Genomic DNA, 144,179 nt, shown 5'->3' on the forward strand with positions numbered 1-144,179 from the left:
AGCGCATGATCAAAAAATCGCACAGGTGATCAAATACCACCAAAAGAAAGCTCTTTTGTTTGTGGGGAAAAAAGGACGTGAAATTCGTTTAGGTGCAGCGTCGCACGACCGCGCAATTGTCCGTTAAAGTCACGCAGTAAAAAAATCGCAAAAAACCTCCAGGTCAGGAAGGGGGTAAAATCTTCCGGGGCTTAAGTGGTTAAAGTGCAAAAAATAAAAAATGCAGTGGTGCTCAAATACCACTAAAAGAAAGCTCTATTTGTGTGGGGAATAAAAATGACATAAATGTTATTTGGGTACAGTGTCCCACGACCGCCCATTAGTCAGTTAAAGTAATGCAGTGCCGTATCGCAAAAAAATGGCCTGGTCATTAAGGAGTGTAAAATCTTCTGGAGCTGAAGTGGTTAAGGGTGTTAAGACAAACCATTTACCACTGACAGGGGAGTTTACAATGATCAGCTTTTATTTATTCATGTAAAACCTTAAAAAAAAAAAATCGGGGGTTTGGTTTCAATTTGTTAGTTTATCTAAATTTGCTAGTGCATCTAACACTCCCCTCCTCCCAGACTGACAATGCTGCTGTCCCTGCACCCTGTGCTCTTACATCCAGAGCAGGGACATGCTAATACAGGGGGTGTGTTACTGGCCAGATCACCAGCTGAAAACAGAGAGAGAAAAAAGCCTAAAAACAAAACTACAGTAATGCATCCACCACATCATTGGTAAGCTGCAATATATAAAATTTTTGGTTTTGGGGGTTATAACTGCTTTATTTAAAGTGGTTGTATACTCAAAGGGAATAAATCGCATACTAGCTCATTATGAAACACTTACCTTAGAACGAAGCCCCGACACGGACCCCCGGGCACCGCTGTGGGAGCGGACATGATCCCTCGGCGTCTCTTCCGGGTTTGGCGGCTCCGGCGCTGTGATTGGCCGGAGCTGCGATGACGTCACTCCCGCGCATGCGCGAGAGTGATTTTTCGGCAACTTCCCGGCAAGGAACTCTGAAGGTCCGCCGGACCTTCAGAGCGCATGTGCCACTCGCGTCAGCAGCTGCATGCCGTGCAGGTTTAGGAGATATTAATTGTACCTACAGGTAAGCCTTATTATAGGCTTACCTGTAGTTAAAAATCACAAAAAGCGGTATACTACCGCTTTAAAAGCCAAATGTTGTTTGAACAGAAAAGGTATTGAAATAACTAAATTAGGACCAATAAAAACATTGTTATATACTTTGCATGCAGAGGGAAAATCTTTCATATATTTATAGTATGAAAGAGATGCTACTACCATCTACACAATAATATGCAAATAATTTACTTTAAAAGTCTGTTAGTTTGGCTTTACATCCCTAAGTGCTATGCATCTTGGTAAAGGCTGTTGTTCTATGTTTTCAGCAATTGAAGGCTGACTTTCCGAAGATTTTTGAGTTATGCTTTAAGGCTTGTTCACACCAGGTGTGGTGGAGGAATGGGTGAGGATTAGCACATTTTCACACACTGCATGAAAACGTACTGCCTTTTGCAGATGCACACAGGTGCTATTATATCTTAGTGGTACCCAACTCATGTAGAAAATGTCAATGAGTTTAACTTATGACTTATACTCAAACTTACACTGGACCCCTTCATCACCACCCTCCCCCCCAGTCCCGCTGACCTTGAGTCCATCGATTCCCTGCTGTGAGACATCGGGTCGCTGCTTTACCGGTCCGGAGATTTGAAATCCCCACAGCTTAATCTCCTATCTGTACCTCGCTGCATGTACGGATAGGAGGCATTATAATTGGTTGGTGCGGTCACATGGACGGCGCTCACCAATCAGCACCTGCCTAGCCCATCCTGTCAGTGCTGGAGAAGAGGAGAGAAAGCTGCGGGGATTTTAAATCCTCGGACTGGTAATGCGGCAGGCGGATGTTTCACAATGGGTGATCATGGGACTCCAGGTTTGCGGACCGGGGGAGGTGGGTCCAGTGTAAGTTCTCCTTATAGATTTTCTGTAAAGGTGAACTTACACTTTTAAGTGATATTAAAGGTTGGGCCCCTTTCAGACGGGATAGGCTTCGTCAATCGGATCCTCATGCTTAGCGAGGAGATCTGTCCACTGATTCCCGCTGAGCACATGGATGACACGTCAGAGCGGACACAGCCCACTGTTCTCTATTGGGTAGTCAGATAGAAACGGACCACCTTGTCCATTTCCATCTGACCGTCATCCAATCCGCTGGACGGATAGGGGATGGATCCCCATCTGTCTGTTTTTAGCAGACCAGATGCGGGCGAGTGTCAGCGGACATCCGCCGCTCCATAGAGAGCAATGAGTGGTGCAGACACAACCTACGTATGTGTTCGCTTCTGCGTGCAAGCGCGAGGGTAAAGGGTGCTTTTTTTTTTTCTTTTTTTAATATATATATATATATTGTTGATTTTCAATAATTTCAATTTTCTTAATTTTACACTTTCCTTTTCATTTTTTTTTTTTTGATCACTTTTATTCCTATTACAAGGAATGTAAACATCTCTTGTAAAAGGAATAGGGCATGACAGGTCCTCTTTATGGAGAGATCTGGGGTCTATAAGACCTCACATCTCTCCTCTAAACTGGTAAGTCTGAGAGCAAATAAATAAATAAAGAAAAAGTGATCTCAGGCTTTGTGGCCAAACATACGTCAGTATTTACAACTGCCAGGGGGGACGCTTCCCCTCCCTCCACCTGTAAAAACGATCCACTTCCGCTATGATTGTGCTTACAATGCAAGGAATCGCCAGCTGAAAAAGATGATAATCTCCACTCAAAGTCAAGGATGTAATATGATGGCCTTGGCCGTGAAGTGGTTAAACCCCCAGAATTGCTGCTGGTGACAACTCTGGACATAAGGGGAGTATTGCAGCAAAAGTATTTTTTAATCTCTTAATGGACTATTTATTTGTTGTGGATATGTGGTATATGTCACACAACACTTGTTTTTCTAATAAGCTCAAAGGGACGAGAGAGCTGGAGGAAGGGGATTGTATTGGGAAGGTGGGATCCCCATTTCAGCCTCTTCACTCACAATTCTCACCTGCAAAGACTTGGCGCTCAAACTACCAAGTAAACCTGGAAGTCTCTTCTGTTGCGCTTTGTTCCTTCGGATGGTGAAATGCAGGAAGGCGGCAGAGAGCCAGACGGTGTCAGAGAGGGGCAAAGCTGATCCCTGAGAGAGGAACCTGGGGAAGAGTCAGGATTGAATGGAGGGATCAGGAAGTGCTGTGCTCCATCACAGGAACGTTTCTGTATGTTACAGCAGAAAAGGATAAGCTGGAAGCCGGACTCTCTTACCTGTCCACAGCTGCTTGCATTTCCCTCAGTCTTTCAATCTCCTTGGGCAAATCAGCTTCATACAGACGCTTCCACTGACACCTGATGGCTGCATCCAGCTGTGGCCACCACAGCTTCACAATAGAGGGGGACATGATAGCAATTTATAAATATCTTAATGGGGATCCCAGCTTAGAAAAAAAGCTGTTCATTCGAAGGAATTGCATGAGGACTCGAGGACATACAATGCGATTAGAGGAGAAGCGTTTTAACCTCAGGCAATGTGGGGGGTTCTTTACTGTTAGGGCTACAAGATTGTGGAATTCTCTACCACAAGAGGTGGTTTCTGCGGGAAGTATGGTGGCTTTCAAAAGACTCTTAGATGTACATCTCAAGGATCAGAACATACAGGGGTATGGTAGATGATTACAGTCACACACACCTACACAGGTTGAACTGGATGGACTATTGTCTTTATTCAACCTCACCTACTATGTAACTATGTAACAATACAAAATACAAAATGTTATTCGCTGGAGCGAGTACAATAAGACCTCAATGCTCTATACCAGGGGTCTCAAACTGACTGAACTACAAGTCCCATCATGCCTCTGACCATGGGAGTCATGCTTGTAACTGTCAGCTTTGCAATGCCCAGACTTGTATAAAGTACTCGAAATTTCTACTTGAGTAAAAGTACAAGTGCTCGATCAAAAAGTGACTTAAGTAGAAGTGGAAGTGCTCGCAGAAAAACTTACTTCAGTGGAAGTACTAAAGTATTCAACATTTTTTTTACTTAAGTATTGCAAGTAGTTTTTTCCAAAAAATTGCTACTTAACCACTTAAGCCCCGGAAGATTTTACCCCCATTCCGACCAGGGGGTATTTTGCGATTCGGCACTGCGTGAATTTAACGCACAATTGCGCGGTCGTGCGACGCTGTACCTAAACGAATTTGACGTCCTTTTTTTCCCACAAACAGAGCTTTCTTTTGGTGGTATTTGATCACCTGTGCGATTTTTTGATCACGCGCTATAAACAAAAAAAGAGCGTCAATTTTGCAAAAATAGCAATATTTTTCACATTTTTTTATATGAAATTCCCCCAAAAAAAATGTAAAAATCAAAATTTTTAAAAATTTTCGGCCAATTTGTTTTATGCTACCTATGTTTGGTAAAAAAAATCGCAAAAAGCGTATTTTGATTGGTTTGCGCAAAAGTTATCGCGTTTACTAACAAAGGGAAAGATTTTTGTCATTTTTGTTGTTTTTTTTTTTAACGCGTAATGGCGGCGATCTGCGATTTTTTTTGCGGTACTGCGACATTGCGGCGGACAGATCGGACCCTTGACTGACATTTTTGACACTTTTGGGGTTACCAGTGACATTTCTACAGTAATCAGTGCTATACATATGCACTGTTACTGTAAAAATACACTGGTAGTGAAGGGGTTAACTTTATTTGGAAGGGAGGGGCTGTGTGTGTCCCTAGGGGCGTGGTTTCTACTGTGATTGGCTGTGGCTCTAGCTGTAAGGACACTGATCAACGGATCTACATACCAGATCCGTTTTATCAGTGTCTTTGCAGCGAGGAGAATGACAGGCAGTTTGTTTACACAAGCTGCCTGACATTCTCCCTCTCCCCCGCCGATCGCCGAGTGACCGGCGGACATCGGGTCCGCTGGTCACACGCGCGGGGGGGTCCGTGACCACGCGGGAGCGGGAGCGCGCCCCCGGGGGCGCGCGCTCGCTCCCTAGACCCTCACAAGCAAGCAACGTAGCCCTACGTTAGTTTGCCTGTGAGGGGCTGACCGCCGACGTAGATAGTCGTGCGGCGGTCGGCAAGTGGTTAAGTACTAAAAGTAAAAAGTACCAGTAGTTTTGAAAAAAAATTTCTACTCAAGTACTGAAAGTAGAAGTAGAAGTACTGTGTTTTGTAGTTATTAAAGAAAGAAGTCAAAAGTTTGAACATCATATTGTTTTTTATTATTTCAAATTATTTATTCAAATGATTAACCTAAAGGACAATCACAATTCCTTAGGCTGTAACTTTTTGTAAACAAAAAACAGATAAAGTCCCTCCCTTCCCCTTTTAAAGCATCCCTCCTTCTCTTCCCTGCGTGGTTTTTTTTCTCCACAGCTTATTGGTGCGCAAAATCATATATAAACCAATGTGATATACAACAATATATTCCAATAATGAAATAAAGGAAGAGTGTATGAAATCAAAGTCAATAAAAAGTTCAAAATATTGTGAATCTTCAAATATATATATGTGACAAAACAAGATGAATATAATTTCATATCTGCTGTTAATGGGAAAGAACCTCCCAACCAGGGCCGGCCTTAGGTGTTCAAGCGCCCTGTGCGAGCTGATCCTGTGGCGCCCCCACCAGCGCCCTGCACATTTTTTCTTGTACTTTTTTTGCACTTCATTTGACTTTTCTTTTTTATGATCACTACAAACTTAGCCCCCCTTACATTAGAGACCCCCCTTACATCAGAGACCCCCCAACGGAGCCCCCCTTACAACAGAAACCCCCCAACGGAGCCCCCTTACAACAGAAACCCCCCACAGAGGCCCCCCTTACATCAGAGACACCCCACACAGAGCCCCCTTACATCAAAGACCCCCCACACAAAGCCCCCTTTACATCAGAGACCCCCCACACAGAGCCCCCCTTACATCAGAGACCCCCCACACAAAGCCCCCTTACTTTAGAGACCCCTCACACAAAGCCCCCCTTACATCCAGAGACCCCAACACAGAGCCCCCTTACATCAGAGACCATCCCCACAGAGCCCCCTTACATCAGAGCCCCCCCATAGAGCCCCCCACAGAGCTCCCCCTACATCAGAGCCCCTCCACACAGAGCTCCCCTTACATCAGAGCCCTCCCACACAGAGCCCCCCTTACATCAGAGACCCCCCTTACATCAGAGACCCCCCTTACATCAGAGACCCCCTTACATCAGAGACCGCCCACACAAAGCCCCCCCTTAAGTTACATCAGAGACCCCCATGTTTCCCTTAACCAAGATGGCCGCCAGTGCCTCGATCGCACTGCGCATGCGCACGTGCCTCTACTGCGCGGCCACCGGAATCCCCGCCTCCCAGCGCTGAGACGTCAGCGAATGGAGACAAGGAGGGGAGGAGCGGAGTGGCCAAAGGCCGCCACACATGTCAGAGCGCCGAGAGGCGCATGTGGGAGCACTCCACGCTGGCCCAGCGGAAGCCTGGAGCGGAACAACGCTACCCAAATGGCCGGAGACCAGGTACCCATGAAAAAGGGGGGTATCTTTACCTTTGCCTTCCTATAGAAAAGGGGAGGGGGGAAGGCAGAATAGGGAGGATAATTGAAAGAGTAGGAGAGAGCAGAAAGGAGGGAAACCAAACAAAAAAGAAAAAGGGAAAGGCAGAGAAAAGTAACGAGTAACGATGCAGCACAAAAAAAAAATATCGGAGTAGAAGTATCGAAATCATCGAAAAAATGTAGTGAAGTAAAAGTAGAAGTAGGAGAAAAAAATTCTACTTTAGGAAAGTACAGATACCGCATTTCGGTACTTAAGTACAGTACTTAAGTAGTTCTACTTCGTTACTATACATCTCTGGCAATGCCTCATGGGAATTGTAGTTCTGCAACTGTTGGAGGGCCAACAGTTTGAAACCCCTGCTCTATAGGAAATGTAAGCAAATGAGCTACACAAATGGGAGACAGGAGTTTTGGGTACATGTCATGGACAATGACAACTGGCAGAAGGATTTCCTCTTTTGGAGAAACTTATTTTCAACCAAAAGTTACAAAAAAGAAAATCTTCAATAAAAAGAATATAACAAAAAAAGGAGCTTTTATTATTAACTCCTTCACACCTAAGGGTAAAACAAATATTAAATGCCTACGCCTAATTTTGCAACCTTGACATGTTAGTAAAACCGTATATATCATCACAACTAATTTCTACATCTAGGTGGATTATACCGAGTTTTTTTCAGGACAAATAGGCTTTTATCTAGTGGTAATTGGTATTTCAGGAGGTAATGAGTATCTCCTGAATTTTGTTTTTATTATCAAAAGAAAACTGGCCCAAAATAGTAAAACATTTTTTTATTTTGAAATGTAACAGTATATTTCTTACTACTATACCATGACCTACCACCGAAGAACAATCCAAAAACAATCTTCCTTTCCGCAAAATTCTACAAACAATCCCCCATAATGACAACGTGAAAGAAGTTTGTTTGCAATCTTTGCAAATTTATTACAAATAAAAAAAAAAACGGAAAAAAAAAATCCCATGTACATAAGTATTCACACCCTTTGCTCAATACTTTGGTGAAGCTCCTTTGGCACCAATTACAGCCTCAAGTATTTTTGAGTATGATGCTACAAGCTTGGCACACCTATTTTTGGGCAGTTTCTCCCATTCTTCTTGAGTGACTTGTCATGTGACTTTGGACATCAAAGACGCATGACAAGCCGTTCCCCATGTTTTCCAATGATAACCATTCATATATGTGCGACTTTCATTTATGTGCGACTTGAAGTTGCAGCGACTTCAGAGGAGTTCATGCACTACTTTGGCCTGACTTTCATGCAAACTTGAGGGCCATAGACTTGACTGCTAACCCTCAAAGGTTGCATGAAATTCGAAACCTTAATGTTTTACATGCAGCAGTTGTCCATTATCACTGATCAAAGCCAAAGTCGTATGCATCAAAGTTGCACTTCAAAGTCGTGCTACTTTGGAGTCGTACAAGTGTGAATGGAGCCTTAGATCCACTTCATAGAACAAAGTGAGAAGCCACTGCCATTACAAATGACATCTCTGACCAAGCAACCAAGTACCAAACACCCCATACAATATGTTCCAGTGCCGACCTAATCCATCCATGGCAAAATTCACCAATCAGGAGAGGAACTGAGTTTTTTTTCCTGTATGTATGTATGTATGTGTATCTGTCACTCAATAGAATCAGCACTCCATGTAGAGCACATTATTCACCCAAAGGGGGAGATTTACTACAACTGGAGCACAGAGAACCTGGTGCAGCTGTGCATAGTAACCAATCAGCTTCCAGTTTTTTTTTGTCAAAGCTTAAGTTAGAAGCTGATTGGTTACTATACACAGCTGCACCAGATTTAGTAAATCCCCCCCCCCCTTCCTTATCATGGGATTTCTGAAAGTGTACTGTTAGTATATAATGCGGCCCTTTAGACCCCATTCAGACAAGTCGCGGTCGGTCGCTCGCCATCGAGTAGTACAGGACCCGTTCTAATAGGAGCGACACAAGTCGCTCCGACTTAGAAAAAGGGTCCTGTACTACTTTGGGGCGACCTGGGAGAGACTTGCATAGACTTCCATTATGTGAAGTCCCTGCAAGTCGCGCCGCGACTTCACAGGTCGCCCCTCGAAGTCGGATCGCCTCAGTGTGAACCGGCTGTTTCAGTGCTTATTGGAGTTCTTAATCCTTTTTACGACCGCCCAACACATATGTGCAAGGGAAAAAGATGAGCTTTAATGCCCACATGGCACACAGGTGCATAACTGGGTGGCCGTTGTTTATATGCAGAGAACACGCTCACTGCGCACCCTCATCACAAAGACTGAGCAGACAGCTAACGGTCCAGGCTACTGATTGGTAGTCATCGGGACCAGTTTCCGATCATGTGGCCACTGGGACAGTAGTCACATGATCATCATTCCCCCTCCAGCATTCTGAACTATTTAAAGGGACGCTGGGGCTGGCAGGAAGAGGATAAATAAAGAGGGCCTGTCACCATAGAAACTTGGTGGCCTTTTCCCTCTCCCCAGCAGCACAGTCACCATTCTTTCACTCCTCTGGAATTCTAATTCCCAGTACTTCCAGGTATGGGGGAGCATGTGACCCACTTCATGTGACAGAGTTGGTGCTTGATTATTGGCCCAGTGCTGCCATATAGGGGGTGGGGAAGAGTGCTCAGATCTATGTACACTTATGCCTCATTTCCACTGAGTGGTACGGTTCGGTTCGGTACAGTTCAGTATGGTTCTGAATGGTACAGCTTGATCAGGCTTGCGCTTCCACCGCCAACAGTACCATTACATGATAGGCGTGGTGTAGCCGGAAAGTAGTGATCAACGTCACTTGATAGGCGTTTCTCACCATGCCATCGAGTTCCCTTTGCACCCTTTCCTTGCTGATGATACCCAGGAAGATCTGCACCTCCTGGGTCAACCAAGCTTCCCTGCATACCGACATTTGTGTTGCTTCCATAAACATTATAAATGGCGCTCGCGGAAGTGACGATTCTCTGTCAACCAATCAAGGTTCTGCAGAGTGTAGCTCCACCCTGTTGGTACGGTACGATTGTGCTTGGCATCCCAACAAAAGGGTCCCAAAAAAGTGGTACGGTTCGGAATTAGGGTACCATTCACAACCTTTGACAATGGAAACGGCAAAAATTGCGTAACGTACCGAACCGAACCGTACCGCTCAGTGGAAATGAGGCATTTAATTGGGGTGACTCGATTACATAGGACTTGTCTTTCTTTGCTCCCAGTAGCTGAACAGAGTGGGAGAAGAGTGAAGGCAAGGTGAGCTCGTGCAGCTGGTCAGTAAAGAGGATCTTTTACTTTTCACTGCATGGGTTAAACACGGGTTTACTTTAAATGTGCCGTCATCCTGATCCTTGCCTTACTCCCTAATGAATCACAGACTTATTACAAGCATGTCAGTTAGGCTCCATGTACATGGGACGCTGGAAATTGCCGTTTAGGAGCAGTTGGGTGTTTTTTTCAGAAGCCCCTGAACCCATCTACATTTTATCTTATCTGTCCATGTACACCAGGTCGTTTACAGTCATTTGCAGGCAGTTGCGTTCAGGGACTTTTTTTAGAACGCAATTATTTGCATTCGAACGTGTGTTTCCCAGCGTTTCAAATGCACAAACACGTCCGAACGCGTCTGAACGCGTCCAAACGCGTCTGAACGCGATGACCCGCGTTTAGCGTTCGCGTTTTTCCATTTTAAAGGGGAATAGTTTTTTTGACCTCTAGGAACGCTTCTAAACGCAAACGCCCGCAAACGCCGCTAAACGCCTGCTAAACGCGGGTACAAAAGCGACCAAACGGACGTTTCAAACGTCCTAAAAATTCCAGCATTCAAAGGGACTTTTAACAACGTCCCGTGTACATGGAGCCTTAGGCTTGCCAAAACATCACTGGCTACATACTTGTTCAGGGTCAGTGAGTCAAAAATCAGTGCACCAGCCCCCTTATTTCTGTCCTGACAGGTTCTCTTTATCTGTGATTTACATGACAAGGATGGAAGTGGCATACCGCAGCAGAGGTCATCACAATAGGGCATTGTGTATAAGCGGCGGTGAGAACAGAATTCACAGCTTCTTCAGGATCCTCACACTGGGCGCTGGAGCTCAACAACCCCTGCGGAAAATCAGAGAGAGACGCCAACAATCAGGAAATGTAAGCAGAGAGGCGGCCAATACAATAACATTCATATAAAAATAGAAGCCCCAGGAAGGCCGACCAGTACTTACACCATACTGACCAAAGTAGATGGGGATTATTTTTTTATTGGTTGAGCCAAATGGACTGGTGTCTTTTTTCAACCTAACTATGTAACTATGTATGATATAGTGAAATATACGGTTTATACTACAGCATACAAAGATATGTGTGCTACCTTGTGGTAAGAGTTTGGTGAAGACCATTTTCTGTTCCACCATGACTGTCCCCCCCCTCCCCCGCACAAAGCCAGCTCCATAAAGACATGGTATGATCAGTTTGGTGTGGAGGAACTCCTGTACAGAGCCCCAAACTCATCCCTACTGAACACCACTGGGATGCAATGGAATGCCAACTGCGAGCCAGGTCTTCTCATCCAACATCAGTACCTGACCTCACAAATGGTCTTTTGGCTAAATCGGCACAGATTCCCATCATAACACTCCTAAATCTTGTAAAAAGCCTTCTCATAAAGGTGGAAGCTGTTAGGGCTCATTTACACTTGCTGCAACTTTACCACACATTAAAGCGCATAACGCTTCGACATGCTTTTTTACGCGTTTCTGATACTTCAGTTGGAAACTTGAATGAAGCTTGGCAAATATCCTGTGTGTGCTGATTATCTATTTGTTTTAAAGGGGCCCAGCAGATCCCCAGCTTATTTGTTCCCTCGTTCAGCAGATCACATGCTCAGTAGTAACCCCCAGCAATGCTGATCCCCCACTCAGTAGTAACCCCCAGTTCTGCTGATCCCCCACTCAGTAGTAACCCCCAGTTCTGCTGATCCCCCACTCAGTAGTAACCCCCAGTTCTGCTGAACCCCCACTCAGTAGTAACCCCCAGTTCTGCTGAACCCCCACTCAGTAGTAACCCCCAGTTCTGCTAATCCTCTGGTTTGCTGATCCTCCTCTCTCTGCAGTCCCTACTCGCCTCCCCCTATATTGCTCCTACGCTGCTCACAATGTGGGACATCTGCTACTTTCTCCTGCTCCAGTCCCCCAGTTCTGCTGTTCCTCTGCCGCTCAGTCCTCTCTCTGGTTCCCGCTCACCTCCCGCTATGGTGTTCCCATGTTGCAAACCACATGTGCCGTCTGCTAGATGCTCTGCTCCAGTCATGACCCCATTCACCTTCTGCTGCTCCAGGCTGCACACCAGATGTGACGTCTGCACCAGACACTCCCAGAATATATACGCATGAGCCAGAAGGGACTGCTGACAACGTCTTTCCGCTTCGCTTGTTGGTTTCCCAGTGCATCCTGGGATATCTCATACCTCCCAAACAAAGCAAAGCAAACACTGACTAAAACCCCACAGATGCTGCAGTTGCTGTTAGGGAGAGTTGTCGTAAACTTCTGTGGAGGCTTTGAAGCACCAAGAAAGTGACATGGGGAATCATTTTTGAAGCAAAGCTCTTATAGTTGCAAAGCGGATGGGGTGGGGATGGGGACAGGGTGGCAAACTCCATATTAATGCCAATGGATATGTTCAAGTGTAAATGATATAGCATTAAAAAAATGGTGTTACCCTGAAAAAGTGGGCAGTGAGGTCATACGGGAGAGCATATCCTCGCTCACTGATGTTTTTCTGCAAGACAAAAGAAAAGATAAGGTGTACTTCAATACTAGGTTGACCCAGAGCTGACAATTTACCAACTGGACAGATAGCTAGAAGCTCACCAAATGCTTGCTGACAAATTGAAAGAAGTTATTGGATTTCAGGGTAGTGAAGCCTTTGTCGGTGTGTGGTCTGATGAAAAGGTAGAAGGCAGCCCCAGGATCATCCTGTACAAAAGTCACCGAAATCTGTGAGTCTCATTTATAGTCGGCAATACAGTAATACCTCGGATTGTGAGCATAATTCTTTTCGGAAACATGCTTGTAATCCAAAGCACTCGTATATCAAAGCAAATTTCCCCATAAGAAATAATAGAAACTCAGATGATTCCTTCCACAACCATTTATTCATATAAAAATGATTATGGCAATACAAAATACAGTATAAAAAGTGTACTGTAAATATAAAACAAATGAACCTTCACTTTGCGGCACCTCTCCATATATCATACAGCAGTGTTCCCCAAACCCCGGGCCGCGTTTTCAGAAAAGGGTGGACCCAGGGGCGCAGAGCAGTGCGCCCTTAGCCCACCCATTTGTGTGGCAATAGCAAATGAATATTCGCTATTGTCACATGGATCCTTCTCCTGGCCATTCAGGAAGCGGGTCTGAGACGGGTTTCCTAATTGGCCGAAAGGCGAACCCATGCCATTGGCCAAGGAGGAGGAGGAGAAGGGAAGACTCAAGGAGACGCGGAGAGACAGAGAAGAAGCTACAGCTGCAAATCAGGTAAGTGCACTGGTCACTGTGCATTGACTGGGGGCATGCTGTGGCACTCTGCATTGATTGGGGGCATGCTGTGGCACTCTGCATTGACATCCCCCCCCCCCTCAGCGGGCCATGAAAAAATTATCAAACGTTGACCGGTCCGCGGCGATAAAAAGGTTGGGGAGCACTGCCATACAGTACACTCACAATGTTAAGGAGTCTGGTGCAATTCAAAAGCTGCTGGTGTATTTGTATTGTACAGTAAAGTTGCTGGTGTACAGTATACAGTTCTGTGTATGGCCAGAGGTTCCGGCGGCGCTGGTGGCTCCCAGCGCTCCCTGCAGAACTCGGAGACACTCAGGGAATGGTTGACGTCACTTCCGGGTGCTCCAAACCCACGTTACGTCCGCCCACCCAGCTGGGAGTGTCTCAGAGTTCTGCAGGAAGCACTGGGAACCACCAGCACCCCCCGAACCTCTGGCCACATACAGAACTGTATAATGTACACCAGCGGCTTTGGAATTGCACCAAACTGCTTAACATTTTGAATGTAATTCTTTTTTTTTTTTTTTACATTAAAACTACTGCTTGTATATCAAGACAGCGCTCACAAATCAAGGCAACGTTTTATAAAAACTTTGCTCGTCTTTCAAAACGTTTGTAAACCTGCGTTCCTCGTAAACCAAGGTTTTCCTGTATCATGTGTGACATACACAGCTGGAGAGCATTCCTGCTGATATATATGTATCCTCATCATATACAAACTCTAGTATTGCTGGCAGGGTCCAGTGCTGCATCGTACACTTACTGTTTTATGTGCCTGGCATGAATGTACAATAAAAGCCAGCAGTTCTGGGTTTTTCCCCTCTGGATTATCTCTTATGCATAGAGGTCCTTCTTGGCTGGATTTTTCTGGTCCCTTTTCCTTTTGGACAACATTCACCTTATATGTGTGAACATTATGTTTCTATTTGCACTATATGGTGACTTTTATCTGCCCATTGTCTACCCAACCAGACTGGCTGGCTGTTTTCAGAAATTACTAAAATTTTTTTACTATTTTCAAAATCAGTATTTTTGTGTAGCTGACCGGGAACAAGCATGCAGCAAGTGAAGTTTTCAGATTAATCCGTTAGTTTTTAAAGAAATTAAGCAACTTGATGGGCATAATAGGCTAACAGCTAACATTTTCAGGACTCAGCAATGGCAGCTCTCATATTTCTCTGTTTCCCTTACCCACTTCCCACCCAGGAACGCACCTGTACCTCCTTGGGTGTAAGTGGTTATACCGTGATGGTGGGTGCACCTACAGGCATCATCCGGGTACCATTATTTTCAGCTGGCGATTCTATAGAAGGCAGAAGTGATCTGAGTGACTAATTAGCCACTCAATCACTTCTGTGGGTGGTGGAAGGGGGGGTCCCACCGGGGGTCCCACCTCCCCCCACCCCCTCCCTCTTCCGCCTCTCCAGTCCCATCGTGGAGGCCGGGAGCGATGCAGCCGGTAGCGATGGCTGCCTGGGACAGAGAGAAAGGAACTGATGTAGTTCCCCTCTCCCTGTAACCCTGGAGCGACGAGTATTCGTCACTTTTGGTTCCGCCCCTTTGTTTACCTGGCCACCAGCAGCCAGAGAAGCAGCCAATCGGACCGATCTCGGCCTGATCGGCTGCATGGGGGGCCAGAGGAGAGAAATCTCTCCATAAAGAGGAGCTGTCCCGGCTTATGCTATCACAAGGGATGTTGTTCATCCCTTGTGATAGCAATAAAGTTTGTACAAAATAAAAAACATAAGAAACAAACATTAAATAAATGTTTTTGTATCAAATAAATAAAAAAATACAAAAAAATTAAAAGTGCCACAGTGCTTACGCACAAATGTGAACGCATACGTTACTCCTGCACGCATATGTAAACGGCGAGCTATTGTAGCGAATGTCAGAGCAAGAGAAATAATTCTATCACCAGACCTCCTGTGCCACTCTAAACTGGTAACCAGTAAAGGCATTTAAAGTGTCGCCTATGGAGAATTTTGAACACCGTAGTTTGCCGCTATTCTACGGGCAGACGCAATTTAAAGGTGTGACATATTAGGTATCTATTTACTCAGCGTAACATCATCTTTCACATTATACCAAAAAATTGGGCTAACTTTACTGTTATGTTTTTATTCATTAATTTTTTTTTTTTTTCCCAAAAAATTGTGTTTGAAAAACCGCTGCAAAAATACAATGTGACATAAAAAATTGCAACACCCACTATTTTATTCTATAGGTTCTCTGGTAAAAAAAAACTAATAATGTTTGGGGGTTCTAACTAATTTTCTAGCAAAAAAAAAAATAGATTTTACATGTACAAGCGAAGTGACAGAATAGGCTCAGTAAGCAGGGGGTTAAAGTACAATTGAATTCTTAGATTTAATCTAGTGATCGACCGATATCGTTTTTTTATTGCCGATACCGATACGGATATTTTGGTCATCGCGTATCGGTATCAGCAGATATTTTCGTACATTAAAATTTTTTATTTACAGGTATTCTTGTGGAGGGATCTGGGAGTCTAAAAGACCCCAAACCCCTCCTCTACACTTAAAAACATTCAAAATTTTTTTTGAATTTGGTGCCGAGTACCCAGAAGTGAGGTCATGACATCACTTCTTCGTTTTTACATGGAGACCCGATCAGAGCTGAATGCGGCTTTGATCAGGTCTTCTCTTCGGCGGCCATGCAGGATGATTGCCCGGGTCTCCCAGTGGAAAGGGAGACCCAGGCAAGCCGCGGAAGGTGGCGGGAGGGGGGGAACGTCCCCTCCTGCTCCTTTTAATGACAGCCGAGCGACTGCTATGGACCCCGGTATCAGGGTGATGCCTCTAGCTGCAGGCATCACTCCGGTACAGCACTTTCCCGAAATATCGATAACCTCCAGGACCAATTCTGATATATCCGGGAAAGTGCAGATCGGCCCTCGATATATTGGCTTTGCTGATAATCGGTCGATCTCTAATTTATTCGGGCTAAATAAATTTTACGTTTACCAAAACGAAATGTGTGCAAACCCTTACATCCTGAGTAGAAAAGTCTGTCACCTGGGACAGGCTTGGTGCAGAGTGGGATCCTTGCTTCCTGTGTGAAAGCAGGGGTCTCATAGCAGAGGTTCCTTGCTGAGTCAGCGAGAGAGCCCTCCAATCAGTGGGCAATGTGATTGCTGATTGCAGAGCACTAGTTCTGACTCAGCAGGGAGCATGTTGGACCTCTGCAGGGAGACCACTGCTTACACAGAGCAAAGGTCCTTTGCTGCAGTATGATGCATCTGGAAAGTATGTAGCTGACATGCTGAAAGTTCAGGCGGCTTTAAAGCCATTCAGTAAATCATCACTCAGGAAACACTGCAACCACATAATTTATCTAAATCTGATTCTTTTTCTTTCATAATGCCTTATGGATAGATTGAACAGGGTTTTCACAGTGCCTCTAGGTAAATCTGCAAAGTCTTAGTCATTAATCTGCAACCCCACCTGTCCCCAGCAAATAGAATATTTATATTGACGAATAAAGCCGGGATTAAAATCAAAGGAACTTGAACCATGAAAGCAGTCTGTACACAACGCGCTCCTCAACCCTGCACTCTGTACGCAACACGCTCCTCAACCCTGCACTCTGTACGCAACGCTCTCCTCAACCCTGCACTCTACGCAATGCGCTCCTCAACCCTGCACTCTGTATGCAACGCACTCCTCAACCCTGCACTCTGTACGCAACACGCTCCTCAACCCTGCACGCAATGCGCTCCTTAATCCTGCACTCTGTACGCAACACGCTCCTCAACCCTGTATGCGACGCACTCCTCAACCCTGCACTCTGTACGCAACGCGCTCCTCAACCTTGCACTCTGTACGCAACGCGCTCCTCAACCCTGCACTCTGTATGCAACGCCCTCCTCAACCCTGCACTCTGTATGCAACGCACTCCTCAATCCTGCACTCTGTACACGCTCCTCAACCCTGCACTCTGTACGCAACGCGCTCCTCAACCCTGCACTCTGTACGCAACGTGTAAAAATGAAGAAGCCATACCTGCAGCACATGGTGAGTTGGCATGGTCTTCTGAGTTGGGCTCCCGTCTCCATGCTCTCTGAGAACTTTGCTAACCTCCGATGGAACACGTCAAGGAGGAAATTTACTTGGATGTTCTTGCCGGAGTGACTCAGTAACAAATCACACACCAACTCCTAGGCAAAAAAACAAACAGGGTGTTATATCAAATCTTCTGAAGTATCTATGCAAAGCAGCCAATCAACTGCTTCCTTTTATTTTCTACTGCGCTTTATCGTAGTTTAGCTGCAGGCAAAATGGACATGCAACTTTGTCCCAGAGTTCCTAGCAATTACCAATGACAAGCTTTGGCTGGTTTGTAGGCCTACCTGTAAACGACTGAGGATGCCACTGAGACCTGTGCGGCCATGAGATGGAGGACTTCCAGGGCCAAGCTCTGACCTGTAAAAAAAAAAGTCAGGTCAAAGGAGTTTGTAAGTTGTACAGAGATATTTAGAGAACTTCAGGTCCAAGGTCCAAAAAGCTCCAGGCCAAAGTATAAAACTATCTAGTTATAGTAGAACACAAGCTTTAATTTTTTTTATTTTTTTTCAATTCAAATAAATTACTCCCCCCCCCCCACCCCACTTCCTTCTGACCAGTCCAGTGCCAGAGGTTTTCTTCAAAACAGAATATGACACAATCTCATGCCACTCATTCCATGAAAGCCCAGCCTGTTTATATGACTCCCCCCCCCCCAGGGGTGAAACATCCCGCAGGCTGGGTTCACAGCACCCCAGGACAGAGTGGCGTGCACACGTCAATACAAGCGCACAGCTCAGATATAGAATGCACTAAGGTAAAAAAACCTTCTGCCTTTAGAACCAATTTAAACCCCCAATCACACTGGTGCAACTTGAAAGTTTTAACCACTTAAGCCCCGGAAGATTTTACCCCCTTCCTGACCAGGGGGTATTTTGCGATTCGGCACTGCGTGATTTTAACGGACAATTGCGCGGTTGAGCAACGCTGTACCCAAATGAAATTTGATGTCCTTTTTTTCCCACAAACAGAGCTTTCTTTTGGAGGTATTTGATAACCTGTGCGATTTTTTGATCATGCGCTATAAACAAAAAAAGAGCGACAATTTTGCAAAAATAACAATATTTTTCAAATTTTTTTTAATGGAATTCCCCAAATAAATGTAAAAATCAAAATTTTTTAACATTTTAGACCAATTTGTTTTCTGCTACATATGTTTGGTAAAAGAAAAAAAAAAATCGCAAAAAGCGTATTTTGGTTTGCGCAAAAGTTATTGCGTTGACTAACTAAGGGAAAGATTTTTGTCATTTTTGTTGTTTTTTTTTTTTAACGAGTAATGGCGGCGATCTGCGATTTTTTTTGCGGGACTGCGACATTGCGGCGGACAGATCGGACCCCTGACTGACATTTTTGGGGGTACCAGTGACATTACTACAGTAATCAGTGCTATACATATGCACTGTTACTGTAAAAATGACACTGGCAGGGTAGGGGTTAACTTTATTGGAGAAGGAGGGGTTAAGTGTGTCCCTAGGGGCGTGATTCTAACTGTGCAGGGATGTGGCTTTTCATGTAACAGCAGAGATCTACGGTCCTACATAGCAGGACCGTATGATCTCTGCTGTTACGCAAGGGAGAGTGACAGACAGCTTTGTTTACATCAGCCGCCTGCCTTTCAACCTTTGTAACTGACGATTGTGAGTGACCGGCGGACATTGGGTCCATCGGTCACACGCGCGGGAATCAAAGTGAGCAAGCGGGGCGGGAGCGCGCCTCCGGCGGCGTGCGCTTGCCCCCTATTGGCTCACAGGCGAGTGACGTACCAGTACGTCACTTTTCCTGCACGGGGCTGACCGCCACAGTATATGTACTTGCGGCGGTCGGCAACCGGTTAATTCGTATGGCAAGTCTCACCCTATTTATGCCAATGGAACCGTTCAAATCGGTGCAAATCCAACTTGCACTGATTTTGAAAAGTTTCCTGCATTATTTTTTTTGGAGATTTCATCTGTGACCTGCATAGATATCTCTGCATGAAGGCGCACAGATGTCAGCAAGCCACACATGAAATCGCAGTGACTAGCGGCTTTTAAATCCCACTGAAGTAAGGCGATTTCAAAGCCGCATTCAGTGTGAACCGAGGCTAAAGCTACACAGGTTTTCCATTCCTTGCTCCCACAGGTGAATGCAGCAGGGGGAGAAAAGTAAGATAAAGCGGGGTTCCACCCACATTAAAGACTTTGCACCATCTAGTCAATGACTGCATGTAATTAATGTATTGGGATTTTTTTTTTTGGTTTGATTTATTTTGTCTTTTTCTGGCATATTTGTTCCCTTCTGACCTACGTTGCCCCGGCGAGGTACGTCATTTCCGACTGCGCAATGGCTCCTGGGAAATGCTGGTCATCAATCCAAGGAGTCAATGGGCATCACCGGCTGGAAGCCTAACAGGAAATGACGCGATGCAAACCGGCGATAAGCGCCATCTTTAACCACTTGCCGACCGCCGCACGACTATCTACGTCGGCGGTCAGCCCCTCACAGGCAAAGTGACGTAGGGCTACGTCACTAGCTTGTGAGGGTCTAGGGAGCGAGCGCGCTCCGCCGGATGCGCGCTCCCGCTCCCGCGTGGTCACGGACCCCCCCGCGCGTGTGACCGGCGGACTCTGCGATCGGCGGGGGAGAGGGAGAAAGTCAGGCAGCTTGTGTAAACAAGCTGCCTGTCATTCTCCCCTCTGTATGAGAGATGATCATATGGATCTACTATGTAGATCCGTTGGTCACTCTGCATACAGTTGAAGCCACAGCCAATCACAGTTAGAATCACGCCCCTAGGGACACACACAGCCCCTCCCTCTCAAATAAAGTTAACCCCTTCACTACCAGTGTATTTTTACAGTAACAGTGCATATATATAGCACTGATTACTGTAGAAATGTCACTGGTAACCCCAAAAGTGTCAAAAATGTCAGTCAAGGGTCCGATCTGTCCGCCGCAATGTCGCAGTACCGCAAAAAAAAATCGCAGATCGCCGCCATTACGCGTTAAAAAAAAAAAACAACAAAAATGACAAAAATCTTTCCCTTTGTTAGTAAACGCAATAACTTTTGCGCAAACCAATCAAAATACGCTTTTTGCGATTTTTTTTACCAAACATAGGTAGCATAAAACAAATTGGCCGAAAATGTTAAAAAATTTTGATTTTTACATTTTTTTTTTGGGGGGGGAATTTCATATAAAAAAAAGGGAAAAATATTGCTATTTTTGCAAAATTTACGCTCTTTTTTTTGTTTATAGCGCGCGATAAAAAAATCGCACAGGTGATCAAATACCGCCAAAAGAAAGCTCTGTTTGTGGGAAAAAAAGGACGCCAAATTCGTGTAGGTACAGCGTCGCACGACCGTGCAATTGTCCGTTAAAGTCACGCAGTGCCGAATCGCAAAATACCCCCTGGTCGTTTAGCAGCCAAATCCTCCGGGGCTTAAGTGGTTAAAAAGGCTAGGCTAGTCTTGCTTCTGGGTTTTAGTATCCGATGCCACCGTTGCTATGGCAAACCGAACAACAGTACGTGTGCCACGCTTTGTGCACATGCGCGAGATTGGGTAGCCAGCAGCACCTCATCCAGAAAGAAGCTACTGGTGGGCTTCACATGCCCACAAGGAAGATGGGAGCGCGCTCAGCAGGAAACAGAAAGTTGACTATAAAGTAATATAGGTATTTATATAAACGACATTGCATTTAATAAAGTTTTTTTATTGATTTAGTTAATTAAATCCGAGGGGTGTTTAAAAAAAAAAAAGAAAAAAAATATGGCTGGAATTCCGCTATAAGTAGCAGCTCCTGCGGCAGCGGCCTGTAAAGTGAAGCTGTTGCCTTGACCTGCATAGGCCCAGGTTTACTTTATGTATCTGAAGAATGAACTCACCCACTACTAAAATCTAAGACAGCATCAACTATTGCTGAACAGGCCGTTTCCAAATGGTTTCCACATCCATCAATAGCAGAGGTTTCTGGGAGAAAACATTGGTTCACCACCCATCGCTGGTAGATCTGTCTGTAGAGGGATTGCACATTCTCAGTATAGTGAAGGACTTTACAATCATTTGTATTCCTGTAGACAGGCTTACCTCTTCAGGTCAGGCAGAGGATCTACATCTGGATTCATAGACATCTCCCACAGCAGCCAATCCCTGAATGAAAGCTAAAACAGCAAAAATATTACAGAATTAACATTGGTTCACCAAAAGGTGTATTACAACAATGGACTAGGCAGAAACAAGAATGAAAAAGGACCTGGGAAGGTGGTCCTAGTTTATAAAAAAATCAGCAATAGCATGCAACGCCAAGCTGCAGCAAGCAAATCCAGCAGAATATTAGCATGCATTAACCATTTAATGACCGAGCACATTTCTGACACATGTTGTTTACAAGTTAAATCTGTATTTTTAGCTAGAAAATTATTTAGAACCCCCAAACATTTTATATATATATATATATATATATATATATATATATATTATTTTTTAGCAAAGACTCTGGAGAAAAAAAATGAACATTGTTGCAATATTTTTTGTCACGCGGTATTTGCGCAGCGGTCTTTCAAACGCCATTTTTTTGGGAGGGAAAAAATACATTTCAGTGCATTTAGAAAAAACTAAACAGTAAAGTTAGCCAATTTTTGGGTATATTGTGAAAGATGTCACGCCAAAGTAAATAGATACCTAATATGTTACGTTTTAAAATTGCGCACACAACAAACTATGATCAATAAAAATCTCCATAGGCAATGATTTAACATTTTTAAACGGTTAACAGTTTAGAGTTAAAGCGGAGTTCCGGGCACAGATGTAATTTTTTAATAAACATACCCCCGGGACAGTCAGGGCTAGCACATTCCACAATGGCTAGCCTCTGATCTGTCCCGGTTCGCACTTACCTTTTAGAAGAAATACTTACTTATAAAATTTCTTCCACAGCGTTTCCATCTCTCTTGTGGGCAGCTGAAGCCGGCGCGGTCCTCTTCTGTGTCTTCTTCCGCGTCTTCTTGTCCCAGAATGCGCCGCACCGGCCCCTCTCGTCACTTCCGGCGCGGCGCCGCATTCCTCCACAGCTTCTGGGCATGCCCAGAAGCTGTTTAGCAGGGAAATGACGAGCGGGGCAGGTGCCGTAGCATTGATTCCTGGGAGCTGTGACATTCAGCTCCCAGGAATCATAGCGAGGCAGGAAGTGACGGGGTGAGCCGCGGCTCCGAGGGAGGAAGTACTCTGAGGTGAGTATCTTCGATCTTCAATTGCAAGGTAAGTAAACAAAAAAAAAAATAACTATCCAATTCCGTTTCAGGTGAGGCATACCTAGCGGAGGGGCACAAAAAAAAAATATATCGTTTTTGTGCCCGGAACTCCGCTTTAAAGAGTAGCTCTTTTTTTTAGAATTCCTTCTCTCACTCGCGATATGTCACATGTGAGGTTTTAACAGCGCTTTCACATGCGGGCGTGACTTCTGCATGCATTTTATTTAGTGCGCGAGCTCACGGCGATTGGGGCGCTTTAAAAAAAAAATTTCAATTTAATTTTTTCATTTTAGCACAGTTTAAATAAAAGAAATAAAAATCTGATCACTTTTACTGCTGTCACAACCAATGTAAACATCCCTTGCACTTTAGTGGATACGGGAAATTTTGCGCTGCTTGAATTTTAGTTGTATCTGCGATTCTGAGATGTAAACATCCCTTGTGACAGTAATAGGCAGTGACAGGTACTCTTTATGGAGGGCTTGGGGGGGGGGGGGGATGTGACATTAATAGGAGTGAAAGGTACTCTTTATGGAGGGATCGGGGAGGGGGGGATGTGACAGTAATAGGAGTGACAGGTACTCTTTACGGTGGGATCAGGGAGGAATGTGATAGTAATTGGCAGTGACAGGTACTCTTTATGGAGGGATCGGGGGAAATGTGACAGTAATAGGCAGTGACAGGTACTCTTTATAGAGGGATCGGGGAGGGGGGGGGGGAAATGTGACAGTAATAGGAGTGACAGGTACTCTTTATGGAGGGATCGGGGAGGGGGGGGGGGGGGAAATGTGACAGTAATAGGAGTGACAGGTACTCTTTACGTTGGGATCAGGGAGGAATGTGATAGTAATAGGCAGTGACAGGTACTCTTCATAGGTGTGCGCAGCCTATTGCATTAGGGTGTGCACCCCAAAGTTTAAATACACATGCATGTGTTTTCCTACATGTACATGGCCCCGATACATTACTCTCCCTGCTGGCAAAGTGAAATACAAGTGTGTGGCACTTCTCTTATGGCAGAGCAGGTCCGAGGGAGATCTTTCCCATCTCCTCACTGGCAAACAGAGTGATAATGCTAATGTGCCCTAGGTGATTAGGGTGTGCCCAGGCACACCCGGCACACCCTGTGCGCACGCCTATGGTACTCTTTATGGAGGGATCGGGGGAAATGTGACAGTAATAGGCAGTGACAGGTACTCTTTATGGAGGGATCGGGGGGGGAATGTGACAGTAATAGGAGTGACAGGTACTCTTTATGGAGGGATCGGGGGGGAATGTGACACTAATAGGCAGTGACAGGTACTCTTTATGGAGGGATCGGGGGGAATGTGAAAGTAATAGGAGTGACAGGTACTCTTTATGGAGGGATCGGGGGGGAATGTGACAGTAATAGGAGTGACAGGTACTCTTTATGGAGGGATCGGGGGGGAATGTGACAGTAATAGGAGAGACAGGTACTCTTTACGGAGGGATCAGGGAGGAATGTGATAGTAATAGGCAGTGACAGGTACTCTTTATGGAGGGATCAGGGAGAATGTGACAGGTACTCTTTATTGAGGGATCGGGGGGGGGAATGTGACAGTAATAGGCAGTGACAGGTACTCTTTATGGAGGGATCGAGTGGGAATGTGACAGTAATAGGCAGTGACGGGTACTCTTTATGGAGGGATCAGGGAGGAATGTGACAGTAATAGGCAGTGACAGGTACTCTTTAAGGAGGGATCGGGGGGGAATGGGACAGTGATAGGCAGTGACAGGTACTCTTTATGGATGGATCGGGGGAGGATGTGACAGTAATAGCAGTGACAGGTACTGTTTATGGAGGGATCTGGGGGAATGTGACAGTAATAGCAGTGACAGGTACTCTTTATGGAGGGATCGAGGGGGGGGGAGGATGTGACAGTAATAGGAGTGACAGGTACTCTTTATGGAGGGATCGGGGGAGGATGTGACAGTAATAGCAGTGACAGGTACTCTTTATGGAGGGATCGGGGGAGGATGTGACAGTAATAGCAGTGACAGGTACTCTTTATGGAGGGATCGGGGGGGGGGGGATGGGACAGTAATAGGAGTGACAGGTATTCTTTATGGAGGGATCAGGGAGGAATGTGACAGTAATAGGCAGTGACAGGTACTCTTTATGGAGTGATCGGGGGGGAATGTGACAGTAATAGGAGTGACAGGTACTCTTTATGGAGGGATCGGGGGGAACGTGACAGTAATAGGCAGAGACAGGTACTCTTTATGGAGGGATTGAGGGGGAATGTGACAGTAATAGGCAGAGACAGGTACTCTTTATGGAGGGACCGGGGGGGGAACGTGACAGTAATAGGCAGAGACAGGTACTCTTTATGGAGGGATCGGGGGGGATGTGACAGTAATAGGCAGTGACAGGTACTCTTTATGGAGGGATCGGGGGGGGGGGATGTGACAGTAATAGGCAGTGACAGGTACTGTTTATGGAGGGATCTGGGGGAATGTGACAGTAATAGGAGTGACAAAAAAACAAAAAGGAGAAGCGCTCTAAGTGTAGACAGTTTAATAATACATAAGAAGCAATGTGTGTAGTAACTCACAAGACATAAGTGAAAGTCAGGCTGTGTAACATCATCAGATCTTTAAAGCATCCTCTGGGGGGAGGGAGGTGGTGATGTCCAATCCAAAGCGCCGTCCGTGGCTGAGTAGATGTTTAATGGGAGGAAATAAAGCCGGCAGCCTCCCGCCTCAGTGTACGATGAGCGGTCAGATGGAAGTGACCGACGGCTGCAAGGTTCCGTGGATGGATGGACGCTCTCCCGTCACCAGGGGTGATGAGTTCAAACAGCAAAGGAACGGCAGGCACGACGCGTTTCTGAGCATGCGCGGGGTCGATGTACCCGGCGCGCTCTTTCCTCAGGTGCTGGAGAGCCGTGGACTCTACAAGGTTTATATCTAGCTCAGTTAATTAGTGATTCACCGCAGCTGGAACAAAAGGGGAATGCCTCGGGATAAAAAGGATTTGGAACCAGAGCTGAAAGCAACCAGTTCATGGAAGGACAACAACTTTAAAATCAATTATACTTGAATGTACAGCATTAAAAACATAAACAATTAAAAGCATATGTTAAAGGTGGATTGTACTCGATTGGCTGGCCACAAATTCACATGTATGGGGCTGAAACAATAATTTCTCATAAGAATCAGATATATATCAAAAATGGATGATAGGAGATAATCAGTGATAATATTCAAAGTTAGACAAATGAGCATGAACTGATCATGACTCCTAAACATGATAATAAAGATAAAATTACAAATATATATGTACATGAAAAATCATGACTTTAATGAAATTATGAATGTTTTAGAGGTGAAATACACTCTAAACCTATGGACACTAGGTATGTGGAAGGGGAAAAGGGGGACAAAAAAATTGTGATATTAATGTATTTATGACTAATAGTCCAAGGAGACATCATGTAACATAATAAATTGTTATGACATGATGGAACATGCATCAAGCAGCACAATACACAAAAAGTATCGTAAAGGATCTATATAAATCTATAACAACCTATAAATGTAAGGTATGTAAAAAAAAAAAAAAAAAAAATATAAAAAAAAAATATATAAATATATAAAAATATAAAAATATATAAAAATATATATATATATATATATATATATAAAATGTGAATACATACATCTATGAGAAAACTATCTGGTTGAAAGGGTATAAACGGCTCAAATTAAAAGATCCATGTGTGTAGATGGATAAAGGGAAAAAGAAAACTAATAAAGGCGACATATCATACAAGGGACCCAAGTCTGTATGTGATTGTTGACAAATAGATATGTCAAAATGGAAGATGTATATATATATATAAGGTTATCAAAAAAAGGGGGGGGGGGGGAAAGAGAATAACCTATTGTGCTATTTGGGACAAAAGTGGAAGAGGAGGAAGAAAGGAACCTCAATTATAGAATAGTGTGTACATCTAGTTCCTCGTTCAATCCTCGAGGGGCGAGAACGTCTAGCGTGTATATCCAAAAGGTTTCACGCATACATAATTTGGAAAAACGTTCTCCTTCTGGCAAATCTTTCGAAATGGATTCAATGACCCAAATTTCAAGTCCCTCAGTCGATTTTCCATGGACTTCTGAGAAGTGTCGCGGGACACTATGAAGGTCACTCCCACCTTCAATGAGACGGCGGTGTTTTCCAAACCGCTGTCTTACCGGTCTGATGGTGCGACCCACATAAAGAAACTGACACGGGCATATTAAACAATAGACAACATACTCAGTAGAGCAGTTGTAGAAGTTATCCAAGACATAGGTTTTTCCATTATGTGTGAAGTCTTTTTGGCCATGTCTCACAAAGGTGCACATTTTGCATAGTTTTTTCTTGCATGCGTACATGCCTTTCAGAGGGATCATCCAGGGCAGGTGATTGGTAGCCTTGATGTTTTTCAATTTGCTTGGCGCAATCTTGTTTTTTAGAGTAGTGGCCCTCCTGTATGTCACTTTTGGTTTCTCTAAGATGACAGAATTGAGATGAGGGTCCTGTTTTAAAATGCCCCAATGTTTGGATAGAATTTTTTCCATTTTTTTGTAATGGCAATGGAACCTAGTGATAAAACGAACCGGATGTTGCTCATCTCTGGCTTTGAAGCTGGGGGGTTTCCCTGGAAGATAAGCTTCATAAGCTGAATTAACCAAGTCGTCGGGGTAGCCTTTTTCAGAAAATTTTTTCTTTAGATGTTCGCTTTGGGCTACATAATCCAAGTCCCTAGTGCAGTTCTGTCTCAATCGACAGAACTGACCTTTGGGTATATTATTTGTCCATTGAGGGTGATGGCAACTATTGTAATGAAGATAGGAGTTTCCGCTGGTGGGTTTATTGTAGTTTTTGGCATATATATGATGTGACTCATGTCCAAGTTCCAAATCTAGAAACGGCATGGAGTCTGGATGTGAAACGGAGGTGAAGGAAAGGCCTAGGGTGTTATTGTTGCAGTGGGAGACAAAATCGTCAATTTGGGAGGCGGAGCCATCCCAAATGACGATAATATCGTCTATGTACCGCCCAAAGAAAACAATGTGCTGGGCAAAAGGGTTATTCCGCCAGATGTATCTTAACTCCCAGAGACCCATGGTCAGATTTGCATAAGACGGAGCAAAATTAGCTCCCATAGCTGTCCCGTTTATCTGTAAATAAAAAGTGTCCTCAAACTGAAAATAATTATGTGTTAAACAAAATTGTGTTGCTTCCAAAATAAAAGACACTTGATCATGGTGTAAGGAGGAGTCTTGGAGAAGAAAATGTTGTATGGCTTGTAAGCCTATATTGTGGGGAATGGAGGTATATAACGAACTAACGTCCAATGATAGCCAGGTATAACTATTTTCCCATCTATACGGAATGATTTGTTCTAATAAGTGACCTGAATCACGTATATAAGATTGTAAATTTTGGGCCAAGGGTTGCAGGAAGACGTCAATGAACTGTGAGAGGCCGCTGGTCACACTGTCCATTGCTGCTACAATGGGTCTACCTGGGGGATGTAGAGGGTCTTTGTGGACCTTTGGTAAGTGATAAAAGTAAGGGGTGTTGTAATGGTCCTTTTTTAAGAAAGCTGCCTCATTTTTATTTATCACTTTATTCAGTAGCGCCGATTGTACCAATTGTTCAACCTCAATTTTGAACGCTGGTAATGGATCTTTATGGAGTCTCATGTATGTTTTGTTGTCATTTAGTAGTCGACAGGCTTCGTTGATGTAATCGGTCTTGTTTAATAAAACAATACCACCTCCTTTGTCCGCGGATCTTATAATAAGATTGGGGTTGTCAGATAAACGCTTAAGGGCCTGAGATTCACCATGATTCAGATTAGAATGGGAGTATTTGATATGTTTGGACGTGTCTGCACACATGGTTTGAAGATCAGCAAAAACCGTCCTGTAAAAAGACTCTAGATATGGGCCTTTTGAGCGAGTAGGGTAAAAAACAGATTTAGGACGTAGGTCAGTATGAACAAAGCGTGGCGACTCTGGGAGATGCTGTGTGAATAGCAACATATCCAAATCAGAATCTTCACTCTCACCGGGGTCATAAGTGCTAAAGGGACTTCCAGGGATGGCTTCCTCTATGAAAGTGGATACATTATTTTCCACATTATCCATGAGGGGGTTATTGTCCACTTGTTTGGATTTGATATTAAAGTAGCGTTTTAATGTGAGGTTCCTTATGAATTTGTTCAGGTCTCTAAATAATTGAAAAGAATTGGGAAAGGAGGTAGGAGCAAAACTTAAGCCTTTACGTAGGAGAGATAGGTCATCTGGATTTAATGGGACAGAAGACAAATTAAAAATCTTTATAGTCTCCGCTGTTTGGTGTTTATGTTTGGTAATTCGCTTACCTCCTCTACATCCTCGTCTAATAGTTTTCTTTTTTTCTTTCTGATTTTGGTCAGTAGACTCCCCTCTAAAAAAGACACAGGAGGGAGGGCTGATGCAAGGGAAACCGTCTCGAGTTCATTAACCATAACAGGGAAGGATATTTCCTTGCTACCTTCAAGTGATGTAGGGGTGGCTTTTACCTGACTGGCCATAAAAGGACTTATACCCTCTGGCTGATAGGCACCAGAAGGGATCTGGGCTGGAGAAAGGCTCATAACCTCCCCAGTGGTGACTGGGAGGTTAGAGCTGCTAGGGGGTCTGTCGTTTGTAATGTTATTGCAAATGGCGGAAGCATTCTCGGTTTTATTGATGTTTTTCTTATTGGTCTTAGTAGACCTCTGTAATTTGTTGGGTGATTTGTTGGTTGGACGACTGAAAGGGGGATTTCTCATATTCTGTGAGCCACCAGCTCTATCTCCCTTAAAAGTCTGGTTTCTAACTGTAGGTTTTGGTCCATGTCTGGAGATAGGTGGTGGGTGGCCTGCCCTACGAGGGGGGAGAGCTCTGATGGGTGGGACTGGATGAACCTCTAGAGACATCAGTGGAGGTATGTGATGGTTCTGTTTCCATAGAAAAACTTTATCATTACTATAGTCGTCTAAGTCTCTCCTGAATTTGTCTAATTTCGTGTGTATGAGTTGGTCCTCTTTTCTTTTTGTATTCCTTTTGAGGGTGTCTAACCACCCAAGGGGGATATGGATATGAAAATCCTCAATGTCCTGTATCAGGATTTGTATGTTATGTACAAGTGTGTCATATTTGATATGTCGCTGAGAGGCAAGGAGCCCTAACCACTTGGTTGTGCAGAACTCTGCAATGCCCCGCCACTCTTTTAGGTGGACAGGGTCCAAAAACGAACAGGTTTGTGTGATCCTAAGTCCCCTAGGGGAGATTTTGGCTGATAGATATTTGTTCAGAAAAAATTCATCCCACCACTGGGTGTTGGCTGAATGCATGAGTCTCTCTAATTTCTTAAACATACCACATAAAACATAACGATCAGCTCGTTTTCTGATGGGTTCCTCAGAAAACAGATCTGTGGAAAAAATGGAATATAATGTATCTAGAATATCATATTTGTGCGACTCAACATCACTGATAAGATCCATAATAGCACAACTCTGATCAAATGAGAAATGAATCAACCAAGATACTGCTGAAAAATAAATGAAACTAAAATAAAGAATAAAAAGGGTATATATGGATGCACAGCTGTTAAAAATAAAAATGAACATAAATATGAAAAAATAGATTAAATTAAATGTAAAAAACCAAAGGGTGAACAGGTGCTGCTGACATATGAATGAATGGTGACAGACCAACAGAGACAGTATCCACCTCTAAAAATATGTAAGCATACAATGATAAATGCAAAAGATGGTAAATGTATAATATGACAATACTACACTAATTGTGCAGTGTAAGATGCCATATATGCATTGTAGGTGATATCCTAAAAATAATAATAGTTTAATATATCCATCAACACATCTATATCAAGTGTTAGATACGTTAAGCAGCTCTAAGAAGACCTCTCAAGAAACAAGTAACATATGTGAAACCAGAGCGCTAAAAACCTCCAACACAGGGGATGGGTATGATGAGTCAATTAAAAAAGCAAGGAGAAGGGGGAGGGGGGGGGAGGGGGAGGGAAAAGGACAAAAGCAAAACACTAAATAAAGCTGATGGAATAAATTTACTGTATTGTATGGGATCGACGTGTAGTCAGAAAGGAGTAGTCCATAAACACTGAGCCGCTCTTCCACAGACCAAGAGGAGATTCTGTTAGAGCAAAAAAACAAAAAGGAGAAGCGCTCTAAGTGTAGACAGTTTAATAATACATAAGAAGCAATGTGTGTAGTAACTCACAAGACATAAGTGAAAGTCAGGCTGTGTAACATCATCAGATCTTTAAAGCATCCTCTGGGGGGAGGGAGGTGGTGATGTCCAATCCAAAGCGCCGTCCGTGGCTGAGTAGATGTTTAATGGGAGGAAATAAAGCCGGCAGCCTCCCGCCTCAGTGTACGATGAGCGGTCAGATGGAAGTGACCGACGGCTGCAAGGTTCCGTGGATGGATGGACGCTCTCCCGTCACCAGGGGTGATGAGTTCAAACAGCAAAGGAACGGCAGGCACGACGCGTTTCTGAGCATGCGCGGGGTCGATGTACCCGGCGCGCTCTTTCCTCAGGTGCTGGAGAGCCGTGGACTCTACAAGGTTTATATCTAGCTCAGTTAATTAGTGATTCACCGCAGCTGGAACAAAAGGGGAATGCCTCGGGATAAAAAGGATTTGGAACCAGAGCTGAATAATATACAAACAAATAATATACCCAAAGGTCAGTTCTGTCGATTGAGACAGAACTGCACTAGGGACTTGGATTATGTAGCCCAAAGCGAACATCTAAAGAAAAAATTTTCTGAAAAAGGCTACCCCGACGACTTGGTTAATTCAGCTTATGAAGCTTATCTTCCAGGGAAACCCCCCAGCTTCAAAGCCAGAGATGAGCAACATCCGGTTCGTTTTATCACTAGGTTCCATTGCCATTACAAAAAAATGGAAAAAATTCTATCCAAACATTGGGGCATTTTAAAACAGGACCCTCATCTCAATTCTGTCATCTTAGAGAAACCAAAAGTGACATACAGGAGGGCCACTACTCTAAAAAACAAGATTGCGCCAAGCAAATTGAAAAACATCAAGGCTACCAATCACCTGCCCTGGATGATCCCTCTGAAAGGCATGTACGCATGCAAGAAAAAACTATGCAAAATGTGCACCTTTGTGAGACATGGCCAAAAAGACTTCACACATAATGGAAAAACCTATGTCTTGGATAACTTCTACAACTGCTCTACTGAGTATGTTGTCTATTGTTTAATATGCCCGTGTCAGTTTCTTTATGTGGGTCGCACCATCAGACCGGTAAGACAGCGGTTTGGAAAACACCGCCGTCTCATTGAAGGTGGGAGTGACCTTCATAGTGTCCCGCGACACTTCTCAGAAGTCCATGGAAAATCGACTGAGGGACTTGAAATTTGGGTCATTGAATCCATTTCGAAAGATTTGCCAGAAGGAGAACGTTTTTCCAAATTATGTATGCGTGAAACCTTTTGGATATACACGCTAGACGTTCTCGCCCCTCGAGGATTGAACGAGGAACTAGATGTACACACTATTCTATAATTGAGGTTCCTTTCTTCCTCCTCTTCCACTTTTGTCCCAAATAGCACAATAGGTTATTCTCTTTCCCCCCCCCCCCCTTTTTTTGATAACCTTATATATATATATACATCTTCCATTTTGACATATCTATTTGTCAACAATCACATACAGACTTGGGTCCCTTGTATGATATGTCGCCTTTATTAGTTTTCTTTTTCCCTTTATCCATCTACACACATGGATCTTTTAATTTGAGCCGTTTATACCCTTTCAACCAGATAGTTTTCTCATAGATGTATGTATTCACATTTTATATATATATATATATATATATATATTTTTATATATTTTTATATTTTTATATATTTATATATTTTTTTTTTTATATTTTTTTTTTTTTTTTTTTACATACCTTACATTTATAGGTTGTTATAGATTTATATAGATCCTTTACGATACTTTTTGTGTATTGTGCTGCTTGATGCATGTTCCATCATGTCATAACAATTTATTATGTTACATGATGTCTCCTTGGACTATTAGTCATAAATACATTAATATCACAATTTTTTTGTCCCCCTTTTCCCCTTCCACATACCTAGTGTCCATAGGTTTAGAGTGTATTTCACCTCTAAAACATTCATAATTTCATTAAAGTCATGATTTTTCATGTACATATATATTTGTAATTTTATCTTTATTATCATGTTTAGGAGTCATGATCAGTTCATGCTCATTTGTCTAACTTTGAATATTATCACTGATTATCTCCTATCATCCATTTTTGATATATATCTGATTCTTATGAGAAATTATTGTTTCAGCCCCATACATGTGAATTTGTGGCCAGCCAATCGAGTACAATCCACCTTTAACATATGCTTTTAATTGTTTATGTTTTTAATGCTGTACATTCAAGTATAATTGATTTTAAAGTTGTTGTCCTTCCATGAACTGGTTGCTTTCAGCTCTGGTTCCAAATCCTTTTTATCCCGAGGCATTCCCCTTTTGTTCCAGCTGCGGTGAATCACTAATTAACTGAGCTAGATATAAACCTTGTAGAGTCCACGGCTCTCCAGCACCTGAGGAAAGAGCGCGCCGGGTACATCGACCCCGCGCATGCTCAGAAACGCGTCGTGCCTGCCGTTCCTTTGCTGTTTGAACTCATCACCCCTGGTGACGGGAGAGCGTCCATCCATCCACGGAACCTTGCAGCCGTCGGTCACTTCCATCTGACCGCTCATCGTACACTGAGGCGGGAGGCTGCCGGCTTTATTTCCTCCCATTAAACATCTACTCAGCCACGGACGGCGCTTTGGATTGGACATCACCACCTCCCTCCCCCCAGAGGATGCTTTAAAGATCTGATGATGTTACACAGCCTGACTTTCACTTATGTCTTGTGAGTTACTACACACATTGCTTCTTATGTATTATTAAACTGTCTACACTTAGAGCGCTTCTCCTTTTTGTTTTTTTGCTCTAACAGAATCTCCTCTTGGTCTGTGGAAGAGCGGCTCAGTGTTTATGGACTACTCCTTTCTGACTACACGTCGATCCCATACAATACAGTAAATTTATTCCATCAGCTTTATTTAGTGTTTTGTTTTTGTCCTTTTCCCTCCCCCTCCCCCCCCCTCCCCCTTCTCCTTGCTTTTTTAATTGACTCATCATACCCATCCCCTGTGTTGGAGGTTTTTAGCGCTCTGGTTTCACATATAGTAATAGGAGTGACAGGTACTCTTTATGGAGGAACAAAGAGCAAATGACTCTTGAGGAGAGGCCTTGCGGCTGGTATCCTGCAAATGCGATTCAGGTCAAATTGTAGTAAATTCAGGCTGTGCTGCCACTCTCAACGGGTCGTGGTAACCTAAAGCAGATACTGGAAAAGAGAAATGGACAGAGGGCGCAACAGCCTAGCACATTATCTTTAAAACAATTTATTGTAATAGACATGTATACACATTATACTCACAAAACGATTATGAAACATGGGCAATGAGGGACCACCAGGGGTCTCCACTGGGCATCCTCAGCTGCCGCAGGCCGTGGAAGGATGTAGACCTCCAAAAAACACGTTTCGGGGTGTTCCCCCTTCATCAGAGCTAGATCTAGATCTCTGATGAAGGGGGAACACCCCTCATTGCTTATTGCCCGTGTTTCATAATCGTTTTGTGAGTATAATGTGTATACATGTCTATTACAATAAATTGTTTTAAAGATAATGCGCTAGGCTGGTGCGCCCTCTGTCCATTACTCTTTATAGGAGGATTGGGGGGAATGTGACAGTAATAGGCAGTGACAGGTACTCTTTATGAAGGGATCGGGAGGAATGTGACAGTAATAGCAGTGACAGGTACTCTTTATGAAGGGATCGGGAGGAATGTGACAGTAATAGCAGTGACAGGTACCAGACACCAAACCCCTCTACTGCACTTCAATGCATTCAAAATGCCGAAATCTGCATTTTTGAATAGTGACAGTTTTTTTAAATCCGGCGCCCTTAGCCGCCGAGTAACCCGGACGTGACATCATCACACTGCTTCCGGGTTACTACATCGGAGACCCGATCAAACCTGGACTCCAACCAGCTGGCGGACGTGCCGGTGGGACGGGAGACCTCAGCAGACCAGTAGAAGGCGGTGAGGGAGGCCCCGCTCGCTAGGGTAACAGCCAAGCGGCACCCGAGCCGCAGCGACCGTGTTCACCTGAAAGCCAACCACCGGCTCTAAAAATGGTACCAGGATGATGCCTCTAGCTGCAGGCATCACCCCGGTAATACCACTTACACATCCAAGCCGACGTAGAGATACATTGATTCGCGGGAAGTGGTTAAATAGAGGACGTACTCAAGAGATACGACTATCATTCTACCAGTTTATAAAACGTTGGATAAGTCACACTGGGTATGCCGTCCAGTTCTGGGCACCGGTCCTCAGGAAGGATGTGCTGGAACTGAAGAGGGTACAGAGAAGATCAACAAAAATAAGAAGGGGGCTGAAGGATACACACATTAAGCTTCTTTTCCCTGGAGAAGAGACTCTTAAGAGGAGATATGATCCCAATATATAAATGGTGAGATCTTGGCACATAACGGGCATGTAATGGGTTCTTGTGCTTTAGGAAGATGTCACACAGCACTTTTCTATACATTTTCCATGTGTTGGTTTTAATTACGTTTATTATGATGTAATAAATATTTTTTATTTTAATCCAATTTTGAGTACTGTTTTTTTTATGGGATTTATGGTCGCCTCCTTCAAAGTCCTACACATTTTTCTACTTTTTCCTATTAATTGGATGTGATGCCACGCAATCACTTCTCAACAATCTCTATGTACCCCTGTTTTCTCTTTCTCTGTGAATGGAGGAAAGAGACACTTACTTGCAGAGGAAAAAAAAAAAGTGTGTAAAAAAACAAAAATAATAATAATAATAATAATAAAATAAAAAACGACCTAGATCAGGGAATAATAACAAAAAGATAAAATAAAAAATTACCTTTATCAGGGATCATTTAGTAACAAGGACACGCCCCCTATGCAGTCATGTAGATTTTTAATGGTAAAATTAATTTTTAAAGCTGAACTGCAAACAGCTAAATAAAGATCTGAAATACATAAAGGCAGCAGGTTTACCTGCCAAAGGATCTCAATTTCTTTCCATCCAGTTCTGAGATTTATACGACTCTGCCACATAACCCCTTTGCCACAGGGGAGGCGATTTTACTCTACTTGTGCCTCCTGTGTCTGTGGCTGGACAGTTCACACTAGTGTGGCTTTTAAAAAAAAAAAATAAAGCAACTTTTTTGCATCACATGAGAGTGCAGCCATCCTATCATTCGTTTATTCATGTGTCTGCAGCAGTGGCAGGGCATTCGCCTCAATCACAGTGCAGTCCGAGTACCATAGCCGGAGGATATCACCTGTGAGCAGCGCAGTCCGAGTACCATAGCCGGAGGATATCACCTGTGAGCAGTGCAGTCCGAGTACCATAGCCGGAGGATGTCACCTGTGAGCAGCACAGTCCGAGTACCATAGACGGAGGATGTCACCTGTGAGCAGTGCAGTCCGAGTACCATAGCCGGAGGATGTCACCTGTGAGCAGTGCAGTCCGAGTACCATAGACGGAGGATGTCACCTGTGAGCAGCGCAGTCTGAGTACCATAGCCGGAGGATATCACCTGTGAGCAGTGCAGTCCGAGTACCATAGCCGGAGGATATCACCTGTGAGCAGCGCAGTCCGAGTACCATAGCCGGAGGATATCACCTGTGAGCAGGGCAGTCCGAGTACCATAGACGGAGGATATCACCTGTGAGCAGTGCAGTCCGAGTACCATAGCCGGAGGATATCACCTGTGAGCAGTGCAGTCCGAGTACCATAGCCGGAGGATATCACCTGTGAGCAGCGCAGTCCGAGTACCATAGACGGAGGATATCACCTGTGAGCAGTGCAGTCCGAGTACCATAGCCGGAGGATATCACCTGTGAGCAGTGCAGTCCGAGTACCATAGCCGGAGGATATCACCTGTGAGCAGTGTAGTCCGAGTACCATAGCCGGAGGATATCACCTGTGAGCAGCGCAGTCCGAGTACCATAGACGGAGGATGTCACCTGTGAGCAGTGCGGTCCGAGTACCATAGACGGAGGATGTCACCTGTGAGCAGTGCAGTCTGAGTACCATAGCCGGAGGATATCACCTGTGAGCAGTGCAGTCCGAGTACCATAGCCGGAGGATATCACCTGTGAGCAGCGCAGTCCGAGTACCATAGCCGGAGGATATCACCTGTGAGCAGTGCAGTCCGAGTACCATAGCCGGAGGATATCACCTGTGAGCAGCGCAGTCCGAGTACCATAGCCGGAGGATATCACCTGTGAGCAGCGCAGTCCGAGTACCATAGCCGGAGGATATCACCTGTGAGCAGTGCAGTCCGAGTACCATAGCCGGAGGATGTCACCTGTGAGCAGCGCAGTCCGAGTACCATAGCCGGAGGATATCACGTGTGAGCAGTGCAGTCCGAGTACCATAGCCGGAGGATGTCACCTGTGAGCAGTGCAGTCCGAGTACCATAGCTGGAGGATATCACCTGTGAGCAGCGCAGTCCGAGTACCATAGCCGGAGGATATCACCTGTGAGCAGCGCAGTCCGAGTACCATAGCCGGAGGATATCACCTGTGAGCAGCGCAGTCCGAGTACCATAGCCGGAGGATATCACCTGTGAGCAGCGCAGTCCGAGTACCATAGCCGGAGGATATCACCTGTGAGCAGCGTAGTCCGAGTACCATAGCCGGAGGATATCACCTGTGAGCAGCGCAGTCCGAGTACCATAGACGGAGGATGTCACCTGTGAGCAGTGCGGTCCGAGTACCATAGACGGAGGATGTCACCTGTGAGCAGTGCAGTCTGAGTACCATAGCCGGAGGATATCACCTGTGAGCAGTGCAGTCCGAGTACCATAGCCGGAGGATATCACCTGTGAGCAGCGCAGTCCGAGTACCATAGCTGGAGGATATCATCTGTGAGCAGCGCAGTCCGAGTACCATAGCCGGAGGATATCACCTGTGAGCAGTGCAGTCCGAGTACCATAGCCGGAGGATATCACCTGTGAGCAGTGCAGTCCGAGTACCATAGACGGAGGATATCACCTGTGAGCAGCGCAGTCCGAGTACCATAGCCGGAGGATATCGCCTGTGAGCAGTGCAGTCCGAGTACCATAGACGGAGGATATCACCTGTGAGCAGTGCAGTCTGAGTACCATAGCCGGAGGATATCACCTGTGAGCAGTGCAGTCCGAGTACCATAGCCGGAGGATATCACCTGTGAGCAGCGCAGTCCGAGTACCATAGACGGAGGATGTCACCTGTGAGCAGTGCGGTCCGAGTACCATAGACGGAGGATGTCACCTGTGAGCAGTGCAGTCTGAGTACCATAGCCGGAGGATATCACCTGTGAGCAGTGCAGTCCGAGTACCATAGCCGGAGGATATCACCTGTGAGCAGCGCAGTCCGAGTACCATAGCTGGAGGATATCATCTGTGAGCAGCGCAGTCCGAGTACCATAGCCGGAGGATATCACCTGTGAGCAGTGCAGTCCGAGTACCATAGCCGGAGGATATCACCTGTGAGCAGTGCAGTCCGAGTACCATAGACGGAGGATATCACCTGTGAGCAGCGCAGTCCGAGTACCATAGCCGGAGGATATCGCCTGTGAGCAGTGCAGTCCGAGTACCATAGACGGAGGATATCACCTGTGAGCAGTGCAGTCCGAGTACCATAGACGGAGGATATCACCTGTGAGCAGTGCAGTCCGAGTACCATAGCCGGAGGATATCACCTGTGAGCAGTGCAGTCCGAGTACCATAGCCGGAGGATATCTCCTGTGAGCAGTGCAGTCCGAGTACCATAGACGGAGGATATCACCTGTGAGCAGTGCAGTCCGAGTACCATAGCCGGAGGATATCACCTGTGAGCAGTGCAGTCCGAGTACCATAGCCGGAGGATATCACCTGTGAGCAGTGCAGTCCGAGTACCATAGACGGAGGATATCACCTGTGAGCAGTGCAGTCCGAGTACCATAGCCGGAGGATATCACCTGTGAGCAGTGCAGTCCGAGTACCATAGCCGGAGGATGTCACCTGTGAGCAGCGCAGTCCGAGTACCATAGCCGGAGGATATCACGTGTGAGCAGTGCAGTCCGAGTACCATAGCCGGAGGATGTCACCTGTGAGCAGTGCAGTCCGAGTACCATAGCTGGAGGATATCACCTGTGAGCAGCGCAGTCCGAGTACCATAGCCGGAGGATATCACCTGTGAGCAGTGCAGTCCGAGTACCATAGCCGGAGGATATCACCTGTGAGCAGCGCAGTCCGAGTACCATAGCCGGAGGATATCACCTGTGAGCAGTGTAGTCCGAGTACCATAGCCGGAGGATATCACCTGTGAGCAGCGCAGTCCGAGTACCATAGACGGAGGATGTCACCTGTGAGCAGTGCGGTCCGAGTACCATAGACGGAGGATGTCACCTGTGAGCAGTGCAGTCTGAGTACCATAGCCGGAGGATATCACCTGTGAGCAGTGCAGTCCGAGTACCATAGCCGGAGGATATCACCTGTGAGCAGCGCAGTCCGAGTACCATAGCTGGAGGATATCATCTGTGAGCAGCACAGTCCGAGTACCATAGCCGGAGGATATCACCTGTGAGCAGTGCAGTCCGAGTACCATAGCCGGAGGATATCACCTGTGAGCAGTGCAGTCCGAGTACCATAGACGGAGGATATCACCTGTGAGCAGCGCAGTCCGAGTACCATAGCCGGAGGATATCACCTGTGAGCAGTGCAGTCCGAGTACCATAGACGGAGGATGTCACCTGTGAGCAGCGCAGTCCGAGTACCATAGCCGGAGGATATCACCTGTGAGCAGTGCAGTCCGAGTACCATAGCCGGAGGATATCACCTGTGAGCAGTGCAGTCCGAGTACCATAGCCGGAGGATATCTCCTGTGAGCAGTGCAGTCCGAGTACCATAGACGGAGGATATCACCTGTGAGCAGTGCAGTCCGAGTACCATAGCCGGAGGATATCACCTGTGAGCAGTGCAGTCCGAGTACCATAGCCGGAGGATATCACCTGTGAGCAGTGCAGTCCGAGTACCATAGACGGAGGATATCACCTGTGAGCAGTGCAGTCCGAGTACCATAGCCGGAGGATATCACCTGTGAGCAGTGCAGTCCGAGTACCATAGCCGGAGGATGTCACCTGTGAGCAGCGCAGTCCGAGTACCATAGCCGGAGGATATCACGTGTGAGCAGTGCAGTCCGAGTACCATAGCCGGAGGATGTCACCTGTGAGCAGTGCAGTCCGAGTACCATAGCTGGAGGATATCACCTGTGAGCAGCGCAGTCCGAGTACCATAGCCGGAGGATATCACCTGTGAGCAGTGCAGTCCGAGTACCATAGCCGGAGGATATCACCTGTGAGCAGCGCAGTCCGAGTACCATAGCCGGAGGATATCACCTGTGAGCAGTGTAGTCCGAGTACCATAGCCGGAGGATATCACCTGTGAGCAGCGCAGTCCGAGTACCATAGACGGAGGATGTCACCTGTGAGCAGTGCGGTCCGAGTACCATAGACGGAGGATGTCACCTGTGAGCAGTGCAGTCTGAGTACCATAGCCGGAGGATATCACCTGTGAGCAGTGCAGTCCGAGTACCATAGCCGGAGGATATCACCTGTGAGCAGCGCAGTCCGAGTACCATAGCTGGAGGATATCATCTGTGAGCAGCACAGTCCGAGTACCATAGCCGGAGGATATCACCTGTGAGCAGTGCAGTCCGAGTACCATAGCCGGAGGATATCACCTGTGAGCAGTGCAGTCCGAGTACCATAGACGGAGGATATCACCTGTGAGCAGCGCAGTCCGAGTACCATAGCCGGAGGATATCACCTGTGAGCAGTGCAGTCCGAGTACCATAGACGGAGGATGTCACCTGTGAGCAGCGCAGTCCGAGTACCATAGCCGGAGGATATCACCTGTGAGCAGCGCAGTCCGAGAACCATAGCCGGAGGATATCACCTGTGAGCAGCGCAGTCCGAGTACCATAGCCGGAGGATATCACCTGTGAGCAGTGTAGTCCGAGTACCATAGCCGGAGGATATCACCTGTGAGCAGCGCAGTCCGAGTACCATAGACGGAGGATGTCACCTGTGAGCAGTGCGGTCCGAGTACCATAGACGGAGGATGTCACCTGTGAGCAGTGCAGTCTGAGTACCATAGCCGGAGGATATCACCTGTGAGCAGTGCAGTCCGAGTACCATAGCCGGAGGATATCACCTGTGAGCAGCGCAGTCCGAGTACCATAGCTGGAGGATATCATCTGTGAGCAGCACAGTCCGAGTACCATAGCCGGAGGATATCACCTGTGAGCAGTGCAGTCCGAGTACCATAGCCGGAGGATATCACCTGTGAGCAGTGCAGTCCGAGTACCATAGACGGAGGATATCACCTGTGAGCAGCGCAGTCCGAGTACCATAGCCGGAGGATATCACCTGTGAGCAGTGCAGTCCGAGTACCATAGACGGAGGATGTCACCTGTGAGCAGCGCAGTCCGAGTACCATAGCCGGAGGATATCACCTGTGAGCAGCGCAGTCCGAGAACCATAGCCGGAGGATATCACCTGTGAGCAGCGCAGTCCGAGTACCATAGCCGGAGGATATCACCTGTGAGCAGTGTAGTCCGAGTACCATAGCCGGAGGATATCACCTGTGAGCAGCGCAGTCCGAGTACCATAGACGGAGGATGTCACCTGTGAGCAGTGCGGTCCGAGTACCATAGACGGAGGATGTCACCTGTGAGCAGTGCAGTCTGAGTACCATAGCCGGAGGATATCACCTGTGAGCAGTGCAGTCCGAGTACCATAGCCGGAGGATATCACCTGTGAGCAGCGCAGTCCGAGTACCATAGCCGGAGGATATCACCTGTGAGCAGCGCAGTCCGAGTACCATAGACGGAGGATATCACCTGTGAGCAGTGCAGTCCGAGTACCATAGCCGGAGGATATCACCTGTGAGCAGTGCAGTCCGAGTACCATAGCCGGAGGATATCACCTGTGAGCAGCGCAGTCCGAGTACCATAGACGGAGGATATCACCTGTGAGCAGTGCAGTCCGAGTACCATAGCCGGAGGATATCACCTGTGAGCAGTGCAGTCCGAGTACCATAGCCGGAGGATATCACCTGTGAGCAGTGTAGTCCGAGTACCATAGCCGGAGGATATCACCTGTGAGCAGCGCAGTCCGAGTACCATAGACGGAGGATGTCACCTGTGAGCAGTGCGGTCCGAGTACCATAGACGGAGGATGTCACCTGTGAGCAGTGCAGTCTGAGTACCATAGCCGGAGGATATCACCTGTGAGCAGTGCAGTCCGAGTACCATAGCCGGAGGATATCACCTGTGAGCAGCGCAGTCCGAGTACCATAGCCGGAGGATATCACCTGTGAGCAGTGCAGTCCGAGTACCATAGCCGGAGGATATCACCTGTGAGCAGCGCAGTCCGAGTACCATAGCCGGAGGATATCACCTGTGAGCAGCGCAGTCCGAGTACCATAGCCGGAGGATATCACCTGTGAGCAGTGCAGTCCGAGTACCATAGCCGGAGGATGTCACCTGTGAGCAGCGCAGTCCGAGTACCATAGCCGGAGGATATCACGTGTGAGCAGTGCAGTCCGAGTACCATAGCCGGAGGATGTCACCTGTGAGCAGTGCAGTCCGAGTACCATAGCTGGAGGATATCACCTGTGAGCAGCGCAGTCCGAGTACCATAGCCGGAGGATATCACCTGTGAGCAGTGCAGTCCGAGTACCATAGCCGGAGGATATCACCTGTGAGCAGCGCAGTCCGAGTACCATAGCCGGAGGATATCACCTGTGAGCAGCGCAGTCCGAGTACCATAGCCGGAGGATATCACCTGTGAGCAGTGTAGTCGGAGTACCATAGCCGGAGGATATCACCTGTGAGCAGCGCAGTCCGAGTACCATAGACGGAGGATGTCACCTGTGAGCAGTGCGGTCCGAGTACCATAGACGGAGGATGTCACCTGTGAGCAGTGCAGTCTGAGTACCATAGCCGGAGGATATCACCTGTGAGCAGTGCAGTCCGAGTACCATAGCCGGAGGATATCACCTGTGAGCAGCGCAGTCCGAGTACCATAGCTGGAGGATATCATCTGTGAGCAGCGCAGTCCGAGTACCATAGCCGGAGGATATCACCTGTGAGCAGTGCAGTCCGAGTACCATAGCCGGAGGATATCACCTGTGAGCAGTGCAGTCCGAGTACCATAGACGGAGGATATCACCTGTGAGCAGCGCAGTCCGAGTACCATAGCCGGAGGATATCGCCTGTGAGCAGTGCAGTCCGAGTACCATAGACGGAGGATATCACCTGTGAGCAGTGCAGTCCGAGTACCATAGACGGAGGATATCACCTGTGAGCAGTGCAGTCCGAGTACCATAGCCGGAGGATATCACCTGTGAGCAGTGCAGTCCGAGTACCATAGCCGGAGGATATCGCCTGTGAGCAGTGCAGTCCGAGTACCATAGACGGAGGATATCACCTGTGAGCAGTGCAGTCCGAGTACCATAGCCGGAGGATATCACCTGTGAGCAGTGCAGTCCGAGTACCATAGCCGGAGGATATCACCTGTGAGCAGTGCAGTCCGAGTACCATAGACGGAGGATATCACCTGTGAGCAGTGCAGTCCGAGTACCATAGCCGGAGGATATCACCTGTGAGCAGTGCAGTCCGAGTACCATAGCCGGAGGATGTCACCTGTGAGCAGCGCAGTCCGAGTACCATAGCCGGAGGATATCACGTGTGAGCAGTGCAGTCCGAGTACCATAGCCGGAGGATGTCACCTGTGAGCAGTGCAGTCCGAGTACCATAGCTGGAGGATATCACCTGTGAGCAGCGCAGTCCGAGTACCATAGCCGGAGGATATCACCTGTGAGCAGTGCAGTCCGAGTACCATAGCCGGAGGATATCACCTGTGAGCAGCGCAGTCCGAGTACCATAGCCGGAGGATATCACCTGTGAGCAGTGTAGTCCGAGTACCATAGCCGGAGGATATCACCTGTGAGCAGCGCAGTCCGAGTACCATAGACGGAGGATGTCACCTGTGAGCAGTGCGGTCCGAGTACCATAGACGGAGGATGTCACCTGTGAGCAGTGCAGTCTGAGTACCATAGCCGGAGGATATCACCTGTGAGCAGTGCAGTCCGAGTACCATAGCTGGAGGATATCACCTGTGAGCAGCGCAGTCCGAGTACCATAGCTGGAGGATATCATCTGTGAGCAGCACAGTCCGAGTACCATAGCCGGAGGATATCACCTGTGAGCAGTGCAGTCCGAGTACCATAGCCGGAGGATATCACCTGTGAGCAGTGCAGTCCGAGTACCATAGACGGAGGATATCACCTGTGAGCAGCGCAGTCCGAGTACCATAGCCGGAGGATATCACCTGTGAGCAGTGCAGTCCGAGTACCATAGACGGAGGATGTCACCTGTGAGCAGCGCAGTCCGAGTACCATAGCCGGAGGATATCACCTGTGAGCAGCGCAGTCCGAGAACCATAGCCGGAGGATATCACCTGTGAGCAGCGCAGTCCGAGTACCATAGCCGGAGGATATCACCTGTGAGCAGTGTAGTCCGAGTACCATAGCCGGAGGATATCACCTGTGAGCAGCGCAGTCCGAGTACCATAGACGGAGGATGTCACCTGTGAGCAGTGCGGTCCGAGTACCATAGACGGAGGATGTCACCTGTGAGCAGTGCAGTCTGAGTACCATAGCCGGAGGATATCACCTGTGAGCAGTGCAGTCCGAGTACCATAGCCGGAGGATATCACCTGTGAGCAGCGCAGTCAGAGTACCATAGCTGGAGGATATCATCTGTGAGCAGCGCAGTCCGAGTACCATAGCCGGAGGATATCACCTGTGAGCAGTGCAGTCCGAGTACCATAAACGGAGGATATCACCTGTGAACAGCGCAGTCCGAGTACCATAGCCGGAGGATATCACCTGTGAGCAGTGCAGTCCGAGTACCATAGACGGAGGATATCACCTGTGAGCAGTGCAGTCCGAGTACCATAGACGGAGGATATCACCTGTGAGCAGTGCAGTCCGAGTACCATAGCCGGAGGATATCACCTGTGAGCAGTGCAGTCCGAGTACCATAGACGGAGGATATCACCTGTGAGCAGTGCAGTCCGAGTACCATAGCCGGAGGATGTCACCTGTGAGCAGCGCAGTCCGAGTACCATAGCCGGAGGATATCACGTGTGAGCAGTGCAGTCCGAGTACCATAGCCGGAGGATGTCACCTGTGAGCAGTGCAGTCCGAGTACCATAGCTGGAGGATATCACCTGTGAGCAGCGCAGTCCGAGTACCATAGCCGGAGGATATCACCTGTGAGCAGTGCAGTCCGAGTACCATAGCCGGAGGATATCACCTGTGAGCAGCGCAGTCCGAGTACCATAGCCGGAGGATATCACCTGTGAGCAGCGCAGTCCGAGTACCATAGCCGGAGGAAGGATATCACCTGTGAGCAGTGTAGTCCGAGTACCATAGCCGGAGGATATCACCTGTGAGCAGCGCAGTCCGAGTACCATAGACGGAGGATGTCACCTGTAAACAGTGCGGTCCGAGTACCATAGACGGAGGATGTCACCTGTGAGCAGTGCAGTCTGAGTACCATAGCCGGAGGATATCACCTGTGAGCAGTGCAGTCCGAGTACCATAGCCGGAGGATATCACCTGTGAGCAGCGCAGTCCGAGTACCATAGCTGGAGGATATCATCTGTGAGCAGCGCAGTCCGAGTACCATAGCCGGAGGATATCACCTGTGAGCAGTGCAGTCCGAGTACCATAGCCGGAGGATATCACCTGTGAGCAGCTAAGTCCGAGTACCATAGCCGGAGGATATCACCTGTGAGCAGTGCAGTCCGAGTACCATAGCCGGAGGATATCACCTGTGAGCAGTGCAGTCCGAGTACCATAGCCGGAGGATGTCACCTGTGAGCAGCGCGGTCCGAGTACCATAGCCGGAGGATATCACGTGTGAGCAGTGCAGTCCGAGTACCATAGCCGGAGGATGTCACCTGTGAGCAGTGCAGTCCGAGTACCATAGCCGGAGGATATCACCTGTGAGCAGCGCAGTCCGAGTACCATAGCCGGAGGATATCACCTGTGAGCAGTGCAGTCCGAGTACCATAGCCGGAGGATATCACCTGTGAGCAGCGCAGTCCGAGTACCATAGACGGAGGATATCACCTGTGAGCAGCGCAGTCCGAGTACCATAGCCGGAGGATATCACCTGTGAGCAGTGTAGTCCGAGTACCATAGCCGGAGGATATCACCTGTGAGCAGCGCAGTCCGAGTACCATAGACGGAGGATATCACCTGTGAGCAGCGCAGTCCGAGTACCATAGACGGAGGATGTCACCTGTGAGCAGTGCGGTCCGAGTACCATAGACGGAGGATGTCACCTGTGAGCAGTGCAGTCTGAGTACCATAGCCGGAGGATATCACCTGTGAGCAGTGCAGTCCGAGTACCATAGCCGGAGGATATCACCTGTGAGCAGCGCAGTCCGAGTACCATAGCTGGAGGATATCATCTGTGAGCAGCGCAGTCCGAGTACCATAGCCGGAGGATATCACCTGTGAGCAGTGCAGTCCGAGTACCATAGCCGGAGGATATCACCTGTGAGCAGCGCAGTCCGAGTACCATAGCCGGAGGATATCACCTGTGAGCAGTGCAGTCCGAGTACCATAGCCGGAGGATATCACCTGTGAGCAGTGCAGTCCGAGTACCATAGCCGGAGGATATCACCTGTGAGCAGCGGGATCTCTTTACCTGTAGTGCGGCTTTGAAATTGCGCCACTTCAGCACGATTTGAAAGCAGATCAGTGCGATTTGGGCCTCCAATTTCATTACAGCTTGTGACTTTTATTTAACTAAAGTCTATGCAAGTTGCAATGAAATAGCAAAAAAGTAGAGCAGGAACCTTTTTTAAAGTCGCTGCAATTTAAGTTACAATGATTGGAACGGTTCCAATGCTGGCAAAGGGTGCGACTTGTCGTGTGATTGATTTTGAACTGTCAAATCGCATATCAAATCACACTGGTGTGAACCAGCATGCTCCTTGCACTGCAGCCCAACTGACTGTCCTTTTGTGCTGCTTTCCCTCTCCCAGGCACTGTAAGAGGCTGATTTCTAAGTCAAATTCATGTACTTCTACTGCTTGTAAGAAATAAATATAAGGCTCTATTCATGCATACGGAGCTGCATTCATTCATTTGTGTCTTTTATACTCTCCTGATATTCAGCTTAGACATAGAGAAGAATGATGTGTAGTTATCCATGGCAACAATCCTAAGGCCCTGTTCACATTGCCGCGATCCGACTTGGGGGGGGGGGGGGGGGGCGACCTCCGAGGTCGCGGTGCGAGCAGCGCACCGCGACCTCGGATCGGCCGCCACGGACTTCATAACATTGAAGTCTATGGCGGTCGCCTCCGGGTCGCCCCAAAGAAGCTCCGGACCCTTTTTCTAAGTTGGAGCGACTTGTGTTCTATTAGAACGGGTCCGCAGCTTCCCTATGGAAGGCGACCTACGGCGACCTGTGAGGCGACCAGGTCGCCTCACAGGTCGCCTTAGTGTGAACGGGGACTAAATCATCTATTTATATTTCTAATTTTTGGTCTGACATGTTAAAAGTTGACCTCTTTTGCGTGTGTCCTGAGATCCTGTCATTGGATAAATTCTGTCCCTGAAAATACAAAGCTGTACCTGGAATAAATTATTTTTAAAAAGTTCCTGGACACGTGTCTGGCGCCATAGAGACAGCGCTGCTTCTTTCCACTCTGCAGCAGGAAGGGGGAGGGCACTGAACACAATCGGGGTGTCTATCTCTTCCTCCATTACGCCTTCTCTTCTTGTTTCCAGGACCAGTCTGGGTAAGAGGTGCTGTATCTGTGAACCAAGAAATGTTTATTACACACATATCTCCACCATAGATATCTCCACCATAGATATCTCCACCATAGAAATCTCCACCATAGAAATCTCCACCATAGAAATCTCCACCATAGAAATCTCCACCATAGATATCTCCAGCATAGACATCTCCACCATGGACATAGAAATCTACACCATGGATATCTCCACCATGGACATAGAAATTTCCACCATAGAGATCTCCACCATGGATATCTCCACCATGGATATCTCCACCATGGATATCTCCACCATAGAAATCTCCACCATAGAAATCTTCACCATAGAAATCTCCACCATAGAAATCTCCACCATAGAAATAGAAATCTACACCATGGATATCTCCACCACGGACATAGAAATCTCCACCATAGAAATCTCCACCATAGATATCTCCACCATAGATATCTCCACCATAGATATCTCCACCATGAATATGTCCACCATAGAAATCTCCACCATAGAAATCTCCACCATGGAAATCTTCACCATAGATATCTCCACTATAGATATCTCCACCATAGATATCTCCAGCATGGATATCTCCAGCATGGATATCTCCGCCATGGTATCTCCGCCATTTAAATCTCCACCATGGATAACAGACATTGCTTTCCGAATAAAGTAAAGTGGATCAGAATCAGCAGTGGAGCTCTGCTCTGCTCTAGTCATTACCATTCCAAATGATGGTTTCATGCTCCCTGTATGGGTTCTCAATAATGGAGAATCAACAATTAGGGTTTGTTTACACCAGGGGCGTTGATTATCATTGATTAACCACTTCAGCTCCGGAAGGTTCACCCACTTTCCTGATTAGGCCATTTTTTCAATACAGCACTGCATTCTTTTAACTGACAATTTCGCAGTGATGAGACGCTGTACCCAAAAAAAAAATCGAATCTCTTCATCAATTTATTCCAATATGTATTCTGCTACATACTTCTGGTAAAAAATAAATCCCAATAAGTGTATATTGATTGGTTTGCACAAAAGTATTAGCGTCTACAATCTAGGGGAAATATTTATGGGCTTTTTATTTTTTTACTAGTAATGGCGGCGATCAGAGATTTTTAGTTGGACTGCGACATTGCAGCGGACAAACCTGACACTTTTTGGGCACCAGTAACAAATAATACACTGACAATTGGAAAAAAAATTAAAATTGCACTGTCACTGTACTAATGGCACTGACAGGGCAGGGGTTAACATCAGGGGCGCTTGAACGGTTAAATGTGCTCCAAGGTAGTGCTTTCTTACTGGGTGGGGAATGGTTTAACTGAAGGAAGACAGAGATTTGTGTTCCTGCTTAGCAGAAACACAAGATCTCTGTCTTCCTTACTAGTAGAATGGTGATCTGCCTTGTTTACATGGGCAGACCGCCGTTCTGCCTCTCTCGGAACGATTACCAGGTTTCTCGTGGCTAACCGATCCACCGGACCCACTGATTGGCTCGCGCTGTGTCCAATCACAGCGGTAGCGGGGCTCCAGCAGCGTGCGCATGCGCCCCAGAGCCAAAGAAAAAAATCATGTACAGGTACATAATCTGGCGCTTAAGGGCTGCCCTGCGGCAGTATATGTACCTGGGGAGGTCCTTAGGCGGTTAATGCAGGCTCAAAGCTAGGATGCAAAAACAAATATTCTCTATGTTCCCCGTTCCCACCATACAGATACATTGGGGTGCCCTGGTTTCCATGGTCTGATTTCTATGCAATGAAAAACATGGTTTCAACGCACTATTGTGCATTCAGTTTAACCAGTTTACGACCACCCACCGCAGATGTACTGCGGCAGGCAGCTGCTCCCAGACAAATCGCCATACATGTACAGCGTTCGCTCTAGGAAGGCTAGGGGGCGGGGAAGACAATGCAGGGGGCAGGCGGCTCCGATTGCCTCCTGACACCCGCGATCGCTCCCCGCCGAGAGAGAAGAACGGTCAGCTATTGTAAACACAGCCGACCGTTCTTCTCTCTGGAATGATCATAGAGCTCCTGTGATCCTTCTATATAGGATCGCATGTCTCTATGGTCATTTCACAAGGCACGCCCCCCACAGTTAGAATCACTCCCCTAGGCCCACATTTTACCCCTTGATCACCCACAATGTTAACCCCTTCCCTGCCAATGTCATTATTATAGTAACAATGCATATTTTTAGCACTGATTACTGTAGTAATGCCACTGGTCCCTCCAAAAGTGTCAAACATGTCAGTCAGGGGTCCGATCTGTCCGCTGCAATGTCGCAGTCCCGCAAAAATCGCAGATTGCCGCCATTACTAGTAAGAAAAAAAAATCTATAAAAATGACAAATCTTTCCCGTAGTTTGTAGACGCGATAACCTTTGCGCAAACCAATCGCAATACGCTTATTGCAATTTTTTTTTTTACCAAAAATATGTAGCAGAAAACAAATTGGCCTATAATGTTAACATTTTTTCATTTTTTTTTTTTTTTTTTTTGAGAATGTCATTTAGCAGAATGTGAAAAATATTGTTTTTTTTTTTCTTCAAAATTGTTGCTCTTATTTTGTTTATAGCGCAAAAAATAAAAAAAATAAATCGCACAGGTGATCAAATACCACCAAAAGAAAGCTCTATTTGTGGGAAAAAAAGACATAAATTTTATTTGGGTACAGCATCGCACGACCGCGCAATTGTCCGTTAAAGTAACTCAGTGTCGAATCACAAAATAGGGCTTGGTCAGGAAGGGGGCAAATCCTTCCGTTCTTAACCACTTGCCGACCGAGTACGGTAATAGTACTGCGGCAAAGTGGTTCGTTATCGTCTGACGACGTAGTATTAACGTCGTCAGACACTCCCCCTTCTGGGCGGCGCTTGCGCGCCGCCGGAGGCTCGCTCCCGCTGTTTTCATTCACAGCGGGAGTCGGGCCAGGGGAGGAGCAGCGGCGATCGCCGCTGCTCTGCCCCGATCGCCGGGGATCTAGTGTGGAGATCCGCCCGCCTGTGTAAACACAAGCGGGCGGATCTCCATAGTGACAGGGAGTGACAGATCGGACTGTTCAGCATAGCTGGACATCCGATCTGTCCATGACTCACTCAGTCACCTCCCCCCCTACACGTCAGTAAGCACCAGGCATACATTAACCCCTCCCTCTCCAATAAAATTAACCCCTTCCCTGCCAGTGTCATTTTTACAGTAACAGTGCATATATATAGCACTGATTACTGCAGTAATGTCACTGGTAACCCCAAAAGTGTCAAAAATGTCAGTCAAGGGTCCGATCTGTCCGCCGCAATGTCGCAGTCCCACAAAAAAAATCGCAGATCGCCGCCATTACGCGTTAAAAAAAAAACACCAAAAATGACAGAAATCTTTCCCTTTGTTAGTAAACGCAATAACTTTTCCGCAAACCAATCAAAATACGCTTATTGTGATTTTTTTTACCAAACATAGGTAGCAGAAAACAAATTGGCCAAAAATTTTTTAAAAAATTGGTTTTTACATCTTTTTTGGGGGGAATTTCATATAAAAAAATGTTAAAAATATTATTATTTTTTCAAAATAAATGCTCTTTTTTTGTTTATAGCGCAAAAAGTAAAAATCGCACAGGTGATCAAATACCACCAAAAGAAAGCTCTGTTTGTGGGAAAAAAAGGACGTAAATTTCATTTGGGTACGGCGTCGCACGACCGCGCAATTGTCAGTTGAAGTCGCACAGCGCCGAATCGCAAAAAGTGGCCTGGACGGAAGACAGCAAAATCCTCCGGTGGTAAAGTGGTTAAAGTGGTTAAGGCTACATTTACACCGGCGATTTAGGCGGGTCTCCAGTGGCCACATCTATTCGCGGCTCTCTGCACAGCTAGCTATTACCTGCAGTGATTGCTGCTGGACGCACCTTGTGGCGGCACCCCTTGTCATCCCCCTAGAGAAAATGAAAACAGCCACAATACTGCACAGTGCAAAGCACACAGTACATTTATACTTTTAAAGTAACCACTTCTGGACGGCACCTTTTTCTGACACTTGTTGTTTACAAGTTAAAAATCAGATTTTTTTACTAGAAAACTACTTGGAACCCCCAAACATTATATATATTTTTTAGCAGAGACCCTAGAAAATAAAATGGAGATCGTTGCAATATTTTTTATCACACCGTATTTGCGTGGAGGTCTTACAAACGCAATTGTTTATGGAAAAAATACATTTTTTGAATTATAAAATAAGAAAACAATAAAGTTAGCCCAATTTTTTTCCATAATGTGAAAGATAATGTTACGCCGAGTAAATAGATACCCAACGTGTCATGCTACAAAATTGCGCACGCTCGTGGAATGGCGACAAACATTGCTACCTAAAAATCTCCATAGGTGACGTTTTTAAACATTTCTACAGGTTACCAATTTAGAGTTACAGAGGAGGTCGGGGGATAGAATTATTGCTCTCACTCTAATGATCGCAGCGATACCTCACATGTGTAGTTTGAACTCCGTTTACATATGTGGGCGTGACTTGCGTATGCAATCGCTTCTGTGCGCGAGCTAACGGGGGCGGGGCGCTTTCATTTTTGTTTTGGATCACAAAATTGGAGGCGGAGGAATCTACCACATATATTTAAAGACCTAAACTTGTGAAGGATTTTTTTTCAAGAGTTTATATTTTTTGCTATAACCCAGGAGCGCAGTGCTTATACCCCCCCCCCCCCCCCCACTTTCATTTTTTATTTTCCTATCTATTAATCTTTTATTTTTACACTGTCCTTTTAAAAAAATAAATACATTTTTGGATCACTTTTATTCCTATTACAGGGAACGTAAACATCCCTTGTAATAGAAATAAGCAGGAGAGGTCCTCTTTAATGTGAGATCAGGGGGTCAAAAAGACTTCACACCTCACATCTACACTAAAAAAGAAAAAAAAAAGTATTTTTTTCCATGATGAAAAAAAAATGGGCTCTTTAAATCCGTTGCTAGGAAGTGATGTATGACGTCGCTCTGGTCCTCCAAGGCCATAGAGTGGAGTGGGGACCATCTTGCCCTCACTCAACTTCCTGCCTCAGGGGACAGCAGACCGGATCATTTTCCCAGCTACCGGAGGGTCCGTAAAGCGTGTAAAATGACCAGGAAGGGGCGGAAGGGGGGACACCTCTCCCGCCGCCCATAAATGTGATCCAGCGGCGAATCCGCCTCTGGAACCACCCAAATGTTAAAGCGGACCGCCCGTCATTTAAAAAAATACCGGGATTATGGCTGCTATCTGCTGCCATAACCCCGGTATTTATCATCAAAATACTGACATAAATAGACGGTGGGCGGTCCGGAAGTGGTTACAGTGGTTGTAAAGGCAGAAGGGGCATTCTATGCATTAAGATTAAAAGCCTTCTGTGTGCAGCAGCCCCCCCCCCAATACTTACCTGAGCCTATCTCTATCCAACGATGTCCCCAAGTGCTTCATCCGGTACTATCTCTCCTGTTTGGATGAGACACAGTAGTGGGGGCGGAGCAGAACAGCAGCTCCATGCTAAATTAATTCACGGAGCTGCGGCTCGGCTCTGGTGCCCCCATAACAAGATGCTTGCTGTGGGGGTGCTCAAAAGGAGGGAGGGGCCAGGAGCTCCAGCCAGGGAGGATAGGGGCTACCCCTGTGCAAAACCAACTGCACAGAGCAGGTAAGTATTCCATGTTTGTTATTTTAATAGAAAACATTTTTTACAGTCATTTTAACATTGTCCTGCGAATGCTCGCGGCCCGATTGTACAGAATTACCTTGCGTATGAACAGCGGAGGGATGGAATCAGAGGATGTCTCCAGAGAAAGAAGTGACAGCCTGCAGCAGGCATAGGAAATGGCCGCTGTACAGAACCTGGAAGAAAATATTGATGTGTCAGAGGAGTGAGACATGGATGGGTCCTCAACATTAAAAAGGTACATGTTTTTTTTTCTTCAGCCTTCATTTTGTTAGCTCATTAGTATAAAAACATTCTATAAAATCTGCACACCATTCAGGACTTCTTATGTCCATTTTATTAGTCATAAAGCTGGCGATTTCCTCCCATTTAGAACTCCACCCGATAACAGCTTTTGCTAAAATCTAACCCAGAGGCATTTAAAGTATCTATACCAAAGAGCAAAAATATAATATACTGCAGCTTACCAGGCCTTACATGGGGTGCCTGCATTAGTTTACTTTTTTCAGACTTTTTTCTATTATTTTACCCAGCTGAGCCCGCTAGCAACAGACTTCCTGTCCTAGGGTGACAACGTTCAGTGACTGTGTGTTAGGAGAGAAGCGGTATTTATTGCTAGAAAATTACTTAGAACCCCCAAACATTATATCGTTTTTTTTTTTTTTTTTTTAGCAAAGACTCTGGAGAATAAAATGGCGTTTGTTGAACTATTTTTTTGTCACATGGTATTTGCGCAGCGGTCTTTCAAACGCAATTTTTTTTGGAACAAAAATACACTTCACTGAACTAAAAAAAAAAATAAACAGTAAAGTTAGCCCAATTTTCTTGTATAACGTGAAAGATGATGTCACGCCGAGTAAATAGATACCTAACATGTTAAGGTTTAAAATTACGCACACTCGTGAAATGGCGAAGAACTTCGGTACTTAAAAATCTCTATAGGGACAGGTACAGGTACGTCATTTTGCGGGAAGCAGTTAAAGGGACGGTGTAGAAAAAACGCAATCTGCTTGCATGCAGAAGTGAACGCATACATCAGTCACACACGGATATGTAAACAGTGTTTGCACCACACATGTGATCATTAGAGAGAGAACAATAATTCTAGCACCAGAACTCCTCTGTAACTCTAAACTGCTAACATGTAACATTTATTAAAGCATTGCTTTTGAAGATTTTTAAAGAATTGTAGTTTGTCTCCATTTCACAAACGTGCGCAATTTTAAAGTGTAACATGTTAGGTATCTATTTACTCGCCGTAACATCTTTTATATTTTACCAAAAAATTGGGTCATACAGGTGCATCTCATAACATTATAATAATCACCAAAATGTCAATTTATTTCAGTAATTCAATTCAAAAAGGTAAACTCCTATATTTTATATAGATGTCTTACACACAAAGTGATAAATTACAAGCATTTATTTCTTTTAATTTTGATGATTATGGCTTACAGCGAGTGACACCCCAAAATTTAGTTTCTCAGAAAATTTGAATATTATATATAAGACTAATAAAAAAAAGGGATTTTTAATACAGAAATGTTGTCTTACTACACTGTGTAATGCATACTATACTGTACATGTATACTTTTCACTAATCCAACATTTCTGTATTAAATATCCCTTTTTTTTTTTTATTACAGTAGTCTTATGTAATATTCACATTTTCTGAGATACTGAATTTTGGGGTGTCACTAGCTGTAAGCCTTAAGCATCAAAACTAAAAGAAAGAAATGCGTGAAACATATCACTCTGTGTGTATCACATCTTTATAAAATATATGAAATTCAGTTTTTGAATTAAATTACTGAAATAAATTAACTTTTTGATGATAATATAATTTTATGAGATGCACCTGTATAGTGTTTTTTTTTTTTGCATTAAAATTAATTAAAATGCATTTAAAAAAAAAAAAGCTGTGTTTGAAAAACCGCTACACAAATACCGTGTGACATAAAACATTACAAGGACCACCATTTTATTCTCTAGGGCCTCTAATAGAAATAAATAAATAAATAAATAAATAAATATATTATAGTGTTTGGGGGTTTTAAGTAACTTTGTACCCAAAAAAATGCTGATTTCTACATTTAAACAAGAGTGTCAGAAAAATGCTTTCAAGTGGTTACAAATCCTTTTTTTCAGCCACAGAAATTCTCATTAAAAAAAAAAATGGCTGTTTGCCTGGTTGTTTTCCTGCCAGCAGATTTGAATTTTTCAGTTGGTGATCTAAAAATAGAACGGCCCTGGTGACATCCCCAGCTACTCCCAGAAATTGGCAGCAAGCCAAAGTCATGTGACCTGTGAGGTCTATAAAAAGGCAGAGTTGGCAGTTGGAAGCTCAGAGAGTGTTTGCAGAGAGAAGGAAGCGTTTTGTGTTGCTCTTCAATCTTATCATATATTGAGAGATGAAGTGGTTTAAACCAAACCGAGATCTACCTGTGCAAATAATCCAAGATCAGCCAGCACAGAAGACAGCTGGACTTCCAATGGAAGACCACCAGCCAGCCGCACAGACCCCGGTTACTGCCCCACAAAGGGGTCTGTTTGGAGCAATTAGACGGCTTTTAAAGAAAAAAAACAAAGCTCCCCCTCTGTACACCAACCTAGAGGGATCATTAGAGAAAGGGGCGGGATCCTCGGCCGAGGACCCCCAGCCAGCCGCACAGCCCTTGGTTACTGCCCCACAAAGGGGTGAGCAAAGGGCAGATAGGCGGCCTAATATGAAAGATAGAGTTGAACCTCTGAATATCATCCAAGAGAGATCAACATCGGAGAGAGCGGGAAAAGATGCTTTAGGTAAGTATTATAATAGAGATATATAATGCAGGCACTGTAGAGGAATATAATGTACAGAATGCCCCCCACATACTGTATATACTATATACACTGGGGTCACTGGATAGAGTAGAGAAATAGAAAAGGGATAGAGGGGAAATCTTCTGATGGGGACACGGCATTTGGTGACAACGGTCTAGGATGGGGACTGAGATCACATTGGAGAGATTTCTTCCCAATTCTTGCTGCTTTTACAGAACAGATAATGAAGGGAAATCTCTGCATTGGGATCCTTCCTGTTGGCGGGCTGAAAATAAACTAAACTGGCTTGCAATTAACAGCCAGAATGTGACAGTTGCCTGACTCTTCAGTTGACCATTGGGCAGCCAATCAGGTTTGAAGGTGACAGGTATCAGGTGTGGAGGAGATGCACAGACCTGACAGGCAGCCCAACTGTCAACTAAAGCATTGCCCAAGGCAGGCTGGCAGAGCTGCTGTCCCAATAACTGCCACCCCCAGCATTGTCACTGGAAGTAGTCATGTGGACAGTTGTGTTCTGGGCTCTGTATGGGGGCTGCAGGAGCAGAAGAAGATTCCTTCTATCATATAGTGACCAGGACATAGCAGCCCACCGGACTCATCCCCCTGCTCCTGCAGAACACCCACTCTATATTTTTTAAGTATATCATTTTAATGAGTTCACTATACATATTTCAGCCTCCAGAGTATCAGCAGAGTTCAGGTCGCACCCTTGTTGTACAAATGCTGAGATAAAACCAAATACAAAATGTTGAAATCTTTATTGATTAGGATAAGCAGAACGATGAGTTTACATTGAGAGGGAGGAGGAGTTAAGCTGGGTATTCATGCGCAGTTTTATTTCATTCACCGCAGTGGGATGAAAAAACTGACAGATCCCCACATCCACACAAGCGATAAAACTGTAGGGATGTCTCCTGCTTATTGTAGTCCAACAGTTGGGACTCCCCCAGGAACACACAGGGCTGCAGCCATTGACTTCATGTACTGATCAATGCGGCTTCTCCAGCAGGACTGTCCAATGGAAGCCGATCATTAGTCCGGCCATTGTTGAACAGACAGCGGTACACACTGTATGGACTGGGGCCCCATGATTCCTAACAGCAGCCCTGTTGGCTTAACCACTTGCTGACCCCCCCACGCAGATTTACTGCGGCAGGGCAGCTCGGCTGTGCATAATCACAAAGATCTATGCGATTATGTGCATGTGATAAAACACAGTGGAAGCCAGACCGCGGGAGGAGCAGGCGTGATCGCCGCCGGCCTTCTGCGATTTTCAGGGAAACTGACAGGAGGGCTGCCTGCCTATGTAAACAAGACAGGCGGCTCTCCTGTCAGACAGGCACAGTGAGATTGTGTGTCTCAGCTAAGCTGAAACACCGATCTCTGTGTCCCTCCCCCCACAGTTAGCAAGCACAATTTAGGAGAACAATTAACCCCTTGATCCTCCCCAGTATTAAACCCTTCCCTGCCAGTGTCTTTTATACAGTAACAGTGCATGGTATTTAGCATGGATTGGTATTGGTGTCACTGGTCCCCAAAAAGTGTCACTTAGTATCAGATTTGTCCGCCGCAATGTCGCAGTCCCGCTAAAAATTACTGATCGCCGCCATTACTAATAAAAACAATAAAAAATCTTTCCCATAGTTTGTAAACGCGATAACTTTTAGCGCACACAAATTAATATACGCTTTTTGGGATTTTGTTTACCAAGAATATGTAGCAGAATACAATTTGGCCTAAAAACTGATAAAAATAAATTTAAGACTGTGAATCAGCGCTTATGATCCAAGTGAAAAGCTGCTAGCAAAAAAGCGCACAATATATACATACACTAAAATGTCAAATATACAAAAAGGATTGCAGTGCTCAAATAAAATAAAGTGCAAAACATATTAAAGTGCATCAATTGTATACATTGTCCCAGTGATGGGTTGTAACATACAATATAACGATTGTTCACTCAAAAAAATCAAAAGTTCATAAAAATATCCCTGTGCAAATGATGAATCGTAAAAGTTCCCGAGTGTTGGCGGGGGAGAACACTGTACAGGCTATGGATGGACGCCTGGCTTCGGTGGAGGCGGCGCTGCAGTCCCCAGGAAGAGGTAACCATGGCAGGTAACCATGGCCATGCAAATCCACATGGAGGATTTGGAGGACCGTAGCCGGCGGAACAATGTCCGGATTAAGGGGCTGCCTGAGGCCACGGCCGCTGTCGACCTTCCAGCCACGGTCACTGCGATCTTTGCACAACTTTTAGGGGAGGCTCTACCCCCCCACATGGACTTCGACCGCCTGCACAGGGCACTTGGTCCGCGCTCCTCGGACCCGGACAGGCCACGTGACGTATTATGCCGCCTGCACAGGTTTGCCCACCGTGAGCTTATCATCCGGAAAGCGTGGGATGTGGGCACCCTGGACTTTGATGGAGCGGCCCTCAAGCTGATGCCGGACCTTTCCAGAGCCACGTTATACCGCCGGGCCTTGTTAAGACCTCTGCTGGATTTGGCCCGCAGCAGCGGCGCCACCTACAGATGGGGATACCCGCTCTCTGTCACCTTCCGCAAGCCGAACTCATCTTTCACACTCCGCTCCCAGGCGGAGCTCCCTGCACTCTTTGCCTTTTTGGAAGCTGACCCCATCCAAGTGCCCAACTGGCTCCTTCTACTGCCCCGACCGTCGGATCGCAGACCGCCTTCTTCTGGGAACTTTCTAGGCTCTCCCCGTCCTCAACGGTCTCGTCGGAACTCTAGGCCCCGAGCACCTGAAGCACACAGAGAACCTTGACTGTATACGCTCTCCGAACTCTGCTGCCTTTGATGCCCTGAGATGAACCACCAGCTGGCTGAAATGATCCCTGTTTCCTTCACTTTGCCCTGCTGATACCCACTTGGCTCAGGTTTTCTTGTTGTCCGTGCCCCCCCCCCCCCCCGCGGGTACCCCTGCTATACCTACCTGCCCGGACTGTCCCTGTTGTCTCCCATTGACTTGCGGCTACCCCTCCTACTTCCCCCATTGTCCACAGTATTGTGGTGCTTGGGTCGGGACCCCACCAAGACTTACATTGCAGGCCTATGAGATGCCCCCACTTCATGCACCCGCCGCATCCGCGGCCTACACTACCATCCGCTGTGCTGCTCACGGGGTCCCGGGGATGGGTTCCTGGGGATGGTCTCCTGTGAATTCCCTGTACGTTGTGTGGGGTGGAGGGGGGGTTGGGAGGGCCTGTTGTGACTCTCGTGGGGATATGTGTACTTGTTTTACTGTTTATATTGCTGTTCGCTCCTGCGGTCCTCGCAAGCCCCAGAGCGGGGGGGGTTACTTGACCCCTGGTCTCTTGTGGGCCACTTGGAGGGGGTGCAGACAGCCTTGGTTACACTAACTGTTTTGTTATGTGCCTTTTGATGTTGCTGTGGGTTCTGGACGTGCCTTGCGGGGTTCTCTGTCTGCTCCCTTCTTCCGGACACGCTGTTCCTCCGTCTTGCTATCTCTGACGTCTTTCCTCCCTGCGACACTCACTAGTATATCTGTCATTCTCATGGTGGTACCCTTTACCCTTCGCCTCCTACTTTCTACTCTCCCTTCTGTCCACATACACAATGCTGGGTGGGTTGGACGGCTGGACTCAGGTTCCCCTTTTTTTTTTTACTTCTTGGTCTGTCCTTCTCCAACTCTCGACCCCCAGTAGGTTGACGCCTGGTGGGCTCCTTGCCTTCCGGCGCTCGTGCAGTTATCTCTGCTCTTTAGTTTTGCTACATTTTCCACTCCTCTTACTTCTTCTTTCCCTCGCACTTTTTCTCTTCCTTTCTAATACCGTTCCTTCCCTCTCCGATCCCCTACTCTCTTTCCTCCCCCACCCCCTCCCCCTTACTGTTTGTGTGTAGTTCCGCTCCGTACGGGCTCATGGACACCATTCACATAGTCTCTTTAAACACCAAGGGGCTCAACGTCCCCGAAAAGCGGAAAGTCCTCCTCAATGAAGTACGCCGTAACAGGGCTGATGTAGCTTTCATTCAGGAGACCCACTTTCGGGACGATCGCCTTCCACTCCTTAAGAACCGCTTCTATCCCTTCGCATACCATGCCACTAACACCGTGGCAAAATCCAAGGGAGTTTCAATCCTCCTGTCTGCCAAGGTTCCCTGGCATTGTGAGGGGACTTTGGTGGACCCTGCGGGCCGTTTTCTGTTTTTGAAGGGGACACTGGGCCCGGCTCGCCTCACCTTTGCGTGCATTTACGCTCCTAACGAGGGACAGGCCTCCTTCATGGTGGGCGTTTTGGAGAAGTTGACCACATTTCAGGAGGGACAGCTCATTCTGGGGGGCGACCTCAACTTGCCCTTGGTGCCAACTGTGGATACCTCCTCGGGGACGTCCTCGATCCCCCATGGGCATCGGAAGAGGTTCTTACAAGCCCTCCATAGTGCACAGCTAGTGGATGTCTGGAGACTTCAGCATGGTGGGTAACGGGACTACTCGTTCTACTCCCCACCCCATCGGACGTATTCTCGCATCGACTATTTTATGGTGCCACACCGCCAACTCCACGCGGTAAAATCCACCTCGATAGGATCCATCACCTTTTCGGATCACGCGCCCATCTCCCTGACTTATTCCCTGACTGAGGAATCGGAGATGGGGTCCAGAATCTGGCGCTTGAGTGACTCACTCCTCCAGAATACCGAAGTACAGGCTGAGATCCAACGCAAGCTCTCCGAGTTTTTTCGGGTAAATAACCCGGATGACTGTGACGCGGGCATGATTTGGGAGGCGCACAAGACGGTGATGCGCGGACTTTTTATTAAGCACGGCTCCCGTCTCAAGAAACAGCGTCAGCAGATGCTGGAGCAGCTGTTGGGAGAGATCCATGCCCTGGAAACAAGACACAAGCGCTCCTTTTCGAGAGAGTTGGAACAAGAACTGATTGCTCTCCGCCAAAAGGTTCAAGACATCCTCTTTATGAAAGCTAAAGCTGACTTACAAAGAGCTCGTCAGAAATTCTATCTTTCAGGCGACAAATGTGGCCGACTACTGGCGTCCTCCATTCGGGCACAGAGGCTGGCTAACTATGTTCCGCACATTCAATCACCATCGGGACAGCGGGTCGCTCTCCCAAAGCAGATTGCCACGACCTTCCGCGACTTCTTTTCCACCTTGTACAATCTTCCTCCCTCAGTATCCCCGGCGTCTCATCTAGAGGAGTATATAGCCTCAGCGCACTTGCCTACCCTCTCAGCGGAAGACTGTGGCTGGAATCCCCGATCTCACTGCTGGAGCTACAGGGCGCTCTAGGCTCCTTTAAAGCGGGTAAGGCCCCTGGGCCTGACGGCTTCACATTCCCCTACTTCACCACTTTCCTACCCACTCTCGGCCCCCACTGGGACCAACCTTCTGGAATCTGGGGAATCTGCTTTCCCGAGGGATTCTCTTCGGGCACACATCTCCCTCATCCCGAAGGAGGGGAAGGACCCCTCTGCCTGCGCCAGTTATCGCCCGATCTCGCTATTAAATGTGGACCTGAAAGTGTTCGCCAAAATTTTGGCGAACCGACTCGGACCTTACATGTCCCGTCTGGTCCATCTTGACCAGGTCGGCTTCATTCCATCCAGAGAGGCCCGAGATAACACGACCAAGGTCCTCAACCTCATTCATGTTGCCCGGTCAACCAATACCCCTTGCGTTTTTCTAAACACAGATGCCGAAAAGGCCTTCGACCGGGACAGCTGGAGGTTCATGACATCCACCTTGCGTTCCGTAGGCCTCGGTTCCACCATGCTCTCCTGGATAGGGCATCTTTACTCCAGCCCGACTGCACAGGTAAAGTGCAATGGAGTCCTCTCGAACTCCTTCTCGATCTCCAATGGCACTCGCCAGGGATGCCCTCTCTCCCCCCTACTTTTCGCCCTATCCCTGGAGCCTTTTCTCTGTAGGGTGAGGGCGAATTCGGACATCACCGGACTTACCATTGGGGAGTTTGAGTGTAACGTCTCTGCGTACGCAGACGACATGATGTTCTCCTTGTCCAACCCTGTCGTCTCTGCGCCTAACCTTCTTAGGGAGTTGGCGCTGTACGGTACACATGCAAACCTTAAGATCAACTTCGGTAAGTCAGAGGCAATGGGAGTCGCTATCCCCCCGACCTTAATGGCCTCCATCTCCTCCTCACTACCTTTCCGCTGGACCAGGGGGGCGCTTACGTACTTGGGCACCCGCATGGCGCCGACCATCTCAAAACTTTACGACCTTAATTTTGCCCCATCACTTGTTACAGTCCACCAACTCCTCGAGTCCTGGTCAACCTGGCTTCATTCATGGTTCGGGAGGTGCAATCTGCTGAAGATGTCGGTCCTCCCTAAGGTTTTGTACCTGCTTCAAGCTCTCCCGATTAAGCTACCGTCCGCCTTTTTTAGACAGATGCACTCCCTGTTCATACGGTTCATTTGGGCGTCGGGCTCCCCACGATTGTCCCGGGCACTTTTGACGTTGCCCAAACACTGTGGTGGCCTGGCCCTGCCGGATGTACACAAGTACTATCAGGCGACGCATCTCGACCGCCTCCTAGACTGGCGCAGGCACTCCGCCAGTAAGTTGTGGGTCGGCCTGGAACTGGCGCAATCTTCGATACCCCTAGGGGGCGCCCCCTGGTGTAAAGGACACTGGCCACCCGCTCTTACGTCCCACCCTACGATTGGGGTTACCCTTTCTGTGCTGGCCCCGGTCCTCCTTTACCCCGCCATTTCTTCTGCCACTTCTCCGCTATTTCCGATTTTGGGAAATCCGGCGTTCCCTCCGGGCCTGATGGGTCGAACCTTCCAACCACTGGTGGACCGTGATAGGAGAGTGGCATCTCGCTTTACGTGCCCGGGCGGTTGGCCCTCCATAGCGGAGCTATCGGACCCAGCGGGGCGCTTTGCACTCACCTTTTGGCCAGCAGTGCAACTACACCACTTCCTCCTCTCCCTACCTGAACCGGACCTTTTCAACAGGGAATTGAGTCCTTTTGAGGTATTATGTGAGGGTGAGGGGATGCTCCCACACACGCTGTCTCAGGCATATCACCTTCTAATCTCTCCGGCGGAGGATTTCACCCCTCCCTTCCTCTCCAAATGGGAACAGGATCTCCAGATTTCCCTCTCACCGACGCAGAAGCTCAACGTCTGTACCATAGCTCTGAAGACGCCGACCTGTACCAAACTGCAGGAGTCCAACTATAAGTTACTCACCAGGTGGTACAGGGTCCCTTCCCGTCTGAGCAAAATTTTTCCAGGGACCTCCGATACCTGTTGGCGCTGTCAGGAAGACAGAGGTACTCTGCTACACGTATTTTGGTCCTCCCCGAAACTGCAAGACTTTTGGTCCGCGGTGGGCTCCCTGTTGCGTGACCTAACCGAACATACTATTCCGGACACACCAGAATTTTTTCTCTTGCAACGAACCAGCATCCCTCTGAGGAAATATAAACAATCTATTGTGCCCCATGTCCTTTGTGCAGCAAAATACTGCATTCCGCAGTACTGGAAGACCTCCCGATCGCCCACCATCAGGGACTGCATGCAGAGGTTGATCGAGATAAATAGACTAGAGGCTTTGACTCTCACGGCGCTCCACCAACGTGAGAAATATGAGAAGGTTTGGGGATACTGGAAGGTCTTCGTCCTGTCCGAACGGGGAAAGTCTCTGTTGGGCTCCTGAACCCGGACGGGAGAGCCGTCCGAGGAGGGAGTGGTCCCCAGGACCCAGTGCGGAGCGGTCCCCCCCTTCCCCTTCCCCCCCCCTTCCTTCCCTCCCCCCTTTCCCTCCCTGTGGCTGCCCTGTGGCTGTGTGTTTGTCCCCCCCCTGCCTATACACCTCTTTCTCTTTCTTGTTCTCACTTCTTTTCTCTTTTGTTATCTTAGCCTTACTTTCTGAGCCTTGTACTGGAAATATGCTGCGCAGACGCTGAGTCTGCACTGGTCACTACCACTTACCTAGTGCTGACGCACAACAACATCGAGTACCTCCACGGGGGATTGGTGCCCCGGAAAATTGTTTTTTTGAATTTGTCGATGCTTACATGATGCTTTTATTCTCTTTCTGTTGATGTTTCAGTTTATGTTTTGACCTTTGTACTAGCAGCACGTCCACGCGTGCTTCGTGCCTACTTACTTGTTGTTTACCTTCGTGTTCTGCATATTTTGGTTACATTACACTGTATTGTGCTGATTTTCTGGTTCAACCTTTACAATAAAAGTCATATTTGAAAAAAAAAAAAGGAAGAGGCTCATACTACACCATGAGCCTCTTCATGGTGGTGGACACAGCTACACGTGGGAACTTTTACGATTCATCATTTGCACTGGGATATTTTTATGAACTTTTGAATTTTTTGAATGAACAATCGTTATATTGTATGTTACAACCCATCACGGGGACAATGTATACAACTGATGCACTTTAATATGTTTTGCACTTTATTTTATTTGAGCGCTGCAATACTTTTTGCATATTTGATAAAAAAAAATTGGATTTCTTAAATTTTTTTAAGTAAAAGTAAAAAATATTGTTTTTTTTTTTTCAAAATTGTCGCTCTTTTCTTGTTAATAGCGCAATATCTAAAAACCGCAGAGGTGATCAAATACCACCAAAAGAAAGCTCTATTTGTAAACCTTCCGGAGCTGAAGTGGTTAAATCACAAGCACTACCAAGCAGGAAGCACAGCCTGCATGTGTAATGTAGAAGATCGGTGGTCATTATCACCAAGATCTCAGCGCAGTGAGAGATCCCATTAGCATTTCTTCCTTTTGGTGGACAGAAGGTTGAAGTCTGGGTATACGGGGTGAATAGCTGTAAGAGATTCCACAGGGACTCCAACTTACACTTGTATTGGCATAGATAGCCGTGCACTGAGAAAGGACTCCCAGTGCCGTGCACCCCCATATTCTCCATGTTTATATAGAATTCCTATAAAGAGAAACGTGTCACAGAAGATCAATTCCATAACACAGATGACATTCACTTACACATGTATGGAAACCCACTCAAATGTCCACACATTCTGTGTGACATCAATAAATAAAGTGTAAATAGCAGGAATAATAATAATCATTTTTTTTTTCTCTCCCCAGATGGATGTAATAACCCAACCCCCAATGAAATGGGATCAACTCTACTGGTTGACTCCATCAGTGAGGAAACCCAAGTGGTTCCATTTACCACAGAAGCTGGGAAAGCATCACACGCTAAAACCACGGAGGAGACAGAAGTCCTGCCATTCACTAAGGATGAGCAAAGACAAGTTACTCCATTCACCCATAACGGGAAACCACGAGTGATAGTGATTCCATCCACCGAGGATAAGGATGCACGAGTGATAGTGATTCCATCTTCCAAGAGCCAGAAAATACAAGAAATCGTGATTCCATCAACCAAAGGCCAGGAAGTAGAAGTGATAGTAGATCCATCCACAAAGGAGCAGGGAAGACGTATGTCAACGTCCACCAAGGATTTTGGGATGCAGATTACAAGACCCACAATGAACAGGAGAATACAGGTGAATGTGCCTGCATCCACTATGGACCAAGAAATACAGGTGACCCCATTCACCAAGGAACAGGGAACGCAAATTATTACACCCACAATAAGCAGGGGAATACAGGTGAATGTGCCTGCATCCACTATGGACCAAAACATACAGGTGACCCCATTGACCAAGGAGCAGGGGACACATATGTCATCATATACCAAGGAGCAGGGGACACATATGTCTTTGTATACCAAGGAGCAGGGGACACATATGTCACTGCATACCAAGGAGCAGGGAACGCAGATTAGAAGATCCACAAAAAACAGAAGTCTGCAGGTGAATGTCCCTAAATTCACTATGGTCCAGGAAATACAGGTGATCCCAATCACCAAGAACAGGCAAACACAGGTATCTCTATGCACCAAGGATCAGTCAATTCAAGTAGGTCTCTCCCTCAAGGATCAGCATACACCGGTAACTCCTCCATTAACCAGAGGGAATGAAAAACTTTCAGAATCTTCATCAAATGAACTCCTGTCCAAAGGGAACATTGAGAGTAAAAAACAGTTGGCAGCTCCATTATCCAAGAAAAGAGACCATGAGGCATCTCCACTAGTCCCATTAAGACAGGCCATAGTGAAACAGCCATGCGTACTATCCTTGGAAACATTTAATTTCCATAAAATACTTGGACAGGGGGCCTATGGGAAGGTGGTGTTGGCCTCCCATGCCGCCATTCCACAGAAGCTGGCCGTGAAGATCATTAAAAAGCGAAAACTACTTGATGGTGATCCCAACCTGGCCAACAAAGAGCATCACATACTGATAAACTACAAGAACAATCCGTATATCACCCATCTATTTGGAACATTTCAGACAAAGGTAAGTATTTCCATCTTTCATTTTTTCATCTCCTTTCTGTGCTGCGCTCCACTACTGATCAGACCCTCTAATAGTTATTCAAATCACAACCTTGTTGGGAGTCGACGCGATTACAAGGTTAAGCATCTCCTCTTCCCCCGATGATGGTCTTTAGATCCGTCAATTAGTCCTTTAGGCACTAATTGATGAATTGGAGGAGGTGTAAGGGAGCTACACTTGTGTCCCACACCAGGTTTTACCCTAACATCCAGACAAAACTAGTATTGTGATCAGGATCGTCCAGTCATAGCGGCCTACGTATTTTCTCTCTTTGGTTTTCACAAACTCTTAAAGGAAAATCTCACATTGCACTGTCTGTGTCTGTGTGTGTGTCTTCATATATTCCTCCACAAAATGAAATCCTATTTGTCTCTAATGTAACCTTTATTTCTTATTTTCACATAGAATCATCTGTTCTTCGTCATGGAATGCCTCAGTGGAGGGGATCTTTGGAAACTGCTAAAGGTTTACAGATGCCTTAAGTTTGACATCATAAGGTAAGTCCAATGACAGGGCCATGACGGAGTCGGGGGTGGCTGGCCGCTGAGACTAGGCAATGACGCAGCCAGGCACCTCCAACTGAGCCCCGTCCATCCATACCCCAATGCACTATAGTGAAAAGTCACTTCAACTTTAGATTTTGTTAGTCTGTAATGATTTTGAATGCTAATTTATGTTTTTCTTTCTCCTTCAGAGGTCTCACTGCTGAGATTATTTGTGGACTGCAGTACCTGCATGCTCATCAAGTCATCCATAGGTAAGCATCAGATTATCTGACAAATAATCACCCCTTGGCTTCTGTTATTTTATAATGAATCAGGAAGACTTTCCACCAGAGTTCCCAGTTGTGTTGCCTCCCATAAAGTCTCATTCCATCTGCTGCAAAAGTCTCCCTGCTCATGTCATGTTCTGCCTAATCTAACTGTTCATTTCTTTTCTTCACAGAGATCTCAAACCTGAAAACATTTTACTGGACGACGCCGGTCACGTACGGATTGCTGACTTTGGCGTGTCTGAGATTGGAGTCTCCGAGTCCAAAAAGACCACAGGACGTGCGGGTACAGAATTATACATGGCTCCAGAGGTAAGATTGGTGATTTCCTGATATTAGACTTAGTTGTAATGCTTATTATGGGATATATAGAGAAGAGATAAAGGGGGCTCCCTGTTCTATGAATAGAGAATTCCTCCATGGGGTCCAGTGGGTCTCTAGGTTGGAACTATATCCAACAAAGATATGCAAGAAAAGGAGATGCCTGGAGAGTGACTCAAAGGCACCACATCCCAATGTAAATAGACAAGAAAATCAACCCCCAATGGGGAAGAAAAAAATGGGGATTTTTTAAGGTACCAGTAAATTGAACATCAGAGCATTATTTAAAACATACAGGTTTCATTTTGAATAAAAACAGAATGCAATTATGTGCAAGTTTCAGATTTTAATATTTTATTCAGAATACAACATAAATGACATATCAAATGTATAAACTGGAAAAAATGTATCATTTTAAGGGAAAAATAAGTTGATTTTAAATTTCATGGCATCAACACATCTCAAAAAAGTTGGGACAAGGCCAAGTTTACCACTGTGTGGCCTCCCTTCTTCTTTTTTTAACACAGTCTGCAAACGTCTGGGGACTGAGGAGACAAGTTGCTGAAGTTTAGGAATAGGAATGTTTCCCCATTCTTGCTAAAATGACTTAGGTCTTCTTTGTTTTATCTTCCTCTTTATAATGCGCCAAATGTTTTCTATGGGTGAAAGATCTGGACTGCAGGCTGGCCATTTCAGTACCCGGATCCTTCTTCTACGCAGCCATGATGATGTAATTGATGCAGTATGTGGTCTGGCATTATCATGTTGGGAATTGCAAGTTCTTCCCTGAAAAGACAACGTCTGGATGGGAGCATATGTTGTTCTAGAACTTGGATATACCTTTCAGCATTGATGGTGCCTTTCCAGATGTGTAAGCTGCCCATGCCACACGCACTCATGCAACCCCCATACCATCAGAGATGCAGGCTTCTGAACTGATCACTGATAACAACTTGGGTTGTCCTTGTCCTCTTTAGTCCAGATGACATGGCGTCCCAGTTTTCCAAAAAGAACTTCAAATTTTGATTCGTCTGACCACAGAACAGTTTTCCTCTTTGCCACAGTCCATTTTAAATGAGCCTTGGCCCAGAGAAATCGCCTGCACTTCTGTATCATGGCTTCTTTTTTGACCTATAAAGTTTTAGCCGGCAACGGCGAATGGCAAGGTAGATTGTGTTCACCGACAATGTTTTCTGGAAGTATTCCTGAGCCCATGTTGTGATTTCCATTACAGTAGCATTCCTGTATGTGATGCAGTGCCGTCTAAGGGCCCGAAGATCACCGCCATCCAGTATGGTTTTCCGGCCTTGACCCTTATGCACAGAGATTGTTCCAGATTCTCTGAATCTTTGGATGATATTATGTACTGTCGATGATGAGAACTTCAAACTCTTTGCAATTTTTCTCTGAGAAACTCCTTTCTGATAATGCTCCGCTATTTTTCGCCGCAGCATTGGGGGAATTGGTGATCCTCTGCCCATCTTACATAGTTTGTGAGGTTGAAAAAAGACATCAGTCCATCCAGTTCAACCTATGATGTGTGTGTGTGTTTGCTGTTAACCGTACATTGTATACCCCTGTATGTTATACATTATATACCCCTGTATGTTGTGGTCTTCAAGGTGCCCATCTAATAGTTATTTGAAACCATCGATGCTCCCTGCTGATACCACTACTTGTGGAAGAGAATTCCACATCCTTACTGCTCTGACAGTGAAGAACCCCTTACGTATTTTAAGGTTAAACTGTTTCTACTCTAGTTTTAGTTGAGTGTCCACGTGTCTTATTGCATTCCCTTTCTCTAAAAAGTTTGTTCCTTATGCTAGGGTCATCACCAGTACAGTATTTGTACATTGATATCATATCCCCCCTCAATCGTCTCTTGTCCAGAGAGAATAAGTTCAGTGCTTGTAGTCTTTCCTCATAGCTGATACCCTCCGTTCCCCTATTTATTTTTGATGCCCTTCTCTGGACTCTCTCCAGTTCCAGCACATCCTTCCCGAGGACCGGTGCCCAGAACTGTACAGCATACTCCAGATGTGGCCGGACCAGAGTCTTGAAGAGTGGGAGAATAATCTCTTTATTTCTGGAGTGATTCCCCTTTTTTATACATGCCAGTATTCTATTGGCTTTGCTTGCAGCGGCTTGGCATTGCATGCCACTGCCAAGCCTGTTGTCCACCAGTACCCCCAGGTCCTTTTCCATCCTAGACTCACCCAGAGGTTCCCCCCCAGTGAGTAGCAGCTTGCTTTCGTGTTTCTGATGCCCAAGTGCATTACTTTACATTTTGCAACATTAAACCTCATCTGCCATGTAGTTGCCCACCCCATTATTTTGTTCAGGTCCTCTTGTAAGGTTTCCACATCCTGCATAGAAGATATTGGCATGCTTAGTTTAGTATCATCCACAAATACTGAGATTGTACTAGATATCCCCTCCTCTAGATCATTTATGAATAAATTAAACAGGATTGGTCCCAGGACAGAACCTTGGGGGACCCCACTTTCCACACCCGCCCAATCCGAGTACTCCCCATTAATCACCACCCTTTGCACACTCTCCTGGAGCCAGTTCTCTATCCAGGTACTCAATCTATGGTCCATACCTACCTTCCTTAGTTTGTACAGTAAGCGTTTGTGGGGAACGGTGTCAAAGGCCTTTGCAAAGTCCATATACACCACATCCACAGGCTTTCCTATATATATATATATATATATATATATATATATATATATATATATATATGGATGGATTGTTGTCGGATCAAGATATGTATCAGAAGGTAAAATTGGTCAACTGACTACTTCAGGTCAAGATATAGAAAAATTCACTGTAGTATTGGTAGAGGAAGTATTTTCCTAGTAAATTCTGGGATATCTTCTGATCTTCCGTGATATCTTCCGTGCATCACCAGACACGGATGATTTGCTGTTGAACATTCGAATTGATCAAGTTGGCCCAGATTGGTGTCTCTATACATGCACCTATGTGATAATTATGCTCAGGATAGAATCGGGATCAGAAGATATCCCAGAATTTACTAGGAAAATACTTTCTCTACCAATACTACACTGAATTTTTCCATATCCTGACCTGAACTATTCAGTTGACCAATTTACCTTCTGATGCATAGCTTGATCCAACAACAATCCACACTATATATATCTATATATTTAAATTTCTATACGCCTCACCTTGGAAGTAGCCTAAAATCTATCCCCCGAGGAAACCGTTCTGGTGAAACATGTAGGGATTCTACACCATGACATTATCGTATATATATATATATATATATATATATATATATATATATATTAATTTTTTCAATAATTGGTTTACATTATATTGTATGTCTGTCTATTATTTTTTGGTTAATTTCTTTTAACTATTAAAATAAAACCTGTATGTTTTAAATAATGCTCTGATGTTCAATTTACCGGCACCTTAAAAATCCCAATTTTTTTCTTCCCCATTGGGTCGATTTTCTTGTCTATATCCAACAAAAGGTTGGAAGTTCTATGTTGCAGCGGTGTTGGAGCTTCTTTGTAGAGGACATTGAGGCCGGGTGTAGATGGATAGATCTGTCCAGCCCAATTCACACATATAAAATGGGATAAAAACTCTCGGAGTTCCTCACCTGCTGTACTCCTCCTTCTCTTTACCATGGTGAGAGTTTGTGAAATTTGAGCTATTGGGGTCAGTACACCTTTATCTGCCCTCTTTAATAGGCACAATTAAAGTGTACCTCTAGGCACGGGTTAGACCCTCTCTTAGGCATTTCTTGGTGTCTGAGTCCTCATTATGGGGAGTCACACTCTTTATCTGTACTGGTGACCATTGATAGCGAGAAAATGAAGGGAAATGCAAAATAGTAAAGCTGTCCCAAGAACAGGAATAGAGGGAAAGTCTTCCGATGATGGCTACAAAACTCTTAAGAGTAGAAAGTTCCTCGCTGCGGTGATTTCCTTTGACTTCCTCTTGCATCTCTGGAACAGAAAGTGAAGGAAACTTTTCTCAATGATACACAGAGAGCAAAAATAAACTAGCAGGGGTATTAACCCTTCTGTACTCTATCCTGCTTGAGGTGATTGTAGCCATATTAGTACACTTGCAACAAGAACAATTGATTACGGTCTGTGATACTTTTTTTTTTTTTGCACAAACATCCACATTTTCAGGACAAGCTTTCGGGGTGTGCCCCCTTCTTCAATGCCCAAACAGTACTCGGCCTTGAAGAAGGGGGAACACCCCAAAAGCTTGTCCTGAAAATTTGGATGTTAGTGCAAATTAAAAAAAAGTATCACGAATGTGAATTTATCAATATATATGTGTAAAGCACTGCGTAAAATTGATGGCACTATATAAGAACCTGTAATAAATAAATGGACAGTACTCAATTGCTTTTGTACTCTATCCAAAACTAAAAAAAAAAAAAATTGTGACTATACATAAACTTTAAGCCCCTCCTCCAATATTCGCAAGCTCCGCCCTAGTTTGATATCAATGTTAGGACTCCTGGGAGGCTTCTGTCATCATATATCAGCATGGAGTCATCTCTGTCCTCTGCCTGGCTTACAAATTTGCTCATCCTTCTTTCTCTCTCTTATGTTTTTACAGGTCCTTTCAGGTATGCCGTACTACACCATAGCAGACTATTTCTCCCTGGGAGTGATAGTATACGAGATGGCCAAGGGCGAGCATCCATACTGGAATAAGACTCGGAAGACGAAAGACCTTTCAAAAGCAATCAATGACGACACCCCGTTATTTATAAAGAACATAGGGACTCCCATCCAGGAACTCATATCTAGGGTAAGTATACACAGAGCTTTACCTTCTCCTAACAGACAAAACCCTTTCCAGGTTATATATACCTTGTTAGGATTTTAGTAAACATGATTGCACATTCATGTGGGTCAAAGCAGTACTTTCAGCATGCTGACTGCTTAGTGCAGGGGTGCTCAACCCGTGGCCCACAGAGCCCTCTGATGTGTCCCGTGACCTCAAACCAGGGAAGCACATGCCTGGGTTCACCAACCCATTGATCACTATCTGGGCAGGGAGCCACGAAGAGAGCAGGAGCCGCATAAGCCAACGCTTCCTTCTGTTAGAAGTCACGTGGACCCATACAGCCTGACCACCCCCCCCCCCCCCCCCCCACATCTGAAAATATAAAATTATATTTTTGCTAAACTGCCATGGCTGCGATAATCTGCTTCTCAGCCATTGCAGAAATTATACCCTGCTCTGCAAGTCCCCCGCAATCACATGCAAAGCAAGCAGAAGCGGTGTGCTAGTGGGGGGGGGGGTTAAAGCAGGCAGTGGGAAGGCAAAATCAAACATTTGAATACGTTTGTAAAGTTTATACAATACATTTTTTGTTAATTTTATTTTTTGTTAATTTTTTTTACAATTATTTAACTGCCCTGTTGGGGGGTGGGGGGCTTTGGTGAAATATTAGGGTTCTAAACAAACTCCTGATGTTTGACAATTGAGATAGAGAAAAGGACTTAGGACAGAGATTTATCAGTCCCTTTCTCTGCAGCCTCAGCTACTAGGACTAGATCCACATGTGTCAGCAATAAAACAGTACAGCCGGCCCCCCAGGTCAGCAGGTGCCTGGGCCCCCCTTTTGAACTGATGGGGCCCGGTGCAGTACAGGAGGGCTGGCTGTACTGCCTTATCAGTGGTCCTGGTCCCAGGCAGAGTGATATCAATGAACTTCTCCTGTGACCTTTCCAGCAGCCTAGAGAGCGAAGAGGAAAAAGGAGGTCAGTGTATTAAACACATATAACGGGCATATTAGCACCTATAAAAGGGTTAACAACTATTAGGCTGCTAACACACTAATCCTCAGGTGCAGCGCAGTGATTGGCAGTGAAATATCATTTTATAAAATGTATTCTTCATAACAATTCATTGCCAAATATCTTGTTTTATTTTTAGGTGAAATGTTTAGTTTTCCTTTAAAAACTCCCGAGCCAATATTACACAATAAGGTTCCATACTACGACCCGATCCAAGCATGACATAGTAGGGAGATTCAAAGCAAAATCATGGAAGCTGAAATATGTCACTGTCAGAATTCAAAATTAAAACGGGGGTTCTATTGTTCACATATGGCTGTTGCTCTCTCCTGGTTTCTAAACATATTTCTTTCTCCTTTACAGCTCTTAGAAAGAGACCCGGGAAGACGGGCATTCCAGGTACATGACATCAGAAAGCACCCGTTCTTCAAACCCATCGACTGGAAGGAAATAGAGGAAAGAAAATCACCCCCACCGCTCCCACCAAATATGGTAAGTATATAAATCATGGAGGAGTCCATATACATGGGGGGGTCAGCCCCAGGAATGAATTCAGCTTATTCTTGGTGATAATTATTGTGTATGGGTCAGGCGAACAGCTTGGACCTGCCATTATTTACCTGGTGATCCCGCCACTAATACACTTCCTGTCCTAGGGTGACAACACACTGCCTCTTTGGAGAAGAAGCGTTGTCACCCCAGCCTGCCTTCCTGATTAGAACTGCAAACACCTGAACCTCTCCTCTTCTCTTCATTGCATCGAGGGGTGTTGCTTTGTAGTTTACAGACGATAGCTGAGAAAGCTGATAATGATGTTTAAGATCTCAGCTCAGTGCACAGGAACTTAAGCCGGCCTTAGATCGATTCTCAGCCCGTTCAGCAGGGACCAGCTGAGATTCCATCCATCTATGGGCAGACTGGTTTTACTGAAGTTGATCCATACAACCAGCCTGTCTGATATTTTGCATGAGATCACCGAGAGCGGCTATAGCCACCAGCAGTTATCATTGTGTTCTGCCAGCAGGGAAGGCTCCCCACCAGCAGAACACAATCCAACAGTAGGAGGGATTTCTCCTTTAGCACTTGGGTGGTGGAAGGAAATAAAATAGTATAATCTATAGCTTGCTTTACAAGGACACTGAATTTCTGACAGGATTACCAGGTATTTTTCTGTACCTGTACTAAGCCTGAAAGAAACAAAGAGAGCTAATGCAGCCCCCACATCTAAGGACTTCACAGGAATATGTGACATTTTGGTCCTTGGGTGTGATAATGCAGTGTAAGACTTCTGACCACTTGAGGGAGATGTGGTTGAAGGAGCCTTCTTGGGGGAATTGACTGCCCATCGGGGGTTGGGTTCACCAAGCTTTGTTACTGTTTTCCTATATCAATCAGAAACACTAATGAATGTCTTTTTCCCTTTTCAGATTCCCAAGGAAGGGGTACTTGAAAGAATAAATATAGCGCCACATTTGATCTGCAACAACGAGAAGAAGATAGGGAGGAAGGAACAGGAGAACTTTGTAGGCTTTTCCTACATCAGCGAAAGTCTGAAGCCGTAGCCAATGGCTTAATTTCCAGCACCATCAGAGGGCCATTAAAGCATATCCACAGGCTTATAAAACAGACAGGAGGGGGCGCACACATCTAAATGTAGACTGTTGCAGCAATGAAATAAAATGAAAAGAAAACTCTCACAAAGTGGTGGAGCGCAACCTGCATCCCACCGAGGATGACATCACCACGTTGGGGGACCACAGGTGCCACAGCCTGACAGCTCTCCTGACAAGATCATCACCATCCTGGCCCTGTTCCTCAGACACGGCTGCTTGACTTTAACCACGCCCCTGAAGCCCCTTCCAGCATTAACGTAAATCAACTATTGCGGGGATGTAGTAGAGTTTCATTTTGTTCCCCAGTAAAGAGGGGGTGCCCAGTTGGGCCTCATTGCTAGGTTTAGGAAGCTCCTAGCATCATGGGACAATTTACTACATGGACTTTGTCTCATGGAAAAGGTGAACACTTTATAGAAAGATCGCCAATGTTTACTCTACACCATGGATGGTTGATCCAGGGAATAATCCGATCGCCTTCGGGGGTCAGGAAGGAATTTTTCCCAGTTGGAGCAAATTATATCATGCTGCACAAGGGTTTTTGCCTTCCTCTGGATCAACTGTGTGTTCCATAACATCCCATCGCCTACTAAGACCCAAGTCCTGTACATACAGAAGAAACCGCCAAGCTTTGTGCCCCGTGTCATAAGACACAGTGAAACCGCCAAGAATGTCTTCCCTGTAGGTGAAGAGATTTTATACTGTAACCCCTAAACCTTGCTCTGTATGTATAGAGAGAATAAAAATAAACTTTTAACTCCAATTCATTCTGCAAATGTATTTTATTGTAGTTGCTGTTTTATTGTATGGAAACCCCAACTATGTGGATGTGAAGCACACTTTAGCCATTTACATGGGGCAGAGGAGACTTTTTGCTCTGGCATGCTCTATGAGGGGCTATTAGTGAGCTGGTATAGGAGCCTTGTGATATCTATAACCAATTCAGTAATAAATTGAAGGGAATTAATTATTGCCAAACGAACAGTAGTGAACTTCACTCAGCAGAATCCACAGTGGAGTGGAATCTCATCTGTAGCATATACATCAAGACAGACTAGCCTCAGTTCACTAAGTTATAACACATGTGATTTCTAAGGCCCTTTTCACACTGTCCGCTCTGTCGACGGACTCCATTTTTCTCAGCGGGGTATTGATCCACCGATCCCCCGCTGAGCAGGCGGATGGCAGCTCCGGCTCCGCTCTGTGTGCAAAGACAGAGCTATCAGGTTCCCGCTGTCCTCTATGAGGGAATCGGATGAGAACAGACCGGCTGTCCATTCTCATCCCATCCAATCCGCCAGACGGATGGAAAATAGGGTTTCCATCCGTCCGGATTCGACGGACAGGATCGGATCGGATGTCAGCGGACATGTCTCTGCTGACATCCGATGCCCCATAGAGATGCATGGGGCATCCGTTCAGATCCGCCTGAAAAACTGACAGGCGGATCTGAACGGTCCGTATGTGTGAAAGGGGCCTTATACTGATTTTTTCAGTCATGTGCTGGTGGTAATTTGTATTCTCATTGGCTCTGTTGCTAAAAAACATTGAATAGTATGCAAAATAATAATCATTACCGCTTGAACTGAAAATTAATTGAGCCTTATGTGGCCTTAAAAATAATGCCAAGGACTCCCAGCATTTCCCTAATTAGATGACATTTTTCATTGTGTCCCTCTGGTATTACTGGGGTGACAAATTGCCTCAGCATTAGTTTCTGGAATAAATGGCCCGATGTTATGTAACTGGTACAGAAAAATGAAAAGATGTAGGAAATTGTGCAATTCACTTAGCGAAAATGATCTGCAGAATTGGTTTTAGGATACAAGCATAGTAAGAAATACGGAGAATTTATCAAGGAATTCCTGTTGGTTAGCTGGGAAACATGCGCATGGCTCTGAACACACAATCATGGCTAGGCGCATGCCTGCACACGGAAATACGTCTCTGTATGCCCAAATGTGAGTGTATTTCCACAGCCAGTATTGGCGCCTGATTAAGGACCCGCCTTTTTCTGACATTTGCTCTTTGAAGGTAAAAATTTTTAGTTTTTGGTAGACAATTACTTAGACCCCCCAAACATTATATATTTTTCTTAGCAGAGACCCTAAAGAATAAAATGGCAGTCGTGGAAATTTTTTATTTCACGGTTTTTGTGCACCTGTTTTTCAAACGCAATTTTTGGGGAAAAAACATACTTTAAGAACTTCTGGACAGGAAGGATTTACCCCCCTAATGACCAGGCCATTTCTTGTAATTTGGCACTGCATGAATTGAACTGACAATTACGCGGTCATGCAACGCTGTACCCGAATGAAATTTACCCCCGTTTTTTCCCACAAATAGAGCTTTATTTTGGTAGTATTTGATCACCTCTGCTGTGTTTTATTTTTTGCGATATAAACCAAAAAAAGACCAAAAATTTTGAGGAAAAAATGAAATTTTCTACTTTTTCTTATAAAAAATATCCAATAAACTCAATTTTTGTCATACATTTAGGCCAAAATGTATTTAGCTATATGTGTTTGATAAAAAAAAAAAAAAAAATCTTATTAAGCGTATATGTATTGGTTTGCGCAAAAGTTATAGCGTCTACAAACTATGGTGTATATACTGGAATTTACGCAGCTTTTACTTTCTGACTGCCTATCTCATTTCAAGTGCTAAAATGGCAGAGCAGTACAAAAGACACCAGACACGGCATCTCACCAATTTATAAGATATTACTGATGTTCACTGGACTGGAAAGGCCGCCATTTATCAAAAAACAGGAAGGGGAATTAGGGGCACGAATGAATGAATGATCACCAATTAAGAAAAATGATAAAAATGGTACATGGCTCTGCAGGGGATGAAAGCACCACAGAAATGAATTATAAATGATGTTTTTCCAGATGGTACATAACACCAGATAAAGCGTATAAGTATCAAATAGGAAAATCACCAAACTGCTGGCAAGGATGTGAAACAATAGGAAATATGGCCCACATATGGTGGGACTGCCCAAAAATAAAAAAATATTGGAGAGAGGTATTAGTATTCATGAAAGAGATTACAAACTTAGAAATTTCAGAAGATCGGCGGGTTTCCTTATTCCACAATATGGAGATCCCAATATAACACTATAAAAATACTATAATCCCACTGCTAATGAATGTAACCAAAAGTTTAATTCCTAAATACTGTCAGGAATATGAGTGCCCCCTCAGTAGGAGTACGGCTAAGGAAGGGTGAATATAGATACAATACGGAACAAATGCGCTGTAGTGAGAGGGAGGAGAGTGAAAAATATATGGATATTTGGAACTGTTGGACCGAATATAAAAAAACAAGGAAATACGCGGAAAAGATGGGAGTTTGAGGTTTAGAAGATTGACACCGGGAAAGAGGAGGGGATTAGGGAAATGGGGAGGGAAATGGAGAGGAATGCGGGGGGGGGGGTAAGGATGGGGGTGAAGGGTTTTCTATACTGTCAATATTTTTATGGTAAGGAAACATTTTAAAGTTTTGTATTTGATTTTTGAAAATTATTAAATCTATTAAAAAAAAAAAAAAAGCAGGTGTGTAGACCCAAAAACTCAGCACAGAGATTGGATCAGCACAGTCCCGAGGAGATATAAGAGGCTGTCAGGTGGTCAGTTTTAGGACCATTGTCTCTTTAACCACTTGCCGACCGCCGCACGCCGATCTACGTCGGCAGTCAGCCCCGGCCAGGCAAAGTGACGTAGGTCTACGTCAGCACTTCCCCCAGGTCCTGTGCGCGCTCCCGCGCCCCCCCCGCCCCACCGCCGCCGATGGCTCGATTGGGTTCAGAACCGATCAGTCATCAGGTCCAGGCCAATCATTTTTGGCCTGGACCTGTTGATCGGTCCTGCCCAATCAAATGACACTCTAAGCCTGTGAAATGTAAACACAGGCTTAGAGAAGATGTGCCCTCCCCTCACAACGGTCTTTTTGGATCCAGCGTGAGAGGAGAGCACATCTAACTGTGAGTAATTGCACCAAGCACACCACACACAGCTAGATAGGCACATTTACCCCCCGATCGCCCCCCCGACAGCCCCTGACACAACACACACTGTATACAGCATATAGCATTTTCCTATATACCAGTATACGTGTGATTTGTGGTCAGGTGTAGCGCTTGCGGCCCCCCCTTTTCAACTTAAATTACCCCCCACCCCCCCAAATAAAGATTTAACCCCCTGATCTCCCCTGACCCCCCCCCCCCCCCCTGATCACCGCCAGTTAACCCCTACACCCTCTGTCACATCAGCACTAATACAAACGTAATATACAGTGTTTTTGTATTTTTGTATTAGTGTGATTGTGATCAGAATTAGCGCAGGCAACTAAGTTTCTGTCCCAAGAAGGTTTAGGGTCCCCGCCACCCCTCCAATAAAGATTTAACCCTCTGACCCCCCCCTGATCACCCCTACACCCCCTGCCACAACACACACCGTATACAGTATATAGCATTTTGCTATATACCCGTATAAGTGTGATTTGTGGTCAGGTGTAGCACTTGCGGCCCCCCCTTTTCCACTTAAATTACCCCCCACCCCCCCCAAATAAAGATTTAACCCCCTGATCCCCCCTGATCACCGCCAGTTAACCCCTACCCCCATCACATTCAACACTAATACAAACGTAATATACTGTGTTTTTGTATTTTTGTATTAGTGTGATTGTGATCAGAATTAGCGCAGGCGACTAAGTTTCTGTCCCAAGGAGGTTTAGGGTCCCCGCCACCCGCCCAATAAAGATTTAACCCCCTGACCCCCCCCTGATCACCCCTACACCCCCTGCCACAACGCACACTGTATACAGTATATAGCATTTTCTATATACCCGTATAAGTGTGACTTGTGACCAGGTTTAGCGCTTGTCACCGTATCTTTTATCCTTAGGATACCCGCCAGTCCCTTCCAATAAAGATTTAACCCCTGATCCCCCCCTGAACACATCCAGTTAACCCCTTCCCCCCTGTCACATTGCACACTAATACACACATAATATACTGTTTTTACTGTATTTTGTATTAGTGTGATTGTGACTTGAGGTTGCGCTAGCGAGTTAGTTTCTATCCCAAAGGAGGTTTAGGGTCCCCACCACCCCCCCCCCCCCCAGATCCCCGGCGCATAGTTATAAATAACCCCTTGATTACCACACACACACACGCACGCACGCACATACACTTCCATTACTAGTATAGTGTTTCAACAGATCAATATCTGATCTGATCAGAACTATACTAGCGCCCCCATAGTTTAGGGTTCCCAAAACGCAGTGTTTGCACGATCAGCACTGATTCCTGCCAGCACCTGCGTTTAACCCTTTCACCCAGGCAAGTGTAGTAATCAATAGATTACTGTCACTTGCAAAAAAACACAACACACAAAACCACTGTGTTAGCAGAGTCAGGCCTGATCCCTGCTAGCATTAGCAGTTTTTTTGCTAGCGCTTGAAATATTTCTTGACAACCAGGTGCTTTTATTACCTGTGAGTCGCATCACTGTACAGGTAAATTTAGTTACCAAAATGACCAAACGTTTGTACAGTGATGAACATATATATAGTATAATGACCATGTCAAGTGAGAGCGATGGGGAAGCCTCACTGGCAGAATCAGGGTCAGTATACGAACCAGATGACAGCAGCGGCTCCCTAACAGATAGCTCCGACGACAGATGGGTCCCTGTTAGACCCAGGCGTACCCGACCCATTCTGGAGTTGTTGAGATGCAGGAATCGCAGGGTGCTCGTATGGAGCAGAGTGTGGTTACTAGTGCCGCTCATCCTTCTGGCGACCTGGCAAGCGCCAGCGGCCTAGTACACCCTGGACCTAGTACAACCAGCACTGCAGTATCACCTGGTGACTTGGCGAGTCCCCTAAGTGCAGTTGAAGCTGGTGCGGTGGCTAGCACGAGTAGTGGCCCGCAGCCACCGCGTATTCGAAGACAGGCCCGTAGAGCCCATAGTGCCCTCCCTGATGCGCTGGCATATCCCAATTGGCAACCCACTGATTCTACAGCGCCAGTACTTCCCCCATTCACTGCCCAACCTGGAATCCACGTGGAGACAGCTGGTTTTACGCCCCTGAACTTTTTTGAGCTGTTCTTCACGGAAGATCTTTTCAGATCTATTGTGGATCAATCAAATTTATATGCACAACAATTCATCGCCGCCAACCCAAATTCGCCCCTTGCCACACCATTCGGCTGGAATCCTATAATGGTTTCCGAATTTAAAATCTTTCTGGGCCTTTCCCTCAACATGGGCATAGCTAAACAGAGTGAAGTCCGGCTATATTGGTCCACTAGCCCACTTCACCATATGCACATGTACTCTGCCTCCATGTCCAGGGCGAGATATGAGCAAATTCTGTGATTTATGCATTTCAGCGACAATGAAATCTGTCGTCCTCGGAGAGACCCTGCATATGATTGGCTCCACAAAATTCGGCCCCTCATAGACCACTTCAATCAGCGGTTTGCAGCCTTGTTTACCCCCGAACAAGTTGTCTGCGTTGACGAGTCCCTGATTAAATTTACTGGCCGTCTTGCTATGAAACAGTACCTCCCCAGCAAGCGTGCCAAGTACGGGGTCAAACTGTATAAATTGTGTGACAGGGCCACAGGCTATACAGTTAGTTTCCGGGTCTATGAGGGAAAAGATAGCTGTGTGGAGCCCCCCAACTGTCCAGACTACATAGGGAGCAGCGGTAAGATTGTTTGGGACTTGGTGTCATCCTTATCCGGAAAGGGGTACCATTTGTACGTGGACAACTTTTACACAAGCGTGCCACTATTTAGTCACCTGCTCGAATTACAAATTGGCGCATGTGGCACCGTGCGACCTAATCGCCGGGGCTTCCCCCAACGGCTTGTAGATTCCCGTCTTAGTCGGGGGGCGAAAGCCTGCTTGAAAACAGACAAATTGCTTGCGGTGAAGTGGAAGGATACACGGGATGTTTATGTTCTGTCCTCCCTTCACGCAGACACGACAGTCCAAATCCCTACGGCAACTGGCGTTATGGAGAAACCCCTCTGTGTCCACGAATATAACCTTAATATGGGAGGGGTGGACCTTAACGACCAGCTTTTGGCGCCGTATTTAGTTGCCCGTAAAGCCAGACGCTGGTACAAAAAAGTGTCTGTTTATTTATTCCAATTGGCGATGCTGAACGCCTTTGTCCTATACAGGGCGTCAGGACGAACTGGATCCTTCCGGGAATTCCAGGAAGAGATCATCCTTGCCTACCTGTACCCAGGAGGCATGCCTGCCCAACTTCCCCTTCCAGATGCAGTGAGCCGGCTGCATGAGAGGCATTTTTCACATGTCCTCCCGAGTACCCCTACCCAAAGATGGCCCCAAAGAAGATGTTGTGTCTGTAGCAGGCGCGGATTTAGGCGTGACACCCGCTATTATTGTCCCAAATGTCCTGACCAACCTGGACTCTGCATCGGGGAATGTTTCGAGCGCTACCATACACTAGTGGAGTATTAGTGTAGGGTACAGCACGACACAGTGTAGGGCACACAAACACAGGGTCTCAAAAGATGTTGGATGTCCATCGACATTTTGAGAGACCCAAGCTGGAAGATCGCAGTCCCAAATCAAGAAATCAAGGAACAGTTAGAAAGAAAAATAAAAGGATCCAAAAACTGTTGTTGTGTCAGTCATTTTATATGTCCTTCTACTCTTCCTACTGTACTTTTTTTAATGTACTTTGTTTGTTTTTTCATTCTTTTGTGACCTGTTTCTCTTGCAGGTACTCGTCGGCTACCATGACATTGATTTTATATATTCTGACACAAACAGTGTTTGCGCTCAGCATATATGGATACCTTTGCTGATAGCAGCTGTGGTGATTTTCTGATTTCAGCACTGCAGTTAAAATCCTATTTTGGTATACGTGGATAGTGTCGTGTATACCCATCATTAAATTCAGTGGGTGGTTGTTTGGGCGGTTAATGATGAGTAATACTACGCATTATTCCTGTGCTGATTTCTGATAGGTTCTCTTTTTTTCCGTTCAGCCCACAGGCTGCATGAAAAAAAAAAAAAAACCTATATGCCAAACAAGGACCAGCAATGTACTGGTATGTTGCTGGACTTTGAGTGGTTATACCAGGATGATGCCTGCAGATTTAGGCATCATCTTGGTATCGTTTTCTACAGCCAGCGGTCGGCTTACATGTAAAAGCAATCCTAGCAGGTAATTGGCCGCTAGACTGCTTTTACATGCAGTGGGAGGGGACTCCCCCCCCCACCGCCGCCTTCCGCAGCCTTCCGTGGTTTTTTTCGGGCTCTCCTGTCCCACCGGTTAACCCGAGAGTGCAGCCGGTGGTTCAATTATCTAACCATAGAGCTAATTGGAGATGAGAATGGCTCCAATCATCTCTATGGCCTAAGATACCGGAAGCTACGAGCATTTCATGACTTCTGTTTCGCCAGAAATAAACAGGGCCATTGGGAAATTGGGAAAGTATTTTATCACACCAATTTTGGTGTGGTCAGATGCGTTAAGGTCAGAGGAGAGATCTAGAGTCTAAAAGACCCCAATTTTTTTAAAAAAAGAGTACCTGTCACTACAGATTGCTATCATAGGGGATATTTAAATTCATTGTGATAACAATAAAAATGATTAAAAAAAAAAAAAATTAAAGGAAAGGTGTCAAAATAACATAAAAAAGCAAAATTAAAAAAAAAAAAAAAAAAAAAAATCAAGCCCCCCCCCTTTCCCCCCGTGCTTGCGCGCAATGGCGCACCCAAGCCTTGGTCTAGTGTCATATGTAAACCGCAATTGCAGCATGCATGTGAGGTATCGCCGCGAACGCCAGGTCAAGTGCAGTAATTCTTGCAGTAGACCTCCTCTGTAAGTCTAAAGTGGTAACCTGTAGAGACTTTTAAAGGTTTTTAAAAATGTACGTACTTTGTTGCCGCTGCGCAGGCGTGCGCAATTTTTAAAGCATGTCATGTTTGGTATCTATGTACTCGGCATAAGATTATCTTTTAAATTTTACCTAAAAAATAAGAAATTATATAGTGTATTTGTGCAATAAATTAAAAAAAAATTATTTTTTTCGCAAAAATTGCGTTTGGAAAATCTGTGCGCAAATACCGTGTGACAAAAAAATTTGCAACATCCACCATTTTATTCTATAGGGCCTCTGCTTTAAAGAAATATATAATGTTTGGGGGTTCAAAGTAATTTTCTAGTAAAAAAAAAAATATTTTTTCATGTAAACAAAAAGGCACAGAAAAGGCTTGGTTTTCAAGTGGTTAGAAGAGTGGGTGATGTGTGGATAAGATTGAGCATAAAATGCCGGGACAGTTCAAACACCCCCCAAATGACCCCTTTTTGAAAAGTAGACACCCAAAGCTATTTTCTGAGAGGCATGGTGAGTCCATGGAGTATTTTATATTTTGCCACAAGTTTCGGGAAAATTATTTTTTTTTTTTTGTTGTTGTTTTTTTACAGAAAGTTGTCACTAAATGATATATTGCTCACGCATGCCATGGGAGTATGTGAAATGACACCCCAAAATACATTCTTTTGCTTCTCCTGAGTACAGGGATACCACATGTGTGAGACTTTTTGGGAGCCTAGCTGTGTACGCGACCTTGAAAACCAATCCCCATCTTCAGGTTTTCTAATCGTAAATTGCTGATTTTACCCCTGACTACCTGTCACAGTTTCAGAGGCCCTGAAATTTCAAGATAGCACAAAACCCCCCCAAATGACCCCATTTTGCAAAGTAGACACTCCAAGCTATTGGCTGAGCAGCATGGTGAGTCCATGGAATAGTTTATATTTTGCCACAAGTTTCGGGAAATTTTTTTTTTTTTTTACACAAAGTTGTCAGTAAATGATATAATGCTCACACATGCCATGGGTATATGTGAAATGACACCCCAAAATACATTCTGCTGCTTCTCCTGAGTACAGGGATACCCCATGTGTGAGACTTTTTGGCAGTCTAGCCGCGTACAGGACCCGGAAAAGCAATCCGCACCTTCTGGCTTTCTAAGGGCGTAAATTGTTGATCTCACTCCTTACTACCGATCACACTTTTGAAGTCCATAAAAAGCCAAGATGGCACAAAACCCCCCCCCCAAATTACCCCATTTTGCAAAGTAGACACTCCAATCTATTTCCTGAGAGGCATGGTGAGTATTTTGCAGCTCTCATTTTTTTCGGAAAATGAAGAAAAAAACAGGAAAATGCATTTTTTTTCCTCTTTTTTCAATTTCCAAAACTTTGTGACAAAAAGTGAAATCTGCAAAACACTCAACATGCCTCTCTGCAAATAGCTTAGGGTGTCTACTTTCCGAAAAGGGGTCATTTGGGGGGGGGGGGGGGGGTTGTGCTGTCTTGGCATTTCATGGCCTCCGAAACTGTGATAGGTAGTCAGGAGTGAAATCAACAATTTACGCCCTTGGAAAGCCTGAAAGTGGGGACTGGTTTTCGGGGTCCTGTACTCGGCTAGACTGCAAAAAAGTCTCACACATGGGGTATCCCTGTACTCAGGAGAAGCAGCAGAATGTATTTTGGGGTGTCATTTCACATATACCCATGGCATGTGTGAGCAATATATAATTTACTGACAACTTTGTGTAAAAAAAACAAAAAAAAAAAAAATAATAATATATTTCCCGGAACTTGTGGCAAAATATAAAATATTCCATGGACTCACCATGCCTCTCAGCAAATAGCTTGGGGTGTCTACTTTCCAAAATGTGGTCATTTGGGGGGGTTTTGTGCTATCTTGGAATTTTGGGGCCTCCGAAACTGTGATAGGTAGTCAGGAGTGAAATCAGCAATTTACGCCCTTGGAAAGCCTGAAAGTGGGGACTGGTTTTCAGGGACCTGTACTCGGCTAGACTGCAAAAAAGTCTCACACATGGGGTATCCCTGTACTCAGGAGAAGCAGCAGAATGTATTTTAGGGTGTCATTTCACATATACCCATGGCATGTGTGAGCAATATATCATTTACTGACAACTTTGTGAAAAAAAAAAAAAAAATATATATATATATATATATATATATATATATATATATATTTCCCGGAACTTGTGGCAAAATATAAAATATTCCATGGACTCACCATGCCTCTCAGCAAATAGCTTGGGGTGTCTACTTTCCAAAATGGGGTCATTTGGGGGGGGGGGGTTTGTGCTATCATGGAATTTTAGGGCCTCCGAAACTGTGACAGGTAGTGCAGAGGTGATATGCACAATTTTCGCCATTAGAAAACCTGAGAGTGTTGATTGGTTTTCGCGGTCCTGTACACAGCTAGGCTCCCAAAAAGTCTCACACATGGGGCATCCCCATACTCAGGAGAAGTGGCAGAATGTATTTTGGGGTGTCATTCCACATATACCCATGTCATGTGTGAGAATTTTATCTTTTAGTGACAACATTGTGTAAAAAAAAAAATAAAAAATAAAAATTTTCCCAAAACTTGTGGTAAAATATAAAATATTCCATGGACTCACCATGCCTCTCAGCAAACAGCCTGGGGTGTCTACTTTCCAAAATGGGGTCATTTGGGGGGGTTTTGTGGTATCTTGACATTTCAGGGCCTCCTAAACCGTTAGAGGTAGTGAGAAAATGCAATGAAAAATGTACGCCCTTTGAAATTCTGATGGTGATGATTTGTTTTCGGGCTCCCGTACACAGCTAGGCTCCCAAAAAGTCTCACATATGTGGTATCCCTGTACTCAGGAGAAGCAGCAGAATATATTTTGGGGTGTAATTACACATATACCCATGGCATGTGTGAGCAATATATCATTTCAATGACAACTTTGTGTAAAAAAAAAAAAAAAAAAATTTTTTTTTTTCATTTTTCAAACACCTGTGACAAAAAAATGAAATATTCAACGAGCTCAACATGCCTCTCAGAACATTCCTTAGGATGTCTACTTTCCAAAAAGTGGTAGTTTGGGGGGGTTTTGTTCTGCCCTGCCATTTTAGCACTTCATGAAATGAGATAGGCAGTCAGAAATTAAAGCTGCGTAAATTTCAGTATTTACACCATAGTTTGTAGACGCTATAACTTTTGCGCAAAACCAATAAAAATACGCTCATTGAATTTTTTTTTTGTCAAAGACATGTAGCTAAATATATTTTGGCCAAAAAAAATACATAAATTGAGTATATTGGATATTTTTTAAAAGACAAAGTTGAAAATGTAATTTTTTTGCAAAATTTTCGCTATTTTTTATTAATATCGCAAAAAATAAAAAGCGCAGAGGTGATCAAATACCACCAAAAGAAAGCTCTGTTTGTGGGAAAAAAAGGACGTAAATTTCGTTTGGGTACCACATTGCATGACCGCACAATTGTCAGTTAAAGTCACGAAGTGCCAAGTTGAAAAAAGGTGTCTGGTCAGGAAGGGGGTAAAATCTTCCTGGGCTTAAGTGGTTAAGACACCCAGTCCAGCAAGTTTTCCTTTTTTTTTTCTTTTTTCTATTTACTTGCTTGAAAATTTGACTAGTGAGTTTATGTATTTGCCAAAGGAGTGAAGGGGAACACCATAGAATGTCACTTAGTGATAGTTCAGAGTCTGCTCACATCCAAGATGTTGGTGCCCAGTAGCAGTCTCAGGGATTTCAGATACCATATTTATCAGCGTGTATATATATATATATCTCAATATTTTATCTATCTGCCTCGGAGGGGGGGCTGGTGCCGATTACACAGAGCCGGAATCTCCTATTTACTCGGCGCTCGCAGTCACATGTCCTGGAATTGGACCAGTGTTCTGTCTATCATAGGAGCCATTCCAGGAGGCGGGACTGTGTGTGACTGCGAGTGCCCAGTAAACAGGAGGTCCGTCGGTGTAATCTGGCACTGATCAGGCTGAATTGATGGGCAATGCTGAGGCTGCAGATGGACACTGATCAGGCTGCATTAATGGATAAATTGTTAGGCTGCAGATAGGCACTGTTTAGTCTGCATTAATGGGTAATGGTGAGGCTGCAGATGGGCACTGATCAGGCTGCATTTATGGGCAATGGTGAGGCTGCAGATGGACACTGATCGGGCTGCATTGATGGGCAATGGCGAGGCTGCAGATTGGACACTGATCGGGCTGCATTGATGGGCAATGGCGAGGCTGCAGATAGGCACTGATCAGGCTGCATTGATGGGTAATGGTGAAGCTGCAGATAGGCACTGTTTAGGCTGCATTAATGGGCAATGGTGAGGCTGCAGATGGGCAATGATCAGGCTACATTAATGGAAAATGGTGAGGCTGCAGATGGGCACTGATCAGGGTGGAATGATGGGCAATGGCGAGGCTGCAGATGGGCACTGATCAGGCTGCATTAATGGGCATCGGCGAAGCTGCAGATGGGCAATGATCAGGCTGCATTAATGGGAAATGGTGAAGCTGCAGATGGGCACTGATCAGGGTGCAATGATGGGCAATGGCAAGCTGCAGATGGGCACCGATAAGGCTGCATTGATGGGCAATGGCGAGGCTGCAGATGGGCACTGATCAGGCTACATTGATGGGCAATGATCAGGCTGCATTAATGGGCAATGGTGAGGCTGCAGATGGGCAATGATCAGGCTGCATTATTGGGCAATGGTGAGGCTGCAGATGGGCAATGATCAGGCTACATTAATGGCCAATGGTGAGGCTGCAGATGGACAATGATCAGGCTACATTAATGGGCAATGGTGAGGCTGCAGATGGGCAATGATCAGGCTACAATAATGGGCAATGACGAGGCTGCAGATGGGCAATGATCAGGCTACATTAATGGGCAATGGTGAGGCTGCAGATGGTCACTGATCAGGCTACATTAATGGGCAATGGTGAGGCTTGTAAAATCAATATTAATACCCGCGCTGTGATGTATAAATAGTGAAGATAAAAAATAAAATATTAAATATTAAAACCTGAAGCTGCTGCTCACTGGGTAAAATACCAGAAAAAGCTAAAATTCATATAAGGCAGCGCTAACAGGTAAAAAACCTATGTATACAGTGCTAAAAGTGTATATACAAAAAACCATAAAAATAAATATATCCAAGTGACTGTGACCAAATATTAAAATACTAAAACTCATAAGATAAAGTGCATTCGTGATCATCAAAAAATCAATAAATATTAAAGTGTAAAAAAATATCACATCATGTGTCCCTGGTGTAACCATATACAAAGTGCATAATATATAATAAGGTGCAGTCCAAGAAGGTTTCCTCCAAAGAAACTAAAGTGCTGGAAAGGTGCTCAAAACCACATAAGTGCCCAAGTGCTCTTCAGGAAAAAATCCCCCTATGGGGATGCACTCACCAAATTCAGGATATAAATGAACTTTAAGCAGATATGATATCCCTTGGCCGGATGGATGGATTGAATGCAACCTCTTGGCATATAGGATATTATAGGATATCCCTTAGCCGGATGGATGGATTGAATACAACCTCTTATAATGGCTCCTTTAATGGTTCCTCTCCTCTCTCTCCCCAACAATGGATCATACACTGCAAGCTCACCGTCCACAGGTTTGTCTGAGAGTCACCATCATAATGGTGAGGCTGCAGATGGTCACTGATCAGGCTGCATTGATGGGCAATGGTTAGGCTGCAGATGGGCACTGATCAGGCTGCATTGATGGGCAATGGTGAGGCTGCAGATGGGCACTGATCAGGCTGCATTGATGGGCAATGGTTAGGCTGCAGATGGGCACTGATCAGGCTGCATTGATGGGCAATGGTGAGGCTGCAGATGGGCACTGATCAGGCTGCATTGATGGGCAATGGTGAGGCTGCAGATGGGCACTGATCAGGCTGCGTTGATGGACACTGACCTTTATTTTGCTTCAAAGTTCTTTATTTAAAATTAAAGTTTTTTTCCTGAAACGTCTCTCTTAAAATTAAGGTGCGTGTTATACGTCTGTGTGTGTTACACGCCGATAAATAGGATAACTAAGCAGGGAAGGCTTTCACAAGTAAATAACATGCCAAAAAATACATTCAATGCACATAAAATCTTCTATGGAAATGAAGGGTCTGAGACATGATCCCCTTTAGTAAAATTGGTGGTTTAGGCAATGCGTGACATTACATGCTTAGATAAGGTGGCAGATATAACAGCAGGTACAGGGCTGTGATACAATGGACTTGCACACACACACAATACAATGGTTCTGATCATGTGGATTCCATGCAGTAAATTGTACTCAGCACTTCCCCTGCTCTGAGCAGTTTGTAAGCTCACCTGAGGACTACAGGAAGAGATCCTGAACACTGAGAGTTAAGCAGAGCTTCCCAGAACTTGTCCAATGAGGAGGCATCAGAACCTGGGGGAGTCAGCGACGTCCGACACTCATGTAAATGGACTGAGAAAGCAGCAAGTCCCACTATATGTGCATCTTTCAGGAGCGGAGTCTGAAATTACCAGGACAAGACGTGTGAATATCTGACCAAAACTGTAAAATTAAAGAGGGGAATAGGAAATATCCTAATGGTTTGTGAACAAGAACAAAACTCTGCAGCCTATAAAGACCCAGAGCTAAAATGTTATATTTCCCCTAAAAAAAAAAAAACACCTACTGGTCATGTGACTGTAAAATACGATGTCCCCCTTTGCATTATGTAGCACAGTCCCTTGCACTGTAATGCATTCACTTAGATGACGGCCTTCCCTTCCTTCCACTGACCCCGCTCTACTTTTACACATCAATTATTATAGTTATGCATTTATTAAAAGTTATTAATCATAATATGAATTGCAGTTAGTGTAAATACCTGAATCCTTTCCTGAGGTCAGCTTCCCAAAATATCAGGAAGACACATACTAGAAAAGAGAGCCAGAATCAGTGGCCAATCTGACTCTACCTTTGTGCACATGTGCTACTACTTCTTCATCATAATGGACAGCTTCAATAATAAAGTGAGGGCCAGGAGGGGGCAGGGACAAGAACAACTCGCCATTCCTATTTTTGCTGATAATGCAAGGAGAAACCAGATAATCAGTGAGTGTGGTCAAACAATCATTGAGGATCTGTTCTAGAACAATTTAGGAGCCCTACATCACACACACAACACACACACAGCACACACAACACACACACACACACACAACACACAAAACACATACAACACACACACATACACAACACACACACATACATAACACACACACATACACAACACACATACTACACACAAACACACACACTATTGCCAAAAGTATTGGGACGTCTGCCTTTAAACACACATGAACTTTAATGGCATCCCAGTCTTAGTCCGTAGGGTTCAATATTGAATTGGCCCACCCTTTGCAGCTATAACAGTTTCAACTCTTCTGGGAAGGCCGTCCACAAGGTTTAGGAGTGTCTATGGGAATGTTTGACTATTCTTCCAGAAGCACATTTGTGAGGTCAGGCACTGATGCTGGACAAGAAGGCCTGGCCTGGCTTGCAGTCTAATTCATCCCAAAGGTGTTCTATCGGGTTGAGGTCAGGACTCGCTCATCCATGTCTTTTTTGCTTTGTGCACTGGTGTGCAGTCATGTTGGAACAGGATGGGGCCATCCCCAAACTCCTCCCACAAAGTTGGGAGCATGAAAATGTCCAAAATGTCTTGCTATGCTGACATCTTTAAGAGTTCCCTTCACTGGAGCTAAGGGGCCAAGCCCAACCCCTGAAAAACATCCCCACACCATAATTCCCCCCTCCACCAAACTTTACACTTGGCACAATGCAGTCAGGCAAGTACCATTCTCCTGGCAACCCGCCAAACCCCGACACGTACATTGGACTGCCAGACAGAGAAGTGTGATTCGTCACTCCAGAGAACACGTCTCCACTGTGCTAGAGTCCCGTGGCGGTGTGCTTTACACCACTGCATCCGATGCTTTGTATTGCACTTGGTGATGTAAGGCTTGGATGCAGCTGCTCTGCCATGGAAACCCATTCTATGAAGCTCCCTACACATTGCTGTTGTGCTAATCTGAAGGCCACACGAAGTTTGGGGGTCTGTAGCTATTGACTCTGCAGACAGTTGGTGGCTTCTGTGCACTATGTGCTGACCCCGCTCTGTCATTCTTCGTGACCTACCACTTCGTGGTGGAGTTGCTGCTGTTCCCAGTTGCTTCCACTTTGTTATAATACCTCTAACAGTCGACCATGAAATATTTTAATAGCACAGAAATTTCACGGAAGGACATATTGCACAGGTGACAACTAGCAATGATCGAACTTTTCAAAAGTTCGGTTCGACCAGAACACTAGAACTTCCAGAAAGTTCGGCCTGGATTTCAGAACCCCATTGAAATCAATGGGACCCAAACTTCGGTAATCAAAAAACCCCATTTTGAAGCCCTAAAACCCAATAAATGCCCCTAAAAAGTGCCTAGGGTTCTGGGTCATGCCCCAGAGACTATTAATTACACAAAAAAAAGTTATTAAAAATTGTCATTTTTGATAGAGAGCCAATTATTTAAAAAATTATTGAAAAAAAAAAAAGATTTCTTTGGATTTGGTGTCTGGGGGGTCTAAAAAGTGTACCTGTGAAATTTCAGCTCTGTAGCATGTCCAGAACCAGAACAGGGATATGGCTCCGCTATTTTCACACCTTGCCGGTTTTGCAGCAAGCGTTTTTTTGGGCATTTATTGGGGGTTGTTGGAGGCAGGCATAACATCAGAACTTCTGTAAAGGGGTATATATACACACACACACACTTATATGTATTACACACATACACATATATAGGTGTGAAAGGAGAGAAGCCACACACACACTTATATGTATATATACACTTACACATATATAGGTGTGAAAGTAGCAGAACACTATGTTTGCGCTAATGAAATAATTAACACCCATATGGCTTCTCTCCTTTCACACCTATATATGTGTATGTGTGTAATACATATAAGTGTGTGTGTGTGTATATATACCCCTTTACAGAAGTTCAGATGTTTTGCCTGCCTCCAAAGACCCCAAAAAAATGCCCAAAAAAACGCCTGCGCCAAAAAAAAAAAACGCCCAGGTGTGTTATTGCAGGTGTGACGAGACCCTTGCTCGCTCTGTCTGCTCTCCCGACACTCCTTTGTTTCTAGTAAGTCAGCTTGCCGATCGCAACGTCTGATGGTTCGGTCAACCAAGGATCCGGGATCCGAACTACAGCTATGTGCCGTCCGGAATCCATTAGAACAAAACACCAGGCAAGCTGTATGTACGTTCAAACAGGAAGACCATTTATTGGAAGAACACAGCACACTTTATATCCATGCAAATGAGGGCTTGAAATGAGTCAACAGGGATTGGTCAGATAGCTTTGACCAATGCAAATGAGGGCTTGAAAATGAGTCAGTAGTGATTGGTCAGATAACTTTGACCAATGCAAGGAGACAGAAGCCCCAGGGGGCAATCAATGTACACAATAGTCAGACACAGAACAATGGTTGTCTAACGAGCCCTGAATACACATTACTCTGTGTCAATACCTCCCTTAGCAGACAACAGGGGCGGTCATTAGCATTAGCCCACCTGACAATAGTTGAATGGGGAGCCACCCCCAGACAGTCCGGCTCCTCAGAACTTCCTGGGATGACCATATTAGGTCCTGCTCAGAAACCTCATGGCAAAGGGAACAATTGACCTTGCTGACAAAAATGAAGCAATTCAACCCCTCACCCATCTGTCCTTAAATTCCAGTGATGGTGAACACCATCACAGCAGGCGTTTTTTTTGGACATTTTTTGGGGGTCTTTGGAGTCAGGCATGACATCTGAACTTGTGTATAGGGGTATATATACACACACACTTATATGTATTATACACATACACACATATAGGTGTTATAGGAGCGGAGCCATATGCCTGTTAATTATTTCATTAGCGCAAGCATAGGGTTCTGCTATTTTCACACCTATATATGTGTATATATACATACATGTGTGTGTATATATACCCCTATACACAAGTTCAGATGTCATGCCTGACTCCAAAGACCCCAAAAAAATGTCCAAAAAAAAAACGCCTGCAATAACACACCTGGGCGTTTTTTTTTTTTTTTTTGGGCGCAGGCGTTTTTTTGGGCATTTTTTGGGGTCTTTGGAGGCAGGCAAAACATCTGAACTTCTGTATAGGGGTATATATACATACACACTTATGTGTATTATACACATATATAGGTGTGATAGGAGCAGAGCCATATGCCTGTTAATTATTTCATTAGCGCAAGCATAGGGTTCTGCTATCTTCACACCTATATATGTGTAGGTGTATATATACATACATGTGTGTGTATATATACCCCTATACACAAGTTCAGATGTCATGCCTGACTCCAAACATGTCCTCAAAAAAGCCCTATAAACGCCTGCAGCAAAAAGCAGGCTGACCGGCGAGAAGCCATATCGCTGCTCTATAAGTCCTTGAAGAGAAACAATCTTTTCTCTATAGCGGTCACCCTGAAATGGAAAGGTTTGGTCACCCTGCCATAGCAGTCAGTGTCAGTTCACCCTACACTACACCCTTGGGTCACCCTGGCACGTAACACTTTCCCTACAGAAACTAGATTTTTGAAGCTAACTAATGTGGAAAATAGCACCCTAACTACACTAGATATCCCTTTCCTCACACTAATAATTGCTAAATGACACTTTTGAAGCAGAAGTAACAGAACTGCTTCCACTCTCTTCCACATCCCTGTATTAAAATGGTAGAAATTTGGCAGGGCTATCTTATATACCGGGGGGCGTATTCACTAATGATTGGCCTCTGGACCACCTAGTCACTCCAATCACATTCCTAGCATTCTCCTGCCCCCTCAATTGGCTTTTACTGATGGTTCTGGTCCAATCACGGGCTTTTAAAGCCCATTTCCTGGCCCATTGCATTTTGGTCGGTTCTGGTTGCTGAATTCCAAACTTTTTCAGCAAAAAGTTCTAAATTCGGCCAAACCTCGAACAGTCAATGTTCGGGTCGAACTAATGGTCGACCTGAACCGTTCGATTATCCCTAGTGACAACCTATCACGGTGCCATGCTTGAATTCACTGAGCTCCTGAGAGCGACCCATTCTTTCACAAATGTTTGTAGAAGCAGCCTGCATGCTGAGGTGCTTGATTTTATACACCTGTGGTCATGGAGGTGATTGGAACACCTGAATCCAAGGATTTGGAGGGGTGTTCGAATACTTTTGGCAATATAGTGTATATACAGTATATAAACATTATATCAATCATTCCATAATGTTCCGGATTTGTCTGTACAGGCCTAATTCTGTATCTTCAGCCATAGTTGCTCACCTGATGACACAAGAGCTGCAAGATCCTGGTCAGCAACGCAAAAAGGGCCCTTCGATGGCCAAACAGCATCTTCACATAGCGGGTTGGCCATGGTCCTTGGCTATTAAATGAGAAAAATGATTATGGGAACAAGGTATTGGGTATCAAATATAATACTGTTTTATTGACAACTAATCCCAAGTGAATTATGCAGTCTTTAATTTCATGACTTATACAGTTTATCATACAGTTTAATTTATGTAAATAAGTTTTCCGTTTGAGGATGCTCCACAGATGCTCAATAGGGTTTAGTTCTGGCCAGTCCATCACCTTTACCCTCAGCTTCTTTAGCAAGGAAGCGGTCATCTTGGAGGTGTGTTTTTTATATATATATATATATATATATATATGTGCCAGGGCAGTATAAATACCCCCAAAATTTTGGAAAAATTGTCATTGTCATTTTTCGAAATTGTCATTTTTTGCCACAATTCTTTAGAATGTGATGAAAGTAAATACATTGTAATTTTTAACAAGTTTATTTCTCTCACACAGCATCGGCATATTTACAAATGTGACTTTTTCAAAGCCTACATGCATAGAGGGGCCCAACATTAAAGGAGCAACTTCCAACTTTTTAGGGACATAAATTCCTTTAAAAAAAAAAAGTCCCACAAATGATCCATTGTCACTCTTTATTTATATATATATATATATATATATATATATATATATATATATATATATATATATATATATATATATATACCGTATATACTCGAGTATAAGCCGACCCGAGTATAAGCCCCTACTTTTACCACAAAAAGATGGGAAAAATCATTGACTCGAGTATAAGCCTAGGGTGAGAATGCAGGGCGGCGGGCATGGTACAGGAGAATGCAGGGTGACTGGCATGGTGCAGGAGAATGCAGGGTACTGGCATGGTGCAGGAGAATGCAGGGTACTGGCATGGTACAGGAGAATGCAGGGTACTGGCATGGTGCAGGAGAATGCAGGGTACTGGCATGGTGCAGGAGAATGCAGGGTACTGGCATGGTGCAGGAGAATGCAGGGTACTGGCATGGTGCAGGAGAATGCAGGGTACTGGCATGGTACAGGAGAATGCAGGGTACTGGCATGATACAGGAGAATGCAGGGTACTGGCATGGTACAGGAGAATGCAGGGTACTGGCATGGTGCAGGAGAATGCAGGGTACTGGCATGGTACAGGAGAATGCAGGGTACTGGCATGGTACAAGAGGATCCGGGGTTGTGGGCATACTACAGGAGATGCAGTGCTGTGGGCATGGTACAGGTGGACAATGCCCGCATCACTGCATCCCTTGTAGTGTGCCCGCAGCCCTGCATAATGGCAGGTAGTGAAGCTGTTTCACTTACCTGTTCCAGAGGCACCTTCATTGTAAAAATGGCGCCGCCCGGCGCCGGCACGTCATTGCGCACGCCCTGCCGCCGCTCGTATACTTTCGGCTATTCCCGGCCTCCGCCGCTCGGGAGAGGCCGGGAATAGCCGAAATTACACGAGCGGCTGTGGCGCGTGCGCGGTGACATGTATGCGACGGGCGGCGCCATTTTTAAAGCTTAAGCCCGTCGGAGCGGACAGGGATTTTTTTTTTTTTCCTTGACTCGAGTATAAGCCGAGGGGGACGTTTTCAGCACAAAAAAATGTACTGAAAAACTCGGCTTATACTCGAGTATATACGGTAGATAGATAGATAGATAGATAGATAGATAGATAGATAGATAGATAGATAGATAGATAGATAGATAGATAGATAGATAGATAGATAGATAGATAGATAGATAGATAGATAGATAGATAGATAGATAGATAGATAGATAGATAGATAGATAGTTGATTTATATAGTACACCATGCTTTGTACACTCTTCTTTCACATAGACTAAATAATATACAACCAATTTTTTTTCTTTGCTAAAGGAATGTAGCAGAATACATTTGGGTCTAAATTTATGAAGAAAGATTATTTATTTGCAAAGTTTTATATCAGAAAGTAAAACTTTTTTCAACATTTTCAGTCTTTTTTCCTTTATAAAGCAAAAAATAAAAAACCCAATACCATTAGAAGAAAGCACTATCTGGCTCAAGAAAAAAAAAAAAAAAATTATATTGGGTACAATGTTGCATGACTTAGCAATAGTCATTCACAGTGTGACAGTGCTGAAATATGAAAAATGGCTTGGGCAGAAAGGGAGTGAAACAGTCCAGTCTTAAAGTGGTTTAGAAATGTTTTATTTTTTATGTTTCTCTATATATATTCTTAGCATTAAGCTTCCGGCCAAACAGAATTTTTAACAAATTGCTTTCGCAGTGGGACATGTCTCCCACGACAAGCTTCCCATGCCCTTTGTTTCACATTCAACCCCTTGTCTATTAGCCTATAAAATGGCCATTACAGATTTCTAAGATTTGACTTCCATCGTTTAGATTCAACATCTGAATGCTTATCCATTTTGCTCATCACTAGTAGGCAGGGCCGGCCCTACCATGGGTCCCGGTGGGACCATGGGCCCCCGGCCGCCTCTTCTCTTCTTCGCCTATCGCAAAAAAAAAAAAAAAAAAAAAAGGTCCGCGGCTGGCCCGACATGCACACCGCGCATGCGCCGCCGCCGCTCGGCAAAGCACCTAAAAGTTCGGCTATTTCCGGGAATAGCCGAACATGTATTAGCTCTCCCGAGCGGCGGCGGCGTCGCATGCGCAGTGTGCATGTCAGGCCGGCCGCGGACGTGTTGACGTGTGGCGCCGGGCGGCGCCATTTTTAAATCCTAAGGCGCCCTTTAGGAACAGGTAAGTGAGACTGCACACTACCTGCCATTATGCGGGGCTGCAGGCATACTGCAGAAGATGCAGTGCTGCGGGCATGGTACATGCCCACAGCACTGCATCTCCTGTAGTATGCCCACAGCCCCGCATTCTCTTGTACCATGTCCGTCTCCTGCACCATGCCCACAGCCCCGCATTCTCCTGTACCATGCCCACAGTCCCGCATTCTCCTTTACCATGCCCACAGCCCCGCATTCTCCTGTACCATGCCCGCAGCCTTGCATTCTTCTGTACCAGGCCCGCAGCCCTGCATTCTCCTGTACCATGCCCGTAGCCCCGCATTCTCCTGTACCATGCCTGCAGCCCCGCATTCTTCTGTACCATGCCCGCAGCCCCGCATTCTCCTGTACCATGCCTACAGCCCTGCATTCTTCTGTACCATGCCCGCAGCACTGCATTCTCCTGTACCATGCCCACAGCACTGCATTCTCCTGTACCATGCCTACAGCCCTGCATTCTTCTGTACCATGCCCGCAGCACTGCATTCTCCTGTACCATGTCTGCAGCCCTGCATTCTCCCGTACCATGTCCGCCACCCTGCGTTCTTCTGTACCATGCCCGCAGCCCTGCATTCTCCTGTACCATGTCCGCAGCACTGCATTCTCCTATACCATGCCCGCAGCCCTGCATTCTCCTGTACCATGTCCGCCACCCTGCGTTCTTCTGTACCATGCCGCCAGCCCTGCAGGGCACTGTGGCACTATAGACAGTAGAAAGCCTGGTGTGCTCATCTGCCCAGTGTCTACTGCTCTGTCCTGCTCCTGCTGTCACTCCGTACACACTCACACCCCTCTGACTGCTTTCATAGTCCTATAGAATGTGGGGGCCTCTTGGAGGGCGTGAATTTTTTTTTTGGGGGGGGGGCAGCATTTCATTCTCGGACCCAGGCAGCACAATGTCTTGGGCCAGCCCTGCTAGTAGGAATAAGCAAACCTGGCCTTACCTGTTTTGGTTTAAGCCAAATTTCGCAAACCCAGCGGAAAGTCCACAAACCCTATTTAAGTCTATGGAAGACAAAATCAGTTATTTTTTTCTGGTCTTTTTCTAGGCTAAGGACTTGTTCAGATGAGGCGTATGCATCCATGTTCTTTATGAGGACCGTGTATACGGCACAGGGATGCACAGGTGTTCTGTGCATCCCCATGCAGGCAGACCCATAGTTGTCAATTGAGACCAGTGGGTGCACGGACACAGATGTTGCTTCCAATATGACATCCATGTGGACTAGCATCTGTATCTGCATGGATGTGATATTGAGAGCAGCAGCTGTGTTCATGCAGCTGCTGTGTCCCAATTGACAAGTATAGGACTGCCTGCACAGGGATGCATAGAACACCTGATTCAGCACTTCTGGGCAGGGGACGCACCCACTGGCACCCACTGGCACCCACAGATCGGCAAAGAGGATGACAGGACAGAGATCTGTGAATGTACACAATATAGAGCTCTGTTCTGTCAGTGGGGATGTGCTGGCTTTTGTTTCCCTGCGAAGCAGGGAATAAAAACTGGCACATCCCTTAGTAAAAACAGCACACAGTAAACACTGTTAGGCACACAATTAACCCCTTGATTACCTTAGATGCTAACCCCTTCCCAGCCAGTGTTTTTAGCACTGATCACTGTATTAGTGTCACTGGTTTCCACAAAGTGTCGAAAGTTTCAGTTAGTGTCATATTGCCTGCAATACTATCACAGTCCCACTATAAGTCCCTGATCACTGCCATTACTAGTAGAAAAATAGAAATTCCAGTATATATTCCATAGTTTGTAGACGCTATAACTTTTGTGCAAACCAGTCAATATGCACTCATTGAGAATTTACTTTACCACAAATATGTTGCAGAATCCCCATTGGCCTAAATTTATGAAGAAATTAGATTTTTTTTAAATAGTTTTATTGGATATGTTTTATAGCAGAAAGTAAAAAACATTGTTTTTTTACAAAATTTTTGGTCTTTCGTTTATAACGCAAAAAAAAAAAAGATCCAGTGGTAATCCATTACGAAAAGAAAGCTCAGTTTGAAAGAAAAAAATAATATAAAAATTGTATTTGTGTACAGTGTTTCAGGGCCGTGCAATTGTCAGTTAAAATAATGTAGTGGCAAAAGGCAAAAAATCTTCCAGATGTCAAATGGTTAACCACTTGCCGACCGCCACACGCCGATCTACGTCGGCGGTCAGCCCCTCACAGGCAAAGTGACGTAGGGCTACGTCACTAGCTTGTGAGGGTCTAGGGAGCGAGCGCGCGCCGCCGGAGGCGCGCTCCCGCTCCCGCGTGGTCACGGACCCCCCCGCGCGTGTGACCGGCGGACCCGATGTCCGCCGGCCACTCTGCGATCGGCGGGGGAGAGGGAGAAAGTCAGGCAGCTTGTGTAAACAAGCTGCCTGTCATTCTCCCCTCTGTATGAGAGCTGATCATATGGATCTACTATGTAGATCCGTTGATCACTCTGCATACAGCTGAAGCCACAGCCAATCACAGTAAGAATCACGCCCCTAGGGACACACACAGCCCCTCCCTCTCAAATAAAGTTAACCCCTTCACTACCAGTGTATTTTTACAGTAACAGTGCATATATATAGCACTGATTACTGTAGAAATGTCACTGGTAACCCCAAAAGTGTCAAAAATGTCAGTCAAGGGTCCGATCTGTCCGCCGCAATGTCGCAGTACCGCAAAAAAAATCGCAGATCGCCGCCATTACGCGTTAAAAAAAACAACAACAAAAATGACAAAAATCTTTCCCTTTGTTAGTAAACGCAATAACTTTTGCGCAAACCAATCAAAATACGCTTTTTGCAATTTTTTTTACCAAACATAGGTAGCATAAAACAAATTGGCCGAAAATGTTAAAAAATGTTGATTTTTACATTTTTTTGGGGGGGAATTTCATATAAAAAAAAGGGAAAAATATTGCTATTTTTGCAAAATTGACGCTCTTTTTTTGTTTATAGCTCGTGATCAAAAAATCGCACAGGTGATCAAATACCGCCAAAAGAAAGCTCTGTTTGTGGGAAAAAAAGGACGCCAAATTCGTTTAGGTACAGCGTCGCACGACCGCGCAATTGTCTGTTAAAGTCACGCAGTGCCGAATCGCAAAATACCCCCTGGTCGTTTAGCAGCCAAATCCTCCGGGGCTTAAGTGGTTAAAAAAAAACATAGAAAATACACAAATCCTTCAAATACCATGCTTGTGGGATGTCTAAAAGCTGCTCATGCTTTTACGGAACAATACAATATAGTCCTTAACCACTTTAGCCCCAGCCCTATTTCGGACACTTTTTGTTCACAAGTTAAAACCAGTATTTTTTCCTAGAAAACTACTTAGAACCCCCAAACATTATATATATTTTTTTAGCAAAGACTCTGGAGAATAAAATGTCGGTCATTGCAAAATTTTTTGTCACGCGGTATTTGCGCAGCGGTCTTTAAAACGCCATTTTTTTGGAAAAAATTTGAAAAATCACATTTCACTGCATTTAAAAAATACTAAACAGTAAAGTTAGCCCATTTTTTTTTGTATATTGTGAAAGATGATGTCACGCCGAGTAAATAGATACCAAACATGTTACGGTTTAAAATTGCGCCCCCCCGTGGGATGGCGACAAACTACGGTCAATAGAGATCTCAATCTGCGACGCTTTAAATTTATTTAACGGTTACCAGTTTAGAGTTAGAGTGTAGCTCTTTTTTTTTAATTATTGCCCACGCTCTGGCGATCGCGGCGATACCTCACATGTGTGGTTTGAACAGCGATTTCATTTGCGGCTCGACTTGCGTATACGTTTTTTTTTGTGCGCGAGCTAACGGTGACGGGGACGGCTAAATTTTTTTTTTTTTTTTTTCCTATTTATTTTTTCTTTTTTTTTAAACTTTATTACAGGTTTTTAAAAAAAAAAAAAATCTGATCACTTTTATTGCTGTCACAAGCAATGTAAACATCCCTGGTGACAGCAATATGTCGTGACAGGTACTCTTTATGGAGGGATCGAGGGTCTAAAAGACCCTAGACCCCTCCACTACACTTCCCTGTATGCAAAACGCCGAAAACGGCATTTTTGCATACAGCCGTTTTTCAAATCTGCCGCCTTTTGCAGCACAGTAACCCGGACGTGACGTCATGGACGCCGCCTCCGGGTTACGTCATCGGAGACCCGATCGATGCCGTTTCCGGCATTCATCGGGACTCCATCCAGCCGGCGGACGTGCCGGCTGGGTGCTCGGGGCTCCCGGTGGGACGGTAGCCCCGAGCAAAGCCGCGGAAGGCGGCGGGAGGGGGGGGACGTCCCCTCCCGCCCCCCGGGTAACGATCGAGCGGCTCCCGAGCCGCATCGATCGTTACCGACGGAAAGCCGACCGTCGGCTTCAAACAACGGTACCGGGATGATGCCTCTAGCTAGAGGCATCATCCCGGTATAACCACTCAAAGTCAGCCGACGTAGAGGTTACGTGACTGGTAGTAAAGTGGTTAATAATTTCCCCTGCTGTAAATCTATCAGTAATTACTTTGTACAGTGATGCAAATCCACAATGACAATATTTCCTCGCCAACACTACTGCCACTAATTGACAGATTCCCAGCACTGACCATATTTTTTTATATATTTTGATCATTGACCATATTTGACATTGAGTGCCGGTTCATATTATAGCGATGTTAGACATTGCATTAGTATTGCACCGCACTGCTGTGCAAATCACATGCGATGTCTGTGTGATGCAAATTCAGCCATACAGATTGTATGGCTGAATTCACATCGCATTTGGACCAAAGTCATGCAGGACCTTACTTTTGGTCTGTACCAGAATCGAATCACATGGGTGTTCCCACCTACAGTATGTGATCCGTATCCTGTCCGAATTGACAGTTCGCACTGCAATATGCAAACTAATCTTGGGTCGTCATTAACTTTGTATTGACACTCCCAGCAGTTTGCATATGGCAGTGTGAACTGCCTGTGAGTCTGATGCCATGTGGGAACCCACAGTGGATTTTCAGGGTTCCCGCATCGCACCAATGTAAACCGACACTGAATCAGGATTCCTACCGCTGTTTACATTACTGCAGCTTTATCATTCAGTGGCCATAGAGTGACAGGGAAACATCTTCTGGAGATGGGTCCTTATGGTGGTGAGGGGGAAAATCATCTGGTTGGAGTCATCTTGATTGACAACTGATTCATATCATAACTAGGGATGATCGAACTTTTGAAAAGTTCGGTTCGACCAGAACACCCGAACTTCCAGAAAGTTCGGTTCGGATTTCAGAACCCCATTGAAATCAATGGGACCCGAACTTCGTTAATCAAAAAACACAATTTTGAAGCCCTAAAACCCAATAAATGCCCCTAAAAAGTGCCTAGGGTTCTGGGTCATGCCCCAGGGACTATTAATCACACAAAAAAAAAGTTCTTAAAAATTGTCGTTTTTGATAGAGAGGCAATTATTGAAAAAATTAAAAAAAAAAAAAAAAAAAAAGAGATTTCTTTGTATTTAGTGTCTGGGGGGTCTAAAGGGTGTACCTGTGAAGTTTCAGCTCTGTAGCATGTCCAGAACCAGAATTATAGCATACCAAACTTTCAAAAATAACTTTTTTGCTTAACCGCACCTTTCTTTTGCTCCTAATCAACGGCACAGCCAATGTGTATGATGGGGACATAATGCAGTGCACTGGGAACAAGATTAGAGTTTTTTTTGGAAAAAGGTGCTGTCTCTTTAAATGTGCATATAATTAACGGGTGTATTTCCACAATGGGGCTATTATTACCAAATGTTTTCAAGAAGTCCAAAGATGTATGTAGTTGCACTTTATTTCATGTAAAATGGTGTTTGGTGCACTTTAACTTGAATTCTCACAAGAAACAGACATATATGTATGGATACATTGAGGGTTAGGGTTAGGGGTAGGGGCCACAATGTAGTGCAGAGTGAACAAGATTAGAGATGTTTTGGATGAATACTGTTGTCTCTTGACTTTGAATAGAAGTAAAGGATGCTTAAAAATTGGGCCTTTGGTAGTGCCAACGATGCCTTGACACCATATCCCTATGAAAGTGCTGGTCATGAAGGCAATAATAGCCTTTTTAAGGAAAAAAATTACAATGATATGCATCTGTGTGACAGGTGCGCAAAAATTGTTGTTTGGGTGTTGGCGGAGCCATACCACTGTAAGCCCAAAGAGCTGGTGTTGAAGAAGGCGTAAAAATTATGAAGGTGTGCACCTGTGGAACAGGTGCGCAAACATGGTAGTTTTGGTGTTGGCGGAGCCTCCCCACCATAACCCCAAAGAGCTGGTGTTGAAGGAGGCCCAAAAATTGTAAAGGTGTGCACCTGTGGAACAGGTTCGCAAACATGGTAGTTTTTGTTTAGCATAGCCTCCCCACCGTAACCCCAAAGAGCTGGTGTTGAAGGAGGCCCAAAAATTATAAAGGTGTGCACCTGTGGAACAGGTTCGCAAACATGGTAGTTTTTATTTAGCGTAGCCTCCCCACCGTAACCCCAAAGAGCTGGTGTTGAAGGAGGCCCAAAAATTGTAAAGGTGTGCACCTGTGGAACAGGTTCGCAAACATGGTAATTTTTTTTTAGCATAGCCTCCGCACCGTAACCCCAAAGAGCTGGTGTTGAAGGAGGCCCAAAAATTGTAAAGGTGTGCACCTGTGGAACAGGTGCGCAAACATGGTATTTTTGTTATAACCAAAATGAGGTTCTGTGAACGTAAAGAGAATGAGAGGAGGGTTTGAGGGTGGCACCATGGTCCAGGCTTAAACTGAGGCTCAGCAGCCACATCACAAAGATAGCCTAGTCTACAAGGTCTGCATCAGGTGCATCAAAGCTTGATATCCACGACTGATTCATTTTAATGAATGTTAAACGGTCGACTGAGTCGGTGGAGAGTCTCGTTCGATGGTCACTCAAAACGACATTATCTTGAACGGGCTCCTCCTCCTCCCAGCCACGCACTACTCCAAAGTGTCCCGAGGGAGTCAAACTAGGCCTTGCAGATTGCTGCATGTCTTCCTCCTCCTCCTCAAACCCTGCAAAAGTTCCCACAGAATCGTCCTCCTCCTCTTCCACCCCTGGATCCTGCTCGGGCCTCTGGGAGCTAGGCATAATGGGGTCAGGATTCTCAGGATAAAGGGGGCCTTGAGAGGCAAGGAAGTCCTCCTCTTCCTCCTGCTGCTCTGCCTCCAGTGCCCTGTCCATAATGCCACGCAGAGTGTGCTCCAACAAAAACAGTACCGGTAGGGTGTCACTGATGCATGCGCTGTCCCGGCTGACCATCCTTGTGGCCTCCTCAAATGGCGAGAGGACAGCGCATGCATCCTTAATCAAAAGCCACTGCCGTGGTGAAAAGAAGCCCAGGCGCGCAGAGCCAGTGCTGGTGCCGTACTCGCATAGATATTCATTGAGGGCCCTCTGCTGCGTGTACAGGCGCTGCAGCATAGCCAAGGTGGAGTTCCAGCGGGTGGGCATGTCACAGACGAGGCGGTGTACCGGCAGGTGAAACTCGCGCTGCACTTTGGCCAAACGTGCAGTGGCACTGTACGACCGCCTGAAGTGACTGCACACCCTTCTTGCCATCCTTAGCACATCCTGCATTCCCGGGTACGAGTTCAAAAACCGCTGTACCATGAGATTCAGGACATGCGCCAGGCATGGCACATGGGTTAACTTTCCCTGACGAAGGGCGGCCAGGAGGTTTGATCCATTATCAGTAACCACCATCCCTGGCTGCAGCTGGCGTGGTGCCAACCACCTCTGGGCCTGTGCCTGCATAGCCCCAAGAATCTCAGGGGCAGTGTGCTGCCTGTCCCCTAGACACACAAGCTGCAACACTGCGTGACACCTTTTGGCCTGAGACATAGAATAGCCTGTGTGGAATCGAAATTTGGCGTCTAGATGTTACAGCTGGTGGTGTGCTGGAGGTAGATGCGACACTGCCTGCTATATCATCATCCCTGTCAGTGGAGGCTGCCAACAGGTGACGAGTGACTATAGCAGGGCCAGGAATGGTGGGTTGTCAAATGCCTGTTTAGGCAGCTTGTACCCAGGTGGTTGACATTTTGCCACGTTTTATACCCTTCTTACAAATCTTGCAGATCGCAACTGTTTTGTCTGCATGGGATGTCTCAAAAAAGGCCCAGCAAGAAGAGGTGTGTATAGTGGCCCAGGAGACAACAGGTGCGGCCTTAGATGGAGCGGGCCATCTGCTCTCCCCTCTTTCTTGCTCTGCCTCCTCCTCAACCTCAGACCCAACATCTGACTCCATCAAGGACTGAGCATCAGGCCTGGCCTGGGAGACAACAGGTGCGGCCTTAGATGGAGCGGGCCGTCTGCTCTCCCCTCTTGCTTGCTCTGCCTCCTCCTCAACCTCAGACCCAACATCTGACTCCATCAAAGACTGAGCATCAGGCCTGGCCCGGGAGACAACAGGTGCGGCCTTAGATGGAGCGGGCCGTCTGCTCTCCCCTCTTGTTAGCTCTGCCTCCTCCTCAAACTCAGACCCAACATCAGACTCCATAAAGGACTGAGCATCAGGCATCAGAGTAGATGGCCGACACTGTGGTCAAACAGTTCAGCTGACTCCTCTGCCATGTCTGAAGTTGGGTCTAAGGGAGGACGTGAGGTGGACATGGACTCATCTGTATTTGTTCTGACAACTTCAGAAGACTGACCACTTTTCTCTGCCTGGGTCACTGTAGTTGCAGATGATGCCGATGATGAGGGTTTGGTCATATAGTCCACCACCTCCTGTACATACTGTGGACGTATAGCTTGGCCACTGCCGGAGAACAATCCAAATGGTGGCCTGGCTGAGGACTGACCACCACATCCACCCCTGCCTCTAGACACCCTAGAAGCTGTGCCCCTTTCCGCAGCAGGGCCACGTATGCCTTTTCTTGGTCTACCAGGCATATTTGTCACTGAGGGGTTGGCAACTGTGTGCGGTGAAAAACGCACACTGCTATGTGACCCACAGTTGTCGCTGGATACAGCACAGCAGATGTGTCACGCACAGTAGCAAAGCCTTTTGCACAGTGGACCTAACGCTTTGAACAACAGGCGTTAAGTTGTCACTGAGACGTTGGCAACTGTGTGCGGTGAAAAACGCACACTGCTATGCGACCCACAGTTGTCACTGGATACAGCAATGCAGATGCGTGTCACGCACAGTTGCAAAGCCTTTTGCACAGTGGACCTAACGCTTTGAACAACAGGCGTTAAGTTGTCACTGAGGCGTTGGCAACTGTGTGCGGTGAAAAACGCACACTGCTATGCGACCCACAGTTGTCGCTGAATACAGCACAGTAGATGCGTGTCACGCACAGTTGCAAAGGCTTTTGCACAGTGGACCTAACGCTTTGAACAACAGGCGTTAAGTTGTCACTGAGGCGTTGGCAACTGTGTGCGGTGAAAAACGCACACTGCTATGCGACCCACAGTTGTCGCTGAATACAGCACAGCAGATGCGTGTCACGCACAGTTGCAAAGCCTTTTGCACAGTGGACCTAACGCTTTGAACAACAGGCGTTAAGTTGTCACTGAGGCGTTGGCAACTGTGTGCGGTGAAAAACGCACACTGCTATGCGACCCACAGTTGTCGCTGAATACAACACAGCAGATGCGTGTCACGCACAGTAGCAAAGCCTTTTGTACAGTGGACCTAACGCTTTCAAGAACAGGCGTTAATTTGTCACTGTATTTTGCTGCCTAGCAAGCACGTATACCTGCTGTAGATATATCAAATCAGCAGCACTGTGCAACGTGCTCACTACACAGGACCCTCACACTTTCACTTTCCCTACAGAAACTCAATTATTACATCTAACTACTGTAGTACAAAGTTCCCTAACTACACTAGATATCCCTTTCCTCACACTAAATAAAAAGCTCCATAGAGCAGAAGATTGACACTGTCCCTTAAATTTTTTTTATTTTTTTTTTTGTAACTCAAAAAACCAGCACAATCGCTGTATCTAACTACACTGGCTGTGAGCTGAATGCAATTCTGCTATATGGAGCTTTAGAACCACTCGTTTATGCAGAAAATGTAGTGTAGCAAAGCAGGAGTCAGAGAAATGCTTCCACTCTCTTCAACAGGCTATGTATCACTGTGCTAGGGTTTAGGCGGGGCTATCTTATATACTGTGGGGCGTATTCACTCCTGATTGGCCTCTGGTCCCCGTAGTCACTCCAATCACGTTCCTAGGAGACTCCTGCCCCCTCATTGGCTTTTGCTGACGTTTCTGGGCCAATCACTGGCTTTTAAAGCCCAGTTCCTGTCCCAGTGCATTTTGGGCGGTTCTGGTGGCCGAATACCGAACTTTTACCGCAAAAAGTTTGGTATTCGGCCGAATATCGAACATCCAATGTTCGGGTCAAACCGATGGTCGACCCGAACCGTTCGATCATCCCTAATCACTACACTTGACGATCTGATTAATATTTGATTTATATCAGGGAACAATATTTTCGTTTTTCTTTTTTTGCTATCAAATAACTTTTTCACGGTCTGGATGTGTTTACTTTTCACTTTTTTTTGAGAATGCATAATAAATTATACTAATGTACCCCTGTTCTCATTCAAGATTCCTTTTAAAACCCCTTGCCCCCACAAATCCCTTTTTTGGGATATTGCACCTTGCACCCACTAAATGAAAAGTCGTTTAATAGCAAACAAATAGTTAATGTCTCATTGTTGTAAATTAGAGAAAGAGAATGTCACCAGCACACCATTGATCTCCAGAACTGGTCCAAAGCTTTATTCAGCGATCACATCATTACAGCAGATAGCAATGTTTCGGAGCCCCACAGGACCCCTTCATCAGGCATGTAATATGTTGTTACATGCCTGATGGAGGGGTCCTGGCAAGCTCCAAAACATTGCTATCTGCTGTAACGATTTGGTTGCTGAATAAAGCTTTGGACTCGTTTTGGAGATCCATGCTGTGCTGGTGACATTCTCTTGCTCTGACTATTCATGGTTCCAGCCGGTGGTTGCTTCAGCACCCACTTATATGCACAGCCATTTCTACAGGAACGTGTGCATTGGGAATAATGCATTTGAATTGTTGTAAATCAATCAAATCGTCCAGCAGTGTAAATCCATTGTCAAGCATGGCAACCTGTCATCTGACAATGTCTTCCCACCACGACAACAACCAGCCACCCAATGATGTCTCCCTGCACTACTCCTGCTGCTAAGTCATAGATCCCCGGGCACTGCTGTAATGTATGCAAAAGTACAGAGTGTCCTTGGTGATGTTATTATTCAAACATGGTCAGCGATGTTTCCCAGAACCCCTAGCTAATTGTTTGCATACACTACATAGCTGGTAATTCAGGGGGGAAGTGTGAACTGGACGATTTGGGTCAAATTTGGGCCAAGTCCGTAAAAGGATGGGTTCTCATCCCCAGCCACTAGTAAAAATAAATCAAAAAATTAGCGCTAAAATCACTTCTTTGACATTGCTTTTAGAAGTAATGGTGACCACAACATATCCCTTGTTGCTAACATACCTGAGTATTTTTTAAATCATGCTTGAATAAACAGTGGTTTTCTGAAATCTGGGTTGCTATGGTTACTTATCATTAACCAAATATATCTATAACCAGCTAAACAGCAGAGATATACCTCATTCCATTTACATTAGCCACATATAGAATGCATGGTATTGTTTTACCATGTTTGCAGCAAATACTTTGATTTACACAACGCTCCCTATGTTTGAACCATACACTGGATACATCACTAGTGGAGCAGATCTTTCTGCATTCCACATACACTATGCTACCTTTGTAGGCTGTTATGGTGACAAATGTTCCAGCAGGTTACTCATTAGAAACTCTGAAAGTTTGTATGAAAATGAATCATTCAGAACTACTGATAACAGTTTAAATCTTTTTCAACTGCAAAAAAGCAAATAAAGGTTGCATAATCAAAGCTTAATCAGAGCAAATACCAATAAATACATGAAGTATGTTGGCGTGGGTCATTAAATTGCTTACATCATATGGCTCCTATTTTATATGGACAGAACAAGGGGCTCAGACTATGCTGTACTCTTTGTTTTCCCAGTTTTCTAGAATTAGGTCTAATTCACACGGGGTGTTTTAATTCATGCCCCATGCAGGGCTGAGTTATACCGGCATGGGGATGCACAGGAAATGCATGCATCGCCCATGCTGGCAGTCCCATTGCTGTCTATTGGAATGCAGCGGCTGCATAGACACAACAGCTGCTCCCAATATGACATTCATGCAGTTAGGGGTGCATGAGGTCTTAAAGTCTGTGATGAGGGAGGTTCTTTCTGTCTATTAGTCCCACCAAGCCAAGGGTGCTTATTTTGCAGGTAAACCTACCATATGGAATATGTTGGATTAGCCATATTTTGTAGTTGACAATCGAGGCATAGTGAGAAGGTCTATATAAAGCCTACTCCCTGACATTGAATTCACCATTCCAGCAATCCCCCTGCTGTCTTTACTCAATCAAAGCTGCGAACGCATATAAGAAGCAAAATGCAGGGTGCTCCAGGGTGCTCCAATGGATATTCATCTTTTGCTAATTGACAGTGAGGGGAAGGATTATTACCTGTGACAACCCTTCTCCTCAATGCATGCAGAGATGAAGCCCAATAGTCCAGGTTGATACAGCTCGTCTCAGGGTGACATTAAAGTGAGTTTATGTGAGGCTAAATAGCATTGTCTCCCTGCAGAAGAAAGGTCTGTAGACTGGCAAGTTTACAAGGTATTTAGTCTATGAACCAAGGACCTTTACATAAGTAGTTAGCCTGCTAGGATTAAGTTTAGTTTTTGGTAGTGGGAAGGTAGGGTGATGGCGCTGCCTATCAGTATGCGTGTAAAAGGTATTAGTGCAAAGAAACCTTAAAGGTGTAATCTAAAATAGACAACACTATAAATAATAAATATTCAGTATATAAATATAGTGACCATATAAAGTGATATGTGCATGTATGTGTAAATAAATAAATAAATAATAAATAATAAATAAATAAAGGCTGCTGAAGACGTATCTACTACGAAACGCGTACAGCGTGTCGCATCACTTCCGGTTCAGTCGATATCGAGGCTTGGACCGCGCTGCGCTCCACCTTCATGACTGTGCGCTCCAATCTTCATGGAAAGATCTTGATCTAGCTGTGGATGCTGGGTGATAGACTAATTGTTGGGGACTAGCACAACTTTGTAGTCACTGAACAGACCACCTCACCAGGCCTCACACCAAAATAATCACGTCTTCTCCCTGGTACTGACTTAAGAGTCATTTTGAAAAAAATGGTGCAGGACACTGATTATATTCCACCAGTCCTTATGAACACAACACTTCACTTAGCCTGAAGGCATTGAGGGAAGTCACTGCACACTTTGTGAGGCCCCACTCTTTCATGGTCCAGGCTCAGTACATAGGAAACTCCATTTCGCAGTGGGCCCTACTGCCAGATATAGATCTCTATAGTTGAGAAGGGCGAATAAATAGGCATCAATCCACCCATTGGAAAGAACCTCAGTCACCAGCCACCACCGCTCCCTCTCCCAAACTGACTGTTTCTCCTTCTTTTTTTCCAGATGTTATTCTCTTGCTTTACCTGCCTATCCCACCACAGTTTTGCACTACATTCCCCTATAGCATTCACTGTAGAAGCACACACTCGATTCCTTCATAGAGTTACCAGACCAGACATTGTTGATAAAAAAAAAAGGAGGTAGCACTTTAACAATAACATGAACTGTGGCTTTGGCTGCAGCAGTAGTGTGCATACCTTGAGCTGTGACACTTCCCATATGAACATCTATTCAGTCTGCCCTTATTTTCATACTCAGGTCCCCTAAGATTGGGTAGATTCTCTCCGCCCAGTAGTGACTACGTTGTTAAATATGTGGCCTCTCATGGAAAGATCCCTGGGGAAGAACTTCCTCCCCCCTATATACCCTCTAACGGGAAGTAACACAACCCCAGGCCGATGCCTCGCTGTCCACAGTTATCTAGAAACTGGGAGTTAACCCTTCAAATGCAATATCTACGTAACATTTTAGACACCTGCCTACAAGCATAATACAGATTATTTTTAAACTATGCTTGAGTTCAAAAACAAAAAGCAAAAAAAAACTATGCTTGAGTTAAAAGTTAGTGTGCCACCACACTCCATTATTACAGCATGGGCATATTAGGTAGAGCCACACAGCCGCAAATAATCATGATGTAATAATGATGCATGATGCATGATGCATGATGCAAGATTCTTTCCTACTGCTATTATGACAATAGGACAGGCCTGGGAGGTTAATAAAGTGCAGTGCACAGACATGGTATGTTCACATCTTTGGACTCCAGATGAAAGCATTGAAAAAATAGTGCCTTCATCATAGACTGAACAAATGACATGGGAGTAGTGGGTTCTGGAACCTAGCACTACCACTACAAATAATGCAACATGGACATGATAATAATGCAAGTGCATGCTGTTTTGTTATTGTGCACATATAATTTTTACTTTATTACTGAAAATTCTAATCAAACCTGTTACAGAAAAATAAAATTTAAAAAAATTTGAGGAGTCCATGGAGGCAAAAAACAAAGTTTATATAGAGGGGTATCTGGACAGCTTGAAGAGCTTTGTAAACGTATTGTATGTTTTGGGGGAAAAAAAGTTAAACTTATGTAGCAATGTGGGTCTGCCATTAGCACCGGTGACACTCCCAACACATTTAAGTTGTGAACCCAGCCAGGTGTGAGAACTGAGACATTGACCATTCCGGCATCTTTCGTTTGTTTTGTTTATTGTATATTGGGGATGAGAGAAGGGAATGAGTGGGATACTCCTCTGGCTCAACTAGGTTTGACTAGGTGTAACGCTCCTGCGTTTTTGTATAGGCTGGATTTGCAGCTGAAAAATCTCCACTCAGTAGTCATGTAGAGATGTGTTGAATACCAGATCCAACTCTCCAGGACTCATCACCGTGGGCCTCTCAGCTTCAACATACAGATATATACACACTCAATGAGATGTTCCTGGAGTGATAGTATGTATATGATAGTATGAAGGTGATGTGCTGAAGGGACAGGTGTGAACAGTGACAAGGATGGTAATCACTTGATAGGTTTGTATAGGAGAGTTCAAGATGGTATTAGGAATGCAGATAGGTTAGTATCGAGTATGCTAGCAGGTGGTGAGGACAGCAGATGACAAATACAGGATAGACTAACCCAGTGCAAGGATAGATAGTAGTAGACAGGAAAGCTAGCAATCTATGCAGCAGTGCAGATGATAGATGATAGTAGGCTGAAGAGCTAGCAATCTATGTAACAGTGCAGATGATAGGATAGTATAGATAGGTAGTAACAGTCCTTAATGTGCATAGGTAGATAGTGCAATAAGGTTATGGAGGGTTCCCCTGCGGGGTACTTATCACTTGAAATGTTAGTAGTTAGAGAAGTCCAGTAGATGAGGAATGATCCGGTATTGAGATACAGGGATCAGTAGCGAGGTTCCGGTCTGCTCCAGGTAAAGGGAATGGCTGGAGGTTCTGATCGAGAGACAGGCTTGAAAGCATGTGGGTAACAAGGCAGGTTGAACGAACAATGTGAGTGAGACCGCCGGCGGTTGAAATAGCCGTTCTGCGGCGCTCAGCAGTGACATCATCGTTCTTAAAGGTATATGCGTACCACCTGAAGAGAAAGGTGGGACGCATTACAGAGGAAAGTGGTGATTAAGGGTACCGGAGGTACCAGAATCTTACACTAGGACACTGTACAAAAAATGCCCATTGGCGCTGTATTGACGCCAGCTGAATGCCGCCTAGCGCTTCCTGGCGCTCAAAGATACTGTGAAGATACTCTTAACTCTGTACACTGCACACTGTACACTGACTCTTCAGGGCCAAACTGCTGGTGCCCCCTCTAATACTTCAGGGTCCTCTGACTAGGAACCCCCTCTAACACTTCAGGGTCCTCTGACTAGTCACCCCCTTTACAGCTAGCTGATTCCTGGATCCCTGGAACCTTCTCTGGAGTGGTCCCGTCTACACTTGGCAGACCCCTAGGGGCAGTTCACAGTACTCACGACCTTGGCAGGCTTTCCTGGAACTGAACCCCTCTTCCTCAACTGGTCCTCGGCACACCAGATCCTCTCTGCAGCTCAACTCAGCATTCTCTGAATTCCCAGGCAGCCACCCAGAACACCCGATCCTTCTGACAGGAGGAGAGACAGCCGTATTCTCCCTCCTGGGACTCTGCTTCCCGCCAAAGACGCTGCATCATGCGTTCCCTCAAAACTTATACCCACTCCCAGAATCCTCTGCGGCAGAATCTGCCTTCTGGAGTAGATACTGTCCAGGCCTGAGTGTGTCTTTGATTGGGTTTCACAGCTCTTTAGGGGCAGATTTCAGCTGAAAAAATAGGTAAGGAAAAAATGGCTTGTGTTTGTTGTAGTTGGGGTATGGAAGTTAAAGGAAATTTATGATCACAACATAAACTTTCACTTTATAACATCAGCAATGTAATGGCAATACTAGTAATAGTAATTTTTGACAGTCCAATATAAGCTTACATGAAAAATCACCTTTTTATGTTGTGAGTGCTGCCTGTCTGCTTGTCATCTCTTTCCAGACCTTCTTGGATTCCCTGCATGCTTTGCAGCTTCTTTCAATTTCTAAGGACTACATATCCTATGATACCTTGTTGCCTGCAAGCAGTGATTCCCATACTGACTCCACCTTCTAAAATTCTTCCTTTCAGCAAATGTGTGACAAAGCAGTGCATATCCTCAGGACATAGTGAACATGCGTCACAGAATTCAAGTAAGTAAATGTGTGGGGAGCTTCACAAAATAAGTTTACAAACTTCAAGATGGTTCAGAAGTTCAGAGTAATTGAAATAGACAATAAATAAATAAATAAAATTAGGGTTGCACTGATACTGTTTTTCTATCAGCGAGTATGAGTACTGATACTTTTGGTCAAGTACTCGCCGATACCAAGTACCGACACTCTGCGGTGCGATTTGCATTGATACAAAAAAAATTGACCCAAATCGCACTGCAAAGAATTGCATGTGATTTCCCCCACTGCTTCTGTGTGTGTGTGCATAGAAAAGGAAAAGTGCCATCTAGTGGGCAGATTAAAAAATGCTAGAACTCACAGTACATATCTGGCATGCAAAATAGTCACACAGGGCTGGAGGAGAAGTTCTGGGACGCCGTCGGTATAGGGGGGAAGTGATGTCAGCTTGAGGCGGATTGCCTCTCCATCATCTCCAGCCCTGTAAGCACTTCCAGCGGGCCATGATTTACTATAATTGGCGGACCGGAACACCTATATAGATTATTTTGCATGTGGTCGGATATGTACTGTGAGTTGTAACGTTTTTAAACTGAACACTAGATGGTGTTTTTCCCTTTCTATAAACACACACACACTTAGGAGCAGTGGGGGAAATTGCATGGGATTCAGACGGAATCACACAGCATTCCTGTTCAAATCGCATGCGATTTTTTTTCAGTAAGATTTGCGCCCATTCATTTTGTATTGATGCAAGTCACACCACAAAGTATCGGTTTCGGTATCGGGAGTATTTGGGCGAGTACCGATACTCGCGCAAATGCTTGCTATTGGTGCACCCCTAAATAAAATATAATATGTTAAACCAATGTATGATTTTACATTTTGACCATAGGTACAATTTAAGGGTACATTTTCAGAGCATTCCAGAGTTCAGCTTTAAAGCAGAAGAAAAGCCTAAGTCTAACTATTCTTAAAAATGTTCCCTCCACCCTCCTTCTACCTATCCTGCTTGGCCTGTATTAAAAAAAATGTGTGTACTTACCTATTTTAATCTGCTCTGCTCCAATCACGTAATCCTGCAGCTTTGGCTCAGGCAGAGCTCAACAAGGTCTATGAATTCTGGGAGCCATGACATCACCCATAGGCTCCCATAGCCTAGCTTTTGCAGCACTCCCTCTTCTCCTCTGCAGCAACCACTTACAGACATGAAAGTCAATGCTGTGGTATCATATGACCAGACCGGAGCAAATTAAAAATAGATAACTAAACACATTTTTGTATACAGGTTAGGATGAATAGGTAGGAGGATGGGAGAGGAAACATTTTTGAAATTATTTAGAGTTCATTTTAAGTGAATCTTTGATTTTCCAATGCATTAAAATAAATAGTATAGAATGAGCACTCACTTCAAATATAATTTTCCTTTACGGACGACTTTGCACTCCAGATGCCACACAATATGTTCCATTTCTTTTTGCTCATATGGTAAACCTATTTGTAACTTCCTAGAACTGATATGATTATATGATTTATAAAATTGATATATAGTGATCATAGCATTGTGTAGACAATGTTCCTCACCACATATAAGGACATAATTACTTAGAAAGTGAAAGTAATGCAAGCATATATATAGTAATGAAAACATAATGGCTGTTCTTGTTATAGAACAATATCTTTGTTCACATTATGGAGGAAATGGTCATTATTTAAACATTTCAAACGGCGGTTGCGGAGCAGGATATGAAGTCTAGAAATGGCAGGTAGATATCCATTATCACGTCTGTGGAAAGTATGATATAATTATTACTTCCAGCATCGAATTTGGGAAACAGTAGTATATTTTGCAAGCATGCCAAAATGCAATTCATAGGTTGGCAATTAGCAAATGGCAGATTTATACTAGTTATTGAAAAAGTTTTTCTCAACTTTGCTATTATAAAATGGACCTTCCAAATCATTGGATGAACATTGTAATCTTAAATAGCGCAATAAAATGTAATCGTTATTCATGTCCACAATGTCTATGGTTATTTGCTGTCAACTGATCCTAAAATTAAAACGCACCAATGGGAAAAAAAATCACAAACAGCAGTAGTAGAGACATCACAGCATAAGCTGTTCACATAGAAGGTGAGGATGTTATCGCTCAGGTCATGGTTTCCTAGAGCACAGAGTAGTTACTGTCAGTTTTAAAGGGAAAACTAAAGTAAGTGCACTCCTGTGACCCAGAATGGAAGAATGACCAAAAAAGCTTTTGCCATACTTCTCATTTAACCATTCCCAAATGTATCCAAAATTAAACTTACATTTTACAATTGTAGCGCTTACCCACACAGGAGCCAGTGGTGATAAAGAGTTCTCTGTTCTACTGCGACTCTTTCAACTGCTTGATCCCTAAAAACTGTTATCCTAGTGTGACTTAAGAGTTAGTAAGCTACTACTTTCCAATAATACATAGGAAACAGGCCACAAAAACTTGGAGGTAAAGTAATAAATGTAATAAGGCTATATTCAAATCAAACAAGGCAAACATCAATGAACGGGTGATTATCCAGACTGTAGACTACTACAACCGATTAAACAATCATAGACCCACTAATCGACACTCAAAGAAAACTGGAGCACAGTTAAATAACTCTAGAATGGGTACAACTAGAATCTTTAGAACTATATAAACTAACTCCAAAGGATATAAGGGTCCTTGCCTGCATGCTGAGCATACAACTCCAAAGGTGGTTCAAGAATGCATGCCTAATGCTAATATACAGGTACCCCTCTAAGATGGCAAAAAGTCACCTGGCGTTTGATAGTTAACGTTGGTCGGCTGTCGCGAGGCCCTTCTTTAGGTGGTGCACTGTCCCTTTTCGAGTGTTGTGGGTGAAAATTAATGAGCAACTAGATAAGAACTGTCTCTATGGTGTTTACTGCGTATGGCTTGGTGTCAAGTGGGTTCTAGACATCAGGTCCCTGCACTGCACCCCCTCACATAGGGGTGCAGTCTTTCAGCTCTGATCCTGGAGGCACAGCGACTCTCCCCCTCATGTTCAGTCTCTGAGTTGAGCTCTAGAAAACTCACATGCAGGATCGTTCTCTCTTCTTAGTAGAAGTGAGCTAGGTACCTCAACAGGTCCTCTTAGCTTCTCTCCTGAAGGCTCTGGTCTTGGCAGGTTGGGAGTGCAGACCCCAACTGCAGACCCACACTCCCCTCTCTCTTGGCTAGAATAACCCCAATTTCTCTCAGTTTGCCCAGGAAATTGTGAAAACTCTCCTTCTCTAGGCACAGAGATCTATGGGAATAGAGTCCAGTGGTGATTCATTTCCATACACTAGCATGGTGCAACGTGTCTTTTAGACTACAGTTCTTATCGTCTGCCCAGCAAGTTCTCTTTAGTGCTTTCATTGGCTCCCCCTCTCCTCTCCCCGCATTGGATTTCATTAACCTTGAGGGGGTGGGGGGAGAGTGAGAGAGTAAGCAGGAAATCACACTGCCCATTCTTTTCACACAGATCTTAGGGATGGGGGGGGGGAGTCCACATAGACTCGCTCTTTTGTCTTATGCCAGTGCTCACCTGTCTCCCAGTGGTGGTGACAGCCCACAGCCATCCGCACAGATAAGGGAAGTGCCGGTGGCTGTACAGTGGCAGAAAAGGCAAGAAAGGGGAAGCTCCATGTACAATTATGGAGGGAGGGGAGGATGATGTGCGCTAAGGGGAGCAATGTGACATCAATTGACAAGTGTCACAAATTGACAGTCAGTGTGAGGTTCAAAACAAAGTTCAGAATAGAGTTCAAAGAGCAGCATTCATAATGTTGGTGCAAATCGCACTAGATGAACTTAGAAGGTCTGTTACCAGCTCGCAGAGTATGAAGGAGCTCTGTGTTAAGTAGACAAGGGGAGGGGAGGATAGCGGCGCCGATCTAAGTGCAGCATTTAGATAACAAGAAATTTATAGAAATAAAAACACTCACATAGTGAGATATGGTACAGACATGGAATTATGTGGGGCACGCTGTGGTGGTTGAGTCCCGGTGGCAAACAGAGCTCCTGTGTTTCCCCGTGTTCTGGCCACGCCGGTGTAGTCTGGGGCTCCAGGTTCTGGGAGGAAAGTTCTCATGTATACTATAGTTTGTAGATACTATAATTTTCACACAAACCAATTAATTTACACTTATTGTGATTTTTATTTTTGTTACCATGTTCATGTAGCGGAATACATTTTAGCCTAAATGTATGAAGAAATTTGATTTTTTTTAATTTTTTATATTAGATTGGATATAAAAAAAAAAATAAAAAACACAGTGGTGATTAAATACCACCATAAGAAAGCTCTATTTGTGTGAAAAAATATTATTGACATTGAATTTGTGTACAATGTTGCATTACAGTGCAATTACCAGTTAAATAAGCACAGTGCTGATTGACAAAAAAAATGGCCTGGTTATGAAGGGAGTAAAACCTTCAAGTAGTTTAGTTTTCCCGTCATGTATATAGGCATTGTTTGCAAATTGGCATTGGTTTTAACACACATTACAGAAAGACTGCATTTGACCTGCTTTGCATTGAGCTGCATTTCTTTGGACACATGTCCTATTTAGACGTGTTTGAGTTGCAGGTAAAGCAGGTAAAATACAACCTTTGTTTATCAAAAGCTGATTTTTTGCGTTTAATGGAAGCGACTGCTTTTGACAAGAATGCCTATCGGCATAAGTGCAAAGAGAGGTGGGAGAAAAGAAATAAAACACAATTAAAGAAACTCAGGACAAAGCAACAGAGTTTTTTTTTAAACCCCCTGACCCACTTATACTCCCCTTCACCATGCTCATCCGCTGCTCTGCCTGAGCCTTCACCACCTAGTTTTCATTTTGGGGGAGTATATGAGGCAGTGGTTATCCCTCAGAGGTCAATGGCTAGGCCTAAACACTGTCATATAAGGTGGACATTAAACCTGTGTAAGCTATGGCCCCTTTTCGAATAATCCAGACTTCTTTAAAGTAAAGGTTCGTCAAGGGGGCACAGCTCAGGTGAATAGAAATTGGTAGGGTAGTTTTAGGAGGCTCAATTTGCTCATTCAGTGGTTAGCCCTGAGAGGCCAATGGCTAGGCCTAAACACTGTCATATAAGGTGGACATTTAACCTGTGTAAACTATGGCACCGTCCGAATAATCCAGACTTCTTTAAAGGAAAGGTTCGTCAAGGGGGCACAGCTCAGGTGAATAGAAATTGGTAGGGTAGTTTTTGCTCATTCAGAGAGTTAATTTAATTTGAAAATATTTTTTTTCATGTTTATGTGTTAAGAATATCTTAATACCTTAAAAAAATGCTCTAAATAACAATTCATTATTTAATCCTACATTGTTTAAAGTAATTGGAAATGGATCCAGCTATGAAAGTAGACTCGATTTTCATGAAGCCCATAGTCCACCATAACTCTTAACTTGTTTTCCATAAGTTATTTTACATTAACTTGTGTACCCCAGGCTACTGATATATAAAGGTACTAAATTACTTTGGGGGCAATGGTATTTTCATTTATTTTTTTCTAAAGATCACTGTATATAGTTAAAATCTGTTTTATATCTGTTATATTCTTGTTATTCAGAAAAGAATTAATAGTGGCATGTGTTGCCAGGATTCTCAGCTATGTTTCGCACATGTGGGTGTGATTGTAGAAAATCATTTTTGAACAGCTCAGAATAATGACTCAGTAAAATCTACACAACGTTAAGTCCCTAATAGATCCTTCTTAGATATCTTATTATCTTGATGCAGATATTTAATTTTTAAATGTATGTATGAAAATCTAAAAGCATATTAGATGTACATGGCGATCCTTTAGCTTAATCATTTTGGTCTCCTTTGGTCCCTATATATTTCATTTTGTGGCCTGTACTGTACCAAATGTAGTCTTTCACTATGAATTTCTTATTATTTTGTTTATATTTACTTTAGTCATTAGGCATATTTAACTATACCTGGCGTTTGCAAGTTCTGTGTCGTCATATAAGTTAAGTCCTCTTAGCCCGTTTATTTTGCTCTCCAGCATTCCCATGAATACCAACCAACTTGCCAAGTTTCCAAGTGAACCAACTGTTAGAACTGCTATATTGATTTTAACATTAACTCTTGAAATTGAGTATTGCTTATAGGAACAACTGTGCAAATTGCAGTTGCTCTTAGCAGCCACATTTCAGTTTACTGCAGACAAATCGGTACAAATTATGACTATTAATTAGAAATTAAATAATTAATTTGGTCTCTTTTAGTAGAGGGCTTGTCAGATCTCTGCAGAGAGAGCAGTGCTTCAACAGAGAACCAGAAACCTACTCTACAGGATGCTGGCAGGAGACAAGCTTTTATACTCTTAGGATGTGGTTGTTGTTTTTTAAAGAAAAATTGTACACCTTATGTTTTTATGCTCCTAGAATGTATTCGGCTGATTTAAACTAAAAGTTTAACTGAGCTGTAATGTATTGGACTGCACCTCTGGTGGTCTTTACAGAGGCTCAGAAGGTAGACTTTTACAGAAAAGGTTGAGATGTGCTTAGTTGAAATTTTCAGCTGTTTAGATCGCCGGATTTTTTAGTTGTTTTATTATGCTATACTACTGACGTTACAGCTGATTATCTATTTCTGTATACTTTCATCAGTCAGAATTGCTCAGGTGACAGGTTTACTCCTAAAGTATTTTTTTAAATCTTTCTAGGTTTATTTTATTCTGGGCAAACCCAGCATTTACAATAGTATGTTTAAGGCTGTTCTGGTAATGTTTCAATGCATGTGGGTAAATATATGGTAATGTCTTCTAATGGTACAGTAGGGAAGTGTGCTATTCTTTGGGTCATCAATTTGGTGTGAAATGCATGCCTGAAAATGTTATCTCACCAAAAAAGTAATTTTAAACAGTTTTATACAAAATTACCAGTATGCCCTTTCCTGCAACTTAATGCTGACCTTTACTAAGTGAACCCCTAAATAGATCAGGCAAAAAAAAACAAATTTCCTTGGCTTAATCCCTAAATCATTTTCTAAGCAAGAATTCCCCTGAACATATCTTGAGCCCTTGTCCCTTGAGTCATACATTTGTCCTTTAACCCTAAAGTATAACTAAAGGCAAAACTTTTTTTTTGGATAGAGTGGTGAGGGATTAGACTGTTTGTCTGGTTTTTATTGCTGCCTGTGCGCCCGTTAAAGAGATCCCCCCTCATTATCTGTTTACCATTATCATTGAAAGTGAAAGTTAGTGTCCATTCACACTACCGCGACTTGTCGGGCGACTTGTCAGCCTGACAAGTCGCGGTCCGTCGCAGTCCATGCAGTGCTACAGGACCCGTTCTAATCGGAGCGACACAAGTCGCTCCAACTTAGAAAAAGGGTCCTGTACTACTTCGGGGTGACCTCGGAGCGACTTGCATAGACATTCATTATATGAAGTCCGTGCAAGTCGCGCCGAAGTCGTGGTGCACGCGACTTCACAGGTCGCCCCCGAAGTCGGAGCGACCTAGTGTGAGCCGGCACTAAAAGAAAATGTATTTTTAAAACCTGCTACGGGACCCTTTTTATTTGAAACAATTTTGTCTGCCATTGGGCTTTAGCCCCTAAAACCCTAACCCTTAAACTTAAACCAAATCTATCCACCAAACTTGTTACCCCAACACTTTATATTCCTGATATGTGCCTGCTATACCATGTACTTGTATGAGAAAGTATGAGAAAGTATCCTGTTCTCTTTTGTATTGTTTCTTTTATGTGAAATCTCTGTGTTCCTGCCAGTCCCTCGCCTTTCCTGTTACAAACTGACCACACTAAGCAGGAGAACACACAATGGTCAGTTCTCTAGCTATGCTGGGAACTTAGCCCGTTCTCATCCAATGATCAGACTTGTCACTTCCACACTACTCTATTCAGCCGTTGGGTACAGAGAAAGGAAGCCTTTTGTAAACAGTTTGTAAACAGTTTGTCAGAGTTCACACAGGGCCATGGACTCCTTCCATGCTCCCTTGTGACATTGTTGGGCAAATCACATGACACTAGTGCTGTCAAATATGAGAGTGGAATCACATGCTAATCCATATCTGGAAGTGGCATGTTTTTCATTTCACTCCTGGCAGCCAAAAAGGAAGTTGTCGGAACTAAGATGCTTACTTACTACACAGGATAGGTGAGTATACAGTGGGGAAATATTCATTTGATCCCCTGCAGATTTTGTAAGTTACCCACTTACAAAGAAATGAAGGGTCTATAATTTTTATCATAGGTGTATTTTAAATAATAGAGACAGAATGTCAACCAAAAATCCACAAAAAACACATGATATAAATGCTACAAATGGAGTTGCAGTTCAGTGAGTAAAACAAGTATTTAATCTCAAAGCAAAACATGACTTAGTACTTGGTGGAGAAAACCCTTGTTGGCAAGCACAGAGATAAGACGTTTCTTGTAGTTAGTGACCAAGTTTGCACACATCTCCGGAGGGATTTTGGTCCACTCTTTTTTTTTACAGATCTTTTGTAAATCCTTAAGGTTTCTTGGCTGTCACTTGGCAACTCAAAGTTTCAGCTCCCTCTCAATTTTCTATAGGATCGAGGTCTGGAGACTGGCTAGGCCACTCCATGACCTTCTTCTTGAGCCACTCCTTTGTTGCCTTGGTGGTATGTTTTAGGTCATTGTCTTGCTGGGAAACCCACCCAAGACCCATCTTCAATGTTCTGGCTGAGGGAAGAAGATTCTCGTCTAAGATTTTACAATACATGGCCCCATCTATTGGTCCCTCAATATGGCAAAGTCAGTATGTACCTTTAGCAGAAAAACAGCCCCAAAACAGAATGTTCCCACCTCTGTGCTTGACTATAGGGATGGTGTTCTTAGGGTCATAGTCAGCATTTTTCTTCCTCCAAACATGGAGAGTCCCTCTCCTCAAGAAGGCACATGCACAGTCATGTCAATGAACTTCTAAATCAGGGATATGCAAACTTTGGCCCTCCAGCTGTTGCAAAACTACAAGTCCCATCATGCCTCTTCCTCTGGGTGTCATGCTTGTGGCTGTCAGGGTCTTGCTATGCCTCATGGGACTTGTAGTTCTGCAACATCTGGTGGGCAACAGTTTGCATATTCCTGTTCTAAATGATTCAGAGAAGGATTGGGAAAAAGTGCTGTAGTCAGGTGAGACCAAAATTGAGCTCTTTTTTACCTCGACTCGCCGTGTTTGGAGGAAGAAACATGCTGATTATTACTCTAAGAACACCATCCCTACATGGAGGTGAAAACATGATACTTTGGGGCTTTTTCTCTGCTAAAGGTAAAGAACGGCTTTGCCGCATTGAAGGGCCAATGGATGGGGCCATGTATTGTAAAATCTTGGAGGAGAACCTTCTTCCCACAGCCAGAACACTGAAGATGGGTCATGGATGGATTTTCCAGCATGACAATGACCCAAAACATATCACCAAGGCAACAAAGGGGTGGCTAAAAAGAAAAACAGTAAGGTCATAGAGTGTCCTAGCCAGTCTCCAGACCTTAATCCTATGGAAAATTTATGGAGGAAGCTGAAACTTCGAGTTGCCAAGTGACAACCAAGAAACCTTAAGGATTTAGAGAAGTTCTGTAAAGAAGAGTGTACCAAAATTCCTCCTGAGATATGTTCAAACCTGCTCACCAACTACAAGAAACGTCTTAGGGCTTGCCAAAAAGGGTTTCTCCACCAAGTACTAAGTCATGTTTTGCTTGGGGATCAAATACTTATTTTACTCACTGAACTGCAGCTTAATTTATAGCATTTGTTTAATGTGTTTTTTTTCTGGATTTTTGGTTGATATTCTTTTTCTATCATTTAAAATACAAAACCGATTCCAAAAAAGTTGGGACACCGTACAAATTGTGAATAAAAACAGAATGCGATGATGTGGAAGTTTCAAATTTCAATATTTTATTCAGAATACAACATAGATGACATATCAAATGTTTAAACTGAGAAAATTTATAATTTTAAGGGAAAAATAAATTGATTTTAAATTTTATGGCATCAACACATCTCAAAAAAGTTGGGACAAGGCCATGTTTACCACTGTGTGGCATTCCCCCTTCATTTTATAACAGTATGCAAATGTCTGGGGACTGAGGAGACAAGTTGCCCAAGTTTAGAAATAGGAATGTTGTCCCACTCTTGTCTAATACAGGTTTTTAGTTGCTCAACTGTCTTAGGTCTTCTTTGTTGCATCTTCCTCTTTATGATGCACCAAATGTTTCTATGGGTGAAAGATCTGGACTGCAGGCTGGCCATTTCAGTACCCGGATCCTTCTTCTATGCAGCCATGATGTTGTAATTGATGCAGTATGTGGTCTGGCATTGTCATGTTGGAAAATGCAAGGTCTTCCCTGAAAGAGACGACGTCTGGATGGGAGCATATGTTGTTCTAGAACTTGGATATACCTTTCAGCATTGATGGTGCCTTTCCAGATGTGTAAGCTGCCCATTCCATACGCACTCATGTAACCCCATACAATCAGAGATGCAGGTTTCTGAACTGAGCACTGAGAACAACTTGGGTTGTCCTTGTCCTCTTTAGTCCAAATGACATGGCGTCCCAGTTTTCCAAAAATAACTTCAAATTTTGATTCGTCTGACCACAGAACAGTTTTCCACTTTTCCACAGTCCATTTTAAATGAGCCTTGGCCCAGAGAAAATGCCTGCGCTTCTGGATCATGTTTAGATTTGGCTTCTTTTTTGGCTTATAGAGTTTTAGCCGGCAACGGCGAATGGCACGGTGGATTGTGTTCACCGACAATGTTTTCTGGAAGTATTCCTGAGCCCATGTTGTGATTTCCATTACAGTAGCATTCCTGTATGTGATGCAGTGCCGTCTAAGGGCCTGAAGATCACGGACATCCAATATGGTTTTTCGGCTTGACCCTTACGCACAGAGATTGTTCCAGATTCTCTGAATCTTTGGATGATATTATGCACTGTAGATGATGAAAACTTCAAACTCTTTGCAATTTTTCTCTGAGAAACCCCTTTCTGATATTGCTCCACTATTTTTCGCCACAAAATTGGGGGAATTGGTGATCCTCTGCCCATCTTGACTTCTGAGGGACACTGCCACTCCGAGAGGCTCTTTTTATTCCCAATCATGTTGCCAATTGACCGAATAAGTTGCAAATTGGTCCTCCAGCTGTTCCTTATATGTACATTTAACTTTTCCGGCCTCTTATTGCTACCTGTCACAACTTTTTTGGAATGTGTAGCTCTCGTGAAATCCAAAATGAGCCAATATTTGGCATGACATTTCAAAATGTCTCATTTCAACATTTGATATGTTATCTATATTATATTGGGAATAAAATATACGTTTATGAGATTTGTAAATAATTTTACAATTTGTACAGTGTCCCAACTTTTTTGGAATTGGGTTTGTACAACTATGATAGAGAATTATAGACCCTTCATTTCTTTGTAAGTGGGTAAACTTACAAAATCAGCAGGGAATTAAATAATTATTTTCCCCACTGCATGTAGCTGTTAAAGAGGAGGTAAGTGAGTTTTTTCCTTTGTCTTGCATGGGCAAATTAAAGGGTCACTTTAATAATAGTCACAGTGAAAAAAATATCACAATTAAAAATGAACTATCACATAATAATGATAATAAGCACCAAAGTATCCTGCACCAAATCCCCTGTTCATGGATAGAAGGTCATGCTGAAAACTACTGATGCAAGGACTATTATTGTACACTGAAACCACTGTCCTAGATAAAATGAGTTGACACACAGTCTAACAGTTTAATACAGACTTTCTTATGGATGCATCAAACATTTTAGGAAACTATTTTAGGAAGACGTATCCTCAAACACTGGCACAAGCTATATGTCATAGTTAGCAGTCAAAAGTTTGTAGACTAAACTTTCTGCAGTTCTTTACACATCAGCAAATAAATATACAGTGTGTAGCTATATATATATATATATATATATATATATATATATATAGTACATACTGTATGTAAAGTAGTACAATAAGTATGCCTATTAAAATATTTGTATAAAGTATATTTATAATTTTAGGCTACTGGACAAAGTCATGCAAATTTTCCTTTATGCACTTGCGGCCAACCACCCAGAAACAAGGGTTTGTGGCATACATACAGACTAAAGCCGGCCCTAGACGGATTGAAATTTGGTTGGACGAATTATGATCCGTCTATGGGCAGGCTGGTTGTACTGAAGTCAGTACATTGATTAGGGTAGCTAGCACCGATCACTGTGGTGGCTATAGTGGCCAGCAGTGATCATTGTATTCTGGCTCCCTGTGCTCCCCGCCAGCAGAAAATAAAAGTGCTGCGGGAGGGATTCCTCCAACAACTTCTAATAAATATATTGCAGTGCTACCCTAATACTGTCAAAGGTTTGAGGACATTAGGGTAGCGCTGCACTTTTTATATTAGAAATTGAATTTGGGTGTGGGAACACATAACAGTGTCCAGCAGCAACCAATTAGTTCATTTTAATAAGCTTTATATATATATATATATTTTTTTTTTTTTGGACCTACTTTTTTTTTAGATTCCTTATCTCCACTTAGAGAAAAGCACGGTGGTATCTTGCTTTAATTCCCCCGTGAACACTGACTGTGTTGATTAGGTAAATCCTGCCTTATCAACACAGGAAACATTCACACCACAATGCTGTGCCCTGCAAGGCATTCGTTGTTGTGTGTTGGGTTAAACAGTCCAAAATGCATGCATGAATCACACAGCAATACACGAATATAGAGCAGGCTGCATTTATTCACAGTGCAATGCATGGGACATGGGGATGCATGTTGTATCACACTGCACTGCAGCGTACGTTTTGAAGGTGAGTTTGGGTCCCATTCACAATTCACAGCACACCAACACATGCAACATGATTTGCAGTAAAGTATGCAATATTGCAGTGCAGTAGTGTGAATGGGTCCCAAATGTGCATTTATTCTAAAATATTATGAAGCTGTTTTAGACACTTAACCTTCATCAGTGCAAAGCACTTACTCATGACTATGAAGTGAGGCTGGGGGAGGGGGATATTAATTAGAGTTTCTTTAAACAATGAGTAGGCTTGGTGCACACATTTAATCAATACACTTCTAAATACATTTTTTATGTACAGCACATTACATTTGGGTCCTGGACATAAAGTTAGGAGTGGTATTTACATTCAAATTTTATATTTATTAAAGTGGAACTCATAACAAATACATCATTTAATTCAGCTCAGCTCTTTATACATTATTAAAACATTAAATGCTATATTTATATATATATATATATATATATATATATATATATATATATATATATATATATATATATTGTTTATGAAGGATTTTCCCAGCACTAAATGGGGCAAGGAATTTTGCTACGAGCACAAAACATTTCATGGACTGACTGCGCTGACATTATGAGACCCGTTCACTCGTGACAATGTTACTGTGCTTAGGGCTGCATGTGATGTGGACATAATGTGGTACTGAAATCATGGTAAAAACCAACATGGAATATCTGACATTTCTCAAAACCATCTGTTCATCAAGTGCAGAGGACATCTGCATGGAGAGAGGATGAAGTTTTGAATCCTATAACCTACCACTATTACTGCAGCATGTGACAGTTACATTCCAATACATATATATACTGTATATATATATATATATATATATATATATATATATATATATATATATACGCATACACACAGTGTATATTTATAGTGTTACACAAATGATTTAGGAGACAAGGCAGCTGTACAGTTCTCCCTTAATTTCTCTTGGTGTGCAATGCCATGCCAAAAGGATGTTTTGCTAGACTGCAACTACATGAGTCTATTCAGAGTCAGGACTCTGTGGGGCACATTGGTACTTCCAACAAGGTCCCATGCAAATGGAAAGCATTCTTGTTGTCAGGAAATAGGTGTCTTTCAGTCACATGTGTAATTGGGGTACAGTGTGTATGGCAGCAATAATTCACACAGCCGGTTCAATGTAAAACTTGTATTGAGGTAATGCAGCAACAGACAGTTCACAAAAAGCTGGGTGCACTCACAGTTTCCAACAACTTGACAAAGCAGATTCCAGCTGGACTGACAGAATCTGTACAGAGGCAGTAAAATGTGGCCTGGCCTCTTATGCCCAATCAGGGAGATATCCAGAAAAGATTTGACCCTATGCTTTCCCTCCTCATCAGGAACCCTTCCCTATCGTTAATACTGTCCCTCACAGGTGGAGTATCAGTACCTACTCTGCCAACTTGCCAAAAGTGCACCAAACTTGGGAGCCAAGGCTTTAAAAGAGTAATATGGGGCAGCAGCATCCAACCAGATCGCTTCCCCAGTGACCCAGGAAACTATAGAGGAATCCTGTTCCTCCTGACTTCCTCCCTAGCTGCAGAGTCGTTGTTATAGACTGCACCTGCCTACAATTGTATATAAATATAGTGTATGTGTCAAACGAATGGTCTTCAGCCAGCGGTTCATGAGCATTTGACTCCTTTCAGCCTTTCCAAGGTTAAAGTTTTGTACATGTGCTTGGCCATTTATATTCTTCAAATAATAATTATAATCAGTACTTTATTTGGTGACAATATTATTAACAATTTGTATCCTTAAGGCCATACCATCAGGGAGGATGATGATTGGCCCAAACCTTATTCTGCAGCAGCACAATGACCTAAAACATGCAGACAATGTCATTATAAACTACCTTCAACGTAAAAAAGAACAAGGAGTCCTGGAAGTGATGGTTTGGCCTCCACAGAGCCCTGACCTAAACATCATTGAGTCTGGGATCACATGAAGAGACAGAAGGATTTGAGGCAGCCTACATCCATCGAAGATCTGTGGTTAGTTGTCCAAGATGTTTGGAACAACCTGCTTGTTGAGTTCCTTAAAAAACTGTGTGTCAGTGCACCTAGAAGAATTGAAGAACTGATGCTGTTGTGAAGGCAAAGGATGGTCACACTAAATATTGATTTGATTTTGATTTCTCCTCTGTTCATTTACTTTCCATTTTTTAATTGATAAAAAAAAAATATTAACACTTTTATTTCTGAAAGCATTCTTAATTTACAGTATTTTTCACACTAGCCTAAAATGTTTGCACAGCACTGTGTATATACTGTGTGTATATATATATATATATATATATATATATATATAAATATAAGAAAAAAAAATGCGCTTCCAAAACAATAACAGCAGCCAGCATTAATTACCAGATGATAATATAATCAGTTAAATATACAATGCAGCACTTAAAAATTGTATAAAAAGACATAATGTCTTTAACCGGTTGCCGACCGCCGCACGACTATATACTGCGGCGGTCAGCCCCGGCCAGGCAGAGTGACGTATCGGTACGTCACTCGCCTGTCACTGACTTGCGAGCCTATCGCGGGCGGGCGCGCGCCCGCCGAGGTGCGCGCCCGCCGCGGCTCGTTCACAGACAAGTCAGTGCGTGTGACCGGCGGACTCGATGTCCGCCAGTCACACTGCGATCGCTCCTGTGAAGGGAGAAAGACAGAGCGGCTTGTGTAAACAAGCTGCCTGTCAGTTCTCCCTGTGTAAAAGTGAAGATCTGACCGTTCTACTATGTAGAACGGTTCATCTTTGCTTTTACACCAATAGGAATGTCCCTACACAGTTAGAAACACGCCCCTAGGACACACTTAACCCCTCCCTGTCCAATAAAGTTAACCCCTTCCCTGCCAGTGTCATTTTTGCAGTAACAGTGCATATGTATAGCACTGATTACTGCAGTAATGTCACTGGTACCCCCAAAAGTGTCAAAAATGTCAGTCAAGGGTCCGATCTGTCCGCCGCAATGTCGCAGTACCGAAAAAAAAATCGCAGATCGCCGCCATTATGCGTTAAAAAAAAAAACACCAAAAATGACAAAAATCTTTCCCTTTGTTAGTAAACGCGATAACTTTTGCGCAAACCAATCAAAATACGCTTTTTGCAATTTTTTTTACCAAACATAGGTAGCATAAAACAAATTGGCCGAAAAATGTTAAAAAATTTTGATTTTTACTTTTTTTTTTGGGGAATTTCATATAAAAAAATGTGAAAAATATTGTTATTTTTGCAAAATTTACGCTCTTTTTTTGTTTATAGCGCGTGATCAAAAAATCGCACAGGTGATCAAATACCACCAAAAGAAAGCTCTGTTTGTGGGAAAAAAAGGACGTCAAATTTGTTTAGGTACAGCGTCGCACGACCGCGCAATTGTCCGTTAAAGTCACGCAGTAAAAAGTCGCAAAAAAACCCCTGGTCCTTTAGCAGCCAAATCCTCCGGGGCTTAAGTGGTTAATGACAATCAGTTCCTGGAAATGGAGAAAAATCCACCTCTCAATGTGAAAAGAGAAGACCGACTAATATGGGTGATCCAGATAGTCGTACACCGCCACGACATGGAGCAGACAGCCTCTTACCAGAAAGATGGGATCACTGTTTCTACAGATGCTCCACAAAAGGACACAGCATGTGTTTTGAGAATGCCTCGCTCCATGTACAGGTAGTGAAACGGCGTATCCAGTCAATGTATCCCAATGGAGGGGAAGGTATCAACAAAAGATTAAAGAGCAACTCCTAGTGTATATCCTTAAAAATGATTTACTGCCACAAGATGAATGCACTCACCGAATATATGACAACAAACAGCATCAAAGCAGAAAGTCCGAACAGTGCCCATATCAATGGCGGACCTTCCTGGTGTGTGACGTCAGACGCAGAGTTAGGCTCCATTCATATTTGTCATACTGTATATATACTTTGTTTTACAAATACGTATTTAATATTCAGGTAACTCTCCACACAGGATTCATAGAGCATTATGAGTTTTGTAAAAAGAGTGGACAGTAGTGGTGGTTTCCTTTCAGATACTTTGTATTTGGGGGCGACTTGAAAGACATCTGTGCGGGTTTATGCACAGCTGTCTATTGAAACTGCCCCAAAGTCACCAAAAGTAGTGCAGGAACTGCTTTTGGAAATCAGTGCGGTGCCACAAAGTCAGCGTCGCACCAATTGTGACGCTCCTATTGCCAGCAATAGGCTCTGATTTGACATGACCAATCACGCCGATGTGAAGAGGGGCTAATTGTCAAAGCTTTAGGGTCCCTTCACACAGGCTTTCCACCCAGCGGACTCCGTTTTGCTCAACGGCGATCGTTTCGCCGATCCCCGCTGAGCAGGCGGATGACAGGTCTGTCTCCGCTCACTGTGCTGAGACTGACTTGTCAGAGCACCACTCTCCTCTATGGAAGATCAGATGAAAATCGACCGCCTGTCCAATTTTATCTCAACCCTATCCGATCCGATTCTCCAGATGGATGGAAAATAGGGTTTCCATCCATCTGGATTTCACGGACAGGATCGGATAGCAGTGGGTGTCAGCGGACATGTCACCGCTAAGGGATGGAGCATCCGGTCAGGTCCGCCTGAAAAACTGACAGGCAGACCTGATCGGAAAGCCCGTGTAAAAGGATCCTAATTGAACAAGCAGAAGTTAGAAGCTGATTGACTACTGTGCACATCTGCACCAGCTTCTGTGTGCACCAGTTTTAGTAAATCTCCTCCAAGGTGACTATTGCAGAAAAAGCTGCACTAAATGCTTGGGCAATGCAATTCTGAAAAAAAATTAAGTTCTCTTTTAAAGTGGTCACTTAAAGTGGTATTAAACCCAAAACCAGACATTTTACGCAGCGCTTTACACATATACTGTACATATTGTACATTCACATCAGATCACATTACATTCCTGCTCTCTATAGTGGGTGGACTCTGGGGTCTGAGGCCCCTGGCTTGAACCGCTCATTGAGGGTATCAGGGGAGTGACAGCGGTGTGCGGCTGACTATGTGGGCATTTCCATGTGCATCGTGTGAGATACAGCCCTCAGCGCCAACTCCCCTCAAGTTCGCTGAACCATGTCTGGCACTTCCTGTCGGGGCCACGGAAGAATAAAATAGAGAAGTGGCCCCATTGGATTTTCACGCCTAACACCCATTTGTTTTTTAAATAAATTTTACTTTTAATAGAGGGCTATGATGATTGTTAAGTATGTGTCTCTCTATGGCTGCTATGCTGGTTCTTTCTGTTTTGTGTTTTAGGTGACAAGCTGCCTGCTGTTGCTAGGAAGATTTACCTCAGCTGCTGAGCACTGGATTGGTGACAAATCTTTTGGTGGGAAACATCTAGTCAATGAGTGTAACCTTTTATTTATATCCTCTCCTGTCACTGGGCGGAGTCAGCATTTACCTCAGGTCTGTCAGCTGGACTCACCGCTGAGATTCTCCTCAGCCTTCCTTCTGGATCTTTTAACCCGCTCCACCTTTGTTATTTCCCCTCGTCGCTGTCCACCTTTATGTGGGTAACGTCGCCCACTTTGTGGGTGGACAGTGGTTGGTAAACTGTTATTTGGTTGGTATAAGATATTGCTGCTTGAGTCTTAGTGACTAAGCATGTTGGTCTGTTAACGGTTAACAGCGGTTCTGTTTGGTATTAAAAGTTAAAGTTCATTTCATAATTAAAATTGTTTTAAACCCAATAAAGGGGCCCGCGGCCTAAACTTTTCCACAATCCTTGTTGTGTGTTTATTTTATATTTTAGGTATGATATGATGGGTGTTAATGGGCTGTACAATCCCATGCATTTTCCTTTGCATTATGGGCCATGTAGCCCTCCTTCCCCACACAGGTGTGATGTGTAGCCGGATAGAAAGTCTTCCTCACGGCACCAAAAAGGAGCACCCTTTTTTTCAAGGGATATCATGACATCACTGGGACTGAAAATTTTGGATTACAAGAAAAGTAAGGCATTATGAATTAAACTTTCTATCTATGTCCTGGAATTCAGCTTTAAATATGGCTCGCTATTTAAAACAGATGAGAGTTCTCTGATGTAGATGTGGACCATTTCTAGCAAATATATAAAAAGCTGGACATAATGTACATGCATATCATACACTGAAACCTGTAATAATCTGTCTGTGCTAGCATGGTATTTGTGTGCAGGTGACAGGCCAACCTTAGTGGTAGGCTCCCGGGGGGGGGGGGGGGGGGGGGCATATTGTGTCCAGCATAGACTGCTGGACACAATATGCAATGCATTTACTGATAACACCATATCAGTCTCGTGCAAAATAATTAATTTTCTTTCTTGAGTTTAAGGTCTTGTTCCAATATATGTTGTTAATTAAGGGCTATTGATTCAGAATCCTAACCTTTATTGATATACTGTATAATTAGCCGATAACTGATTGCCTAGAGTGAGCTACCCTCCAATCCACCCCTCCTCCCCATTGCTATAGAAATAGAACCATCTTTTTTTTTTTTTTTTTTTGGTTGTGTACTTTTTTTTAATGAAAATCGGCAGCCTGCCTCCCAAATCCACCCTCCCCCCACTCGCCTCACTGCACAACTGTGCTCACTGTGCTTGCTGGGATATGCACATCACATATCCCTACCAGTAGGCTCTTCATTCAGAAAAGAGGGGGGGGCTAGCTAGTGGATGGTCCTCAGGAGGCGAGCCAGCTAAACCCAGAATGACCAGCGGGTATCTGAAATGTGTACAAACCACCCAGTAAGCATGAGTAAAAAAAAAATGGGGGGGGGGGGGCAGGCGAAGATCTGCTTTGAAGGCCAGTTCAAAACATGAAAATGCAGTTTGGATGTGCTTTCTGCATGTGTGTTTTTGACACATTTTTGATGCGTTTAAGTGCGTTCTTGGTGTGTTTTTGATGCAGTCGAGTGTCTTTTCCTCCCCTCTTTTTTATTAACCTTAAATAAGGACACATGTGTTCCAGTGCATTTTTGGTGCATTCTGGTGAGTTTGATGTGTTTTACTGCGTTCCAGTACAATCCAGTGCAGAAAAAATACAGCATGTTCATGTTTTTAATCAGAGCATTGATTACCAGTGCAGACCCTTGGGGGGGGGGGGTACCACTAGAGCCCCCAGGGATGCCCACCCATGGCCACCAGGGATGTCCACCCATGACCACCAGGGATGACCACCAGGGATGGCAATCAGGGCTCAGGGAGCCCGCCAGTGGTGCCCTTCCCATCAGTGCTGCCCATCATTGCCATCTATCAGTGCTGCCCACCAGTGCGCATCATTGCCATCTATCAGTGCCGCCCACCAGTGCCCATTATTGCCCACCAGTGCCACCTATCAGTGCCCATCAGTGCCAACTATCAGTGCCTATCAGAGCCCATCAATGCCACCTATCATGCCCACCAATGCTGCATATCAGTGCTACCTATCAGTGCCACATATCAGTGCCCATCAGTTCCACCTATCAGTGCTGCATATTAGTGCCACTCCATCAGTGCCACCCCCTCATTGAAAGGAACATACTCCGCGCTAAGGAAGAAGTGTATAATAGTAGGCTGCAGCCTCCCTCAAATATAACCAAAAGGCTATATCTGTAAAAACAAAGAAGGAAAAGGAGGGGAATGGCGCTGCCTAAGAGAATAGAAAGGTCACATATCCAATAGGAGATAATGGTGGAAATCAGGGGGAAAGAGTGTATGAATACACAAATAGGTATAAATTGTGGTGATGGAGATGTTATGGTAACTACAACATATACCGTGGGCACCTGGAGTGTCTCATGTATGGCTGAAACAAGCCAATCAGAGCAATAGATCTGATATAGCACAAAGTGTAAAAAGTATAAAGTGCATATATATCCAGTGAATAAATACAACACCATAAAGTGCTAAGTGGCGAAAGAAATATATGTGGTAACGGTAAAATTAAGTGGAAAAAATAAATGAATAAATGAATAAGTTTTATATGAATATTGACCAGTAGAAGTGACGCTGTGCACAAATAAATAACAGGTAAAGGTGACAATGTGCAAGCTAAGGTGATCAAAAATGGAAACCGTGTATACGGGAGGTATATCTTCATGCGGCAATCCAAATAACAACCGTGTGGTGGGTAAAGGGGTGGGGTGCTTGGTGGCCCCTTAGGTAAGTAGCAAACTCACCAGAAATACCCACCCCACACAGGGGTATAGAGTGGGTATGCGTAATGCTGTAATGTAATCCCTCTGGTGGATCCTGGTTCCCTCCAGAGATCCTAATGGATGGATGGACCAGGAGGTCCCTGTAGGGCTCCGGGGTACTCTAGGAGTTCTTATCAAGGGTTCCCAGGTGTCCTGTTGGGATTCCTAGTGGATGGATCCCCACTTGGTAGGTGGGGTTCTACCTCAGATACTCCAGGGGTATCAGCAGGTATCAGCGGGACGTGGGGTAGGTGGAATAGCCATGTGGAGTAAGGAGAGGGCAAATAGTGTAATACTGTAAAGTATATTTATTTGCACAAACAAGTAAAACCGGGTACTCACAAACTCTCAGTAAATGAAAAGTAGTAAACAAGTCTCCAGAACGCAATGCGTTCCATCCAATAGCCGGAACCAGAAGTGATGTGACGGCGCCATACGCGTTTCGTCATACAACGTCTTCAGCGGTCAAGAGCCAGGCTGCTGAAGACGTTGAAATCATTGATCAATGCTGTAAATCAGTGTGCATCAGTGCTGCCTGTCAGTGCCCATCAGTGCTGCCAATCAGTTCTTCCTCATCAGTGTGGCCTATCTGTGCTCATCAGTGCTGCCTATCAGTGCCAACAAGTGCCCATCGGTGCTGCCAATCAATGCCAATGAGTGCCCATTAGCGATACCAATTAGTGCTTCCTCATTAGTGCTGCCTATCAGTGCCAATCAGTGCCTCCTCATCAGTGCTGCATATCAGTGCAAGCCACATTTTTATCACAGACCTCAGATCAGCTTGGCATGTGCCGAGCTCTGTCCTCCGGGGAGGAGGAGGCGGGTTCGGTCACTCTGGAGCTGTGATGAGTGGCAGTCGGCTGTGAGAGATGCCAAATAGAGTTATGCTGCCATGCGGGACCCCAAACACATAGCATGAGCCGCGGGCAGATCTTACTGCGCCTGCGGCTTGTGCACTCAGGCTCCGCTCCAGTGAATCCGGGACGGTTGGGAGGTATGCTTTAAGGAGAGGTGACATTATGTTACCAGCTGTACAATGGACAATTTAGAAAAAAGTATTTCAGAGATATAAATGTTGATGTGTGGCTCCCCATTTCTCCAAATTTTTTAATAAAAGGCGGAGACAAGATTTTTGATCCAGCACCCAGGATTTGCATTGCATAAGAAGCAGGTCTTGAGTGGTGTTGCATGTTTGAGAAAGCTATTGTAGGATGTTATTGTTCATTTATGGCCATGGTAATGCTTAAATAATGCATTACAATTTGATTTACCTGATAGATTTTAGTTGACTAAAATATGCTGGAGATGATAGTCAACTAAAATATGACTAAAATTAAAACAATTCAGATGATTAAAATACGACTAACACTAAAATGGCTTTTTAGTCAAAAGACTGGAGTGGACTGCTCCTGGAATAGTTGAATTCCCTAGCAAGCCCAAAGGCATATTTCAAGTAAATAAAAAAAAATTGTTGGTTGGAAAACTAAACGATAGAGGTGATACAGTTCATATAACTCATTTGTGGTACACATCACTATGGCAAAACCTTTATAGTGCACGAGTCACAATCACAAGTTGAAAGGAATCTGCAATCATGACTGGCTGGAGTGGTACCAATTTAGTGAGTAGGAAGCCTGTCACGAAAGAATAAAAGGCAGGAAGCGATCAGTTTGTAAATTAAACGTTTTCTAATTTTATTAAGAGGGAAAAAAATGTTTTTTACTGTTTTATAGTTAACATGATAATGCCATGGATGTTGGATACACTGCGTGGTGTTACCAGGAAACATATAAAGATTTATAAATATTCCCCGTGGCCACTAACATCCCCAGTTCTCCTCATTTGTATGGAAATAGCACTTTACAAAGAAAGAACGGTTTGTCTTGTTTTTGCCAACATCTAAGCGACATTGAAAAGCTAAGCAAACCTTCAACTAAATAGTCTCATTAAGCTGCCTTTTATGTGAGACGCTTTTATTATGGCTGGGTTGGTTCTCACAGAATCCCTATATTGATCTGTGTATAATTAGAAAGTCACCAGTGCACTTATGTGACAACACAAAGTAATACACTACCGCATGTGTGATTCCTCATACAGTAATAATAGTATCCACACACGCTAAAAACAGATTTTATTTTTTACATTTTTAATTTCTTTTCTAGTTCATGTATACATAGTCCAAATATGCATGTCAGTTTAAAAAAAGATGAGCAAAAAACATTCAAGTTTTTAGAAAGGTAATTAAGCATGTTGTTAAACTTAAAAATATAAAACATGTTATTTTTTGTTATAGGGAATGCTGTGTCTTTTATGTTTATTTAACCACTTAAGCCCCGGAGGATTTGGCTGCTCAAAGACCAGGGCCTGTTTTGCGATTCGGCACTGCGTGACTTTAACGGACAATTGCGCGGTCGTGCAACGCTGTACCCAAATGAAATTGACGTCCTTTTTTTCCCACAAACAGATATTTTTTTTGGTGGTATTTGATCACCTGTGCGATTTTTACTATTTGCGCTATAAACAAAAAAAGAGCGACAATTTTGAAAAAATAACAATATTTTTCACATTTTTTTTATATGAAATTCCCCCAAAAAAATTTAAAAATCTAATTTTTTTAACATTTTAGGCCAATTTGTTTTCCGCTACATATTTTTGGTGAAAAAAATCACAATAAGCGTATTTTAAATGGTTTGCGCAAAAGTTATTGCGTTTACTAACTATGGGAAAGATTTATGTCATTTTTATTGTTTTTTTTTAAACTAGTAATGGCGGCGATCTGCGAGGGGCGTGCTTCTAACTGTAAAGGGGTGTGGCTTTTGATGTAACCACAGAGACATACGATCCTACATAGCAGGATCGTATGATCTCTGTTGTTACATCAGGGAGAATGACAGGCGGCTTTGTTTACATCAGCCGCCTGCCTTTCTCCCTCTCCAGCGGGAGATCGCGAGTGACCGGCAGACATCGGAACCGCCGGTCACTTGCGCGGGGATACCTGTGCACAAGCGGGGGCGGGAGCGCGCCTCCGGTGGCATGCGCTCGCCCTCTATTGGCTCACGGGCGAGTGACGTACCTATACGTCACCTGCACAGGGCTGACCGCCGCAGTATATGTACTTGCGGCGGTCGGCAAGTGGTTAATATAAACTTTGGGCATATTTTCTTACATTTTAGCTTAGGTTCACACAGCGCACTGCATGTAATTTACATGCGATTCTGTGCAGTGTGATTTGAGCTCATTTATGCATGCTCATGAAAAAGGTGCAAGCAGCTTTTTTTTTTGTTCGCACTGGAACCGGAGTGTCATTAACTTTTAATTGACACCCACAGCAGATTGCATGAACACAGTGTGATTGCTATGCGGTGCGGGAAACACACAGGAATCGATGTGTTTCCTGTACCGCATCGGCGTGAATCAGGGCTTAGGTGAAAAGAATGGAGGTAAGTTTTGTTAGCTACCTGCCACAGCAATTTGTGTGCGGCCCCTGTCTGCCCATATATTCTGTGGGATGTTGGACAGTTTGTGAATTTGGTCACTTGTCCTACAGAAAGAGGGATATTTGGCAAATAACTATGTTGCTGGATGTGTTCAAATAGTTTAGCAACTAGATGCAACTTGGACAGAGGCCCCATGTACAGCCTGAATTTGGGATCCAGTGGGGCTTCACAGGAACAAAGGGGTTAGTTTGAAGACTAGCATGGGCTCCCATAGACACCACAATGTGCCAGCACTTTATCAATATTCTTACTATACAATTTTTTCACACTGGGTCAAGTTCACTTTATCACAAATGAGAATAAAGTTACATTCCAGGAGAAAATCGTGTCATATGAATCCATGAATATATTATATGTCATAACCTTTTGGAGTACCAAGAGCGAATAGAAATTCATTGGCAATTCAGGTTTGTCAACATGTTTCCATCATTCTGTACATATTGTAGAACTTCCCCCTCAGGCTTTGCAGAAACTGGAGTTTGTTTAGTTTGGGCAACTAGAGCAATTGGGATTGCTGGAATTGTGGGATAAAGATATTTTGTTTAACAGATATGTACTGTACTACGTTTTCTGCTATAATTCCTGAACTGGTGAGGCTGAATCAAGAACTGAATAGTCTTTGGACCACTTACAAGCATTCCTGGACATCAGAGAGTGTCACGGATGCTGATGGAACCTGTTGTCTGATCAAGGTGAACACTAACCGGTTGTGCTGCTAACAATAAACAGTGTTCCGTGCAGATTTCACAGAGCTAGTGCCTTTAGCAGTGCTTAAAGGGACACAATTCTAAGCAGTCTGGCATAAAAGTTGGGCCCCAACGAATTGGCCAGCAGAAAAGAGGGTATAATAAAGACTGCTGAACTGTCATGGTGGCATAACTCTCCTTTGTTAGGATTGCCCCAATATAGTGTTTTGGAAAGTTGCACTTTACACCAATTGTTTGTTTTACAGTATATTTCTTGCTAGTGTTCACCTATTTGCAATATATTTGTAGTAGTTGAACTGTTTGCTTTATCATTGCTGTTGTTTCATATCTCTTTTGCCCCTGGGGTACTGCATATATATCTGCAATAAATATTCCTCACCCAGTCAGGTGTGTCAGAGTGTGTGGTGCTATTTGCAGAGTCATTGGCACAAGAAGAGGGGACCTGAGAAACAGCAGGTGTTTCGGCGGTAAGGGCTACATACAGTATAGCATTGTGCTGTATAACATGCTTTAAGGGAACAGGATTTTCTTTTTTTTTTTTTTGGGGGGGGGGGGGTTAACAAATGCTTTAAATTTACCCCACAGTAGTATTTCTCTGCCACTAGATGTCCTCAGTGTGATAGCCAGGTATCCCTTGCCCACCTCATTGTGAATGACAGTGAAAGGAGAAGCAGTACAACAATCAGCTTAAGGGTCCTTTCACACGGCCGCTCCGTGTGTCCGCAAATCATCCAATCCATTTGCGGATGATTTGCGGACATAATGTAAGTAAATGGCACTGCGGGTGTCAGCGGAATACCATCCGCTGACATCCGATTTTCCTCCTGTCAGTTCTGTTCCGTTTTTACGAATGGAACAGAACCCCATTTTTCCTTCCGTGTAAAAAACGGAAAGGAAGGAAAATCGGATGTCAGCGGTGTCATCCGCTGACATCCGCAGTGCCATAGACTTACATTATGTCCGCATATCATCCGCAAACGGATGGGATGATATGCGGGCACACGGAGCGGATGACACAAATGTCATCCGCTCCGTGGAAAAAAAAAAAAAAAGTCTCGAAGCGGACCTTTCACACGGAGCGGCCGTGTGAAAGGAGCCTATGTCTTCTTCACTCTGCATTCTCTATTTATCAGCTTCCCCACGTCAATACATGAACTGATTGCCTCTTTGTACTGCTTCTTACTCTCACACGGACTGAGAGGGGGTGATCCCAGGTTATAATCAAGTACACCTTTTGCATTTTAAAATACATTTAATGATGTATTACTGATTACAGAGCTAAGTTATTGTCTTTTATGTCTGTCTTCAGCTGTAAAGCTTGAAGTTCCTAGATGGAAATCAATGTATATTTGAAACTATAACCATAGTTATTTCTTTAATTCTCCTGTTGCTTCAACAATGTTTTGGACCTCTTCATATACTGTACTTTAGATAAAATAGAAAAAACCTATACTGTTTTAGAGTTGTTATTCTTTATGTATGGAGGGAGTGTATTCTATAGATGGTGAAATTCCAAGATCAACATCTGTGCTAAATGACTTCTTGAGATAATCATCCACCCAATTTATCTGCTGGACAGAAGGTTTTTCCAGTGAGTAGAAAGGAGCAAATATCTTTGCTGCTGAAAAGCATGTTATCTGAAATTACCTCCCTCAGAAAGCCATGCTTTGCAAAAAAAAGACTGCATGCCCTAGGTCAGCCACCAGCTGTTTGTCAGTATGGAGGCACTTTGATTCCTTACCAACGGTGCTTCTATAGTTTCAACACTAGCATCAAAGTAGGGCTGGCAGCACGGGACATGGGGTGGCAACAAACCAGTGTCCATTGGTTGTATCTTACATAGTCCTGTCTGCTTTACTCTTTAAGCAATGGTGTAGATTATATATATTGTCCTGAGAGCTACATTTTGTAAACTGCTCTCTACAGTATATTACATATTTCTTATCAAAGTGTTCCTAGGACTTTCACAGTCCTAGCTAGCAATGACCCTGTATTAGTGGCCAAGGACTTACTAATGAATGATAGCATAGCCTGACTTCTATATTACAGCAGTAATTGATTCAGTACATATTTTAATGCCCATGCATATATTTATTATAATATATACCTGTAATTTACAAATGTAAAAGTTTAACTTGTTCAGTTTACGAAAATAAGGCACCAGAAGATGACTTCAAGTAACTTTAAATGTAGCAAATCATCCTCTGTGCAGCTCAGGAGACTCTGAACCCAGCCATATTTACCTGGAAGGCTTTTGCTTTTCTTTGACTTATATGCCAGATAGGGATAGGATGTGTGTGAGCTTTCGGTCTTCACAGTTCCTTGGATGGTAAAAATAAATAGTGTATTCATCTGCCCACCAAAGTAAATCCCTGGCTGCAGCTGGAAGTAATTCATTTTGTTACAAATAAAGGGCAATTTCCCATTCTGTGGGTTGCAATTTCTTTGGTTGCTAGGAAGCAAGCAGGCCCTGCCTGCCTCATAGCAACCTAGAATGCTATGCCCCGGCTGCCGCACTGACATTGGTGTTGTGGTTGCCTTACAATCCTTACAAGACCCTTTACCTAGATAGGTGTCCAGGAAGAAGGGATGGCAGTGAGCGTGCCCACCTCCCTCCAACTCCTGAACCATACCAGGATACTTGCCCTAAAAATGATGAGAGTATCTTGCTGGGGGGACCCCCTGTGAAAGCACAGTGCTCCTGTTTTGATGAGGACTTGGGCCTCTTCCCCACAACCCTGGCCCAACTGCTTGACTTGAAAGACAGCTCCTGGGCCAGCAGTTAAATTCAACCAAAGGTTGGGGTATCCCGGGTGATGCATTGACCAAATACAGACCTGACCATGTTTCATGTGTCAGAAGGTCAGCATCTTTTTCTTTTCGACAAGCTGGAGGGCATTATTCATCATGAGTGACATGGACCTACATCACTGGATGAGGTGACGGGCAATGGATTTACAATTGTCTTTCTTAAACAAGGACTTGTAGTCTGCTCATTTACACTGTATTGTTTTTTTTTTTTTTTTGTGAATGAGTAACCCTTAGTCATTCATGATTACCTTTGACAATACTTGTCTTGTGGACAAAGAAACACCCTAGTCAGAGTAATCTGTAGGCTTACTGCTACCTGGTAACCATGCAGATACAATATCTGCAGACAAATCAGGCTATTGGGACTACAGAAAAGAGTACATAGTACAAATTAACAATCTGCTATTGATAAGAAAGTGACTAAAAATTATGATACATATATTTGGTAGCATTGGCATGCAGTCATATTTCCAGGGTCTTATCTGTCATAGAGCAAAGTGTAGAGTCTGTGTTTTGTTGATCATTTGGGTGGCTAAATTGGATACTTACCACACAACATTGTGCCTGTGCCTATCACTAGTGAGAGTGTATGAGTTATTGCAACACAATGCACAGATAGTCCCTACATTGGTTTGTGTGCATTTGCAAGGTGCATTGGAGTGCCGTTCAAAATAAATGGGACCGCAATGCACTGCAACACTGATCAGGTGTTACTGAGCGCTGTATCAATGTGCAAAAAATCCATGTTTTTCATGTTACCGAAATGCACAGATTTGAAGTCATCCTTAAAAAAATGGTGATATATCCCCTCAATTGACATGACCCCTCTTCCAGTATATACATTCTTTCTGCATCTAAATGGGCGGGTAGCTCAAATGAAGAACTACATTTTAGGAGTGATGCACACTAAACATCCTATAGGCTCATTCACAAGGACGGACGTAAGTGCACGCCCATGTGGGGGCCCTGTTTGCTCACACAGGATGCACAGGTGTTCTGTGCATTTGCGTGTAGACAGTCCCTTTCATGTCAACTGGGATGCAGTGGCTACATGGACACAGCCATTGCTCCCAATTTGACATTCATGGAGGATGCATGTTACTGAATGCAGACAGTGTGACTTTGGAGATACCCTCACCCACACAGATGTCAAATTGAGAG

At 44.5% G+C, this 144,179-nt stretch overlaps 1 protein-coding gene and 1 long non-coding RNA gene across 2 annotated transcripts; both read right to left on the reverse strand.

Moving 5' to 3' along the window:
• Positions 1–10,589: 10,589 nt before the first annotated feature.
• Positions 10,590–12,542, reverse strand: LOC309556389. The gene is made up of 3 exons (XR_014225317.1): positions 12,479–12,542; positions 12,327–12,386; positions 10,590–10,721 (listed from the first exon to the last, which is right to left on the reverse strand). It is a non-coding gene; the product is annotated as an uncharacterized lncRNA (long non-coding RNA).
• A 1,460-nt stretch (positions 12,543–14,002) lies between these two features.
• Positions 14,003–97,790, reverse strand: LOC309555642 (Fanconi anemia group A protein-like; the record flags this gene model as incomplete). The annotated part of the gene is made up of 10 exons (XM_082257678.1): positions 14,003–14,048; positions 17,194–17,348; positions 17,541–17,613; positions 21,119–21,247; positions 21,321–21,394; positions 47,426–47,608; positions 53,351–53,447; positions 90,278–90,447; positions 95,321–95,420; positions 97,735–97,790. 10 exons carry the CDS (start codon positions 97,788–97,790, stop codon positions 14,003–14,005), a joined length of 1,083 nt encoding a protein of 360 aa, XP_082113804.1.
• Between the last annotated feature and the right edge of the window lie 46,389 nt (positions 97,791–144,179).

The sequence above is a fragment of the Pelophylax lessonae genome, assembly GCF_965119305.1.
Source record: "Pelophylax lessonae genome assembly, chromosome: 5".
NCBI lineage: Eukaryota > Metazoa > Chordata > Amphibia > Anura > Ranidae > Pelophylax > Pelophylax lessonae.